This window comes from Pristiophorus japonicus, chromosome 3 (assembly GCF_044704955.1).
Source record: "Pristiophorus japonicus isolate sPriJap1 chromosome 3, sPriJap1.hap1, whole genome shotgun sequence".
Classification (NCBI taxonomy): domain Eukaryota; kingdom Metazoa; phylum Chordata; class Chondrichthyes; family Pristiophoridae; genus Pristiophorus; species Pristiophorus japonicus.
The window spans coordinates 24,256,571-24,399,268 of NC_091979.1; the positions used below are offsets into that span (position 1 = coordinate 24,256,571).

General features: G+C 52.2%; 1 protein-coding gene across 2 annotated transcripts; it reads left to right on the top strand.

The window, feature by feature from the left end:
• Window positions 1–2,582: 2,582 nt before the first annotated feature.
• Window positions 2,583–114,290, top strand: LOC139259687 (galectin-8-like). Of its 2 annotated transcripts, none has more exons than XM_070875263.1 (5): window positions 2,583–3,016; window positions 101,992–102,080; window positions 105,902–106,109; window positions 108,467–108,598; window positions 113,996–114,290. In XM_070875263.1, the coding sequence occupies exons 1-4, from the start codon at window positions 2,990–2,992 to the stop codon at window positions 108,584–108,586; spliced, it is 444 nt and encodes a 147-aa protein (XP_070731364.1). In that variant the 5' UTR covers window positions 2,583–2,989; the 3' UTR covers window positions 108,587–108,598; window positions 113,996–114,290. The 2 variants fall into 2 exon arrangements, with proteins under 2 accessions (XP_070731364.1, XP_070731363.1); XM_070875262.1 differs by having other exon boundaries at window positions 2,588–3,016; window positions 113,991–114,290.
• The last annotated feature ends 28,408 nt before the right edge of the window (window positions 114,291–142,698 follow it).

Here is a 142,698-nt window from a genome sequence, read left to right on the forward strand (position 1 = left end):
TGGAGGAGTCTGGGACATTGGCTGAAAGATATGATTCTGTGAGTATGACTATGTCAGGCTGTTGCTTAACTAGTTTGTGGGACAGTTCTCTCAATTCTGGTACAAGTCCCCAGATGTTGGTGAGGAGGACTTTGCAGGGTCGACTGGGCCGGGTGTGCCATTGCCGTGTCCGTAGACGGTGCCGGCGCGGAGGTTGATGCCGGGTGGTCCATCCGGTTTTATTCTTCTTATTGTTTATCGTAGCACTTTTTTTTTACAACTGAGTGGCTTGCTAGGCCATTTGAGAGGGCAATTAAGAGTTAGCTCCATGCTGTGTGTCTGGAGTCACATATAGGCCAGACTGGGTAAGGATGGCAGATTTCCTTCCCTAAAGGACATTAGTGAACCAGATGGGTTTTTAATGACAATCCAATAGTTTCATTACCGATACTAGCTTTTTATTCCAGATTTATTTAAATAGCTGAATTTAAATTCCCCAGCTGCCGTGGTGGGATATTGAACTGATGTCTCTGCACCAATAGTCCAGGCCTCTGGATTACTGGTCCAGTAACATAACCACTATGCTACCGTTCCCGTTAATTTTAATCACGCCACCATTGGCGGCTGTGCCTTCAGCCATCTAGGCCCTAAGCTCTGAAATTTTCGCCCTAAACCTCTTTGCCTTTCTAACTTTCTCTCGTTTAAAACACTTCTTAAAGCCTACTTCTGTAACCAAGCCTTTTGTCACCTGTTCTAACATCTTTTTATGTGGCTCAGTATCAAATTTTGTTTGATAATGCTCCTGTGAAGTGCCTTGGGAAGTTTGACTCCGTTAAAGGCACTATTTAAGTGCAAATTGTCGTGGGTGTTTTTGTGATATTGGCCATAGCCGGGAGTTCATCCAGATCTATTTTGAACACACACAGTGACTCTGTATTCACTGCGCAGTGGGGAACTTGTTTCAGCGGCCACTGACTCTCTGCAAAATGAAACACTTAATATCTAATCTAGTTTTATGCTTGCGTAACTTATATGCATGTTTCTTGGTCCAACCTAATAGAAAGAATCTATCCACGTGAACAGAGTCTAACCCTTCATTATTTTAAAGATTTCAATCAAATCTCCTCACAGTCTATGCTTTTCTAAAGCAAAAAGACCCAACTCTCTAAGCCTATTATGGTTTCAAAAACCTATCAGTCCTCTCCTGAGTCTTTTCCATGACCTCTATGTCACCCACCACATGAAGAAAAGAAAGAAAGATTTGCATTTATATAGCACCTTTCACAACCACCGGGCATCTCAAAGTGCTTTACAGATAATTAAGTACTTTTGGAGTGTAGTCACTGTTGTAATGCGGGAAACACGGCAGCCAATTTGCGCACAGCAAGCTCCCACAAACAGCAATGTGATAATGACCAGATAATCTGTTTTTGTTAGGTTGATTGAAGGATAAATATTGGCCCCGGGACACCATGGGATAACTGCCCTGCTCGTATTCAAAATAGCGCCATGGGATCTTTTACGTCCACCTGAGGGAGCAGATGTCTCGGTTTAACATCTCATCCGAAAGACGGCAGCTCCGACTGTGCAGCACTCCCCTCAGCACTGCACTGGGGTGTCAGCCTGAACCTTTGTGCTCAAGTCCCTGGAGTGGGACTTCACAGGAACATTATCAAACGAGGCACATAAAGAGATGAGGAAAAACTTGATTTCCGCAGCGAGTAGGTTGGGATCTGGAACGCACTGCCTGAAAGGGAGGTGAGAGGTAGACTCAATCGTGGCTTTCAAAAGGGAATCGGGCAAGTACCTGAAAGGGAAAAAAAAATGCAGGGCTACGGGGAAAGTGCGGAGGTGGGGGGGAGCGGACTAGCTGAAATGCTCTTTGGAGAGAGCCGGCACGGGCTCGATGGACCGAATGGCCCCCTTTTGTGCTATGATTCTAACTACAAATGTGAGGGGGGGGGGGGGGGGGGGAACTTGGGCTTGCTCCAAACACTATTTCAGATTTTTGAAAGTGAAAGCATTTTTAAAAAAACCGTGCAGAAAGCATGTATTTATTTAACATGCGCATTATTATTGCTGGAGAAGAAAGAAAAGTGAGTCAATTCCTCCAAATAAAATACAAAGGGTGGCGAGCCCTTCAACGAGCAGCCAGAGGAACGATGGCGGCGGTTCGCCACGCGCGGCCAATGGCCGGCCGTGCGGGTGGCGAAGGCGGGAAAAAGCGAAGAGCGCGGGAGGCGGCTCGCGAGAAAGCGTTTGAAAGAGAGAAAAAAAAACCCCGTCCGCGAAAGCACGTGATCTCCCCATGCCTCTCCCTCTCTCTCTCTGCTTCCATTTTCCGCGGTGACGATACAATCAAATCGGACCGAATAGGGTGAAGCCCGGTCGGGAATGGGGTGTCACGTGGTTACTCAGCGCCCAGTTCGCCAAAACTCCCTCCGTCAGTCAAGCTGATGGACCACGCAAAAAGCGGACCGAGCAGGGTGAAGCACGGCGGGGCGGGAACGGGGTGTCACGTGGTTCTTGGATGCCACTTTGCCACCCAAGCTCCCTTTTGTCAGTTGCGCTGATGGACAAGGGGAAAGCGGACCGAGTAGGGTGAAGCACGGCGGGGCGGGAATGTGATGTCACGTGGTTTCTCAGTGCGAGTTCGCCAAGCTCCCTCCGTCAGGCAAGCGGGGGGTGGGGCATGAAAGCGGACCGAGTAGGATTAAGTCCCGGCGCGGCACGGCGCGGGGATGTCACGTGGCTCCGGGTATCCGAGCAGGGGAGGATGAAAGCGGACCGAGTAGGGTGATGTCCATGGTGCGGGGGTCACGTGGTTCTGGGCGCCGGTTGAACCACCTGTTGTTGTTGACGACCCATTGAAGCCGCCATTATCCCTCAGCCCAGCAAACCTCCACCGTTGACCCAAGCCAAGCTGGCCACCTCTGGCTGCTTCCCACCGACTCTACCCGCCTCACACGCACACTCCTGGAGCTTTCCCTCTTCACAGGAAACTTCCCAAATGAATATACTCAAGCTTCATCGCCCGGTAGGTCATCTTTTTTGTGTTGTGACCAAAATAAACTGTATATATATATTTCATGATTGTACATTTCGGAATGTTCAATTAATATAACTTTTATATATTGATTTCATTAAACTGTTAAATGGATATCATTATTATACATATATAAATATATATATTTATGTTCAATAAATGCAATTCTATATTTAGAAATAATATTTTTTGATTTTATGTTTAATGACAATTTTTTATATATAAATATTTTTTGATTGGATATGTTCAATGCATATTTGTTATATAAATAAATATTTCTTGATTGTGTATATATATGTGTGCAATGCTGTTATGTATAAATATATATTTCTTGATTGTTTATATGTATGTTCAATTAATATTTTTTATATATAAATATTTCTTGATTTTGTGTTCAATTATATAATCTTTTATATATATCTTGATTTTATATAGATGTTCAGTGATTCATTTTTTTAATATAAATATATATTTCTGAATTTTATATATGTTCAATGATATCATTTAGAATAAAATTTTTAGTCAACAAATGAAAAAAAAATACATATTGCATCTGTTCCACTCAAATCAAATTTTTTAAATCTATGAAAATAATGATTTCTAAATTGGTTTATAATCAAAGATTGAAGTGGTGGTTTGGAAAGGTTAGCACTGTTCTCCTTGGAACAGAAAAGGTTAAGAGGTGACCTAATAGAGGTTTTCAAGACGATAAGAGGTTTTGATGTACAGCGTAGTAGATAGAGAAAAACGATTCTCTCTAGCGAGTGGGTCAATAATCAGAGGTCATAGATTTAAAATCATTGGCAAAAGATCCAGAGAGGAGATGAGAAATGTTTTTCACTCAGGGAGTGGTCGGGATCGGGAACGTTCAACCTGAAAATAAATAATTTAAAATGGGAGGTACTTAAGGATAAGGAACTTACAGGGTTACGGACAAAAAGCGAGGATGTGGGACCAACCATGACTGCTCTTTCAAAGAGCCAGCACAGGCCCGATGGGCAAAATGACCTCCTTCTGTGCTGTAAGTTTCTATGGGCCCAAGTATCCACACGCGCCTAGAACGGCGCAGTCCCGACCTGGACGCCCATTTTTCGCGCCACAAAGTGCGCCTAAAAAAATCCTCCGTATTCTCCACCTCCCTGCAGGTCCTCTGGCCCTCGGCGCAGCGCAGCACGAGCTGTGAGGGGGCGGAGCCAGGTCCCTGCGCTGAAAACAGTGCCGGGACCTCTGCATAGGCGCTACAGTGGGCGCGCAAGTGCAGTAGCTCCAGGCGCCGGAAACTGTGTGGGAGGGGCCCGAAGCACGCAGCCCCTAGCCCTGGCTGAATGGCCTCACTGGGGCTGCGTGAATAAGGCTCCTCCCACGGCCAGCTCCTGCTTCTCCCCCCCCCCCCCCCCCCCCCGACCAGACCCGACACCCGCTCCCCCCCGCCCCCTGCATCCGGACCGGACCCGACACCCGCTGCCCCCCCCCCCCCACCGGACTGGACCCGACTCCCGCCCCCCGACCTGACTCCCGCTACCCCCCTGCCTCCCGACCCGACTCCCGCTCCCGCTCCGCCCCCCCCGACTGGACCCGACCCGATTCCCGTCCCCCCCCCGGACCGGACTCAACCCGACTCCCGCTCCCGCTCCGCCCCCCCCGACTGGACCCGACCCGACCCGCGCTCCTGCTCCCGCTCCCCCCCCTCCCTCCCGACTGGACCCGACCCGACTCCCGCTCCCCCGCCCCCGGACTGGATCCGACCTGACCTCCTACTCCCTGACCTCCCCCTCCCTCTCTCTCCCTCCCTCCCTCTCTCCTCCCCCTCCTCTCCCCCCCCCCCTCCTCTCTCCCCCCTCCTCTCTCCCCCCCTCTCTCTCCCTCCCTCTCCCTGAACCGAACCTCCCCGACCCGACCTAACGCCACCTACCTGTAAATCTGGTGCTGGGGACAGGCCCTGCCCGAAGTCTCGGGCCGGCCCGTTCAGCCTCCGGTCCCGAAAGGCCTGCCTGAATCACTTTCACACAGGTCGGAAGATGGTTTATTTAATCTTTTCTTTGCTTATAAATGTTTATTCAGGTTGGATTTATTTGTATAAGTATAAATAAGGATTTATTGTAGAATTTAATGACTTCCCTTCTCCCCCCCCGTCCCCCCCCACCTCGTTCTGGACGCCTAATTTGTAACCTGCGCCTGATTTTTTAATGTGTAGAACAGGTTTTTTCACTTCTACAAAAATCTTCATTCTAAGTTAGTTTGGAGTACGTTTTCACTGTGGAAACTTTCAAATCAGGCCCCCTTTTGAAGAAAAAATTCTGTTCCAAAGTGGAACTGTTCTACCTGACTAGAACTGCAGAAAAAAAAATGTGGTGAATTGCGATTTCTAAGATAGTCCGTTCTCCACCAGTTGCTCCTAAAAATCAGGTGCAAATCATGTGGAAACTTGGGCCCTATGATTCTCCGTGTGTGATTTCCTCTGGTTATGATACATTGGTTTTGTTTGGGTCCAATTCCTTTGTGCGCCTCCCCTGCTTAAACGGTTTGAAAGATAACGGGTTTACGACTTCCTGAAGCCCTTCACATCTCAGTGAATTGGTTTGGAAATATATTCAGTGTCATTGTGTTGTTGGATGCATCCAAACAATTTTCGCACACAGCAAGCTCTCACCAAAAGCAAGAAGAGAACCCCACCCCCTCCATCGAGAATATTTTGATAGAGTAAATAAGGAGAAACTGTTTCCACCTGCAGGAAAGTCGATAATCAGAGGAATACAGATTTAAAATAATTGGCAAAATAACCCAGCGGGGAGATGAGGAGAAACATTTTTACTCAGCGAGTTGTTACGATCTGGAATGCACTGCCTGAAAGAGCGGTGGAAGCAGATTCAGTCGTAACTTTCAAAAGGGAATTGAATATATACGTGAAAAAGAAAAATTTGCAGGACTATGGGGAAAAAGACCAGGGGAGTGAGACTAATTGGATAGCTCTTTCAAAGAACTTGCACAGGCATGATGCGCCAAATGTCCTGTCCTGAATCATTCTACGATGACCTAGTTGATCTGTTTTTGGTGGAGGGTTAAATGGTTTGTTTAACGATGTAGCATCGACGGAAACCGTTTTTTGACGGCGATGGCTTCATCCAGTTGACGGATAACGTTACTGTTTTTGAGAAGTTAATGGTTGTCACATACTCAGTGGCGATAAAGTGACATTCTCTACCTGCATCGAATGAGACTGATGGAGTCACGTTCTGGGGAAGCCATGTTACAGATGATAGCTTTTGACTTTGTAACATGCTGACCACACTCTCCTGCTTCATCACTATAGAAAAAGCCATTACTTCATAATGTCATTTATTTTCATCTAAAGCCTAAACTAACCTAACCTACTGTTCAATAGGATGAACTAGACCTGGTTAGATATACTGTTATGTTTTCAGTACGACATCACAAAAACAAACAGGCTTTAAGATGGCTGATAACTTCAGGAAGCTAGTCAGACAGGAAGTAAAGAGTAGGAGTAAATGGGTACTTTTCAGAATGGCAGGCAGTGACTAGTGGGATACCGCAAGGTTCTGTGCTGGGGCCCCAGCTGTTTACCTTGTACATTAATGATTTAGACGAGGGAATTAAATGTAGTATCTCCAAAGTGTGAGCTGCGAGGAGGATGCTATGAGGCTGCAGTGTGACTTGGATAGGTTATCCACTTTGGTGGTAAAAACAGAGAGACAGACTATTATCTGAATGGTGACAGATTAGGAAAAGGGGAGGTGCAACGAGACCTGGGTGTCATGGTACATCAGTCATTGAAGGTTGGCATGCAAGTACAGCAGGGGGTTAAGAAAGTAAATGGCATGTTGGCCTTCATAGCGAGGGGATTTGAGTACAGGGGCAGGGAGGTGTTACTACAGTTGTACAGGGCCTTGGTGAGGCCACACCTGGAGTATTGTATACAGTTTTGGTCTCCTAACTTGAGGAAGGACAGTCTTGCTATTGAGGGAGTGCAGCGAAGGTTCACCAGACTGATTCCCGGGATGGCGGGACTGACATATCAAGAAAGACTGGATCAACTGGGCTTGTATTCACTGGAGTTCAGAAGAATGAGAGGGGATCTCATAGAAACGTTTACAATTCTGATGGGTTTAGACAGGTTAGATGCAGGAAGAATGTTCCCAATGTTGGGGAAGTTCAGAACTAGGGGTCACAGTCTTGCTATTGAGGGAGTGCAGCGAAGGTTCACCAGACTGATTCCCGGGATGGCGGGACTGACATATCAAGAAAGACTGGATCAACTGGGCTTGTATTCACTGGAGTTCAGAAGAATGAGAGGGGATCTCATAGAAACGTTTACAATTCTGGATAAGGATAAGGGGTAAGCCATTTAGGACCGAGATGAGGAGAAACTTCTTCACCCAGAGAGTGGTGAACCTGTGGAATTCTCTACCACAGAAAGTTGTTGAGGCCAATTCACTAAATATATTCAAAAAGGAGTTCGATGAAGTCCTTACTACGAGGGGGATCAAGGGTATGGCGAGAAAGCAGGAATGGGGTACTGAAGTTGCATGTTCAGCCATGAACTCATTGAATGGCGGTGCAGGCTCGAAGGGCCGAATGGCCTACTCCTGCACCTATTTTCTATGTTTCTATACAGATTTATTTTGCCATATTTACAAATCAAGCTTAACCACTTGTTTTCTGTTTCGAAGAGGATACCTTCGCTCTCGAACAGAACCTTCCAAACTTAGATTCATTCTAGGCTGATCCTGAGGAAAGTTTTCCTCCAAGAGATGCCCTTGATTTACATTTGAACTCTCTACAACTTCAGTCTGTTTGTCTGCCTGACTCGGACTCAAGACTTAAATTCTGACTTTTTCTTGGATTTGTTTCCAGTACAGGATATGCTACTGGTACTTGTATCAAAACTATCTGATGAATCAGAAATAATCGAATTATTCCAACCGTCAACTCCTTCCACATCTGTAGGTAAAATATGATCAGTCCATGATCAAAAATCTTGACCAAATATGTGCGAGGATCACATATCTTCACCACTCTTCCTGATAACCACTTTAACCATTTATGGTGATGGTTCTTCACTCTCACCTTCTGATTTAATTTCACACTCCTTAATGACATCATTCTTTTCATCTCATTTCAACACGAAAAATCACACTCCAATCCAACTTCAGTGATCCCAACTAATTTCTTCCTAGTAAGACAGGCTTGTTTCCTGCCACTACTAAGAGAGGCAAGCTCTGAAATTGATCCTTGTATTTCACCGGTACGGTGATACGACCTACCACAGGAATGTTCTCTCCCAAGTAGCCTCTCAGCTCTATCTTGGATTTCTCCAATGGGAAATCATGCAATTTGTTGAGGTATAGCAATTCCAGCACGGATGCACCAGTGTTGATTTCCAAGGGTATCTTGGTTCCTGCAACATCTACGTGGATGATACTTTTCGAATCGTTGTTAGTTACCCTTGTGCTCCTGCTGATGTGTAGCTCTAAAACCTCCTCGTCCTGTTTTTCTTCTATGCTATGTAGTATCTGGGGATTTCTACTTATAGCTTTGAAAATTGGTTTACTCTTCAGTCGGCATGCTTTTGCAAGATGCCCAGTTTTCCTGCAGAAGAAATACTCTGCCTTCGCATATGGCCAACTTTGAGCAATGTGTCGTCCCAGGCACCAATAGCATGACATCAATGCTCTGTTACCATTGCCAGTTGCTGAAACCTTGGGGCCCAACTTCCTTTTACTTTTAACCTGCAGGCGATTCACCTCGGTTGTCTTGACGACTGGAAATGGTACGAAATTCTCAGGAATATTGTTTGGCCATGTCCATTGACATATCTGTCTGACAAGCTAAATCAAAAGTCAAGTTAGGAGTTGTCAATAATTTTCTTCTGATCGCATCATTTTTCATCCCACAAACAAAGCAGTCACACAATGCTCGGCCTTGAAAGTTTCTGAAATTACAGTGAATAGATAGCTTTTTTAATGCTACAATGTAATCACTGATACTTTCATCGGTTAACTGATCTCGTATTCCAAAATGATAACTTTCAGCAATTTCCAGGGGCTCAGGACTGTAGTACAATTTGCTTAAGTGATGTGTCCTTTGGCTTGACAGGCACAAGCACATTTTTCAGGGTTTCATACACCTTGGGCCCTGCTTCAGCTTAGAAAATAGCCCGTTTTCTTTTCAACACCATCCGGTTATGGTTTTCATCATCGGGGTCGTCGATGATACTGTTTGCGGTGAAAAACATTTCTAGCCGCTCCACATACGCTCTGAAACTTTCACGGTCGCGTTGGTATATTTGGACTTTCAGAAGGCTTTCGACAAGGTCCCACACAGGAGATTAATGTGCAAAGTTAAAGCACATGGGATTGGGGGTAGTGTGCTGACGTGGATTGAGAACTGGTTGTCAGACAGGAAGCAAAGAGTAGGAGTAAATGGGTACTTTTCGGAATGGCAGGCAGTGACTAGTGGGGTACCGCAGGGTTCTGTGCTGGGGCCCCAGCTGTTTACATTATACATTAATGATTTAGACGAAGGGATTAAATGTAGTATCTCCAAATTTGCGGATGACACTAAGTTGGGTGGCAGTGTGAGCTGCGAGGAGGATGCTATGAGGCTACAGAGTGACTTGGATAGGTTAGGTGAGTGGGCAAATGCGTGGCAGATGAAGTATAATGTGGATAAATGTGAGGTTATCCACTTTGGTGGTAAAAACAGAGAGACAGACTATTATCTGAATGGTGACAGATTAGGAAAAGGGAAGGTGCAACGAGACCTGGGTGTCATGGTACATCAGTCATTGAAGGTTGGCATGCAGGTACAGCAGGCGGTTAAGAAAGCAAATGGCATGTTGGCCTTCATAGCGAGGGGATTTGAGTACAGGGGCAGGGAGGTGTTGCTACAGTTGTACAGGGCCTTGGTGAGGCCACACCTGGAGTATTGTGTACAGTTTTGGTCTCCTAACTTGAGGAAGGACATACTTGCTGTTGAGGGAGTGCAGCGAAGATTCACCAGACTGATTCCCGGGATGGTGGGACTGACCTATCAAGAAAGACTGAATCAACTGGGCTTGTATTCACTGGAGTTCAGAAGAGTGAGAGGGGACCTCATAGAAACGTTTAAAATTCTGACGGGTTTGGACAGGTTGGATGCAGGAAGAATGTTCCCAATGTTGAGGAAGTCCAGAACCAGGGGTCACAGTCTAAGGATAAGGGGTAAGCCATTTAGGACCGAGATAAGGAGAAACTTCTTCACCCAGAGAGTGGTGAACCTGTGGAATTCTCTACCACAGGAAGTAGTTGAGGCCAATTCACTAAATATATTCAAAAGGGAGTTAGATGAAGTCCTTACTACTCGGGGGATCAAGGGGTATGGCGTGAAAGCAGGAAGTGGGTACTGAAGTTTCATGTTCAGCCATGAACTCGTTGAATGGCGGTGCAGGCTAGAAGGGCTGAATGGCCTGCTCCTGCACCTATTTTCTATGTTTCTATGTTTCTATGAAACTCCCCCAAGCGCCCTATTATTCCCATAGGCACGGCCATCTGGACTCTGGCAGTTCAGCCAAGTGTGCTTGTAATTTATCTTGGATTTTTAGCTGTTAATCAAAACAGAGAAGCTCTCAGTTGGCTGAATCATCCATCAACAAAAATTTCAGCTAGGTTATCCAATTATCCCATTCTCCGTCGCCAATGTTATGTTTTCGGTACGACCTCACAAACACAGGCTGTAAGATGGCTGATAACTTCAGGAAGCTCCCTCTTTATTGTTGTAAACAGCAATGGCTGCAATGCCACAGTAGTCCACTGGGTGGAGCTATATATATTACATATGCAATCTTCTTTAGTCAATGTCCTACACACACGGTTGGAAACTACAACAACAACAACAAGAACTTACAAGAAAGAGAGAGGAAGAAAGAATTTGCATTTATACCGCGCCATTCACATCCTCAGGACTCGTAAAGCGCTTTACAACCAATGAGTGAAATACGGCCACTGTTGTAATGTGGGAATTGCAGCAGCCAAGATCCCACTAACAGAAATGTGACAATGATCAGATAATCTGTTTTTCAGTGATGTTGGTTGAGGGATAAATATTGGCTAGGACACCGGGGTAGATCTCCTCTACTTGACTTCAAAATAGTACCACGGGATCTTTTACATCCACATGAGAGGGTAGACGAGGCCTCGGTTTAAAGTCTCATCCAAAAGATGGTACCTCCAACAGTGCAGTACTCCTTTGTTGTGTATATACTGGGCCCAGACCACCTACCATCAATGCTGCTACTCAGCTCCGAGCTTGCGGCCAACATCTTGCCATAGGCAACAAGGCCCATATAGCATTGCCTGGTCTCCAGTCGTCTTGGACCCCCTTGCCACTGGATCAAGACCGTGCTCAGCTAAGCCCGTGTGGTAGCTGATGTGCAATGACCACCCCACGTTAAAAGAACTCACGCGCAGGCATCTTCCACTCCTCTAACATGAAGTTCGGGACCTGGAACGTCAGGACCCTCACGGACAACTCCTTTAGTACTGCACTGGATTGTCAGCTTAGACTTTTTTGCTCAAGTCCCTGAAGTGGGACCAATGATCTTCCAACTCCGAGGCGTGCTACCACTGAGCCATGGCTGTTTTCAGATTCCTCTAATAGCAGTTGGGGAACAGGTAGAATGACATAGAAATAGAAACATAGAAAATAGGTGCAGGAGTAGGCCATTCGGCCCTTCGAGCCTGCACTGCCATTCAACAAGATCATGGCTGATCACCCACCCCAGCACCTCCCCCTCCACACCCCCGATCCCCCCAGCCACAAGGATCACATCCAACTCCCTCCCGAACACATCCAATGAACTGGCATCAACAACTCTCCGTGGCAGGGAACCCCACAGGCCAACAACACCCGAGTGAAGAAGTCTCTCCCAATCCCAGCCCCAAACAGCCCACCCCCCATCCCAAGAGTGGCCCTCCCCCCAGCTCTGGACCCACCCAACACCGGGAACACTCCCCACCCAACCTGCCCCGTCCCGTCAGAATCCTTCCCAAATACCGAACACCCCCGGATGTCGAGCCCCCAGCCCCGGCCACCCCGAAGCCACGCCCCCGCGACACCAACCACACCACATCCACCAATCTGCACAGTCAACCCATCCACCCCACTCCGAACACTCCCCGCACCGAGGCACAGAGCCCACAGGCCCGCCCCTCCAACACACTTCGCCCCCCCCCCCCCCAGACCTCCGCTGCAATGTGGCCCCTCCCGTCCCCCGCCCCGGGCTTCTCCGCCCCCTACCTCCACCACTCTCCCCTCCATCCCCCGCCCGCGTCTCCCCTCATCTTCCCTCTGCCTCCCCGTACAGGCCCCCATCTTGGGGGCGGTAACCTTCTGGGGCAGGGAATTTTAGCCCCCCGCGTGGAAGTCCTGCTTCCGCCGCAGAATTGGCCTTACCACCCCTCAATGGAAGCGGAATGCAATTTCCTACACTCCACTTCCTTTGGGGGCAGTTACCGGGGCATGACTGGATGCTCCTGTGACAGTTGGAACTGGTGCTCTCCACTCTCCCGTCCTCTGACAGTGGGAACTGGTGCTCTCCACTCTCTGTCCTGTGACAGTGGGAACTGGTGCTCTCCACTCTCTGTCCTGTGACAGTGGGAACTGGTGCTCTCCACTCTCTGTCCTGTGACAGTGGGAACTGGTGCTCTCCACTCTCCCGTCCTGTGACGGTGGGAACTGGTGCTCTCCACTCTCTGTCCTGTGAAAGTGGGAACTGGTGCTCTCCACTCTCTGTCCTGTGACAGTGGGAACTGGTGCTCTCCACTCTCTGTCCTGTGACAGTTGGAACTGGTGCTCTAAACTCTCCCGTCCTGTGACAGTGGGAACTGGTGCTCTCCACTCTCCCGTCCTGTGACAGTGGGAACTGGTGCTCTCCACTCTCCCGTCCTGTGACAGTGGGAACTGGTGCTCTCCACTCTCCCGTCCTGTGACATTTGGAACTGGTGCTCTCCACTCTGTCCTGTGACAGTGGGAACTGGTGCTCCCCACTCTCTGTCCTGTGACAGTGGGAACTGGTGCTCTCCACTCTCCCGTCCTGTGACAGTTGGAACTAGTGCTCTCCACTCTCTGTCCTGTGACAGTGGGAACTGGTGCTCTCTACTCTCCCTTCCTGTGACAGTGGGAACTGGTGCTCTCCACTCTCTGTCCTGTGACACTGGGAACTGGTGCTCTCCACTCTCCCGTCCTGTGACAGTTGGAACTGGTTCTCTCCACTCTCTGTCCTGTGACAGTGGGAACTGGTGCTCTCCACTCTTTGTCCTGTGACAGTGGGAATTGGTGCTCTCCACTCTCCCGTGCTGTGACAGTGGGAACTGGTGCTCTCCACTCTCTGTCCTGTGATAGTGGGAACTGGTGCTCTCCACTCTCTGTCCTGTGACAGTGGGAACTGGTGCTCTCCACTCCCTGTCCTGTGATAGTGGGAACTGGTGCTCTCCACTCTCTGTCCTGTGACAGTTAGAACTGGTGCTCTCCACTCTCCGGTCCTGTGACAGTGGGAACTGGTGCTCTCCACTCTCTGTCCTGTGACGGTGGGAACTGGTGCTCTCCACACTCTGTCCTGTGACAGTGGGAACTGGTGCTCTCCACTCTCTGTCCTGTGACAGTGGGAACTGGTGCTCTCCAATCTCTGGCCTGTGACAGTGGGAACTGGTGCTCTCCACTCTCTGTCCTGTGACAGTGGAAACTGGTGCTCTACACTCTCCCGTCCTGTGACAGTGGGAACTGGTGCTCTCCACTCTCTGTCCTGTGACAGTGGGAACTTGTGCTCTCCATCTCTCGTTCTGTGACAGTGGGAACTGGTGTTCTCCACTCTCTCTCTCCTGTGACAGTGGGGACTGGTGCTCTCCACTCTCTGTCCTGTGACAGTTGGAACTGGTGCTCTCCACTCTCCCGTCCTGTGACAGTGGGAACTGGTGCTCTCCATTCTCTCTCCTGTGACAGTGGGAACTGGTGCTCTCCACTCTCTGTCCTGTGACAGTTGGAACTGGTGCTCTCCACTCTCCCGTCTTGTGACAGTGGGAACTGGTGCTCTCCACTCTCTGTCCTGTGACAGTTGTAACTGGTGCTCTCCACTCTCCCGTCCTGTGACAGTGGGAACTGGTGCTCTCCACTCTCTCTCCTGTGACAGTGGGAACTGGTGCTCTCCACACTCTTTCCTGTGACAGTTGGAACTGGTGCTCTCCACTCTCTGGTCCTGTGACAGTGAGAACTGGTGCTCTCCACTCTCTCTCCTGTGACAGTGGGAACTGGTGCTCTCCACTCTCTGTCCTGTGACAGTGGGAACTGGTGCTCTCCACTCTCTCTCCTGTGACAGTGGGAACTGGTGCTCTCCACTCTCTCTCCTGTGACAGTTGGAACTGGTGCTCTCCACTCTCTCTCCTGTGACAGTGGGAACTGGTGCTCTGCACTCTCCCGTCCTGTGACAGTGGGAAATGGTGCTCTCCACTTTCTGACCTGTGACAGTGGAAATGGTGCTCTCTACTCTCTGTCCTGTGACAGTGGGAACTGGTGCTCTCCACTCTCTGTCCTGTGACAGTGGGAACTGGTGTTCTCCACTCTCTCTCTCCTGTGACAGTGGGTACTGGTGCTCTCCACTCTCTGTCCTGTGACAGTTGGAACTGGTGCTCTCCACTCTCCCGTCCTGTGACAGTGGGAACTGGTGCTCTCCATTCTCTCTCCTGTGACAGTGGGAACTGGTGCTCTCCACTCTCTGTCCTGTGAGAGTGGGAACTGGTGCTCTCCACTCTCTGTCCTGTGACAGTTGTAACTGGTGCTCTCAACTCTCCCGTCCTGTGACAGTGGGAACTGGTGCTCTCCACTCTCTCTCCTGTGACAGTGGGAACTGGTGCTCTCCACTCTCTGTCCTGTGACAGTTGGAACTGGTGCTCTCCACTCTCCGGTCCTGTGACAGTGAGAACTGGTGCTCTCCACTCTCTCTCCTGTGACAGTGGGAACTGGTGCTCTCCACTCTCTCTCCTGTGACAGTTGGAGCTGGTGCTCTCCACTCTCTGTCCTGTGACAGTGGGAACTGGTGCTCTACAATCCCTGTCCTGTGACAGTGGGAACTGGTGCTCTCCACTCTCTGTGCTGTGACAGTGGGAACTGGTGCTCTCCACTCTCTGTCCTGTAACAGTGGGAACTGGTGCTCCCCACTCTCTGTCCTGTGACACTGGGAACTGGTGCTCTCCACTCTCCCGTCCTGTGACAGTTGGAACTGGTTCTCTCCACTCTCTGTCCTGTGACAGTGGGAACTGGTGCTCTCCACTCTCTGTCCTGTGACAGTGGGAATTGGTGCTCTCCACTCTCCCGTGCTGTGACAGTGGGAACTGGTGCTCTCCACTCTCTGTCCTGTGATAGTGGGAACTGGTGCTCTCCACTCTCTGTCCTGTGATAGTGGGAACTGGTGCTCTCCACTCCCTGTCCTGTGATAGTGGGAACTGGTGCTCTCCACTCTCTGTCCTGTGACAGTTAGAACTGGTGCTCTCCACTCTCTGTCCTGTGACAGTGGAAACTGGTGCTCTCCACTCTCCCGTCCTGTGACAGTGGGAACTGGTGCTCTCCACTCTCTGTCCTGTGACAGTGGGAACTGGTGCTCTCCATCTCTCGTTCTGTGACAGTGGGAACTGGTGTTCTCCACTCTCTCTCTCCTGTGACAGTGGGTACTGGTGCTCTCCACTCTCTCTCCTGTGACAGTTTGAACTGGTGCTCTCCACTCTCTGTCCTGTGATAGTGGGAACTGGTGCTCTCCACTCTCTGTCCTGTGAGAGTGGGAACTGGTGCTCTCCACTCTCTGTCCTGTGACATTTTGAACTGGTGCTCTCCACTCTGTCCTGTGACAGTGGGAACTGGTGCTCTCCACTCTCTGTCCTGTGACAATGGGAACTGGTGTTCTCCACTCTCTCTCTCCTGTGACAGTGGGTACTGGTGCTCTCCACTCTCTGTCCTGTGACAGTTGGAACTGGTGCTCTCCACTCTCCCGTCCTGTGACAGTGGGATCTGGTGCTCTCCATTCTCTCTCCTGTGACAGTGGGAACTGGTGCTCTCCACTCTCTGTCCTGTGACAGTTGTAAATGGTGCTCTCAACTCTCCCGTCCTGTGACAGTGGGAACTGGTGCTCTCCACTCTCTCTCCTGTGACAGTGGGAACTGGTGCTCTCCACTCTCTGTCCTGTGACAGTTGGAACTGGTGCGCTCCACTCTCCGGTCCTGTGACATTGAGAACTGGTGCTCTCCACTCTCTCTCCTGTGACAGTGGGAACTGGTGCTCTCCACTCTCTCTCCTGTGACAGTGGGAACTGGTGCTCTGCACTCTCTGTCCTGTGACAGTTGGAGCTGGTGCTCTCCACTCTCTGTCCTGTGACAGTGGGAACTGGTGCTCTCCACTCCCTGTCCTGTGACAGTGGGAACTGGTGCTCTCCACTCTCTGTGCTGTGACAGTGGGAACTGGTGCTCTCCACTCTCTGTCCTGTGACAGTTAGAACTGGTGCTCTCCACTCTCTGTCCTGTGACAGTGGGAACTGGTGCTCTCCACTCTCTGTCCTGTGACAGTTGGAACTGGTGCTCCACTCTCCCGTCCTGTGACAGTTGGAACTGGTGCTCTCCACTCTCTGTCCTGTGACAGTGGGAACTGGTGCTCTCCACTCTCTGTCCTGTGACAGTGGGAACTGGTGCTCTCCACTCTCCCGTCCTGTGACAGTGGGAACTGGTGCTCTCCACTCTCTGTCCTGTGATAGTGGGAACTGGTGCTCTCCACTCTCTGTCCTGTGACAGTTAGAACTGGTGCTCTGCACTCTCCCGTCCTGTGACAGTGGGAACTGGTGCTCTCCACTTTCTGACCTGTGACAGTGGAAATGGTGCTCTCTACTCTCTGTCCTGTGACAGTGGGAACTGGTGTTTTCCACTCTCTGTCCTGTGACAGTGGGAACTGGTGCTCTCCACTCTCTCTCCTGTGACAGTTGGAACCGGTGCTCTCCACTCTCTGTCCTGTGACAGTTGTAACTGGTGCTCTCCACTCTCTGTCCTGTGACAGTGGGAACTGGTGCTCTCCACTCTCTGTCCTGTGACAGTGGGAACTGGTGCTCTCCACTCTCCCGTCCTGTGACAGTGGGAAGTGGTGCTCTCCACTCTCTGTCCTGTGATAGTGGGAATTGGTGCTCTCCACTCTCTGTCCTGTGATAGTGGGAACTGGTGCTCTCCACTCTCTGTCCTGTGATAGTGGGAACTGGTGCTCTCCACTCTCTGTCCTGTGACAGTTAGAACTGGTGCTCTCCACTCTCCCGTCCTGTGACAGTGGGAACTGGTGCTCTCCACTTTCTGACCTGTGACAGTGGAAATGGTGCTCTCTACTCTCTGTCCTGTGACAGTGGGAACTGGTGTTTTCCACTCTCTGTCCTGTGATAGTGGGAACTGGTGCTCTCCACTCTCTCTCCTGTGACAGTGGAACCGGTGCTCTCCACTCTCTGTCCTGTGACAGTTGTAACTGGTGCTCTCCACTCTCCCGTCCTGTGACAGTGGGAACTGGTGCTCTCCACTCTTTCTCCTGTGACAGTGGGAACTGGTGCTCTCCACTCTCTGTCCTGTGACAGTGGGAACTGGTGCTCTCCACTCTCTGTCCTGTGACAGTTTGAACTGGTGCTCTCCACTCTCCCGTCCTGTGACAGTGGGAACTGGTGCTCTCCACTCTCTGTGCTGTGACAGTGGGAACTGGTGCTCTCCACTCTCTGTCCTGTGACAGTGGGAACTGGTGCTCTCCAATCTCTGTCCTGTGACAGTGGGAACTGGTGCTCTCCACTCTCTGTCCTGTGACAGTAGGAACTGGTGCTCTCCACTCTCCCGTCCTGTGACAGATGGAACTGGTGCTCTCCACTCACTCTCCTGTGACAGTGGGAACTGGTGCTCTCCACTCTCTGTCCTGTGACAGTGGGAACTGGTGCTCTCCACTCTCCGGTCCTGTGACAGTGGGAACTGGTGCTCTTCACTCTCTGTCCTGTGACGGTGGGAACTGGTGCTCTCCACACTCTGTCCTGTGACAGTGGGAACTGGTGCTCTCCACTCTCTGTCCTGTGACAGTGGGAACTGGTGCTCTCCAATCTCTGTCCTGTGACAGTGGGAACTGGTGCTCTCCACTCTCTGTCCTGTGACAGTGGAAACTGGTGCTCCACACTCTCCCGTCCTGTGACAGTGGGAACTGGTGCTCTCCACTCTCTGTCCTGTGACAGTGGGAACTTGTGCTCTCCATCTCTCGTTCTGTGACAGTGGGAACTGGTGTTCTCCACTCTCTCTCTCCTGTGACAGTGGGTACTGGTGCTCTCCACTCTCTGTCCTGTGACAGTTGGAACTGGTGCTCTCCACTCTCCCGTCCTGTGACAGTGGGAACTGGTGCTCTCCATTCTCTCTCCTGTGACAGTGGGAACTGGTGCTCTCCACTCTCTGTCCTGTGACAGTTGGAACTGGTGCTCTCCACTCTCCCGTCTTGTGACAGTGGGAACTGGTGCTCTCCACTCTCTGTCCTGTGACAGTTGTAACTGGTGTTCTCCACTCTCCCGTCCTGTGACAGTGGGAACTGGTGCTCTCCACTCTCTCTCCTGTGACAGTGGGAACTGGTGCTCTCCACTCTCTTTCCTGTGACAGTTGGAACTGGTGCTCTCCACTCTCTGGTCCTGTGACAGTGAGAACTGGTGCTCTCCACTCTCTCTCCTGTGACAGTGGGAACTGGTGCTCTCCACTCTCTGTCCTGTGACAGTGGGAACTGGTGCTCTCCACTCTCTCTCCTGTGACAGTGGGAACTGGTGCTCTCCACTCTCTCTCCTGTGACAGTTGGAACTGGTGCTCTCCACTCTCTCTCCTGTGACAGTGGGAACTGGTGCTCTGCACTCTCCCGTCCTGTGACAGTGGGAACTGGTGCTCTCCACTTTCTGACCTGTGACAGTGGAAATGGTGCTCTCTACTCTCTGTCCTGTGACAGTGGGAACTGGTGTTTTCCACTCTTTCTCCTGTGACAGTGGGAACTGGTGCTCTCCACTCTCTGTCCTGTGACAGTGGGAACAGGTGCTCTCCACTCTCTGTCCTGTGACAGTTTGAACTGGTGCTCTCCACTCTCCCGTCCTGTGACAGTGGGAACTGGTGCTCTCCACTCTCTGTGCTGTGACAGTGGGAACTGGTGCTCTCCACTCTCTGTCCTGTGACAGTGGGAACTGGTGCTCTCCAATCTCTGTCCTGTGACAGTGGGAACTGGTGCTCTCCACTCTCTGTCCTGTGACAGTGGGAACTGGTGCTCTCCACTCTCCCGTCCTGTGACAGATGGAACTGGTGCTCTCCACTCACTCTCCTGTGACAGTGGGAACTGGTGCTCTCCACTCTCTGTCCTGTGACAGTGGGAACTGGTGCTCTCCACTCTCCGGTCCTGTGACAGTGGGAACTGGTGCTCTCCACTCTCTGTCCTGTGACGGTGGGAACTGGTGCTCTCCACACTCTGTCCTGTGACAGTGGGAACTGGTGCTCTCCACTCTCTGTCCTGTGACAGTGGGAACTGGTGCTCTCCAATCTCTGTCCTGTGACAGTGGGAACTGGTGCTCTCCACTCTCTGTCCTGTGACAGTGGAAACTGGTGCTCTACACTCTCCCGTCCTGTGACAGTGGGAACTGGTGCTCTCCACTCTCTGTCCTGTGACAGTGGGAACTTGTGCTCTCCACTCTCTGTCCTGTGACAGTGGGAACTGGTGCTCTCCACTCTCTGTCCTGTGACAGTGGGAACTGGTGCTCCCCACTCTCTGTCCTGTGACAGTGGGAACTGGTGCTCTCCACTCTCCCGTCCTGTGACAGTTGGAACTGGTGCTCTCCACTCTCTGTCCTGTGACAGTGGGAACTGGTGCTCTGCACTCTCTGTCCTGTGACAGTGGGAACTGGTGCTCTCCACTCTCCTGTCCTGTGACAGTGGGAACTGGTGCTCTCCACTCTCTGTCCTGTGATAGTGGGAATTGGTGCTCTCCACTCTCTGTCCTGTGATAGTGGGAACTGGTGCTCTCCACTCTCTGTCCTGTGATAGTGGGAACTGGTGCTCTCCACTCTCTGTCCTGTGACAGTTAGAACTGGTGCTCTCCACTCTCCCGTCCTGTGACAGTGGGAACTGGTGCTCTCCACTCTCTGACCTGTGACAGTGGAAATGGTGCTCTCTACTCTCTGTCCTGTGACAGTGGGAACTGGTGTTTTCCACTCTCTGTCCTGTGACAGTGGGAACTGGTGCTCTCCACTCTCTCTCCTGTGACAGTTGGAACCGGTGCTCTCCACTCTCTGTCCTGTGACAGTGGGAACTGGTGCTCTCCACTCTCCCGTCCTGTGACAGTGGGAACTGGTGCTCTCCACTCTTTCTGCTGTGACAGTGGGAACTGGTGCTCTCCACTCTCTGTCCTGTGAGAGTGGGAACTGGTGCTCTCCACTCTCTCTCCTGTGACAGTTTGAACTGGTGCTCTCCACTCTCTGTCCTGTGATAGTGGGAACTGGTGCTCTCCACTCTCTGTCCTGTGAGAGTGGGAACTGATGCTCTCCACTCACTCTCCTGTGACAGTTTGAACTGGTGCTCTCCACTCTGTCCTGTGACAGTTGGAACTGGTGCTCTCCACTCTCCCGTCCTGTGACAGTGGGAGCTGGTGCTCTCCATTCTCTCTCCTGTGACAGTTTGAACTGGTGCTCTCCACTCTCTCTCCTGTGACAGTGGGAACTGGTGCTCTCCACTCTCCCATCCTGTGACAGTTTGATCTGGTACTCCACACTCTCTGTCCTGTGACAGTTGGAACTGGTGCTCTCCACTCTCCGGTCCTGTGACAGTGGGAACTGGTGCTCTCCACTCTCTGTCCTGTGACGGTGGGAACTGGTGCTCTCCACACTCTGTCCTGTGACAGTGGGAACTGGTGCTCTCCACTCTCTGTCCTGTGACAGTGGGAACTGGTGCTCTCCAATCTCTGTCCTGTGACAGTGGGAACTGGTGCTCTCCACTCTCTGTCCTGTGACAGTGGGAACTGGTGCTCTCCACTTTCCCGTCCTGTGACAGATGGAACTGGTGCTCTCCACTCACTCTCCTGTGACAGTGGGAACTGGTGCCCTCCACTCTCTGTCCTGTGACAGTGGGAACTGGTGCTCTCCATCTCTCGTTCTGTGACAGTGGGAACTGGTGTTCTCCACTCTCTCTCTCCTGTGACAGTGGGTACTGGTGCTCTCCACTCTCTGTCCTGTGACAGTGGGAACTGGTGCTCTCCACTCTCCCGTCCTGTGACAGTGGGAAGTGGTGCTCTCCACTCTCTGTCCTGTGATAGTGGGAATTGGTGCTCTCCACTCTCTGTCCTGTGATAGTGGGAACTGGTGCTCTCCACTCTCTGTCCTGTGATAGTGGGAACTGGTGCTCTCCACTCTCTGTCCTGTGACAGTTAGAACTGGTGCTCTCCACTCTCCCGTCCTGTGACAGTGGGAACTGGTGCTCTCCACTTTCTGACCTGTGACAGTGGAAATGGTGCTCTCTACTCTCTGTCCTGTGACAGTGGGAACTGGTGTTTTCCACTCTCTGTCCTGTGATAGTGGGAACTGGTGCTCTCCACTCTCTCTCCTGTGACAGTTGGAACCGGTGCTCTCCACTCTCTGTCCTGTGACAGTTGTAACTGGTGCTCTCCACTCTCCCGTCCTGTGACAGTGGGAACTGGTGCTCTCCACTCTTTCTCCTGTGACAGTGGGAACTGGTGCTCTCCACTCTCTGTCCTGTGACAGTGGGAACTGGTGCTCTCCACTCTCTGTCCTGTGACAGTTTGAACTGGTGCTCTCCACTCTCCCGTCCTGTGACAGTGGGAACTGGTGCTCTCCACTCTCTGTGCTGTGACAGTGGGAACTGGTGCTCTCCACTCTCTGTCCTGTGACAGTGGGAACTGGTGCTCTCCAATCTCTGTCCTGTGACAGTGGGAACTGGTGCTCTCCACTCTCTGTCCTGTGACAGTGGGAACTGGTGCTCTCCACTCTCCCGTCCTGTGACAGATGGAACTGGTGCTCTCCACTCACTCTCCTGTGACAGTGGGAACTGGTGCTCTCCACTCTCTGTCCTGTGACAGTGGGAACTGGTGCTCTCCACTCTCCGGTCCTGTGACAGTGGGAACTGGTGCTCTCCACTCTCTGTCCTGTGACGGTGGGAACTGGTGCTCTCCACACTCTGTCCTGTGACAGTGGGAACTGGTGCTCTCCACTCTCTGTCCTGTGACAGTGGGAACTGGTGCTCTCCAATCTCTGTCCTGTGACAGTGGGAACTGGTGCTCTCCACTCTCTGTCCTGTGACAGTGGAAACTGGTGCTCCACACTCTCCCGTCCTGTGACAGTGGGAACTGGTGCTCTCCACTCTCTGTCCTGTGACAGTGGGAACTTGTGCTCTCCATCTCTCGTTCTGTGACAGTGGGAACTGGTGTTCTCCACTCTCTCTCTCCTGTGACAGTGGGTACTGGTGCTCTCCACTCTCTGTCCTGTGACAGTTGGAACTGGTGCTCTCCACTCTCCCGTCCTGTGACAGTGGGAACTGGTGCTCTCCATTCTCTCTCCTGTGACAGTGGGAACTGGTGCTCTCCACTCTCTGTCCTGTGACAGTTGGAACTGGTGCTCTCCACTCTCCCGTCTTGTGACAGTGGGAACTGGTGCTCTCCACTCTCTGTCCTGTGACAGTTGTAACTGGTGTTCTCCACTCTACCGTCCTGTGACAGTGGGAACTGGTGCTCTCCACTCTCTCTCCTGTGACAGTGGGAACTGGTGCTCTCCACTCTCTTTCCTGTGACAGTTGGAACTGGTGCTCTCCACTCTCTGGTCCTGTGACAGTGAGAACTGGTGCTCTCCACTCTCTCTCCTGTGACAGTGGGAACTGGTGCTCTCCACTCTCTGTCCTGTGACAGTGGGAACTGGTGCTCTCCACTCTCTCTCCTGTGACAGTTAGAACTGGTGCTCTGCACTCTCCCGTCCTGTGACAGTGGGAACTGGTGCTCTCCACTTTCTGACCTGTGACAGTGGAAATGGTGCTCTCTACTCTCTGTCCTGTGACAGTGGGAACTGGTGTTTTCCACTCTCTGTCCTGTGACAGTGGGAACTGGTGCTCTCCACTCTCTCTCCTGTGACAGTTGGAACCGGTGCTCTCCACTCTCTGTCCTGTGACAGTTGTAACTGGTGCTCTCCACTCTCTGTCCTGTGACAGTGGGAACTGGTGCTCTCCACTCTCTGTCCTGTGACAGTGGGAACTGGTGCTCTCCACTCTCCCGTCCTGTGACAGTGGGAACTGGTGCTCTCCACTCTCTCTCCTGTGACAGTTGGAACCGGTGCTCTCCACTCTCTGTCCTGTGACAGTTGTAACTGGTGCTCTCCACTCTCTGTCCTGTGACAGTGGGAACTGGTGCTCTCCACTCTCTGTCCTGTGACAGTGGGAACTGGTGCTCTCCACTCTCCCGTCCTGTGACAGTGGGAAGTGGTGCTCTCCACTCTCTGTCCTGTGATAGTGGGAATTGGTGCTCTCCACTCTCTGTCCTGTGATAGTGGGAACTGGTGCTCTCCACTCTCTGTCCTGTGATAGTGGGAACTGGTGCTCTCCACTCTCTGTCCTGTGACAGTTAGAACTGGTGCTCTCCACTCTCCCGTCCTGTGACAGTGGGAACTGGTGCTCTCCACTTTCTGACCTGTGACAGTGGAAATGGTGCTCTCTACTCTCTGTCCTGTGACAGTGGGAACTGGTGTTTTCCACTCTCTGTCCTGTGATAGTGGGAACTGGTGCTCTCCACTCTCTCTCCTGTGACAGTTGGAACCGGTGCTCTCCACTCTCTGTCCTGTGACAGTTGTAACTGGTGCTCTCCACTCTCCCGTCCTGTGACAGTGGGAACTGGTGCTCTCCACTCTTTCTCCTGTGACAGTGGGAACTGGTGCTCTCCACTCTCTGTCCTGTGACAGTGGGAACTGGTGCTCTCCACTCTCTGTCCTGTGACAGTTTGAACTGGTGCTCTCCACTCTCCCGTCCTGTGACAGTGGGAACTGGTGCTCTCCACTCTCTGTGCTGTGACAGTGGGAACTGGTGCTCTCCACTCTCTGTCCTGTGACAGTGGGAACTGGTGCTCTCCAATCTCTGTCCTGTGACAGTGGGAACTGGTGCTCTCCACTCTCTGTCCTGTGACAGTGGGAACTGGTGCTCTCCACTCTCCCGTCCTGTGACAGATGGAACTGGTGCTCTCCACTCACTCTCCTGTGACAGTGGGAACTGGTGCTCTCCACTCTCTGTCCTGTGACAGTGGGAACTGGTGCTCTCCACTCTCCGGTCCTGTGACAGTGGGAACTGGTGCTCTCCACTCTCTGTCCTGTGACGGTGGGAACTGGTGCTCTCCACACTCTGTCCTGTGACAGTGGGAACTGGTGCTCTCCACTCTCTGTCCTGTGACAGTGGGAACTGGTGCTCTCCAATCTCTGTCCTGTGACAGTGGGAACTGGTGCTCTCCACTCTCTGTCCTGTGACAGTGGAAACTGGTGCTCCACACTCTCCCGTCCTGTGACAGTGGGAACTGGTGCTCTCCACTCTCTGTCCTGTGACAGTGGGAACTTGTGCTCTCCATCTCTCGTTCTGTGACAGTGGGAACTGGTGTTTTCCACTCTCTGTCCTGTGACAGTGGGAACTGGTGCTCTCCACTCTCTCTCCTGTGACAGTTGGAACCGGTGCTCTCCACTCTCTGTCCTGTGACAGTTGTAACTGGTGCTCTCCACTCTCTGTCCTGTGACAGTGGGAACTGGTGCTCTCCACTCTCTGTCCTGTGACAGTGGGAACTGGTGCTCTCCACTCTCCCGTCCTGTGACAGTGGGAAGTGGTGCTCTCCACTCTCTGTCCTGTGATAGTGGGAATTGGTGCTCTCCACTCTCTGTCCTGTGATAGTGGGAACTGGTGCTCTCCACTCTCTGTCCTGTGATAGTGGGAACTGGTGCTCTCCACTCTCTGTCCTGTGACAGTTAGAACTGGTGCTCTCCACTCTCCCGTCCTGTGACAGTGGGAACTGGTGCTCTCCACTTTCTGACCTGTGACAGTGGAAATGGTGCCCTCTACTCTCTGTCCTGTGACAGTGGGAACTGGTGTTTTCCACTCTCTGTCCTGTGATAGTGGGAACTGGTGCTCTCCACTCTCTCTCCTGTGACAGTGGAACCGGTGCTCTCCACTCTCTGTCCTGTGACAGTTGTAACTGGTGCTCTCCACTCTCCCGTCCTGTGACAGTGGGAACTGGTGCTCTCCACTCTTTCTCCTGTGACAGTGGGAACTGGTGCTCTCCACTCTCTGTCCTGTGACAGTGGGAACTGGTGCTCTCCACTCTCTGTCCTGTGACAGTTTGAACTGGTGCTCTCCACTCTCCCGTCCTGTGACAGTGGGAACTGGTGCTCTCCACTCTCTGTGCTGTGACAGTGGGAACTGGTGCTCTCCACTCTCTGTCCTGTGACAGTGGGAACTGGTGCTCTCCAATCTCTGTCCTGTGACAGTGGGAACTGGTGCTCTCCACTCTCTGTCCTGTGACAGTAGGAACTGGTGCTCTCCACTCTCCCGTCCTGTGACAGATGGAACTGGTGCTCTCCACTCACTCTCCTGTGACAGTGGGAACTGGTGCTCTCCACTCTCTGTCCTGTGACAGTGGGAACTGGTGCTCTCCACTCTCCGGTCCTGTGACAGTGGGAACTGGTGCTCTTCACTCTCTGTCCTGTGACGGTGGGAACTGGTGCTCTCCACACTCTGTCCTGTGACAGTGGGAACTGGTGCTCTCCACTCTCTGTCCTGTGACAGTGGGAACTGGTGCTCTCCAATCTCTGTCCTGTGACAGTGGGAACTGGTGCTCTCCACTCTCTGTCCTGTGACAGTGGAAACTGGTGCTCCACACTCTCCCGTCCTGTGACAGTGGGAACTGGTGCTCTCCACTCTCTGTCCTGTGACAGTGGGAACTTGTGCTCTCCATCTCTCGTTCTGTGACAGTGGGAACTGGTGTTCTCCACTCTCTCTCTCCTGTGACAGTGGGTACTGGTGCTCTCCACTCTCTGTCCTGTGACAGTTGGAACTGGTGCTCTCCACTCTCCCGTCCTGTGACAGTGGGAACTGGTGCTCTCCATTCTCTCTCCTGTGACAGTGGGAACTGGTGCTCTCCACTCTCTGTCCTGTGACAGTTGGAACTGGTGCTCTCCACTCTCCCGTCTTGTGACAGTGGGAACTGGTGCTCTCCACTCTCTGTCCTGTGACAGTTGTAACTGGTGTTCTCCACTCTCCCGTCCTGTGACAGTGGGAACTGGTGCTCTCCACTCTCTCTCCTGTGACAGTGGGAACTGGTGCTCTCCACTCTCTTTCCTGTGACAGTTGGAACTGGTGCTCTCCACTCTCTGGTCCTGTGACAGTGAGAACTGGTGCTCTCCACTCTCTCTCCTGTGACAGTGGGAACTGGTGCTCTCCACTCTCTGTCCTGTGACAGTGGGAACTGGTGCTCTCCACTCTCTCTCCTGTGACAGTGGGAACTGGTGCTCTCCACTCTCTCTCCTGTGACAGTTGGAACTGGTGCTCTCCACTCTCTCTCCTGTGACAGTGGGAACTGGTGCTCTGCACTCTCCCGTCCTGTGACAGTGGGAACTGGTGCTCTCCACTTTCTGACCTGTGACAGTGGAAATGGTGCTCTCTACTCTCTGTCCTGTGACAGTGGGAACTGGTGTTTTCCACTCTTTCTCCTGTGACAGTGGGAACTGGTGCTCTCCACTCTCTGTCCTGTGACAGTGGGAACAGGTGCTCTCCACTCTCTGTCCTGTGACAGTTTGAACTGGTGCTCTCCACTCTCCCGTCCTGTGACAGTGGGAACTGGTGCTCTCCACTCTCTGTGCTGTGACAGTGGGAACTGGTGCTCTCCACTCTCTGTCCTGTGACAGTGGGAACTGGTGCTCTCCAATCTCTGTCCTGTGACAGTGGGAACTGGTGCTCTCCACTCTCTGTCCTGTGACAGTGGGAACTGGTGCTCTCCACTCTCCCGTCCTGTGACAGTGGGAACTGGTGCTCTCCACTCTCTGTCCTGTGACAGTGGGAACTGGTGCTCTCCAATCTCTGTCCTGTGACAGTGGGAACTGGTGCTCTCCACTCTCTGTCCTGTGACAGTGGAAACTGGTGCTCTACACTCTCCCGTCCTGTGACAGTGGGAACTGGTGCTCTCCACTCTCTGTCCTGTGACAGTGGGAACTTGTGCTCTCCACTCTCTGTCCTGTGACAGTGGGAACTGGTGCTCTCCACTCTCTGTCCTGTGACAGTGGGAACTGGTGCTCCCCACTCTCTGTCCTGTGACAGTGGGAACTGGTGCTCTCCACTCTCCCGTCCTGTGACAGTTGGAACTGGTGCTCTCCACTCTCTGTCCTGTGACAGTGGGAACTGGTGCTCTCCACTTTCTGACCTGTGACAGTGGAAATGGTGCTCTCTACTCTCTGTCCTGTGACAGTGGGAACTGGTGTTTTCCACTCTTTCTCCTGTGACAGTGGGAACTGGTGCTCTCCACTCTCTGTCCTGTGACAGTGGGAACAGGTGCTCTCCACTCTCTGTCCTGTGACAGTTTGAACTGGTGCTCTCCACTCTCCCGTCCTGTGACAGTGGGAACTGGTGCTCTCCACTCTCTGTGCTGTGACAGTGGGAACTGGTGCTCTCCACTCTCTGTCCTGTGACAGTGGGAACTGGTGCTCTCCAATCTCTGTCCTGTGACAGTGGGAACTGGTGCTCTCCACTCTCTGTCCTGTGACAGTGGGAACTGGTGCTCTCCACTCTCCCGTCCTGTGACAGTGGGAACTGGTGCTCTCCACTCTCTGTCCTGTGACAGTGGGAACTGGTGCTCTCCAATCTCTGTCCTGTGACAGTGGGAACTGGTGCTCTCCACTCTCTGTCCTGTGACAGTGGAAACTGGTGCTCTACACTCTCCCGTCCTGTGACAGTGGGAACTGGTGCTCTCCACTCTCTGTCCTGTGACAGTGGGAACTTGTGCTCTCCACTCTCTGTCCTGTGACAGTGGGAACTGGTGCTCTCCACTCTCTGTCCTGTGACAGTGGGAACTGGTGCTCCCCACTCTCTGTCCTGTGACAGTGGGAACTGGTGCTCTCCACTCTCCCGTCCTGTGACAGTTGGAACTGGTGCTCTCCACTCTCTGTCCTGTGACAGTGGGAACTGGTGCTCTGCACTCTCTGTCCTGTGACAGTGGGAACTGGTGCTCTCCACTCTCCTGTCCTGTGACAGTGGGAACTGGTGCTCTCCACTCTCTGTCCTGTGATAGTGGGAATTGGTGCTCTCCACTCTCTGTCCTGTGATAGTGGGAACTGGTGCTCTCCACTCTCTGTCCTGTGATAGTGGGAACTGGTGCTCTCCACTCTCTGTCCTGTGACAGTTAGAACTGGTGCTCTCCACTCTCCCGTCCTGTGACAGTGGGAACTGGTGCTCTCCACTCTCTGACCTGTGACAGTGGAAATGGTGCTCTCTACTCTCTGTCCTGTGACAGTGGGAACTGGTGTTTTCCACTCTCTGTCCTGTGACAGTGGGAACTGGTGCTCTCCACTCTCTCTCCTGTGACAGTTGGAACCGGTGCTCTCCACTCTCTGTCCTGTGACAGTGGGAACTGGTGCTCTCCACTCTCCCGTCCTGTGACAGTGGGAACTGGTGCTCTCCACTCTTTCTGCTGTGACAGTGGGAACTGGTGCTCTCCACTCTCTGTCCTGTGAGAGTGGGAACTGGTGCTCTCCACTCTCTCTCCTGTGACAGTTTGAACTGGTGCTCTCCACTCTCTGTCCTGTGATAGTGGGAACTGGTGCTCTCCACTCTCTGTCCTGTGAGAGTGGGAACTGATGCTCTCCACTCACTCTCCTGTGACAGTTTGAACTGGTGCTCTCCACTCTGTCCTGTGACAGTTGGAACTGGTGCTCTCCACTCTCCCGTCCTGTGACAGTGGGAGCTGGTGCTCTCCATTCTCTCTCCTGTGACAGTTTGAACTGGTGCTCTCCACTCTCTCTCCTGTGACAGTGGGAACTGGTGCTCTCCACTCTCCCATCCTGTGACAGTTTGATCTGGTACTCCACACTCTCTGTCCTGTGACAGTTGGAACTGGTGCTCTCCACTCTCCGGTCCTGTGACAGTGGGAACTGGTGCTCTCCACTCTCTGTCCTGTGACGGTGGGAACTGGTGCTCTCCACACTCTGTCCTGTGACAGTGGGAACTGGTGCTCTCCACTCTCTGTCCTGTGACAGTGGGAACTGGTGCTCTCCAATCTCTGTCCTGTGACAGTGGGAACTGGTGCTCTCCACTCTCTGTCCTGTGACAGTGGGAACTGGTGCTCTCCACTTTCCCGTCCTGTGACAGATGGAACTGGTGCTCTCCACTCACTCTCCTGTGACAGTGGGAACTGGTGCCCTCCACTCTCTGTCCTGTGACAGTGGGAACTGGTGCTCTCCATCTCTCGTTCTGTGACAGTGGGAACTGGTGTTCTCCACTCTCTCTCTCCTGTGACAGTGGGTACTGGTGCTCTCCACTCTCTGTCCTGTGACAGTGGGAACTGGTGCTCTCCACTCTCCCGTCCTGTGACAGTGGGAAGTGGTGCTCTCCACTCTCTGTCCTGTGATAGTGGGAATTGGTGCTCTCCACTCTCTGTCCTGTGATAGTGGGAACTGGTGCTCTCCACTCTCTGTCCTGTGATAGTGGGAACTGGTGCTCTCCACTCTCTGTCCTGTGACAGTTAGAACTGGTGCTCTCCACTCTCCCGTCCTGTGACAGTGGGAACTGGTGCTCTCCACTTTCTGACCTGTGACAGTGGAAATGGTGCTCTCTACTCTCTGTCCTGTGACAGTGGGAACTGGTGTTTTCCACTCTCTGTCCTGTGATAGTGGGAACTGGTGCTCTCCACTCTCTCTCCTGTGACAGTTGGAACCGGTGCTCTCCACTCTCTGTCCTGTGACAGTTGTAACTGGTGCTCTCCACTCTCCCGTCCTGTGACAGTGGGAACTGGTGCTCTCCACTCTTTCTCCTGTGACAGTGGGAACTGGTGCTCTCCACTCTCTGTCCTGTGACAGTGGGAACTGGTGCTCTCCACTCTCTGTCCTGTGACAGTTTGAACTGGTGCTCTCCACTCTCCCGTCCTGTGACAGTGGGAACTGGTGCTCTCCACTCTCTGTGCTGTGACAGTGGGAACTGGTGCTCTCCACTCTCTGTCCTGTGACAGTGGGAACTGGTGCTCTCCAATCTCTGTCCTGTGACAGTGGGAACTGGTGCTCTCCACTCTCTGTCCTGTGACAGTGGGAACTGGTGCTCTCCACTCTCCCGTCCTGTGACAGATGGAACTGGTGCTCTCCACTCACTCTCCTGTGACAGTGGGAACTGGTGCTCTCCACTCTCTGTCCTGTGACAGTGGGAACTGGTGCTCTCCACTCTCCGGTCCTGTGACAGTGGGAACTGGTGCTCTCCACTCTCTGTCCTGTGACGGTGGGAACTGGTGCTCTCCACACTCTGTCCTGTGACAGTGGGAACTGGTGCTCTCCACTCTCTGTCCTGTGACAGTGGGAACTGGTGCTCTCCAATCTCTGTCCTGTGACAGTGGGAACTGGTGCTCTCCACTCTCTGTCCTGTGACAGTGGAAACTGGTGCTCCACACTCTCCCGTCCTGTGACAGTGGGAACTGGTGCTCTCCACTCTCTGTCCTGTGACAGTGGGAACTTGTGCTCTCCATCTCTCGTTCTGTGACAGTGGGAACTGGTGTTCTCCACTCTCTCTCTCCTGTGACAGTGGGTACTGGTGCTCTCCACTCTCTGTCCTGTGACAGTTGGAACTGGTGCTCTCCACTCTCCCGTCCTGTGACAGTGGGAACTGGTGCTCTCCATTCTCTCTCCTGTGACAGTGGGAACTGGTGCTCTCCACTCTCTGTCCTGTGACAGTTGGAACTGGTGCTCTCCACTCTCCCGTCTTGTGACAGTGGGAACTGGTGCTCTCCACTCTCTGTCCTGTGACAGTTGTAACTGGTGTTCTCCACTCTCCCGTCCTGTGACAGTGGGAACTGGTGCTCTCCACTCTCTCTCCTGTGACAGTGGGAACTGGTGCTCTCCACTCTCTTTCCTGTGACAGTTGGAACTGGTGCTCTCCACTCTCTGGTCCTGTGACAGTGAGAACTGGTGCTCTCCACTCTCTCTCCTGTGACAGTGGGAACTGGTGCTCTCCACTCTCTGTCCTGTGACAGTGGGAACTGGTGCTCTCCACTCTCTCTCCTGTGACAGTTAGAACTGGTGCTCTGCACTCTCCCGTCCTGTGACAGTGGGAACTGGTGCTCTCCACTTTCTGACCTGTGACAGTGGAAATGGTGCTCTCTACTCTCTGTCCTGTGACAGTGGGAACTGGTGTTTTCCACTCTCTGTCCTGTGACAGTGGGAACTGGTGCTCTCCACTCTCTCTCCTGTGACAGTTGGAACCGGTGCTCTCCACTCTCTGTCCTGTGACAGTTGTAACTGGTGCTCTCCACTCTCTGTCCTGTGACAGTGGGAACTGGTGCTCTCCACTCTCTGTCCTGTGACAGTGGGAACTGGTGCTCTCCACTCTCCCGTCCTGTGACAGTGGGAACTGGTGCTCTCCACTCTCTCTCCTGTGACAGTTGGAACCGGTGCTCTCCACTCTCTGTCCTGTGACAGTTGTAACTGGTGCTCTCCACTCTCTGTCCTGTGACAGTGGGAACTGGTGCTCTCCACTCTCTGTCCTGTGACAGTGGGAACTGGTGCTCTCCACTCTCCCGTCCTGTGACAGTGGGAAGTGGTGCTCTCCACTCTCTGTCCTGTGATAGTGGGAATTGGTGCTCTCCACTCTCTGTCCTGTGATAGTGGGAACTGGTGCTCTCCACTCTCTGTCCTGTGATAGTGGGAACTGGTGCTCTCCACTCTCTGTCCTGTGACAGTTAGAACTGGTGCTCTCCACTCTCCCGTCCTGTGACAGTGGGAACTGGTGCTCTCCACTTTCTGACCTGTGACAGTGGAAATGGTGCTCTCTACTCTCTGTCCTGTGACAGTGGGAACTGGTGTTTTCCACTCTCTGTCCTGTGATAGTGGGAACTGGTGCTCTCCACTCTCTCTCCTGTGACAGTTGGAACCGGTGCTCTCCACTCTCTGTCCTGTGACAGTTGTAACTGGTGCTCTCCACTCTCCCGTCCTGTGACAGTGGGAACTGGTGCTCTCCACTCTTTCTCCTGTGACAGTGGGAACTGGTGCTCTCCACTCTCTGTCCTGTGACAGTGGGAACTGGTGCTCTCCACTCTCTGTCCTGTGACAGTTTGAACTGGTGCTCTCCACTCTCCCGTCCTGTGACAGTGGGAACTGGTGCTCTCCACTCTCTGTGCTGTGACAGTGGGAACTGGTGCTCTCCACTCTCTGTCCTGTGACAGTGGGAACTGGTGCTCTCCAATCTCTGTCCTGTGACAGTGGGAACTGGTGCTCTCCACTCTCTGTCCTGTGACAGTGGGAACTGGTGCTCTCCACTCTCCCGTCCTGTGACAGATGGAACTGGTGCTCTCCACTCACTCTCCTGTGACAGTGGGAACTGGTGCTCTCCACTCTCTGTCCTGTGACAGTGGGAACTGGTGCTCTCCACTCTCCGGTCCTGTGACAGTGGGAACTGGTGCTCTCCACTCTCTGTCCTGTGACGGTGGGAACTGGTGCTCTCCACACTCTGTCCTGTGACAGTGGGAACTGGTGCTCTCCACTCTCTGTCCTGTGACAGTGGGAACTGGTGCTCTCCAATCTCTGTCCTGTGACAGTGGGAACTGGTGCTCTCCACTCTCTGTCCTGTGACAGTGGAAACTGGTGCTCCACACTCTCCCGTCCTGTGACAGTGGGAACTGGTGCTCTCCACTCTCTGTCCTGTGACAGTGGGAACTTGTGCTCTCCATCTCTCGTTCTGTGACAGTGGGAACTGGTGTTCTCCACTCTCTCTCTCCTGTGACAGTGGGTACTGGTGCTCTCCACTCTCTGTCCTGTGACAGTTGGAACTGGTGCTCTCCACTCTCCCGTCCTGTGACAGTGGGAACTGGTGCTCTCCATTCTCTCTCCTGTGACAGTGGGAACTGGTGTTCTCCACTCTCCCGTCCTGTGACAGTGGGAACTGGTGCTCTCCACTCTCTCTCCTGTGACAGTGGGAACTGGTGCTCTCCACTCTCTTTCCTGTGACAGTTGGAACTGGTGCTCTCCACTCTCTGGTCCTGTGACAGTGAGAACTGGTGCTCTCCACTCTCTCTCCTGTGACAGTGGGAACTGGTGCTCTCCACTCTCTGTCCTGTGACAGTGGGAACTGGTGCTCTCCACTCTCTCTCCTGTGACAGTGGGAACTGGTGCTCTCCACTCTCTCTCCTGTGACAGTTGGAACTGGTGCTCTCCACTCTCTCTCCTGTGACAGTGGGAACTGGTGCTCTGCACTCTCCCGTCCTGTGACAGTGGGAACTGGTGCTCTCCACTTTCTGACCTGTGACAGTGGAAATGGTGCTCTCTACTCTCTGTCCTGTGACAGTGGGAACTGGTGTTTTCCACTCTTTCTCCTGTGACAGTGGGAACTGGTGCTCTCCACTCTCTGTCCTGTGACAGTGGGAACAGGTGCTCTCCACTCTCTGTCCTGTGACAGTTTGAACTGGTGCTCTCCACTCTCCCGTCCTGTGACAGTGGGAACTGGTGCTCTCCACTCTCTGTGCTGTGACAGTGGGAACTGGTGCTCTCCACTCTCTGTCCTGTGACAGTGGGAACTGGTGCTCTCCAATCTCTGTCCTGTGACAGTGGGAACTGGTGCTCTCCACTCTCTGTCCTGTGACAGTGGGAACTGGTGCTCTCCACTCTCCCGTCCTGTGACAGATGGAACTGGTGCTCTCCACTCACTCTCCTGTGACAGTGGGAACTGGTGCTCTCCACTCTCTGTCCTGTGACAGTGGGAACTGGTGCTCTCCACACTCTCTGTCCTGTGGACAGTGGGAACTGGTGCTCTCCACTCTCCGGTCCTGTGACAGTGGGAACTGGTGCTCTCCACTCTCTGTCCGGTGACGGTGGGAACTGGTGCTCTCCACACTCTGTCCTGTGACAGTGGGAACTGGTGCTCTCCACTCTCGTCCTGTGACAGTGGGAACTGGTGCTCTCCATCTCTGTCCTGTGACAGGTGGAACTGGTGCTCTCCACTCTGTCCTGGTGACAGTGGGAACTGGTGCTCTCCACTCTCTGTCCCTGTGACAGTGGGAACTGGTGCTCTCCACTCTCTGTCCTGTGGACAGTGGGAACTGGTGCTCTCCACTCTCTGTCCTGTGACAGTGGGAACTGGTGCTCCCCACTCTCTGTCCTGTGACAGTGGGAACTGGTGCTTCCACTCTCCCGTCCTGTGACAGTTGGAACTGGTGCTCTCCACTCTCTGTCCTGTGACAGTGGAACTGGTGCTCTGCACTCCTCTGTCCTGTGACAGTGGGAACTGGTGCTCTCCACTCTCCTGTCCCTGTGACAGTGGGAACTGGTGCTCTCCACTCTCTGTCCTGTGATAGTGGGAATTGGTGCTCTCCACACTCTGTCCTGTGATAGTGGGAACTGGTGCTCTCCACTCTCTGTCCTGTGATAGTGGAACTGGTGCTCTCCACTCTCTGTCCTGTGACAGTTAGAACTGGTGCTCTCCACTCTCCCGTCCTGTGACAGTGGGAACTGGTGCTCTCCACTCTCTGACTGTGACAGTGGAAATGGTGCTCTCTACTCTCTGTCCTGTGACAGTGGGAACTGGTGTTTTCCACTCTCTGTCCTGTGGACAGTGGAACTGGTGCTCTCCACTCTCTCTCCTGTGACAGTTGGGAACCGGTGCTCTCCACTCTCTGTCCTGTGACAGTGGGAACTGGTGCTCTCCACTCTCCCGTCCTTGTGACAGTGGGAACTGGTGCTCTCCACTCTTTCTGCTGTGACAGTGGGAACTGGTGCTCTCCACTCTCTGTCCTGTGAGAGTGGGAACTGGTGCTCTCCACTCTCTCCTGTGACAGTTTGAACTGGTGCTCTCCACTCTCTGTCCATGTGATAGTGGGAACTGGTGCTCTCCACTCTCTGTCCTGTGAGAGTGGGAACTGGTGCTCTCCACTCACTCTCCTGTGACAGTTTGAACTGGTGCTCTCCACTCTGTCCTGTGACAGTTGGAACTGGTGCTCTCCACTCTCCCGTCCTGTGACAGTGGGAGCTGGTGCTCTCCATTCTCTCTCCTGTGACAGTTTGAACTGGTGCTCTCCACTCTCTCTCCTGTGACAGTGGGAACTGGTGCTCTCCACTCTCCCATCCTGTGACAGTTTGATCTGGTACTCCACACTCTCTGTCCTGTGACAGTTGGAACTGGTGCTCTCCACTCTCCGGTCCTGTGACAGTGGGAACTGGTGCTCTCCACTCTCTGTCCTGTGACGGTGGGAACTGGTGCTCTCCACTCTCTCTCCTGTGACAGTTGGAACCGGTGCTCTCCACTCTCTGTCCTGTGACAGTGGGAACTGGTGCTCTCCACTCTCCCGTCCTGTGACAGTGGGAACTGGTGCTCTCCACTCTTTCTGCTGTGACAGTGGGAACTGGTGCTCTCCACTCTCTGTCCTGTGAGAGTGGGAACTGGTGCTCTCCACTCTCTCTCCTGTGACAGTGGAAATGGTGCTCTCTACTCTCTGTCCTGTGACAGTGGGAACTGGTGTTTTCCACTCTCTGTCCTGTGACAGTGGGAACTGGTGCTCTCCACTCTCTCTCCTGTGACAGTTGGAACCGGTGCTCTCCACTCTCTGTCCTGTGACAGTGGGAACTGGTGCTCTCCACTCTCCCGTCCTGTGACAGTGGGAACTGGTGCTCTCCACTCTTTCTGCTGTGACAGTGGGAACTGGTGCTCTCCACTCTCTGTCCTGTGAGAGTGGGAACTGGTGCACTCCACTCTCTCTCCTGTGACAGTTTGAACTGGTGCTCTCCACTCTCTGTCCTGTGATAGTGGGAACTGGTGCTCTCCACTCTCTGTCCTGTGAGAGTGGGAACTGGTGCTCTCCACTCACTCTCCTGTGACAGTTTGAACTGGTGCTCTCCACTCTGTCCTGTGACAGTGGGAACTGGTGCTCTCCACTTTCCCGTCCTGTGACAGATGGAACTGGTGCTCTCCACTCACTCTCCTGTGACAGTGGGAACTGGTGCCCTCCACTCTCTGTCCTGTGACAGTGGGAACTGGTGCTCTCCATCTCTCGTTCTGTGACAGTGGGAACTGGTGTTCTCCACTCTCTCTCTCCTGTGACAGTGGGTACTGGTGCTCTCCACTCTCTGTCCTGTGACAGTGGGAACTGGTGCTCTCCACTCTCCCGTCCTGTGACAGTGGGAAGTGGTGCTCTCCACTCTCTGTCCTGTGATAGTGGGAATTGGTGCTCTCCACTCTCTGTCCTGTGATAGTGGGAACTGGTGCTCTCCACTCTCTGTCCTGTGATAGTGGGAACTGGTGCTCTCCACTCTCTGTCCTGTGACAGTTAGAACTGGTGCTCTCCACTCTCCCGTCCTGTGACAGTGGGAACTGGTGCTCTCCACTTTCTGACCTGTGACAGTGGAAATGGTGCTCTCTACTCTCTGTCCTGTGACAGTGGGAACTGGTGTTTTCCACTCTCTCTCCTGTGACAGTTGGAACCGGTGCTCTCCACTCTCTGTCCTGTGACAGTTGTAACTGGTGCTCTCCACTCTCCCGTCCTGTGACAGTGGGAACTGGTGCTCTCCACTCTTTCTCCTGTGACAGTGGGAACTGGTGCTCTCCACTCTCTGTCCTGTGACAGTGGGAACTGGTGCTCTCCACTCTCTGTCCTGTGACAGTTTGAACTGGTGCTCTCCACTCTCCCGTCCTGTGACAGTGGGATCTGGTGCTCTCCACTCTCTGTGCTGTGACAGTGGGAACTGGTGCTCTCCACTCTCTGTCCTGTGACAGTGGGAACTGGTGCTCTCCAATCTCTGTCCTGTGACAGTGGGAACTGGTGCTCTCCACTCTCTGTCCTGTGACAGTGGGAACTGGTGCTCTCCACTCTCCCGTCCTGTGACAGATGGAACTGGTGCTCTCCACTCACTCTCCTGTGACAGTGGGAACTGGTGCTCTCCACTCTCTGTCCTGTGACAGTGGGAACTGGTGCTCTCCACTCTCCGGTCCTGTGACAGTGGGAACTGGTGCTCTCCACTCTCTGTCCTGTGACGGTGGGAACTGGTGCTCTCCACACTCTGTCCTGTGACAGTGGGAACTGGTGCTCTCCACTCTCTGTCCTGTGACAGTGGGAACTGGTGCTCTCCAATCTCTGTCCTGTGACAGTGGGAACTGGTGCTCTCCACTCTCTGTCCTGTGACAGTGGAAACTGGTGCTCCACACTCTCCCGTCCTGTGACAGTGGGAACTGGTGCTCTCCACTCTCTGTGCTGTGACAGTGGGAACTTGTGCTCTCCATCTCTCGTTCTGTGACAGTGGGAACTGGTGTTCTCCACTCTCTCTCTCCTGTGACAGTGGGTACTGGTGCTCTCCACTCTCTGTCCTGTGACAGTTGGAACTGGTGCTCTCCACTCTCCCGTCCTGTGACAGTGGGAACTGGTGCTCTCCATTCTCTCTCCTGTGACAGTGGGAACTGGTGCTCTCCACTCTCTGTCCTGTGACAGTTGGAACTGGTGCTCTCCACTCTCCCGTCTTGTGACAGTGGGAACTGGTGCTCTCCACTCTCTGTCCTGTGACAGTTGTAACTGGTGTTCTCCACTCTCCCGTCCTGTGACAGTGGGAACTGGTGCTCTCCACTCTCTCTCCTGTGACAGTGGGAACTGGTGCTCTCCACTCTCTTTCCTGTGACAGTTGGAACTGGTGCTCTCCACTCTCTGGTCCTGTGACAGTGAGAACTGGTGCTCTCCACTCTCTCTCCTGTGACAGTGGGAACTGGTGCTCTCCACTCTCTGTCCTGTGACAGTGGGAACTGGTGCTCTCCACTCTCTCTCCTGTGACAGTGGGAACTGGTGCTCTCCACTCTCTCTCCTGTGACAGTTGGAACTGGTGCTCTCCACTCTCTCTCCTGTGACAGTGGGAACTGGTGCTCTGCACTCTCCCGTCCTGTGACAGTGGGAACTGGTGCTCTCCACTTTCTGACCTGTGACAGTGGAAATGGTGCTCTCTACTCTCTGTCCTGTGACAGTGGGAACTGGTGTTTTCCACTCTTTCTCCTGTGACAGTGGGAACTGGTGCTCTCCACTCTCTGTCCTGTGACAGTGGGAACAGGTGCTCTCCACTCTCTGTCCTGTGACAGTTTGAACTGGTGCTCTCCACTCTCCCGTCCTGTGACAGTGGGAACTGGTGCTCTCCACTCTCTGTGCTGTGACAGTGGGAACTGGTGCTCTCCACTCTCTGTCCTGTGACAGTGGGAACTGGTGCTCTCCAATCTCTGTCCTGTGACAGTGGGAACTGGTGCTCTCCACTCTCTGTCCTGTGACAGTGGGAACTGGTGCTCTCCACTCTCCCGTCCTGTGACAGATGGAACTGGTGCTCTCCACTCACTCTCCTGTGACAGTGGGAACTGGTGCTCTCCACTCTCTGTCCTGTGACAGTGGGAACTGGTGCTCTCCACTCTCCGGTCCTGTGACAGTGGGAACTGGTGCTCTCCACTCTCTGTCCTGTGACGGTGGGAACTGGTGCTCTCCACACTCTGTCCTGTGACAGTGGGAACTGGTGCTCTCCACTCTCTGTCCTGTGACAGTGGGAACTGGTGCTCTCCAATCTCTGTCCTGTGACAGTGGGAACTGGTGCTCTCCACTCTCTGTCCTGTGACAGTGGAAACTGGTGCTCTACACTCTCCCGTCCTGTGACAGTGGGAACTGGTGCTCTCCACTCTCTGTCCTGTGACAGTGGGAACTTGTGCTCTCCACTCTCTGTCCTGTGACAGTGGGAACTGGTGCTCTCCACTCTCTGTCCTGTGACAGTGGGAACTGGTGCTCCCCACTCTCTGTCCTGTGACAGTGGGAACTGGTGCTCTCCACTCTCCCGTCCTGTGACAGTTGGAACTGGTGCTCTCCACTCTCTGTCCTGTGACAGTGGGAACTGGTGCTCTGCACTCTCTGTCCTGTGACAGTGGGAACTGGTGCTCTCCACTCTCCTGTCCTGTGACAGTGGGAACTGGTGCTCTCCACTCTCTGTCCTGTGATAGTGGGAATTGGTGCTCTCCACTCTCTGTCCTGTGATAGTGGGAACTGGTGCTCTCCACTCTCTGTCCTGTGATAGTGGGAACTGGTGCTCTCCACTCTCTGTCCTGTGACAGTTAGAACTGGTGCTCTCCACTCTCCCGTCCTGTGACAGTGGGAACTGGTGCTCTCCACTCTCTGACCTGTGACAGTGGAAATGGTGCTCTCTACTCTCTGTCCTGTGACAGTGGGAACTGGTGTTTTCCACTCTCTGTCCTGTGACAGTGGGAACTGGTGCTCTCCACTCTCTCTCCTGTGACAGTTGGAACCGGTGCTCTCCACTCTCTGTCCTGTGACAGTGGGAACTGGTGCTCTCCACTCTCCCGTCCTGTGACAGTGGGAACTGGTGCTCTCCACTCTTTCTGCTGTGACAGTGGGAACTGGTGCTCTCCACTCTCTGTCCTGTGAGAGTGGGAACTGGTGCTCTCCACTCTCTCTCCTGTGACAGTTTGAACTGGTGCTCTCCACTCTCTGTCCTGTGATAGTGGGAACTGGTGCTCTCCACTCTCTGTCCTGTGAGAGTGGGAACTGGTGCTCTCCACTCACTCTCCTGTGACAGTTTGAACTGGTGCTCTCCACTCTGTCCTGTGACAGTTGGAACTGGTGCTCTCCACTCTCCCGTCCTGTGACAGTGGGAGCTGGTGCTCTCCATTCTCTCTCCTGTGACAGTTTGAACTGGTGCTCTCCACTCTCTCTCCTGTGACAGTGGGAACTGGTGCTCTCCACTCTCCCATCCTGTGACAGTTTGATCTGGTACTCCACACTCTCTGTCCTGTGACAGTTGGAACTGGTGCTCTCCACTCTCCGGTCCTGTGACAGTGGGAACTGGTGCTCTCCACTCTCTGTCCTGTGACGGTGGGAACTGGTGCTCTCCACACTCTGTCCTGTGACAGTGGGAACTGGTGCTCTCCACTCTCTGTCCTGTGACAGTGGGAACTGGTGCTCTCCAATCTCTGTCCTGTGACAGTGGGAACTGGTGCTCTCCACTCTCTGTCCTGTGACAGTGGGAACTGGTGCTCTCCACTTTCCCGTCCTGTGACAGATGGAACTGGTGCTCTCCACTCACTCTCCTGTGACAGTGGGAACTGGTGCCCTCCACTCTCTGTCCTGTGACAGTGGGAACTGGTGCTCTCCATCTCTCGTTCTGTGACAGTGGGAACTGGTGTTCTCCACTCTCTCTCTCCTGTGACAGTGGGTACTGGTGCTCTCCACTCTCTGTCCTGTGACAGTTGGAACTGGTGCTCTCCACTCTCCCGTCCTGTGACAGTGGGAACTGGTGCTCTCCATTCTCTCTCCTGTGACAGTGGGAACTGGTGCTCTGCACTCTCTGTCCTGTGACAGTTGGAACTGGTGCTCTCCACTCTCCCGTCCTGTGACAGTGGGAACTGGTGTTCTCCACTCTCTGTCCTGTGACAGTTGTAACTGGTGCTCTCCACTCTCTGTCCTGTGACAGTTGTAACTGGTGCTCTCCACTCTCTGTCCTGTGACAGTGGGAACTGGTGCTCTCCACTCTCCCGTCCTGTGACAGTGGGAACTGGTGCTCTCCACTCTCTCTCCTGTGACAGTGGGAACTGGTGCTCTCCACTCTCTGTCCTGTGACAGTTGGAACTGGTGCTCTCCACTCTCCGGTCTTGTGACATTGAGAACTGGTGCTCTCCACTCTCTCTCCTGTGACAGTTGGGAACTGGTGCTCTCCACTCTCTGTCCTGTGACAGTGGGAACTGGTGCTCTCCACTCTCCCGTCCTGTGACAGTGGGAACTGGTGCTCTCCACTCTCTCTCCTGTGACAGTTGGAACTGGTGCTCTCCACTCTCCGGTCTTGTGACATTGAGAACTGGTGCTCTCCACTCTCTCTCCTGTGACAGTTGGAACTGGTGCTCTCCACTCTCCTGTGACAGTGGGAACTGGTGCTCTCCACTCTCTGTCCTGTGACAGTTGGAGCTGCTGCTCTCCACTCTCTGTCCTGTGATAGTGGTAACTGGTGTTTTCCACTCTCTGTCCTGTGACAGTGGGAACTGGTGCTCTCCACTCTCTCTCCTGTAACAGTTGGAACCGGTGCTCTCCACTCTCTGTCCTGTGACAGTTGTAACTGGTGCTCTCCACTCTCTGTCCTGTGACAGTTAGAACTGGTGCTCTCCACTCTCTGTCCTGTGATAGTGGGAACTGGTGCTCTCCACTCTCTGTCCTGTGATAGTGGGAACTGGTGCTCTCCACTCTCTGTCCTGTGATAGTGGGAACTGGTGCTCTCAACTCTCTGTCCTGTGACAGTTAGAACTGGTGCTCTCCACTCTCTCTCCTGTGACAGTGGGAACTGGTGTTTTCCACTCTCCCGTCCTGTGACAGTGGGAACTGGTGCTCTCCACTCTCTCTCCTGTGACAGTTGGAACCGGTGCTCTCCACTCTCTGTCCTGTGACAGTTGTAACTGGTGCTCTCCACTCTCTGTCCTGTGACAGTGGGAACTGGTGCTCTCCACTCTCTGTCCTGTGACAGTGGGAACTGGTGCTCTCCACTCTCCCGTCCTGTGACAGTGGGAAGTGGTGCTCTCCACTCTCTGTCCTGTGATAGTGGGAATTGGTGCTCTCCACTCTCTGTCCTGTGATAGTGGGAACTGGTGCTCTCCACTCTCTGTCCTGTGATAGTGGGAACTGGTGCTCTCCACTCTCTGTCCTGTGACAGTTAGAACTGGTGCTCTCCACTCTCCCGTCCTGTGACAGTGGGAACTGGTGCTCTCCACTTTCTGACCTGTGACAGTGGAAATGGTGCTCTCTACTCTCTGTCCTGTGACAGTGGGAACTGGTGTTTTCCACTCTCTGTCCTGGGATAGTGGGAACTGGTGCTCTCCACTCTCTCTCCTGTGACAGTTGGAACCGGTGCTCTCCACTCTCTGTCCTGTGACAGTTGTAACTGGTGCTCTCCACTCTCCCGTCCTGTGACAGTGGGAACTGGTGCTCTCCACTCTTTCTCCTGTGACAGTGGGAACTGGTGCTCTCCACTCTCTGTCCTGTGACAGTGGGAACTGGTGCTCTCCACTCTCTGTCCTGTGACAGTTTGAACTGGTGCTCTCCACTCTCCCGTCCTGTGACAGTGGGAACTGGTGCTCTCCACTCTCTGTGCTGTGACAGTGGGAACTGGTGCTCTCCACTCTCTGTCCTGTGACAGTGGGAACTGGTGCTCTCCAATCTCTGTCCTGTGACAGTGGGAACTGGTGCTCTCCACTCTCTGTCCTGTGACAGTGGGAACTGGTGCTCTCCACTCTCCCGTCCTGTGACAGATGGAACTGGTGCTCTCCACTCACTCTCCTGTGACAGTGGGAACTGGTGCTCTCCACTCTCTGTCCTGTGACAGTGGGAACTGGTGCTCTCCACTCTCCGGTCCTGTGACAGTGGGAACTGGTGCTCTCCACTCTCTGTCCTGTGACGGTGGGAACTGGTGCTCTCCACACTCTGTCCTGTGACAGTGGGAACTGGTGCTCTCCACTCTCTGTCCTGTGACAGTGGGAACTGGTGCTCTCCAATCTCTGTCCTGTGACAGTGGGAACTGGTGCTCTCCACTCTCTGTCCTGTGACAGTGGAAACTGGTGCACTACACTCTCCCGTCCTGTGACAGTGGGAACTGGTGCTCTCCACTCTCTGTCCTGTGACAGTGGGAACTTGTGCTCTCCATCTCTCGTTCTGTGACAGTGGGAACTGGTGTTCTCCACTCTCTCTCTCCTGTGACAGTGGGTACTGGTGCTCTCCACTCTCTGTCCTGTGACAGTTGGAACTGGTGCTCTCCACTCTCCCGTCCTGTGACAGTGGGAACTGGTGCTCTCCATTCTCTCTCCTGTGACAGTGGGAACTGGTGCTCTCCACTCTCTGTCCTGTGACAGTTGGAACTGGTGCTCTCCACTCTCCCGTCTTGTGACAGTGGGAACTGGTGCTCTCCACTCTCTGTCCTGTGACAGTTGTAACTGGTGCTCTCCACTCTCCCGTCCTGTGACAGTGGGAACTGGTGCTCTCCACTCTCTCTCCTGTGACAGTGGGAACTGGTGCTCTCCACTCTCTTTCCTGTGACAGTTGGAACTGGTGCTCTCCACTCTCTGGTCCTGTGACAGTGAGAACTGGTGCTCTCCACTCTCTCTCCTGTGACAGTGGGAACTGGTGCTCTCCACTCTCTGTCCTGTGACAGTGGGAACTGGTGCTCTCCTCTCTCTCCTGTGACAGTTGGAACTGGTGCTCTCCACTCTCTCTCCTGTGACAGTGGGAACTGGTGCTCTGCACTCTCCCGTCCTGTGACAGTGGGAACTGGTGCTCTCCACTTTCTGACCTCTGACAGTGGAAATGGTGCTCTCTACTCTCTGTCCTGTGACAGTGGGAACTGGTGTTTTCCACTCTCTGTCCTGTGACAGTGGGAACTGGTGCTCTCCACTCTCTCTCCTGTGACAGTTGGAACCGGTGCTCTCCACTCTCTGTCCTGTGACAGTTGTAACTGGTGCTCTCCACTCTCCCGTCCTGTGACAGTGGGAACTGGTGCTCTCCACTGTTTCTCCTGTGACAGTGGGAACTGGTGCTCTCCACTCTCTGTCCTGTGACAGTGGGAACTGGTGCTCTCCACTCTCTGTCCTGTGACAGTTTGAACTGGTGCTCTCCACTCTCCCGTCCTGTGACAGTGGGAACTGGTGCTCTCCACTCTCTGTCCTGTGACAGTGGGAACTGGTGCTCTCCACTCTCTGTCCTGTGACAGTGGGAACTGGTGCTCTCCAATCTCTGTCCTGTGACAGTGGGAACTGGTGCTCTCCACTCTCTGTCCTGTGACAGTGGGAATGGTGCTCTCCACTCTCCCGTCCTGTGACAGATGGAACTGGTGCTCTCCACTCACTCTCCTGTGACAGTGGGAACTGGTGCTCTCCACTCTCTGTCCTGTGACAGTGGGAACTGGTGCTCTCCACTCTCCGGTCCTGTGACAGTGGGAACTGGTGCTCTCCACTCTCTGTCCTGTGACGGTGGGAACTGGTGCTCTCCACACTCTGTCCTGTGACAGTGGGAACTGGTGCTCTCCACTCTCTGTCCTGTGACAGTGGGAACTGGTGCTCTCCAATCTCTGTCCTGTGACAGTGGGAACTGGTGCTCTCCACTCTCTGTCCTGTGACAGTGGAAACTGGTGCTCTACACTCTCCCGTCCTGTGACAGTGGGAACTGGTGCTCTCCACTCTCTGTCCTGTGACAGTGGGAACTTGTGCTCTCCACTCTCTGTCCTGTGACAGTGGGAACTGGTGCTCTCCACTCTCTGTCCTGTGACAGTGGGAACTGGTGCTCCCCACTCTCTGTCCTGTGACAGTGGGAACTGGTGCTCTCCACTTACCCGTCCTGTGACAGTTGGAACTGGTGCTCTCCACTCTCTGTCCTGTGACAGTGGGAACTGGTGCTCTGCACTCTCTGTCCTGTGACAGTGGGAACTGGTGCTCTCCACTCTCCTGTCCTGTGACAGTGGGAACTGGTGCTCTCCACTCTCTGTCCTGTGATAGTGGGAATTGGTGCTCTCCACTCTCTGTCCTGTGATAGTGGGAACTGGTGCTCTCCACTCTCTGTCCTGTGATAGTGGGAACTGGTGCTCTCCACTCTCTGTCCTGTGACAGTTAGAACTGGTGCTCTCCACTCTCCCGTCCTGTGACAGTGGGAACTGGTGCTCTCCACTTTCTGACCTGTGACAGTGGAAATGGTGCTCTCTACTCTCTGTCCTGTGACAGTGGGAACTGGTGTTTTCCACTCTCTGTCCTGTGACAGTGGGAACTTGTGCTCTCCACTCTCTCTTCTGTGACAGTGGGAACTGGTGCTCTCCACTCTTTCTGCTGTGACAGTGGGAACTGGTGCTCTCCACTCTCTGTCCTGTGAGAGTGGGAACTGGTGCTCTCCACTCTCTCTCCTGTGACAGTTTGAACTGGTGCTCTCCACTCTCTGTCCTGTGATAGTGGGAACTGGTGCTCTCCACTCTCTGTCCTGTGAGAGTGGGAACTGGTGCTCTCCACTCACTCTCCTGTGACAGTTTGAACTGGTGCTCTCCACTCTGTCCTGTGACAGTTGGAACTGGTGCTCTCCACTCTCCCGTCCTGTGACAGTGGGAGCTGGTGCTCTCCATTCTCTCTCCTGTGACAGTTTGAACTGGTGCTCTCCACTCTCTCTCCTGTGACAGTGGGAACTGGTGCTCTCCACTCTCCCATCCTGTGACAGTTTGATCTGGTACTCCACACTCTCTGTCCTGTGACAGTTGGAACTGGTGCTCTCCACTCTCCGGTCCTGTGACAGTGGGAACTGGTGCTCTCCACTCTCTGTCCTGTGACGGTGGGAACTGGTGCTCTCCACACTCTGTCCTGTGACAGTGGGAACTGGTGCTCTCCACTCTCTGTCCTGTGACAGTGGGAACTGGTGCTCTCCAATCTCTGTCCTGTGACAGTGGGAACTGGTGCTCTCCACTCTCTGTCCTGTGACAGTGGGAACTGGTGCTCTCCACTTTCCCGTCCTGTGACAGATGGAACTGGTGCTCTCCACTCACTCTCCTGTGACAGTGGGAACTGGTGCTCTCCACTCTCTGTTCTGTGACAGTGGGAACTGGTGCTCTCCACTCTCCCGTCCTGTGACAGTTGGAACTGGTGCTCTCCACTCTCCCGTCCTGTGACAGTGAGAACTGGTGCTCTCCACTCTCTGTCCTGTGACAGTGGAAACTGGTGCTCTACACTCTCCCGTCCTGTGACAGTGGGAACTGGTGCCCTCCACTCTCTGTCCTGTGACAGTGGGAACTGGTGCTCTCCATCTCTCGTTCTGTGACAGTGGGAACTGGTGTTCTCCACTCTCTCTCTCCTGTGACAGTGGGTACTGGTGCTCTCCACTCTCTGTCCTGTGACAGTTGGAACTGGTGCTCTCCACTCTCCCGTCCTGTGACAGTGGGAACTGGTGCTCTCCATTCTCTCTCCTGTGACAGTGGGAACTGGTGCTCTGCACTCTCTGTCCTGTGACAGTTGGAACTGGTGCTCTCCACTCTCCCGTCCTGTGACAGTGGGAACTGGTGCTCTCCACTCTCTGTCCTGTGACAGTTGTAACTGGTGCTCTCCACTCTCTGTCCTGTGACAGTGGGAACTGGTGCTCTCCACTCTCCCGTCCTGTGACAGTGGGAACTGGTGCTCTCCACTCTCTCTCCTGTGACAGTGGGAACTGGTGCTCTCCACTCTCTGTCCTGTGACAGTTGGAACTGGTGCTCTCCACTCTCCGGTCTTGTGACATTGAGAACTGGTGCTCTCCACTCTCTCTCCTGTGACAGTTGGGAACTGGTGCTCTCCACTCTCTGTCCTGTGACAGTGGGAACTGGTGCTCTCCACTCTCCTGTCCTGTGACAGTGGGAACTGGTGCTCTCCACTCTCTCTCCTGTGACAGTTGGAACTGGTGCTCTCCACTCTCCCGTCCTGTGACAGTGGGAACTGGTGCTCTCCACTCTCCCGTCCTGTGACAGTGGGAACTGGTGCTCTCCACTCTCTCTCCTGTGACAGTGGGAACTGGTGCTCTCCACTCTCTCTCCTGTGACAGTTGGAACTGGTGCTCTCCACTCTCCTGTGACAGTGGGAACTGGTGCTCTCCACTCTCTGTCCTGTGACAGTTGGAGCTGCTGCTCTCCACTCTCTGTCCTGTAACAGTTGGAACCGGTGCTCTCCACTCTCTGTCCTGTGACAGTTGTAACTGGTGCTCTCCACTCTCTGTCCTGTGACAGTTAGAACTGGTGCTCTCCACTCTCTGTCCTGTGACAGTGGGAACTGGTGCTCCCCACTCTCTGTCCTGTGACAGTGGGAACTGGTGCTCTCCACTCTCCCGTCCTGTGACAGTTGGAACTGGTGCTCTCCACTCTCTGTCCTGTGACAGTGGGAACTGGTGCTCTCCACTCTCTGTCCTGTGACAGTGGGAACTGGTGCTCTCCACTCTCCCGTCCTGTGACAGTGGGAACTGGTGCTCTCCACACTCTGTCCTGTGATAGTGGGAACTGGTGCTCCCCACTCTCTGTCCTGTGACAGTGGGAACTGGTGCTCTCCACTCTCCCGTCCTGTGACAGTTGGAACTGGTGCTCTCCACTCTCTGTCCTGTGACAGTGGGAACTGGTGCTCTCCACTCTCTGTCCTGTGACAGTGGGAACTGGTGCTCTCCACTCTCCCGTCCTGTGACAGTGGGAACTGGTGCTCTCCACTCTCTGTCCTGTGATAGTGGGAACTGGTGCTCTCCACTCTCTGTCCTGTGATCGTGGGAACTGGTGCTCTCCACTCTCTGTCCTGTGACATTTGGAACTGGTGCTCTCCACTCTCTGTGCTGTGACAGTGGGAACTGGTTTCTCCATTCTCTCTCCTGTGACAGTGGGAACTGGTGCTCTCCACTCTCTGTCCTGTGACAGTTGGAACTGGTGCTCTCCACTCTACCGTCCTGTGACAGTGGGAAGTGGTGCTCTCCACTCTCTGTCCTGTGACAGTGGGAACTGGTGCTCTCCACTTTCTGACCTGTGACAGTGGGAACTGGTGCTCTCCACTCTCTCTCCTGTGACAGTGGGAACTGGTGCTCTCCACTCTCTCTCCTGTGACAGTTGGAACTGGTGCTCTCCACTCTCTCTCCTGTGACAGTGGGAACTGGTGCTCTACACTCTCTGTCCTGTGACAAGTTGGAGCTGGTGCTCTCCACTCTCTGTCCTGTGACAGTGGGAACAGGTGCTCTCCACTCCCTGTCCTGTGACAGTGGGAACTGGTGCTCTCCGCTCTCTGTCCTGTGACAGTGGGAACTGGTGCTCTCCACTCTCTGTCCTGTGACAGTTAGAACTGGTTCTCTCCACTCTCTGTCCTGTGACAGTGGGAACTGGTGCTCTCCACTCTCTGTCCTGTGACAGTTGGAACTGGTGCTCCCCACTCTCTGTCCTGTGACAGTGTGAACTGGTGCTCTCCATTCTCTCTCCTGTGACAGTGGGAACTGGTGCTCTCCACTCTCCCGTCCTGTGACAGTTGGAACTGGTGCTCTCCACTCTCTGTCCTGTAACAGTGGGAACTGGTGCTCTCCACTCTCTGTCCTGTGACAGTTGGAACTGGTGCTCTCCACTCTCTGTCCTGTGATAGTGGGAACTGGTGCTCTCCACTCTCTGTCCTGTGATAGTGGGAACTGGTGCTCTCCACTCTCTGTCCTGTGATAGTGGGAACTGGTGCTCGCCACTCTCTGTCCTGTGACAGTTAGAACTGGTGCTCTCCACTCTCCCGTCCTGTGACAGTGGGAACTGGTGCTCTCCACTTTCTGACCTGTGACAGTGGAAATGGTGCTCTCTACTCTCTGTCCTGTGACAGTGGGAACTGGTGTTTTCCACTCTCTGTCCTGTGACAGTGGGAACTTGTGCTCTCCACTCTTTCTGCTGTGACAGTGGGAACTGGTGCACTCCACTCTCTGTCCTGTGAGAGTGGGAACTGGTGCTCTCCACTCACTCTCCTGTGACAGTTTGAACTGGTGCTCTCCACTCTGTCCTGTGACAGTGGGAACTGGTGCTCTCCACTCTCTGTCCTGTGACAGTTTGAACTGGTGCTCTCCACTCTCCCGTCCTGTGACAGTGGGAACTGGTGCTCTCCACTTTCTGACCTGTGACAGTGGAAATGGTGCTCTCTACTCTCTGTCCTGTGACAGTGGGAACTGGTGTTTTCCACTCTCTGTCCTGTGACAGTGGGAACTGGTGCTCTCCACTCTCTCTCCTGTGACAGTGGGAACTGGTGCTCTCCACTCTCTTTCCTGTGACAGTTGGAACTGGTGCTCTCCACTCTCTGGTCCTGTGACAGTGAGAACTGGTGCTCTCCACTCTCTCTCCTGTGACAGTGGGAACTGGTGCTCTCCACTCTCTGTCCTGTGACAGTGGGAACTGGTGCTCTCCACTCTCTCTCCTGTGACAGTGGGAACTGGTGCTCTCCACTCTCTCTCCTGTGACAGTTGGAACTGGTGCTCTCCACTCTCTCTCCTGTGACAGTGGGAACTGGTGCTCTGCACTCTCCCGTCCTGTGACAGTGGGAACTGGTGCTCTCCACTTTCTGACCTGTGACAGTGGAAATGGTGCTCTCTACTCTCTGTCCTGTGACAGTGGGAACTGGTGTTTTCCACTCTCTGTCCTGTGACAGTGGGAACTGGTGCTCTCCACTCTCTCTCCTGTGACAGTTGGAACCGGTGCTCTCCACTCTCTGTCCTGTGACAGTTGTAACTGGTGCTCTCCACTCTCCCGTCCTGTGACAGTGGGAACTGGTGCTCTCCACTCTTTGTCCTGTGACAGTGGGAACTGGTGCTCTCCACTCTCTGTCCTGTGACAGTGGGAACTGGTGCTCTCCACTCTCTGTCCTGTGACAGTTTGAACTGGTGCTCTCCACTCTCCCGTCCTGTGACAGTGGGAACTGGTGCTCTCCACTCTCTGTGCTGTGACAGTGGGAACTGGTGCTCTCCACTCTCTGTCCTGTGACAGTGGGAACTGGTGCTCTCCAATCTCTGTCCTGTGACAGTGGGAACTGGTGCTCTCCACTCTCTGTCCTGTGACAGTGGGAACTGGTGCTCTCCACTCTCCCGTCCTGTGACAGATGGAACTGGTGCTCTCCACTCACTCTCCTGTGACAGTGGGAACTGGTGCTCTCCACTCTCTGTCCTGTGACAGTGGGAACTGGTGCTCTCCAATCTCTGTCCTGTGACAGTGGGAACTGGTGCTCTCCACTCTCTGTCCTGTGACAGTGGGAACTGGTGCTCTCCACTCTCTGTCCTGTGACAGTTTGAACTGGTGCTCTCCACTCTCCCGTCCTGTGACAGTGGGAACTGGTGCTCTCCACTCTCTGTGCTGTGACAGTGGGAACTGGTGCTCTCCACTCTCTGTCCTGTGACAGTGGGAACTGGTGCTCTCCAATCTCTGTCCTGTGACAGTGGGAACTGGTGCTCTCCACTCTCTGTCCTGTGACAGTGGGAACTGGTGCTCTCCACTCTCCCGTCCTGTGACAGATGGAACTGGTGCTCTCCACTCACTCTCCTGTGACAGTGGGAACTGGTGCTCTCCACTCTCTGTCCTGTGACAGTGGGAACTGGTGCTCTCCAATCTCTGTCCTGTGACAGTGGGAACTGGTGCTCTCCACTCTCTGTCCTGTGACAGTGGGAACTGGTGCTCTCCACTTTCCCGTCCTGTGACAGATGGAACTGGTGCTCTCCACTCACTCTCCTGTGACAGTGGGAACTGGTGCTCTCCACTCTCTGTTCTGTGACAGTGGGAACTGGTGCTCTCCACTCTCCCGTCCTGTGACAGTTGGAACTGGTGCTCTCCACTCTCCCGTCCTGTGACAGTGAGAACTGGTGCTCTCCACTCTCTGTCCTGTGACAGTGGAAACTGGTGCTCTACACTCTCCCGTCCTGTGACAGTGGGAACTGGTGCCCTCCACTCTCTGTCCTGTGACAGTGGGAACTGGTGTTCTCCACTCTCTCTCTCTCCTGTGACAGTGGGTACTGGTGCTCTCCACTCTCTGTCCTGTGACAGTTGGAACTGGTGCTCTCCACTCTCCCGTCCTGTGACAGTGGGAACTGGTGCTCTCCATTCTCTCTCCTGTGACAGTGGGAACTGGTGCTCTGCACTCTCTGTCCTGTGACAGTTGTAACTGGTGCTCTCCACTCTCTGTCCTGTGACAGTGGGAACTGGTGCTCTCCACTCTCCCGTCCTGTGACAGTGGGAACTGGTGCTCTCCACTCTCTCTCCTGTGACAGTGGGAACTGGTGCTCTCCACTCTCTGTCCTGTGACAGTTGGAACTGGTGCTCTCCACTCTCCGGTCTTGTGACATTGAGAACTGGTGCTCTCCACTCTCTCTCCTGTGACAGTTGGGAACTGGTGCTCTCCACTCTCTGTCCTGTGACAGTGGGAACTGGTGCTCTCCACTCTCCCGTCCTGTGACAGTGGGAACTGGTGCTCTCCACTCTCTCTCCTGTGACAGTTGGAACTGGTGCTCTCCACTCTCCGGTCTTGTGACATTGAGAACTGGTGCTCTCCACTCTCTCTCCTGTGACAGTTGGGAACTGGTGCTCTCCACTCTCTCTCCTGTGACAGTTGGAACTGGTGCTCTCCACTCTCCTGTGACAGTGGGAACTGGTGCTCTCCACTCTCTGTCCTGTGACAGTTGGAGCTGCTGCTCTCCACTCTCTCTCCTGTAACAGTTGGAACCGGTGCTCTCCACTCTCTGTCCTGTGACAGTTGTAACTGGTGCTCTCCACTCTCTGTCCTGTGACAGTTAGAACTGGTGCTCTCCACTCTCTGTCCTGTGACAGTGGGAACTGGTTCTCTCCACTCTCTGTCCTGTGACAGTGGGAACTGGTGCTCCCCACTCTCTGTCCTGTGACAGTGGGAACTGGTGCTCTCCACTCTCCCGTCCTGTGACAGTTGGAACTGGTGCTCTCCACTCTCTGTCCTGTGACAGTGGGAACTGGTGCTCTCCACTCTCTGTCCTGTGACAGTGGGAACTGGTGCTCTCCACTCTCTGTCCTGTGACAGTGGGAACTGGTGCTCTCCACTCTCCCGTCCTGTGACAGTGGGAACTGGTGCTCTCCACTCTCTGTCCTGTGATAGTGGGAATTGGTGCTCTCCACTCTCTGTCCTGTGATAGTGGGAACTGGTGCTCTCCACTCTCTGTCCTGTGATCGTGGGAACTGGTGCTCTCCACTCTCTGTCCTGTGACATTTGGAACTGGTGCTCTCCACTCTCTCTCCTGTGACAGTTGGAACTGGTGCTCTCCACTCTCTCTCCTGTGACAGTGGGAACTGGTGCTCTACACTCTCTGTCCTGTGACAGTGGGAACTGGTGCTCTCCACTCTCCCGTCCTGTGACAGTGGGAACTGGTGCTCTCCACTCTCTGTCCTGTGATAGTGGGAATTGGTGCTCTCCACTCTCTGTCCTGTGATAGTGGGAACTGGTGCTCTCCACTCTCTGTCCTGTGATCGTGGGAACTGGTGCTCTCCACTCTCTGTCCTGTGACATTTGGAACTGGTGCTCTCCACTCTCTCTCCTGTGACAGTTGGAACTGGTGCTCTCCACTCTCTCTCCTGTGACAGTGGGAACTGGTGCTCTACACTCTCTGTCCTGTGACAGTTGGAGCTGGTGCTCTCCACTCTCTGTCCTGTGACAGTGGGAACTGGTGCTCTCCACTCTCTGTCCTGTGACAGTGGGAACTGGTGCTCTCCACTCTCCCGTCCTGTGACAGTTGGAACTGGTGCTCTCCACTCTCTGTGCTGTGACAGTGGGAACTGGTGCTCTCCACTCTCTGTCCTGTGACAGTGGGAACTGGTGCTCTCCACTTTCTGACCTGTGACAGTGGAAATGGTGCTCTCTACTCTCTGTCCTGTGACAGTGGGAACTGGTGTTTTCCACTCTCTGTCCTGTGACAGTGGGAACTGGTGCTCTCCACTCTCTGTCCTGTGACAGTTGTAACTGGTCCTCTCCACTCTCCCGTCCTGTGACAGTGGGAACTGGTGCTCTCCACTCTTTCTCCTGTGACAGTGGGAACTGGTGCTCTCCACTCTCTTTCCTGTGACAGTTGGAACTGGTGCTCTCCACTCTCTGGTCCTGTGACAGTGAGAACTGGTGCTCTCCACTCTCTCTCCTGTGACAGTGGGAACTGGTGCTCTCCACTCTCTGTCCTGTGACAGTGGGAACTGGTGCTCTCCACTCTCTCTCCTGTGACAGTGGGAACTGGTGCTCTCCACTCTCTCTCCTGTGACAGTTGGAACTGGTGCTCTCCACTTTCTGACCTGTGACAGTGGAAATGGTGCTCTCTACTCTCTGTCCTGTGACAGTGGGAACTGGTGTTTTCCACTCTCTGTCCTGTGACAGTGGGAACTGGTGCTCTCCACTCTCTCTCCTGTGACAGTTGGAACCGATGCTCTCCACTCTCTGTCCTGTGACAGTTGTAACTGGTGCTCTCCACTCTCCCGTCCTGTGACAGTGGGAACTGGTGCTCTCCACTCTTTCTCCTGTGACAGTGGGAACTGGTGCTCTCCACTCTCTGTCCTGTGACAGTTTGAACTGGTGCTCTCCACTCTCCCGTCCTGTGACAGTGGGAACTGGTGCTCTCCACTCTCTGTGCTGTGACAGTGGGAACTGGTGCTCTCCACTCTCTGTCCTGTGACAGTGGGATTGGTGCTCTCCAATCTCTGTCCTGTGACAGTGGGAACTGGTGCTCTCCACTCTCTGTCCTGTGACAGTGGGAACTGGTGCTCTCCACTCTCCCGTCCTGTGACAGATGGAACTGGTGCTCTCCACTCACTCTCCTGTGACAGTGGGAACTGGTGCTCTCCACTCTCTGTCCTGTGACAGTGGGAACTGGTGCTCTCCACTCTCCGGTCCTGTGACAGTGGGAACTGGTGCTCTCCACTCTCTGTGCTGTGACAGTGGGAACTGGTGCTCTCCACTCTCTGTCCTGTGACAGTGAGATTGGTGCTCTCCAATCTCTGTCCTGTGACAGTGGGAACTGGTGCTCTCCACTCTCTGTCCTGTGACAGTGGGAACTGGTGCTCTCCACTCTCCCGTCCTGTGACAGATGGAACTGGTGCTCTCCACTCACTCTCCTGTGACAGTGGGAACTGGTGCTCTCCACTCTCTGTCCTGTGACAGTGGGAACTGGTGCTCTCCACTCTCCGGTCCTGTGACAGTGGGAACTGGTGCTCTCCACTCTCTGTCCTGTGACGGTGGGAACTGGTGCTCTCCACACTCTGTCCTGTGACAGTGGGAACTGGTGCTCTCCACTCTCTGTCCTGTGACAGTGGGAACTGGTGCTCTCCAATCTCTGTCCTGTGACAGTGGGAACTGGTGCTCTCCACTCTCTGTCCTGTGACAGTGGAAACTGGTGCTCTACACTCTCCCGTCCTGTGACAGTGGGAACTGGTGCTCTCCACTCTCTGTCCTGTGACAGTGGGAACTTGTGCTCTCCACTCTCTGTCCTGTGACAGTGGGAACTGCTGCTCTCCACTCTCTGTCCTGTGACAGTGGGAACTGGTGCTCCCCACTCTCTGTCCTGTGACAGTGGGAACTGGTGCTCTCCACTCTCCCGTCCTGTGACAGTTGGAACTGGTGCTCTCCACTCTCTGTCCTGTGACAGTGGGAACTGGTGCTCTGCACTCTCTGTCCTGTGACAGTGGGAACTGGTGCTCTCCACTCTCCTGTCCTGTGACAGTGGGAACTGGTGCTCTCCACTCTCTGTCCTGTGATAGTGGGAATTGGTGCTCTCCACTCTCTGTCCTGTGATAGTGGGAACTGGTGCTCTCCACTCTCTGTCCTGTGATAGTGGGAACTGGTGCTCTCCACTCTCTCTCCTGTGACAGTTGGAACCGGTGCTCTCCACTCTCTGTCCTGTGACAGTGGGAACCGGTGCTCTCCACTCTCCCGTCCTGTGACAGTGGGAACTGGTGCTCTCCACTCTTTCTGCTGTGACAGTGGGAACTGGTGCTCTCCACTCTCTGTCCTGTGAGAGTGGGAACTGGTGCTCTCCACTCTCTCTCCTGTGACAGTTTGAACTGGTGCTCTCCACTCTCTGTCCTGTGATAGTGGGAACTGGTGCTCTCCACTCTCTGTCCTGTGAGAGTGGGAACTGGTGCTCTTCACTCACTCTCCTGTGACAGTTTGAACTGGTGCTCTCCACTCTGTCCTGTGACAGTTGGAACTGGTGCTCTCCACTCTCCCGTCCTGTGACAGTGGGAGCTGGTGCTCTCCATTCTCTCTCCTGTGACAGTTTGAACTGGTGCTCTCCACTCTCTCTCCTGTGACAGTGGGAACTGGTGCTCTCCACTCTCCCATCCTGTGACAGTTTGATCTGGTACTCCACACTCTCTGTCCTGTGACAGTTGGAACTGGTGCTCTCCACTCTCCGGTCCTGTGACAGTGGGAACTGGTGCTCTCCACTCTCTGTCCTGTGACGGTGGGAACTGGTGCTCTCCACACTCTGTCCTGTGACAGTGGGAACTGGTGCTCTCCACTCTCTGTCCTGTGACAGTGGGAACTGGTGCTCTCCAATCTCTGTCCTGTGACAGTGGGAACTGGTGCTCTCCACTCTCTGTCCTGTGACAGTGGGAACTGGTGCTCTCCACTTTCCCGTCCTGTGACAGATGGAACTGGTGCTCTCCACTCACTCTCCTGTGACAGTGGGAACTGGTGCTCTCCACTCTCTGTTCTGTGACAGTGGGAACTGGTGCTCTCCACTCTCCCGTCCTGTGACAGTTGGAACTGGTGCTCTCCACTCTCTGTGCTGTGACAGTGGGAACTGGTGCTCTCCACTCTCTGTCCTGTGACAGTGGGAACTGGTGCTCTCCACTTTCTGACCTGTGACAGTGGAAATGGTGCTCTCTACTCTCTGTCCTGTGACAGTGGGAACTGGTGTTTTCCACTCTCTGTCCTGTGACAGTGGGAACTGGTGCTCTCCACTCTCTGTCCTGTGACAGTTGTAACTGGTGCTCTCCACTCTCCCGTCCTGTGACAGTGGGAACTGGTGCTCTCCACTCTTTCTCCTGTGACAGTGGGAACTGGTGCTCTCCACTCTCTTTCCTGTGACAGTTGGAACTGGTGCTCTCCACTCTCTGGTCCTGTGACAGTGAGAACTGGTGCTCTCCACTCTCTCTCCTGTGACAGTGGGAACTGGTGCTCTCCACTCTCTGTCCTGTGACAGTGGGAACTGGTGCTCTCCACTCTCTCTCCTGTGACAGTGGGAACTGGTGCTCTCCACTCTCTCTCCTGTGACAGTTGGAACTGGTGCTCTCCACTTTCTGACCTGTGACAGTGGAAATGGTGCTCTCTACTCTCTGTCCTGTGACAGTGGGAACTGGTGTTTTCCACTCTCTGTCCTGTGACAGTGGGAACTAGTGCTCTCCACTCTCTCTCCTGTGACAGTTGGAACCGATGCTCTCCACTCTCTGTCCTGTGACAGTTGTAACTGGTGCTCTCCACTCTCCCGTCCTGTGACAGTGGGAACTGGTGCTCTCCACTCTTTCTCCTGTGACAGTGGGAACTGGTGCTCTCCACTCTCTGTCCTGTGACAGTTTGAACTGGTGCTCTCCACTCTCCCGTCCTGTGACAGTGGGAACTGGTGCTCTCCACTCTCTGTGCTGTGACAGTGGGAACTGGTGCTCTCCACTCTCTGTCCTGTGACAGTGGGATTGGTGCTCTCCAATCTCTGTCCTGTGACAGTGGGAACTGGTGCTCTCCACTCTCTGTCCTGTGACAGTGGGAACTGGTGCTCTCCACTCTCCCGTCCTGTGACAGATGGAACTGGTGCTCTCCACTCACTCTCCTGTGACAGTGGGAACTGGTGCTCTCCACTCTCTGTCCTGTGACAGTGGGAACTGGTGCTCTCCACTCTCCGGTCCTGTGACAGTGGGAACTGGTGCTCTCCACTCTCTGTGCTGTGACAGTGGGAACTGGTGCTCTCCACTCTCTGTCCTGTGACAGTGGGATTGGTGCTCTCCAATCTCTGTCCTGTGACAGTGGGAACTGGTGCTCTCCACTCTCTGTCCTGTGACAGTGGGAACTGGTGCTCTCCACTCTCCCGTCCTGTGACAGATGGAACTGGTGCTCTCCACTCACTCTCCTGTGACAGTGGGAACTGGTGCTCTCCACTCTCTGTCCTGTGACAGTGGGAACTGGTGCTCTCCACTCTCCGGTCCTGTGACAGTGGGAACTGGTGCTCTCCACTCTCTGTCCTGTGACGGTGGGAACTGGTGCTCTCCACACTCTGTCCTGTGACAGTGGGAACTGGTGCTCTCCACTCTCTGTCCTGTGACAGTGGGAACTGGTGCTCTCCAATCTCTGTCCTGTGACAGTGGGAACTGGTGCTCTCCACTCTCTGTCCTGTGACAGTGGAAACTGGTGCTCTACACTCTCCCGTCCTGTGACAGTGGGAACTGGTGCTCTCCACTCTCTGTCCTGTGACAGTGGGAACTTGTGCTCTCCACTCTCTGTCCTGTGACAGTGGGAACTGCTGCTCTCCACTCTCTGTCCTGTGACAGTGGGAACTGGTGCTCCCCACTCTCTGTCCTGTGACAGTGGGAACTGGTGCTCTCCACTCTCCCGTCCTGTGACAGTTGGAACTGGTGCTCTCCACTCTCTGTCCTGTGACAGTGGGAACTGGTGCTCTGCACTCTCTGTCCTGTGACAGTGGGAACTGGTGCTCTCCACTCTCCTGTCCTGTGACAGTGGGAACTGGTGCTCTCCACTCTCTGTCCTGTGATAGTGGGAATTGGTGCTCTCCACTCTCTGTCCTGTGATAGTGGGAACTGGTGCTCTCCACTCTCTGTCCTGTGATAGTGGGAACTGGTGCTCTCCACTCTCTCTCCTGTGACAGTTGGAACCGGTGCTCTCCACTCTCTGTCCTGTGACAGTGGGAACCGGTGCTCTCCACTCTCCCGTCCTGTGACAGTGGGAACTGGTGCTCTCCACTCTTTCTGCTGTGACAGTGGGAACTGGTGCTCTCCACTCTCTGTCCTGTGAGAGTGGGAACTGGTGCTCTCCACTCTCTCTCCTGTGACAGTTTGAACTGGTGCTCTCCACTCTCTGTCCTGTGATAGTGGGAACTGGTGCTCTCCACTCTCTGTCCTGTGAGAGTGGGAACTGGTGCTCTTCACTCACTCTCCTGTGACAGTTTGAACTGGTGCTCTCCACTCTGTCCTGTGACAGTTGGAACTGGTGCTCTCCACTCTCCCGTCCTGTGACAGTGGGAGCTGGTGCTCTCCATTCTCTCTCCTGTGACAGTTTGAACTGGTGCTCTCCACTCTCTCTCCTGTGACAGTGGGAACTGGTGCTCTCCACTCTCCCATCCTGTGACAGTTTGATCTGGTACTCCACACTCTCTGTCCTGTGACAGTTGGAACTGGTGCTCTCCACTCTCCGGTCCTGTGACAGTGGGAACTGGTGCTCTCCACTCTCTGTCCTGTGACGGTGGGAACTGGTGCTCTCCACACTCTGTCCTGTGACAGTGGGAACTGGTGCTCTCCACTCTCTGTCCTGTGACAGTGGGAACTGGTGCTCTCCAATCTCTGTCCTGTGACAGTGGGAACTGGTGCTCTCCACTCTCTGTCCTGTGACAGTGGGAACTGGTGCTCTCCACTTTCCCGTCCTGTGACAGATGGAACTGGTGCTCTCCACTCACTCTCCTGTGACAGTGGGAACTGGTGCTCTCCACTCTCTGTTCTGTGACAGTGGGAACTGGTGCTCTCCACTCTCCCGTCCTGTGACAGTTGGAACTGGTGCTCTCCACTCTCTGTGCTGTGACAGTGGGAACTGGTGCTCTCCACTCTCTGTCCTGTGACAGTGGGAACTGGTGCTCTCCACTTTCTGACCTGTGACAGTGGAAATGGTGCTCTCTACTCTCTGTCCTGTGACAGTGGGAACTGGTGTTTTCCACTCTCTGTCCTGTGACAGTGGGAACTGGTGCTCTCCACTCTCTGTCCTGTGACAGTTGTAACTGGTGCTCTCCACTCTCCCGTCCTGTGACAGTGGGAACTGGTGCTCTCCACTCTTTCTCCTGTGACAGTGGGAACTGGTGCTCTCCACTCTCTTTCCTGTGACAGTTGGAACTGGTGCTCTCCACTCTCTGGTCCTGTGACAGTGAGAACTGGTGCTCTCCACTCTCTCTCCTGTGACAGTGGGAACTGGTGCTCTCCACTCTCTGTCCTGTGACAGTGGGAACTGGTGCTCTCCACTCTCTCTCCTGTGACAGTGGGAACTGGTGCTCTCCACTCTCTCTCCTGTGACAGTTGGAACTGGTGCTCTCCACTTTCTGACCTGTGACAGTGGAAATGGTGCTCTCTACTCTCTGTCCTGTGACAGTGGGAACTGGTGTTTTCCACTCTCTGTCCTGTGACAGTGGGAACTGGTGCTCTCCACTCTCTCTCCTGTGACAGTTGGAACCGGTGCTCTCCACTCTCTGTCCTGTGACAGTTGTAACTGGTGCTCTCCACTCTCCCGTCCTGTGACAGTGGGAACTGGTGCTCTCCACTCTTTCTCCTGTGACAGTGGGAACTGGTGCTCTCCACTCTCTGTCCTGTGACAGTTTGAACTGGTGCTCTCCACTCTCCCGTCCTGTGACAGTGGGAACTGGTGCTCTCCACTCTCTGTGCTGTGACAGTGGGAACTGGTGCTCTCCACTCTCTGTCCTGTGACAGTGGGATTGGTGCTCTCCAATCTCTGTCCTGTGACAGTGGGAACTGGTGCTCTCCACTCTCTGTCCTGTGACAGTGGGAACTGGTGCTCTCCACTCTCCCGTCCTGTGACAGATGGAACTGGTGCTCTCCACTCACTCTCCTGTGACAGTGGGAACTGGTGCTCTCCACTCTCTGTCCTGTGACAGTGGGAACTGGTGCTCTCCACTCTCCGGTCCTGTGACAGTGGGAACTGGTGCTCTCCACTCTCTGTGCTGTGACAGTGGGAACTGGTGCTCTCCACTCTCTGTCCTGTGACAGTGGGATTGGTGCTCTCCAATCTCTGTCCTGTGACAGTGGGAACTGGTGCTCTCCACTCTCTGTCCTGTGACAGTGGGAACTGGTGCTCTCCACTCTCCCGTCCTGTGACAGATGGAACTGGTGCTCTCCACTCACTCTCCTGTGACAGTGGGAACTGGTGCTCTCCACTCTCTGTCCTGTGACAGTGGGAACTGGTGCTCTCCACTCTCCGGTCCTGTGACAGTGGGAACTGGTGCTCTCCACTCTCTGTCCTGTGACGGTGGGAACTGGTGCTCTCCACACTCTGTCCTGTGACAGTGGGAACTGGTGCTCTCCACTCTCTGTCCTGTGACAGTGGGAACTGGTGCTCTCCAATCTCTGTCCTGTGACAGTGGGAACTGGTGCTCTCCACTCTCTGTCCTGTGACAGTGGAAACTGGTGCTCTACACTCTCCCGTCCTGTGACAGTGGGAACTGGTGCTCTCCACTCTCTGTCCTGTGACAGTGGGAACTTGTGCTCTCCACTCTCTGTCCTGTGACAGTGGGAACTGCTGCTCTCCACTCTCTGTCCTGTGACAGTGGGAACTGGTGCTCCCCACTCTCTGTCCTGTGACAGTGGGAACTGGTGCTCTCCACTCTCCCGTCCTGTGACAGTTGGAACTGGTGCTCTCCACTCTCTGTCCTGTGACAGTGGGAACTGGTGCTCTGCACTCTCTGTCCTGTGACAGTGGGAACTGGTGCTCTCCACTCTCCTGTCCTGTGACAGTGGGAACTGGTGCTCTCCACTCTCTGTCCTGTGATAGTGGGAATTGGTGCTCTCCACTCTCTGTCCTGTGATAGTGGGAACTGGTGCTCTCCACTCTCTGTCCTGTGATAGTGGGAACTGGTGCTCTCCACTCTCTCTCCTGTGACAGTTGGAACCGGTGCTCTCCACTCTCTGTCCTGTGACAGTGGGAACCGGTGCTCTCCACTCTCCCGTCCTGTGACAGTGGGAACTGGTGCTCTCCACTCTTTCTGCTGTGACAGTGGGAACTGGTGCTCTCCACTCTCTGTCCTGTGAGAGTGGGAACTGGTGCTCTCCACTCTCTCTCCTGTGACAGTTTGAACTGGTGCTCTCCACTCTCTGTCCTGTGATAGTGGGAACTGGTGCTCTCCACTCTCTGTCCTGTGAGAGTGGGAACTGGTGCTCTTCACTCACTCTCCTGTGACAGTTTGAACTGGTGCTCTCCACTCTGTCCTGTGACAGTTGGAACTGGTGCTCTCCACTCTCCCGTCCTGTGACAGTGGGAGCTGGTGCTCTCCATTCTCTCTCCTGTGACAGTTTGAACTGGTGCTCTCCACTCTCTCTCCTGTGACAGTGGGAACTGGTGCTCTCCACTCTCCCATCCTGTGACAGTTTGATCTGGTACTCCACACTCTCTGTCCTGTGACAGTTGGAACTGGTGCTCTCCACTCTCCGGTCCTGTGACAGTGGGAACTGGTGCTCTCCACTCTCTGTCCTGTGACGGTGGGAACTGGTGCTCTCCACACTCTGTCCTGTGACAGTGGGAACTGGTGCTCTCCACTCTCTGTCCTGTGACAGTGGGAACTGGTGCTCTCCAATCTCTGTCCTGTGACAGTGGGAACTGGTGCTCTCCACTCTCTGTCCTGTGACAGTGGGAACTGGTGCTCTCCACTTTCCCGTCCTGTGACAGATGGAACTGGTGCTCTCCACTCACTCTCCTGTGACAGTGGGAACTGGTGCTCTCCACTCTCTGTTCTGTGACAGTGGGAACTGGTGCTCTCCACTCTCCCGTCCTGTGACAGTTGGAACTGGTGCTCTCCACTCTCCCGTCCTGTGACAGTGAGAACTGGTGCTCTCCACTCTCTGTCCTGTGACAGTGGAAACTGGTGCTCTACACTCTCCCGTCCTGTGACAGTGGGAACTGGTGCCCTCCACTCTCTGTCCTGTGACAGTGGGAACTGGTGCTCTCCATCTCTCGTTCTGTGACAGTGGGAACTGGTGTTCTCCACTCTCTCTCTCCTGTGACAGTGGGTACTGGTGCTCTCCACTCTCTGTCCTGTGACAGTTGGAACTGGTGCTCTCCACTCTCCCGTCCTGTGACAGTGGGAACTGGTGCTCTCCATTCTCTCTCCTGTGACAGTGGGAACTGGTGCTCTGCACTCTCTGTCCTGTGACAGTTGGAACTGGTGCTCTCCACTCTCCCGTCCTGTGACAGTGGGAACTGGTGCTCTCCACTCTCTGTCCTGTGACAGTTGTAACTGGTGCTCTCCACTCTCTGTCCTGTGACAGTGGGAACTGGTGCTCTCCACTCTCCCGTCCTGTGACAGTGGGAACTGGTGCTCTCCACTCTCTCTCCTGTGACAGTGGGAACTGGTGCTCTCCACTCTCTGTCCTGTGACAGTTGGAACTTGTGCTCTCCACTCTCCGGTCTTGTGACATTGAGAACTGGTGCTCTCCACTCTCTCTCCTGTGACAGTTGGGAACTGGTGCTCTCCACTCTCTGTCCTGTGACAGTGGGAACTGGTGCTCTCCACTCTCCCGTCCTGTGACAGTGGGAACTGGTGCTCTCCACTCTCTCTCCTGTGACAGTTGGAACTGGTGCTCTCCACTCTCCGGTCTTGTGACATTGAGAACTGGTGCTCTCCACTCTCTCTCCTGTGACAGTTGGGAACTGGTGCTCTCCACTCTCTCTCCTGTGACAGTTGGAACTGGTGCTCTCCACTCTCCTGTGACAGTGGGAACTGGTGCTCTCCACTCTCTGTCCTGTGACAGTTGGAGCTGCTGCTCTCCACTCTCTGTCCTGTGATAGTGGGAACTGGTGCTCTCCACTCTCTCTCCTGTAACAGTTGGAACCGGTGCTCTCCACTCTCTGTCCTGTGACAGTTGTAACTGGTGCTCTCCACTCTCTGTCCTGTGACAGTTAGAACTGGTGCTCTCCACTCTCTGTCCTGTGACAGTGGGAACTGGTGCTCTCCACTCTCTGTCCTGTGACAGTGGGAACTGGTGCTCCCCACTCTCTGTCCTGTGACAGTGGGAACTGGTGCTCTCCACTCTCCCGTCCTGTGACAGTTGGAACTGGTGCTCTCCACTCTCTGTCCTGTGACAGTGGGAACTGGTGCTCTCCACTCTCTGTCCTGTGACAGTGGGAACTGGTGCTCTCCACTCTCCCGTCCTGTGACAGTGGGAACTGGTGCTCTCCACTCTCTGTCCTGTGATAGTGGGAATTGGTGCTCTCCACTCTCTGTCCTGTGATAGTGGGAACTGGTGCTCTCCACTCTCTGTCCTGTGATCGTGGGAACTGGTGCTCTCCACTCTCTGTCCTGTGACATTTGGAACTGGTGCTCTCCACTCTCTCTCCTGTGACAGTTGGAACTGGTGCTCTCCACTCTCTCTCCTGTGACAGTGGGAACTGGTGCTCTACACTCTCTGTCCTGTGACAGTTGGAGCTGGTGCTCTCCACTCTCTGTCCTGTGACAGTGGGAACTGGTACTCTCCACTCTCTGTCCTGTGACAGTGGGAACTGGTGCTCTCCACTCTTCCGTCCTGTGACAGTTGGAACTGGTGCTCTCCACTCTCTGTGCTGTGACAGTGGGAACTGGTGCTCTCCACTCTCTGTCCTGTGACAGTGGGAACTGGTGCTCTCCACTCTCCCGTCCTGTGACAGTGGGAACTGGTGCTCTCCACTCTCTGTCCTGTGATAGTGGGAACTGGTGCTCTCCACTCTCTGTCCTGTGATAGTGGGAACTGGTGCTCTCCACTCTCTGTCCTGTGATAGTGGGAACTGGTGCTCTCAACTCTCTGTCCTGTGACAGTTAGAACTGGTGCTCTCCACTCTCCCGTCCTGTGACAGTGGGAACTGGTGCTCTCCACTTTCTGACCTGTGACAGTGGAAATGGTGCTCTCTACTCTCTGTCCTGTGACAGTGGGAACTGGTGTTTTCCACTCTCTGTCCTGTGACAGTGGGAACTGGTGCTCTCCACTCTCTGTCCTGTGACAGTTGTAACTGGTGCTCTCCACTCTCCCGTCCTGTGACAGTGGGAACTGGTGCTCTCCACTCTTTCTCCTGTGACAGTGGGAACTGGTGCTCTCCACTCTCTGTCCTGTGAGAGTGGGAACTGGTGCTCTCTACTCTCTCTCCTGTGACAGTTTGTACTGGTGCTCTCCACTCTCTGTCCTGTGAGAGTGGGAACTGGTGCTCTCCATTCTCTCTCCTGTGACAGTGGGAACTGGTGCTCTCCACTCTCTGTCCTGTGACAGTTGGAACTGGTGCTCTCCACTCTCCCGTCCTGTGACAGTGGGAAGTGGTGCTCTCCACTCTCTGTCCTGTGACAGTGGGAACTGGTGCTCTCCACTTTCTGACCTGTGACAGTGGGAACTGGTGCTCTCCACTCTCTCTCCTGTGACAGTTGGAACTGGTGCTCTCCACTCTCTCTCCTGTGACAGTGGGAACTGGTGCTCTACACTCTCTGTCCTGTGACAAGTTGGAGCTGGTGCTCTCCACTCTCTGTCCTGTGACAGTGGGAACAGGTGCTCTCCACTCCCTGTCCTGTGACAGTGGGAACTGGTGCTCTCCGCTCTCTGTCCTGTGACAGTGGGAACTGGTGCTCTCCACTCTCTGTCCTGTGACAGTTAGAACTGGTGCTCTCCACTCTCTGTCCTGTGACAGTGGGAACTGGTGCTCTCCACTCTCTGTCCTGTGACAGTTGGAACTGGTGCTCCCCACTCTCTGTCCTGTGACAGTGGGAACTGGTGCTCTCCATTCTCTCTCCTGTGACAGTGGGAACTGGTGCTCTCCACTCTCCCGTCCTGTGACAGTTGGAACTGGTGCTCTCCACTCTCTGTCCTGTGATAGTGGGAACTGGTGCTCTCCACTCTCTGTCCTGTGATAGTGGGAACTGGTGCTCTCCACTCTCTGTCCTGTGATAGTGGGAACTGGTGCTCTCCACTCTCTGTCCTGTGACAGTTAGAACTGGTGCTCTCCACTCTCCCGTCCTGTGACAGTGGGAACTGGTGCTCTCCACTTTCTGACCTGTGACAGTGGAAATGGTGCTCTCTACTCTCTGTCCTGTGACAGTGGGAACTGGTGTTTTCCACTCTCTGTCCTGTGACAGTGGGAACTTGTGCTCTCCACTCTTTCTGCTGTGACAGTGGGAACTGGTGCACTCCACTCTCTGTCCTGTGAGAGTGGGAACTGGTGCTCTCCACTCTCTCTCCTGTGACAGTTTGAACTGGTGCTCTCCACTCTCTGTCCTGTGATAGTGGGAACTGGTGCTCTCCACTCTCTGTCCTGTGAGAGTGGGAACTGGTGCTCTCCACTCACTCTCCTGTGACAGTTTGAACTGGTGCTCTCCACTCTGTCCTGTGACAGTGGGAACTGGTGCTCTCCACTCTCTGTCCTGTGACAGTGGGAACTGGTGCTCTCCACTCTCTCTCCTGTGACAGTTTGAACTGGTGCTCTCCACTCTCCCGTCCTGTGACAGTGGGAACTGGTGCTCTCCACTCTCTGTCCTGTGACAGTGGGAACTGGTGCTCTCCAATCTCTGTCCTGTGACAGTGGGAACTGGTGCTCTCCACTCTCTGTCCTGTGACAGTGGGAACTGGTGCTCTCCACTCTCCCGTCCTGTAACAGATGGAACTGGTGCTCTCCACTCACTCTCCTGTGACAGTGGGAACTGGTGCTCTCCACTCTCTGTCCTGTGACAGTGGGAACTGGTGCTCTCCACTCTCCCGTCCTGTGACAGTTGGAACTGGTGCTCTCCACTCTCCCGTCCTGTGACAGTGGGAGCTGGTGCTCTCCATTCTCTCTCCTGTGACAGTTTGAACTGGTGCTCTCCACTCTCTCTCCTGTGACAGTGGGAACTGGTGCTCTCCACTCTCCCATCCTGTGACAGTTGGATCTGGTACTCCACACTCTCTGTCCTGTGACAGTGGAAACTGGTGCTCTACACTCTCCCGTCCTGTGACAGATGGAACTGGTGCTCTTCACTCACTCTCCTGTGACAGTGGGAACTGGTGCTCTCCACTCTCCGGTCCTGTGACAGTGGGAACTGGTGCTCTCCACTCTCTGTCCTGTGACGGTGGGAACTGGTGCTCTCCACACTCTGTCCTGTGACAGTGGGAACTGGTGCTCTCCACTCTCTGTCCTGTGACAGTGGGAACTGGTGCTCTCCAATCTCTGTCCTGTGACAGTGGGAACTGGTGCTCTCCACTCTCTGTCCTGTGACAGTGGGAACTGGTGCTCTCCACTTTCCCGTCCTGTGACAGATGGAACTGGTGCTCTCCACTCACTCTCCTGTGACAGTGGGAACTGGTGCTCTCCACTCTCTGTTCTGTGACAGTGGGAACTGGTGCTCTCCACTCTCCCGTCCTGTGACAGTTGGAACTGGTGCTCTCCACTCTCCCGTCCTGTGACAGTGGGAACTGGTGCTCTCCACTTTCTGTCCTGTGACAGTGGAAACTGGTGCTCTACACTCTCCCGTCCTGTGACAGATGGAACTGGTGCTCTCCACTCACTCTCCTGTGACAGTGGGAACTGGTGCTCTCCACTCTCTGTTCTGTGACAGTGGGAACTGGTGCTCTCCACTCTCCCGTCCTGTGACAGTTGGAACTGGTGCTCTCCACTCTCTGTCCTGTGACAGTGGGAACTGGTGCTCTCCACTCTCCCGTCCTGTGACAGTGGGAACTGGTGCTCTCCACTCTCTGTCCTGTGATAGTGGGAATTGGTGCTCTCCACTCTCTGTCCTGTGATAGTGGGAACTGGTGCTCTCCACTCTCTGTCCTGTGATCGTGGGAACTGGTGCTCTCCACTCTCTGTCCTGTGACATTTGGAACTGGTGCTCTCCACTCTCTCTCCTGTGACAGTTGGAACTGGTGCTCTCCACTCTCTCTCCTGTGACAGTGGGAACTGGTGCTCTACACTCTCTGTCCTGTGACAGTTGGAGCTGGTGCTCTCCACTCTCTGTCCTGTGACAGTGGGAACTGGTGCTCTCCACTCTCTGTCCTGTGACAGTGGGAACTGGTGCTCTCCACTCTCCCGTCCTGTGACAGTTGGAACTGGTGCTCTCCACTCTCTGTGCTGTGACAGTGGGAACTGGTGCTCTCCACTCTCTGTCCTGTGACAGTGGGAACTGGTGCTCTCCACTCTCCCGTCCTGTGACAGTGGGAACTGGTGCTCTCCACTCTCTGTCCTGTGATAGTGGGAACTGGTGCTCTCCACTCTCTGTCCTGTGATAGTGGGAACTGGTGCTCTCCACTCTCTGTCCTGTGATAGTGGGAACTGGTGCTCTCAACTCTCTGTCCTGTGACAGTTAGAACTGGTGCTCTCCACTCTCCCGTCCTGTGACGTGGGAACTGGTGCTCTCCATTTTCTGACCTGTGACAGTGGAAATGGTGCTCTCTACTCTCTGTCCTGTGACAGTGGGAACTGGTGTTTTCCACTCTCTGTCCTGTGACAGTGGGAACTGGTGCTCTCCACTCTCTGTCCTGTGACAGTTGTAACTGGTGCTCTCCACTCTCCCGTCCTGTGACAGTGGGAACTGGTGCTCTCCACTCTTTCTCCTGTGACAGTGGGAACTGGTGCTCTCCACTCTCTGTCCTGTGAGAGTGGGAACTGGTGCTCTCTACTCTCTCTCCTGTGACAGTTTGAACTGGTGCTCTCCACTCTCTGTCCTGTGAGAGTGGGAACTGGTGCTCTCCATTCTCTCTCCTGTGACAGTGGGAACTGGTGCTCTCCACTCTCTGTCCTGTGACAGTTGGAACTGGTGCTCTCCACTCTCCCGTCCTGTGACAGTGGGAAGTGGTGCTCTCCACTCTCTGTCCTGTGACAGTTGGAACTGGTGCTCTCCAATCTCTGTCCTGTGACAGTGGGAACTGGTGCTCTCCACTCTCTCTCCTGTGACAGTGGGAACTGGTGCTCTCCACTCTCTCTCCTGTGACAGTTGGAACTGGTGCTCTCCACTCTCTCTCCTGTGACAGTGGGAACTGGTGCTCTACACTCTCTGTCCTGTGACAAGTTGGAGCTGGTGCTCTCCACTCTCTGTCCTGTGACAGTGGGAACAGGTGCTCTCCACTCCCTGTCCTGTGACAGTGGGAACTGGTGCTCTCCGCTCTCTGTCCTGTGACAGTGGGAACTGGTGCTCTCCACTCTCTGTCCTGTGACAGTTAGAACTGGTGCTCCCCACTCTCTGTCCTGTGACAGTGGGAACTGGTGCTCTCCATTCTCTCTCCTGTGACAGTGGGAACTGGTGCTCTCCACTCTCCCGTCCTGTGACAGTTGGAACTGGTGCTCTCCACTCTCTGTCCTGTGACAGTGGGAACTGGTGCTCTCCACTCTCTGTCCTGTGACAGTGGGAACTGGTGCTCTCCACTCTCTGTCCTGTGATAGTGGGAACTGGTGCTCTCCACTCTCCCGTCCTGTGACAGTGGGAACTGGTGCTCTCCATTCTCTCTCCTGTGACAGTGGGAACTGGTGCTCTGCACTCTCTGTCCTGTGACAGTTGGAACTGGTGCTCTCCACTCTCCCGTCCTGTGACAGTGGGAGCTGGTGCTCTCCACTCTCTGTCCTGTGACAGTGGGAACTGGTGCTCTCCACTCTCTCTCCTGTGACAGTTTGAACTGGTGCTCTCCACTCTCCCGTCCTGTGACAGTGGGAACTGGTGCTCTCCACTCTCTGTCCTGTGACAGTGGGAACTGGTGCTCTCCAATCTCTGTCCTGTGACAGTGGGAACTGGTGCTCTCCACTCTCTGTCCTGTGACAGTGGGAACTGGTGCTCTCCACTCTCCCGTCCTGTGACAGATGGAACTGGTGCTCTCCACTCACTCTCCTGTGACAGTGGGAACTGGTGCTCTCCACTCTCTGTCCTGTGACAGTGGGAACTGGTGCTCTCCACTCTCCCGTCCTGTGACAGTTGGAACTGGTGCTCTCCACTCTCCCGTCCTGTGACAGTGGGAGCTGGTGCTCTCCATTCTCTCTCCTGTGACAGTTTGAACTGGTGCTCTCCACTCTCTCTCCTGTGACAGTGGGAACTGGTGCTCTACACTCTCTGTCCTGTGACAAGTTGGAGCTGGTGCTCTCCACTCTCTGTCCTGTGACAGTGGGAACAGGTGCTCTCCACTCCCTGTCCTGTGACAGTGGGAACTGGTGCTCTCCGCTCTCTGTCCTGTGACAGTGGGAACTGGTGCTCTCCACTCTCTGTCCTGTGACAGTTAGAACTGGTGCTCTCCACTCTCTGTCCTGTGACAGTGGGAACTGGTGCTCTCCACTCTCTGTCCTGTGACAGTTGGAACTGGTGCTCCCCACTCTCTGTCCTGTGACAGTGGGAACTGGTGCTCTCCATTCTCTCTCCTGTGATAGTGGGAACTGGTGCTCTCCACTCTCCCGTCCTGTGACAGTTGGAACTGGTGCTCTCCACTCTCTGTCCTGTGACAGTGGGAACTGGTGCTCTCCACTCTCTGTCCTGTGACAGTGGGAACTGGCGCTCTCCACTCTCTGTCCTGTGATAGTGGGAACTGGTGCTCTCCACTCTCCCGTCCTGTGACAGTGGGAACTGGTGCTCTCCATTCTCTCTCCTGTGACAGTGGGAACTGGTGCTCTGCACTCTCTGTCCTGTGACAGTTGGAACTGGTGCTCTCCACTCTCCCGTCCTGTGACAGTGGGAACTGGTGCTCTCCACTCTCTGTCCTGTGACAGTTGTAACTGGTGCTCTCCACTCTCCCGTCCTGTGACAGTGGGAACTGGTGCTCTCCACTCTCTCTCCTGTGACAGTGGGAACTGGTGCTCTCCACTCTCTGTCCTGTGACAGTTGGAACTGGTGCTCTCCACTCTCCGGTCTTGTGACATTGAGAACTGGTGCTCTCCACTCTCTCTCCTGTGACAGTTGGGAACTGGTGCTCTCCACTCTCTCTCCTGTGACATTTGGAACTGGTGCTCTCCACTCTCTCTCCTGTGACAGTTGGAACTGGTGCTCTCCACTCTCTCTCCTGTGACAGTGGGAACTGGTGCTCTACACTCTCTGTCCTGTGACAGTTGGAGCTGGTGCTCTCCACTCTCTGTCCTGTGACAGTGGGAACTGGTGCTCTCCACTCTCTGTCCTGTGACAGTGGGAACTGGTGCTCTCCACTCTCCCGTCCTGTGACAGTTGGAACTGGTGCTCTCCACTCTCTGTGCTGTGACAGTGGGAACTGGTGCTCTCCACTCTCTGTCCTGTGACAGTGGGAACTGGTGCTCTCCACTCTCCCGTCCTGTGACAGTGGGAACTGGTGCTCTCCACTCTCTGTCCTGTGATAGTGGGAACTCGTGCTCTCCACTCTCTGTCCTGTGATAGTGGGAACTGGTGCTCTCCACTCTCTGTCCTGTGATAGTGGGAACTGGTGCTCTCAACTCTCTGTCCTGTGACAGTTAGAACTGGTGCTCTCCACTCTCCCGTCCTGTGACAGTGGGAACTGGTGCTCTCCACTTTCTGACCTGTGACAGTGGAAATGGTGCTCTCTACTCTCTGTCCTGTGACAGTGGGAACTGGTGTTTTCCACTCTCTGTCCTGTGACAGTGGGAACTGGTGCTCTCCACTCTCTGTCCTGTGACAGTTGTAACTGGTGCTCTCCACTCTCCCGTCCTGTGACAGTGGGAACTGGTGCTCTCCACTCTCTGTCCTGTGAGAGTGGGAACTGGTGCTCTCTACTCTCTCTCCTGTGACAGTGGGAACTGGTGCTCTCCACTCTCTGTCCTGTGACAGTTGGAACTGGTGCTCTCCACTCTCCCGTCCTGTGACAGTGGGAAGTGGTGCTCTCCACTCTCTGTCCTGTGACAGTGGGAACTGGTGCTCTCCACTCTCTGTCCTGTGACAGTTGGAACTGGTGCTCCCCACTCTCTGTCCTGTGACAGTGGGAACTGGTGCTCTCCATTCTCTCTCCTGTGACAGTGGGAACTGGTGCTCTCCACTCTCCCGTCCTGTGACAGTTGGAACTGGTGCTCTCCACTCTCTGTCCTGTGACAGTGGGAACTGGTGCTCTCCACTCTCTGTCCTGTGACAGTGGGAACTGGTGCTCTCCACTCTCTGTCCTGTGATAGTGGGAACTGGTGCTCTCCACTCTCTGTCCTGTGATAGTGGGAACTGGTGCTCTCCACTCTCTGTCCTGTGATAGTGGGAACTGGTGCTCTCCACTCTCTGTCCTGTGACAGTTAGAACTGGTGCTCTCCACTCTCCCGTCCTGTGACAGTGGGAACTGGTGCTCTCCACTTTCTGACCTGTGACAGTGGAAATGGTGCTCTCTACTCTCTGTCCTGTGACAGTGGGAACTGGTGTTTTCCACTCTCTGTCCTGTGACAGTGGGAACTTGTGCTCTCCACTCTTTCTGCTGTGACAGTGGGAACTGGTGCACTCCACTCTCTGTCCTGTGAGAGTGGGAACTGGTGCTCTCCACGCTCTCTCCTGTGACAGTTTGAACTGATGCTCTCCACTCTCTGTCCTGTGATAGTGGGAACTGGTGCTCTCCACTCTCTGTCCTGTGAGAGTGGGAACTGGTGCTCTCCACTCACTCTCCTGTGACAGTTTGAACTGGTGCTCTCCACTCTGTCCTGTGACAGTGGGAACTGGTGCTCTCCACTCTCTGTCCTGTGACAGTGGGAACTGGTGCTCTCCACTCTCTCTCCTGTGACAGTTTGAACTGGTGCTCTCCACTCTCCCGTCCTGTGACAGTGGGAACTGGTGCTCTCCACTCTCTGTCCTGTGACAGTGGGAACTGGTGCTCTCCAATCTCTGTCCTGTGACAGTGGGAACTGGTGCTCTCCACTCTCTGTCCTGTGACAGTGGGAACTGGTGCTCTCCACTCTCCCGTCCTGTGACAGATGGAACTGGTGCTCTCCACTCACTCTCCTGTGACAGTGGGAACTGGTGCTCTCCACTCTCTGTCCTGTGACAGTGGGAACTGGTGCTCTCCACTCTCCCGTCCTGTGACAGTTGGAACTGGTGCTCTCCACTCTCCCGTCCTGTGACAGTGGGAGCTGGTGCTCTCCATTCTCTCTCCTGTGACAGTTTGAACTGGTGCTCTCCACTCTCTCTCCTGTGACAGTGGGAACTGGTGCTCTCCACTCTCCCATCCTGTGACAGTTGGATCTGGTACTCCACACTCTCTGTCCTGTGACAGTTGGAACTGGTGCTCTCCACTCTCCGGTCCTGTGACAGTGGGAACTGGTGCTCTCCACTCTCTGTCCTGTGACGGTGGGAACTGGTGCTCTCCACACTCTGTCCTGTGACAGTGGGAACTGGTGCTCTCCACTCTCTGTCCTGTGACAGTGGGAACTGGTGCTCTCCAATCTCTGTCCTGTGACAGTGAGAACTGGTGCTCTCCACTCTCTGTCCTGTGACAGTGGGAACTGGTGCTCTCCACTTTCCCGTCCTGTGACAGATGGAACTGGTGCTCTCCACTCACTCTCCTGTGACAGTGGGAACTGGTGCTCTCCACTCTCTGTTCTGTGACAGTGGGAACTGGTGCTCTCCACTCTCCCGTCCTGTGACAGTTGGAACTGGTGCTCTCCACTCTCCCGTCCTGTGACAGTGGGAACTGGTGCTCTCCACTCTCTGTCCTGTGACAGTGGAAACTGGTGCTCTACACTCTCCCGTCCTGTGACAGATGGAACTGGTGCTCTCCACTCACTCTCCTGTGACAGTGGGAACTGGTGCTCTCCACTCTCTGTTCTGTGACAGTGGGAACTGGTGCTCTCCACTCTCTGTCCTGTGATAGTGGGAACTGGTGCTCTCCACTCTCTGTCCTGTGATAGTGGGAACTGGTGCTCTCAACTCTCTGTCCTGTGACAGTTAGAACTGGTGCTCTCCACTCTCCCGTCCTGTGACAGTGGGAACTGGTGCTCTCCACTTTCTGACCTGTGACAGTGGAAATGGTGCTCTCTACTCTCTGTCCTGTGACAGTGGGAACTGGTGTTTTCCACTCTCTGTCCTGTGACAGTGGGAACTGGTGCTCTCCACTCTCTGTCCTGTGACAGTTGTAACTGGTGCTCTCCACTCTCCCGTCCTGTGACAGTGGGAACTGGTGCTCTCCACTCTCTGTCCTGTGAGAGTGGGAACTGGTGCTCTCTACTCTCTCTCCTGTGACAGTGGGAACTGGTGCTCTCCACTCTCTGTCCTGTGACAGTTGGAACTGGTGCTCTCCACTCTCCCGTCCTGTGACAGTGGGAAGTGGTGCTCTCCACTCTCTGTCCTGTGACAGTGGGAACTGGTGCTCTCCACTCTCTGTCCTGTGACAGTTGGAACTGGTGCTCCCCACTCTCTGTCCTGTGACAGTGGGAACTGGTGCTCTCCATTCTCTCTCCTGTGACAGTGGGAACTGGTGCTCTCCACTCTCCCGTCCTGTGACAGTTGGAACTGGTGCTCTCCACTCTCTGTCCTGTGACAGTGGGAACTGGTGCTCTCCACTCTCTGTCCTGTGACAGTGGGAACTGGTGCTCTCCACTCTCTGTCCTGTGATAGTGGGAACTGGTGCTCTCCACTCTCTGTCCTGTGATAGTGGGAACTGGTGCTCTCCACTCTCTGTCCTGTGATAGTGGGAACTGGTGCTCTCCACTCTCTGTCCTGTGACAGTTAGAACTGGTGCTCTCCACTCTCCCGTCCTGTGACAGTGGGAACTGGTGCTCTCCACTTTCTGACCTGTGACAGTGGAAATGGTGCTCTCTACTCTCTGTCCTGTGACAGTGGGAACTGGTGTTTTCCACTCTCTGTCCTGTGACAGTGGGAACTTGTGCTCTCCACTCTTTCTGCTGTGACAGTGGGAACTGGTGCACTCCACTCTCTGTCCTGTGAGAGTGGGAACTGGTGCTCTCCACTCTCTCTCCTGTGACAGTTTGAACTGATGCTCTCCACTCTCTGTCCTGTGATAGTGGGAACTGGTGCTCTCCACTCTCTGTCCTGTGAGAGTGGGAACTGGTGCTCTCCACTCACTCTCCTGTGACAGTTTGAACTGGTGCTCTCCACTCTGTCCTGTGACAGTGGGAACTGGTGCTCTCCACTCTCTGTCCTGTGACAGTGGGAACTGGTGCTCTCCACTCTCTCTCCTGTGACAGTTTGAACTGGTGCTCTCCACTCTCCCGTCCTGTGACAGTGGGAACTGGTGCTCTCCACTCTCTGTCCTGTGACAGTGGGAACTGGTGCTCTCCAATCTCTGTCCTGTGACAGTGGGAACTGGTGCTCTCCACTCTCTGTCCTGTGACAGTGGGAACTGGTGCTCTCCACTCTCCCGTCCTGTGACAGATGGAACTGGTGCTCTCCACTCACTCTCCTGTGACAGTGGGAACTGGTGCTCTCCACTCTCTGTCCTGTGACAGTGGGAACTGGTGCTCTCCACTCTCCCGTCCTGTGACAGTTGGAACTGGTGCTCTCCACTCTCCCGTCCTGTGACAGTGGGAGCTGGTGCTCTCCATTCTCTCTCCTGTGACAGTTTGAACTGGTGCTCTCCACTCTCTCTCCTGTGACAGTGGGAACTGGTGCTCTCCACTCTCCCATCCTGTGACAGTTGGATCTGGTACTCCACACTCTCTGTCCTGTGACAGTTGGAACTGGTGCTCTCCACTCTCCGGTCCTGTGACAGTGGGAACTGGTGCTCTCCACTCTCTGTCCTGTGACGGTGGGAACTGGTGCTCTCCACACTCTGTCCTGTGACAGTGGGAACTGGTGCTCTCCACTCTCTGTCCTGTGACAGTGGGAACTGGTGCTCTCCAATCTCTGTCCTGTGACAGTGAGAACTGGTGCTCTCCACTCTCTGTCCTGTGACAGTGGGAACTGGTGCTCTCCACTTTCCCGTCCTGTGACAGATGGAACTGGTGCACTCCACTCACTCTCCTGTGACAGTGGGAACTGGTGCTCTCCACTCTCTGTTCTGTGACAGTGGGAACTGGTGCTCTCCACTCTCCCGTCCTGTGACAGTTGGAACTGGTGCTCTCCACTCTCCCGTCCTGTGACAGTGGAAACTGGTGCTCTACACTCTCCCGTCCTGTGACAGATGGAACTGGTGCTCTCCACTCACTCTCCTGTGACAGTGGGAACTGGTGCTCTCCACTCTCTGTTCTGTGACAGTGGGAACTGGTGCTCTCCACTCTCCCGTCCTGTGACAGTTGGAACTGGTGCTCTCCACTCTCCCGTCCTGTGACAGTGGGAACTGGTGCCCTCCACTCTCTGTCCTGTGACAGTGGGAACTGGTGCTCTCCATCTCTCGTTCTGTGACAGTGGGAACTGGTGCTCTACACTCTCCCGTCCTGTGACAGTGGGAACTGGTGCCCTCCACTCTCTGTCCTGTGACAGTGGGAACTGGTGCTCTCCATCTCTCGTTCTGTGACAGTGGGAACTGGTGTTCTCCACTCTCTCTCTCCTGTGACAGTGGGTACTGGTGCTCTCCACTCTCTGTCCTGTGACAGTTGGAACTGGTGCTCTCCACTCTCCCGTCCTGTGACAGTGGGAACTGGTGCTCTCCATTCTCTCTCCTGTGACAGTGGGAACTGGTGCTCTGCACTCTCTGTCCTGTGACAGTTGGAACTGGTGCTCTCCACTCTCCCGTCCTGTGACAGTGGGAACTGGTGCTCTCCACTCTCTGTCCTGTGACAGTTGTAACTGGTGCTCTCCACTCTCCCGTCCTGTGACAGTGGGAACTGGTGCTCTCCACTCTCTCTCCTGTGACAGTGGGAACTGGTGCTCTCCACTCTCTGTCCTGTGACAGTTGGAACTGGTGCTCTCCAATCTCCGGTCTTGTGACATTGAGAACTGGTGCTCTCCACTCTCTCTCCTGTGACAGTTGGGAACTGGTGCTCTCCACTCTCTCTCCTGTGACAGTTGGAACTGGTGCTCTCCACTCTCCTGTGACAGTGGGAACTGGTGCTCTCCACTCTCTGTCCTGTGACAGTTGGAGCTGCTGCTCTCCACTCTCTGTCCTGTGATAGTGGGAACTGGTGTTTTCCACTCTCTGTCCTGTGACAGTGGGAACTGGTGCTCTCCACTCTCTCTCCTGTAACAGTTGGAACCGCTGCTCTCCACTCTCTGTCCTGTGACAGTTGTAACTGGTGCTCTCCACTCTCTGTCCTGTGACAGTTAGAACTGGTGCTCTCCACTCTCTGTCCTGTGACAGTGGGAACTGGTGCTCTCCACTCTCTGTCCTGTGACAGTGGGAACTGGTGCTCCCCACTCTCTGTCCTGTGACAGTGGGAACTGGTGCTCTCCACTCTCCCGTCCTGTGACAGTTGGAACTGGTGCTCTCCACTCTCTGTCCTGTGACAGTGGGAACTGGTGCTCTCCACTCTCTGTCCTGTGACAGTGGGAACTGGTGCTCTCCACTCTCCCGTCCTGTGACAGTGGGAACTGGTGCTCTCCACTCTCTGTCCTGTGATAGTGGGAATTGGTGCTCTCCACTCTCTGTCCTGTGATAGTGGGAACTGGTGCTCTCCACTCTCTGTCCTGTGATCGTGGGAACTGGTGCTCTCCACTCTCTGTCCTGTGACATTTGGAACTGGTGCTCTCCACTCTCTCTCCTGTGACAGTTGGAACTGGTGCTCTCCACTCTCTCTCCTGTGACATTGGGAACTGGTGCTCTACACTCTCTGTCCTGTGACAGTTGGAGCTGGTGCTCTCCACTCTCTGTCCTGTGACAGTGGGAACTGGTGCTCTCCACTCTCTGTCCTGTGACAGTGGGAACTGGTGCTCTCCACTCTCCCGTCCTGTGACAGTTGGAACTGGTGCTCTCCACTCTCTGTGCTGTGACAGTGGGAACTGGTGCTCTCCACTCTCTGTCCTGTGACAGTGGGAACTGGTGCTCTCCACTCTCCCGTCCTGTGACAGTGGGAACTGGTGCTCTCCACTCTCTGTCCTGTGATAGTGGGAACTGGTGCTCTCCACTCTCTGTCCTGTGATAGTGGGAACTGGTGCTCTCCACTCTCTGTCCTGTGATAGTGGGAACTGGTGCTCTCAACTCTCTGTCCTGTGACAGTTAGAACTGGTGCTCTCCACTCTCCCGTCCTGTGACAGTGGGAACTGGTGCTCTCCACTTTCTGACCTGTGACAGTGGAAATGGTGCTCTCTACTCTCTGTCCTGTGACAGTGGGAACTGGTGTTTTCCACTCTCTGTCCTGTGACAGTGGGAACTGGTGCTCTCCACTCTCCCGTCCTGTGACAGTGGGAACTGGTGCTCTCCACTCTCTGTCCTGTGATAGTGGGAACTGGTGCTCTCCACTCTCTGTCCTGTGATAGTGGGAACTGGTGCTCTCCACTCTCTGTCCTGTGATAGTGGGAACTGGTGCTCTCAACTCTCTGTCCTGTGACAGTTAGAACTGGTGCTCTCCACTCTCCCGTCCTGTGACAGTGGGAACTGGTGCTCTCCACTCTTTCTCCTGTGACAGTGGGAACTGGTGCTCTCCACTCTCTGTCCTGTGAGAGTGGGAACTGGTGCTCTCTACTCTCTCTCCTGTGACAGTTTGAACTGGTGCTTTCCACTCTCTGTCCTGTGAGAGTGGGAACTGGTGCTCTCCATTCTCTCTCCTGTGACAGTGGGAACTGGTGCTCTCCACTCTCTGTCCTGTGACAGTTGGAACTGGTGCTCTCCACTCTCCCGTCCTGTGACAGTGGGAAGTGGTGCTCTCCACTCTCTGTCCTGTGACAGTTGGAACTGGTGCTCTCCAATCTCTGTCCTGTGACAGTGGGAACTGGTGCTCTCCACTCTCTCTCCTGTGACAGTGGGAACTGGTGCTCTCCACTCTCTCTCCTGTGACAGTTGGAACTGGTGCTCTCCACTCTCTCTCCTGTGACAGTGGGAACTGGTGCTCTACACTCTCTGTCCTGTGACAAGTTGGAGCTGGTGCTCTCCACTCTCTGTCCTGTGACAGTGGGAACAGGTGCTCTCCACTCCCTGTCCTGTGACAGTGGGAACTGGTGCTCTCCGCTCTCTGTCCTGTGACAGTGGGAACTGGTGCTCTCCACTCTCTGTCCTGTGACAGTTAGAACTGGTGCTCTCCACTCTCTGTCCTGTGACAGTGGGAACTGGTGCTCTCCACTCTCTGTCCTGTGACAGTTGGAACTGGTGCTCCCCACTCTCTGTCCTGTGACAGTGGGAACTGGTGCTCTCCATTCTCTCTCCTGTGACAGTGGGAACTGGTGCTCTCCACTCTCCCGTCCTGTGACAGTTGGAACTGGTGCTCTCCACTCTCTGTCCTGTGACAGTGGGAACTGGTGCTCTCCACTCTCTGTCCTGTGACAGTGGGAACTGGTGCTCTCCACTCTCTGTCCTGTGATAGTGGGAACTGGTGCTCTCCACTCTCTGTCCTGTGATAGTGGGAACTGGTGCTCTCCACTCTCTGTCCTGTGATAGTGGGAACTGGTGCTCTCCACTCTCTGTCCTGTGACAGTTAGAACTGGTGCTCTCCACTCTCCCGTCCTGTGACAGTGGGAACTGGTGCTCTCCACTTTCTGACCTGTGACAGTGGAAATGGTGCTCTCTACTCTCTGTCCTGTGACAGTGGGAACTGGTGTTTTCCACTCTCTGTCCTGTGACAGTGGGAACTGGTGCTCTCCACTCTTTCTGCTGTGACAGTGGGAACTGGTGCACTCCACTCTCTGTCCTGTGAGAGTGGGAACTGGTGCTCTCCACTCTCTCTCCTGTGACAGTTTGAACTGGTGCTCTCCACTCTCTGTCCTGTGACAGTGGGAACTGGTGCTCTCCACTCCCTGTCCTGTGACAGTGGGAACTGGTGCTCTCCGCTCTCTGTCCTGTGACAGTGGGAACTGGTGCTCTCCACTCTCTGTCCTGTGACAGTTGGAACTGGTGCTCCCCACTCTCTGTCCTGTGACAGTGGGAACTGGTGCTCTCCATTCTCTCTCCTGTGACAGTGGGAACTGGTGCTCTCCACTCTCCCGTCCTGTGACAGTTGGAACTGGTGCTCTCCACTCTCTGTCCTGTGATAGTGGGAACTGGTGCTCTCCACTCTCTGTCCTGTGAGAGTGGGAACTGGTGCTCTCCACTCACTCTCCTGTGACAGTTTGAACTGGTGCTCTCCACTCTGTCCTGTGACAGTGGGAACTGGTGCTCTCCACTCTCTGTCCTGTGACAGTGGGAACTGGTGCTCTCCACTCTCTCTCCTGTGACAGTTTGAACTGGTGCTCTCCACTCTCCCGTCCTGTGACAGTGGGAACTGGTGCTCTCCACTCTCTGTGCTGTGACAGTGGGAACTGGTGCTCTCCACTCTCTGTCCTGTGACAGTGGGAACTGGTGCTCTCCAATCTCTGTCCTGTGACAGTGGGAACTGGTGCTCTCCACTCTCTGTCCTGTGACAGTGGGAACTGGTGCTCTCCACTCTCCCGTCCTGTGACAGATGGAACTGGTGCTCTCCACTCACTCTCCTGTGACAGTGGGAACTGGTGCTCTCCACTCTCTGTCCTGTGACAGTGGGAACTGGTGCTCTCCACTCTCCCGTCCTGTGACAGTTGGAACTGGTGCTCTCCACTCTCCCGTCCTGTGACAGTGGGAGCTGGTGCTCTCCATTCTCTCTCCTGTGACAGTTTGAACTGGTGCTCTCCACTCTCTCTCCTGTGACAGTGGGAACTGGTGCTCTCCACTCTCCCATCCTGTGACAGTTGGATCTGGTACTCCACACTCTCTGTCCTGTGACAGTTGGAACTGGTGCTCTCCACTCTCCGGTCCTGTGACAGTGGGAACTGGTGCTCTCCACTCTCTGTCCTGTGACGGTGGGAACTGGTGCTCTCCACACTCTGTCCTGTGACAGTAGGAACTGGTGCTCTCCACTCTCTGTCCTGTGACAGTGGGAACTGGTGCTCTCCAATCTCTGTCCTGTGACAGTGGGAACTGGTGCTCTCCACTCTCTGTCCTGTGACAGTGGGAACTGGTGCTCTCCACTTTCCCGTCCTGTGACAGATGGAACTGGTGCTCTCCACTCACTCTCCTGTGACAGTGGGAACTGGTGCTCTCCACTCTCTGTTCTGTGACAGTGGGAACTGGTGCTCTCCACTCTCCCGTCCTGTGACAGTTGGAACTGGTGCTCTCCACTCTCCCGTCCTGTGACAGTGGGAACTGGTGCTCTCCACTCTCTGTCCTGTGACAGTGGAAACTGGTGCTCTACACTCTCCCGTCCTGTGACAGTGGGAACTGGTGTTCTCCATCTCTTGTTCTGTGACAGTGGGAACTGGTGTTCTCCACTCTCTCTCTCCTGTGACAGTGGGTACTGGTGCTCTCCACTCTCTGTCCTGTGACAGTTGGAACTGGTGCTCTCCACTCTCCCGTCCTGTGACAGTGGGAACTGGTGCTCTCCATTCTCTCTCCTGTGACAGTGGGAACTGGTGCTCTGCACTCTCTGTCCTGTGACAGTTGGAACTGGTGCTCTCCACTCTCCCGTCCTGTGACAGTGGGAACTGGTGCTCTCCACTCTCTCTCCTGTGACAGTGGGAACTGGTGCTCTCCACTCTCTGTCCTGTGACAGTTGGAACTGGTGCTCCCCACTTTCCGGTCTTGTGACATTGAGAACTGGTGCTCTCCACTCTCTCTCCTGTGACAGTTGGGAACTGGTGCTCTCCACTCTCTCTCCTGTGACAGTTGGAACTGGTGCTCTCCACTCTCTCTCCTGTGACAGTGGGAACTGGTGCTCTCCACTCTCTGTCCTGTGACAGTTGGAGCTGGTGCTCTCCACTCTCTGTCCTGTGATAGTGGGAACTGGTGCTCTCCACTCTCTGTCCTGTGATAATGGGAACTGGTGCTCTCCACTCTCTGTCCTGTGATAGTGGGAACTGGTGCTCTCCACTCTCTGTCCTGTGACAGTTAGAACTGGTGCTCTCCACTCTCCCGTCCTGTGACAGTGGGAACTGGTGCTCTCCACTTTCTGACCTGTGACAGTGGAAATGGTGCTCTCTACTCTCTGTCCTGTGACAGTGGGAACTGGTGTTTTCCACTCTCTGTCCTGTGACAGTGGGAACTGGTGCTCTCCACTCTCTCTCCTGTAACAGTTGGAACCGGTGCTCTCCACTCTCTGTCCTGTGACAGTTGTAACTGGTGCTCTCCACTCTCTGTCCTGTGACAGTTAGAACTGGTGCTCTCCACTCTCTGTCCTGTGACAGTGGGAACTGGTGCTCTCCACTCTCTGTCCTGTGACAGTGGGAACTGGTGCTCCCCACTCTCTGTCCTGTGACAGTGGGAACTGGTGCTCTCCACTCTCCCGTCCTGTGACAGTTGGAACTGGTGCTCTCCACTCTCTCTCCTGTGACAGTGGGAACTGGTGCTCTCCACTCTCTGTCCTGTGACAGTGGGAACTGGTGCTCTCCACTCTCCCGTCCTGTGACAGTGGGAACTGGTGCTCTCCACTCTCTGTCCTGTGATAGTGGGAATTGGTGCTCTCCACTCTCTGTCCTGTGATAGTGGGAACTGGTGCTCTCCACTCTCTGTCCTGTGATCGTGGGAACTGGTGCTCTCCACTCTCTGTCCTGTGACATTTGGAACTGGTGCTCTCCACTCTCTCTCCTGTGACAGTTGGAACTGGTGCTCTCCACTCTCTCTCCTGTGACAGTGGGAACTGGTGCTCTACACTCTCTGTCCTGTGACAGTTGGAGCTGGTGCTCTCCACTCTCTGTCCTGTGACAGTGGGAACTGGTGCTCTCCACTCTCTGTCCTGTGACAGTGGGAACTGGTGCTCTCCACTCTCCCGTCCTGTGACAGTTGGAACTGGTGCTCTCCACTCTCTGTGCTGTGACAGTGGGAACTGGTGCTCTCCACTCTCTGTCCTGTGATAGTGGGAACTGGTGCTCTCCACTCTCTGTCCTGTGATAGTGGGAACTGGTGCTCTCCACTCTCTGTCCTGTGATAGTGGGAACTGGTGCTCTCAACTCTCTGTCCTGTGACAGTTAGAACTGGTGCTCTCCACTCTCCCGTCCTGTGACAGTGGGAACTGGTGCTCTCCACTTTCTGACCTGTGACAGTGGAAATGGTGCTCTCTACTCTCTGTCCTGTGACAGTGGGAACTGGTGTTTTCCACTCTCTGTCCTGTGACAGTGGGAACTGGTGCTCTCCACTCTCTGTCCTGTGACAGTTGTAACTGGTACTCCACACTCTCTGTCCTGTGACAGTTGGAACTGGTGCTCTCCACTCTCCCGTCCTGTGACAGTGGGAACTGGTGCTCTCCACTCTCTCTCCTGTGACAGTGGGAACTGGTGCTCTCCACTCTCTGTCCTGTGACAGTTGGAACTGGTGCTCCCCACTTTCCGGTCTTGTGACATTGAGAACTGGTGCTCTCCACTCTCTCTCCTGTGACAGTTGGGAACTGGTGCTCTCCATTCTCTCTCCTGTGACAGTTTGAACTGGTGCTCTCCACTCTCTCTCCTGTGACAGTGGGAACTGGTGCTCTCCACTCTCCCATCCTGTGACAGTTGGATCTGGTACTCCACACTCTCTGTCCTGTGACAGTTGGAACTGGTGCTCTCCACTCTCCGGTCCTGTGACAGTGGGAACTGGTGCTCTCCACTCTCTGTCCTGTGACGGTGGGAACTGGTGCTCTCCACACTCTGTCCTGTGACAGTAGGAACTGGTGCTCTCCACTCTCTGTCCTGTGACAGTGGGAACTGGTGCTCTCCAATCTCTGTCCTGTGACAGTGGGAACTGGTGCTCTCCACTCTCTGTCCTGTGACAGTGGGAACTGGTGCTCTCCACTTTCCCGTCCTGTGACAGATGGAACTGGTGCTCTCCACTCACTCTCCTGTGACAGTGGGAACTGGTGCTCTCCACTCTCTGTTCTGTGACAGTGGGAACTGGTGCTCTCCACTCTCCCGTCCTGTGACAGTTGGAACTGGTGCTCTCCACTCTCCCGTCCTGTGACAGTGGGAACTGGTGCTCTCCACTCTCTGTCCTGTGACAGTGGAAACTGGTGCTCTACACTCTCCCGTCCTGTGACAGTGGGAACTGGTGTTCTCCATCTCTCGTTCTGTGACAGTGGGAACTGGTGTTCTCCACTCTCTCTCTCCTGTGACAGTGGGTACTGGTGCTCTCCACTCTCTGTCCTGTGACAGTTGGAACTGGTGCTCTCCACTCTCCCGTCCTGTGACAGTGGGAACTGGTGCTCTCCATTCTCTCTCCTGTGACAGTGGGAACTGGTGCTCTGCACTCTCTGTCCTGTGACAGTTGGAACTGGTGCTCTCCACTCTCCCGTCCTGTGACAGTGGGAACTGGTGCTCTCCACTCTCTCTCCTGTGACAGTGGGAACTGGTGCTCTCCACTCTCTGTCCTGTGACAGTTGGAACTGGTGCTCCCCACTTTCCGGTCTTGTGACATTGAGAACTGGTGCTCTCCACTCTCTCTCCTGTGACAGTTGGGAACTGGTGCTCTCCACTCTCTCTCCTGTGACAGTTGGAACTGGTGCTCTCCACTCTCTCTCCTGTGACAGTGGGAACTGGTGCTCTCCACTCTCTGTCCTGTGACAGTTGGAGCTGGTGCTCTCCACTCTCTGTCCTGTGATAGTGGGAACTGGTGCTCTCCACTCTCTGTCCTGTGATAATGGGAACTGGTGCTCTCCACTCTCTGTCCTGTGATAGTGGGAACTGGTGCTCTCCACTCTCTGTCCTGTGACAGTTAGAACTGGTGCTCTCCACTCTCCCGTCCTGTGACAGTGGGAACTGGTGCTCTCCACTTTCTGACCTGTGACAGTGGAAATGGTGCTCTCTACTCTCTGTCCTGTGACAGTGGGAACTGGTGTTTTCCACTCTCTGTCCTGTGACAGTGGGAACTGGTGCTCTCCACTCTCTCTCCTGTAACAGTTGGAACCGGTGCTCTCCACTCTCTGTCCTGTGACAGTTGTAACTGGTGCTCTCCACTCTCTGTCCTGTGACAGTTAGAACTGGTGCTCTCCACTCTCTGTCCTGTGACAGTGGGAACTGGTGCTCTCCACTCTCTGTCCTGTGACAGTGGGAACTGGTGCTCCCCACTCTCTGTCCTGTGACAGTGGGAACTGGTGCTCTCCACTCTCCCGTCCTGTGACAGTTGGAACTGGTGCTCTCCACTCTCTGTCCTGTGACAGTGGGAACTGGTGCTCTCCACTCTCTGTCCTGTGACAGTGGGAACTGGTGCTCTCCACTCTCCCGTCCTGTGACAGTGGGAACTGGTGCTCTCCACTCTCTGTCCTGTGATAGTGGGAATTGGTGCTCTCCACTCTCTGTCCTGTGATAGTGGGAACTGGTGCTCTCCACTCTCTGTCCTGTGATCGTGGGAACTGGTGCTCTCCACTCTCTGTCCTGTGACATTTGGAACTGGTGCTCTCCACTCTCTCTCCTGTGACAGTTGGAACTGGTGCTCTCCACTCTCTCTCCTGTGACAGTGGGAACTGGTGCTCTACACTCTCTGTCCTGTGACAGTTGGAGCTGGTGCTCTCCACTCTCTGTCCTGTGACAGTGGGAACTGGTGCTCTCCACTCTCTGTCCTGTGACAGTGGGAACTGGTGCTCTCCACTCTCCCGTCCTGTGACAGTTGGAACTGGTGCTCTCCACTCTCTGTGCTGTGACAGTGGGAACTGGTGCTCTCCACTCTCTGTCCTGTGATAGTGGGAACTGGTGCTCTCCACTCTCTGTCCTGTGATAGTGGGAACTGGTGCTCTCCACTCTCTGTCCTGTGATAGTGGGAACTGGTGCTCTCAACTCTCTGTCCTGTGACAGTTAGAACTGGTGCTCTCCACTCTCCCGTCCTGTGACAGTGGGAACTGGTGCTCTCCACTTTCTGACCTGTGACAGTGGAAATGGTGCTCTCTACTCTCTGTCCTGTGACAGTGGGAACTGGTGTTTTCCACTCTCTGTCCTGTGACAGTGGGAACTGGTGCTCTCCACTCTCTGTCCTGTGACAGTTGTAACTGGTGCTCTCCACTCTCCCGTCCTGTGACAGTGGGAACTGGTGCTCTCCACTCTTTCTCCTGTGACAGTGGGAACTGGTGCTCTCCACTCTCTGTCCTGTGAGAGTGGGAACTGGTGCTCTCAACTCTCTCTCCTGTGACAGTTTGAACTGGTGCTCTCCACTCTCTGTCCTGTGAGAGTGGGAACTGGTGCTCTCCATTCTCTCTCCTGTGACAGTGGGAACTGGTGCTCTCCACTCTCTGTCCTGTGACAGTTGGAACTGGTGCTCTCCACTCTCCCGTCCTGTGACAGTGGGAAGTGGTGCTCTCCACTCTCTGTCCTGTGACAGTTGGAACTGGTGCTCTCCAATCTCTGTCCTGTGACAGTGGGAACTGGTGCTCTCCACTCTCTCTCCTGTGACAGTGGGAACTGGTGCGCTCCACTCTCTCTCCTGTGACAGTGGGAACTGGTGCTCTACACTCTCTGTCCTGTGACAGTTGGAGCTGGTGCTCTCCACTCTCTGTCCTGTGACAGTGGGAACAGGTGCTCTCCACTCCCTGTCCTGTGACAGTGGGAACTGGTGCTCTCCACTCTCTGTCCTGTGACAGTGGGAACTGGTGCTCTCCACTCTCTGTCCTGTGACAGTTAGAACTGGTGCTCTCCACTCTCTGTCCTGTGACAGTGGGAACTGGTGCTCTCCACTCTCTGTCCTGTGACAGTTGGAACTGGTGCTCCCCACTCTCTGTCCTGTGACAGTGGGAACTGGTGCTCTCCATTCTCTCTCCTGTGACAGTGGGAACTGGTGCTCTCCACTCTCCCGTCCTGTGACAGTTGGAACTGGTGCTCTCCACTCTCTGTTCTGTGACAGTGGGAACTGGTGCTCTCCACTCTCTGTCCCGTGACAGTGGGAACTGGTGCTCTCCACTCTCTGTCCTGTGATAGTGGGAACTGGTGCTCTCTACTCTCTGTCCTGTGACAGTGGGAACTGGTGTTTTCCACTCTCTGTCCTGTGACAGTGGGAACTGGTGCTCTCCACTCTCTCTCCTGTGACAGTTGGAACCGGTGCTCTCCACTCTCTGTCCTGTTACTGTTGTAACTGGTGCTCTCCACTCTCCCGTCCTGTGACAGTGGGAACTGGTGCTCTCCACTCTTTCTCCTGTGACACTGGGAACTGGTGCTCTCCACTCTCTGTCCTGTGAGAGTGGGAACTGGTGCTCTCCACTCTCTCTCCTGTGACAGTTTGAACTGGTGCTCTACACTCTCTGTCCTGTGACAGTTGGAGCTGGTGCTCTCCACTCTCTGTCCTGTGACAGTGGGAACTGGTGCTCTCCACTCTCTGTCCTGTGACAGTGGGAACTGGTGCTCTCCACTCTCCCGTCCTGTGACAGTGGGAACTGGTGCTCTCCACTCTCTGTCCTGTGATAGTGGGAACTGGTGCTCTCCACTCTCTGTCCTGTGATAGTGGGAACTGGTGCTCTCCACTCTCTGTCCTGTGATAGTGGGAACTGGTGCTCTCAACTCTCTGTCCTGTGACAGTTAGAACTGGTGCTCTCCACTCTCCCGTCCTGTGACAGTGGGAACTGGTGCTCTCCACTTTCTGACCTGTTACAGTGGAAATGGTGCTCTCTACTCTCTGTCCTGTCGCAGTGGGAACTGGTGTTTTCCACTCTCTGTCCTGTGACAGTGGGAACTGGTGCTCTCCACTCTCTCTCCTGTGACAGTTGTAACTGGTGCTCTCCACTCTCCCGTCCTGTGAAGGTGGGAACTGGTGCTCTCCACTCTTTCTCCTGTGACAGTGGGAACTGGTGCTCTCCACTCTCTGTCCTGTGAGAGTGGGAACTGGTGCTCTCTACTCTCTCTCCTGTGACAGTTTGAACTGGTGCTCTCCACTCTCTGTCCTGTGAGAGTGGGAACTGGTGCTCTCCATTCTCTCTCCTGTGAGAGTGGGAACTGGTGCTCTCCACTCTCTGTCCTGTGACAGTTGGAACTGGTGCTCTCCACTCTCCCGTCCTGTGACAGTGGGAAGTGGTGCTCTCCACTCTCTGTCCTGTGACAGTTGGAACTGGTGCTCTCCAATCTCTGTCCTGTGACAGTGGGAACTGGTGCTCTCCACTCTCTCTCCTGTGACAGTGGGAACTGGTGCTCTCCACTCTCTCTCCTGTGACAGTGGGAACTGGTGCTCTACACTCTCTGTCCTGTGACAGTTGGAGCTGGTGCTCTCCACTCTCTGTCCTGTGACAGTGGGAACTGGTGCTCTCCACTCTCTGTCCTGTGACAGTTAGAACTGGTGCTCTCCACTCTCTGTCCTGTGACAGTGGGAACTGGTGCTCTCCACTCTCTGTCCTGTGACAGTTGGAACTGGTGCTCCCCACTCTCTGTCCTGTGACAGTGGGAACTGGTGCTCTCCATTCTCTCTCCTGTGACAGTGGGAACTGGTGCTCTCCACTCTCCCGTCCTGTGACAGTTGGAACTGGTGCTCTCCACTCTCTGTCCTGTGACAGTGGGAACTGGTGCTCTCCACTCTCTGTCCTGTGACAGTGGGAACTGGTGCTCTCCACTCTCTGTCCTGTGATAGTGGGAACTGGTGCTCTCCACTCTCTGTCCTGTGAGAGTGGGAACTGGTGCTCTCCACTCTCTGTCCTGTGATAGTGGGAACTGGTGCTCTCCACTCTCTGTCCTGTGACAGTTAGAACTGGTGCTCTCCACTCTCCCGTCCTGTGACAGTGGGAACTGGTGCTCTCCACTTTCTGACCTGTGACAGTGGAAATGGTGCTCTCTACTCTCTTTCCTGTGACAGTGGGAACTGGTGCTCTCCACTCTCTGTCCTGTGACAGTGGGAACTGGTGCTCTCCACTCTCTGTCCTGTGATAGTGGGAACTGGTGCTCTCCACTCTCTGTCCTGTGATAGTGGGAACTGGTGCTCTCAACTCTCTGTCCTGTGACAGTTAGAACTGGTGCTCTCCACTCTCCCGTCCTGTGACAGTGGGAACTGGTGCTCTCCACTTTCTGACCTGTGACAGTGGAAATGGTGCTCTCTACTCTCTGTCCTGTGACAGTGGGAACTGGTGTTTTCCACTCTCTGTCCTGTGACAGTGGGAACTGGTGCTCTCCACTCTCTGTCCTGTGACAGTTGTAACTGGTGCTCTCCACTCTCCCGTCCTGTGACAGTGGGAACTGGTGCTCTCCACTCTTTCTCCTGTGACAGTGGGAACTGGTGCTCTCCACTCTCTGTCCTGTGAGAGTGGGAACTGGTGCTCTCAACTCTCTCTCCTGTGACAGTTTGAACTGGTGCTCTCCACTCTCTGTCCTGTGAGAGTGGGAACTGGTGCTCTCCATTCTCTCTCCTGTGACAGTGGGAACTGGTGCTCTCCACTCTCTGTCCTGTGACAGTTGGAACTGGTGCTCTCCACTCTCCCGTCCTGTGACAGTGGGAAGTGGTGCTCTCCACTCTCTGTCCTGTGACAGTTGGAACTGGTGCTCTCCAATCTCTGTCCTGTGACAGTGGGAACTGGTGCTCTCCACTCTCTCTCCTGTGACAGTGGGAACTGGTGCGCTCCACTCTCTCTCCTGTGACAGTGGGAACTGGTGCTCTACACTCTCTGTCCTGTGACAGTTGGAGCTGGTGCTCTCCACTCTCTGTCCTGTGACAGTGGGAACAGGTGCTCTCCACTCCCTGTCCTGTGACAGTGGGAACTGGTGCTCTCCACTCTCTGTCCTGTGACAGTGGGAACTGGTGCTCTCCACTCTCTGTCCTGTGACAGTTAGAACTGGTGCTCTCCACTCTCTGTCCTGTGACAGTGGGAACTGGTGCTCTCCACTCTCTGTCCTGTGACAGTTGGAACTGGTGCTCCCCACTCTCTGTCCTGTGACAGTGGGAACTGGTGCTCTCCATTCTCTCTCCTGTGACAGTGGGAACTGGTGCTCTCCACTCTCCCGTCCTGTGACAGTTGGAACTGGTGCTCTCCACTCTCTGTTCTGTGACAGTGGGAACTGGTGCTCTCCACTCTCTGTCCTGTGACAGTGGGAACTGGTGCTCTCCACTCTCTGTCCTGTGATAGTGGGAACTGGTGCTCTCTACTCTCTGTCCTGTGACAGTGGGAACTGGTGTTTTCCACTCTCTGTCCTGTGACAGTGGGAACTGGTGCTCTCCACTCTCTCTCCTGTGACAGTTGGAACCGGTGCTCTCCACTCTCTGTCCTGTTACTGTTGTAACTGGTGCTCTCCACTCTCCCGTCCTGTGACAGTGGGAACTGGTGCTCTCCACTCTTTCTCCTGTGACACTGGGAACTGGTGCTCTCCACTCTCTGTCCTGTGAGAGTGGGAACTGGTGCTCTCCACTCTCTCTCCTGTGACAGTTTGAACTGGTGCTCTACACTCTCTGTCCTGTGACAGTTGGAGCTGGTGCTCTCCACTCTCTGTCCTGTGACAGTGGGAACTGGTGCTCTCCACTCTCTGTCCTGTGACAGTGGGAACTGGTGCTCTCCACTCTCCCGTCCTGTGACAGTGGGAACTGGTGCTCTCCACTCTCTGTCCTGTGATAGTGGGAACTGGTGCTCTCCACTCTCTGTCCTGTGATAGTGGGAACTGGTGCTCTCCACTCTCTGTCCTGTGATAGTGGGAACTGGTGCTCTCAACTCTCTGTCCTGTGACAGTTAGAACTGGTGCTCTCCACTCTCCCGTCCTGTGACAGTGGGAACTGGTGCTCTCCACTTTCTGACCTGTTACAGTGGAAATGGTGCTCTCTACTCTCTGTCCTGTCGCAGTGGGAACTGGTGTTTTCCACTCTCTGTCCTGTGACAGTGGGAACTGGTGCTCTCCACTCTCTCTCCTGTGACAGTTGTAACTGGTGCTCTCCACTCTCCCGTCCTGTGAAGGTGGGAACTGGTGCTCTCCACTCTTTCTCCTGTGACAGTGGGAACTGGTGCTCTCCACTCTCTGTCCTGTGAGAGTGGGAACTGGTGCTCTCTACTCTCTCTCCTGTGACAGTTTGAACTGGTGCTCTCCACTCTCTGTCCTGTGAGAGTGGGAACTGGTGCTCTCCATTCTCTCTCCTGTGAGAGTGGGAACTGGTGCTCTCCATTCTCTCTCCTGTGACAGTGGGAACTGGTGCTCTCCACTCTCTGTCCTGTGACAGTTGGAACTGGTGCTCTCCACTCTCCCGTCCTGTGACAGTGGGAAGTGGTGCTCTCCACTCTCTGTCCTGTGACAGTTGGAACTGGTGCTCTCCAATCTCTCTCCTGTGACAGTGGGAACTGGTGCTCTCCACTCTCTCTCCTGTGACAGTGGGAACTGGTGCTCTCCACTCTCTCTCCTGTGACAGTGGGAACTGGTGCTCTACACTCTCTGTCCTGTGACAGTTGGAGCTGGTGCTCTCCACTCTCTGTCCTGTGACAGTGGGAACTGGTGCTCTCCACTCTCTGTCCTGTGACAGTTAGAACTGGTGCTCTCCACTCTCTGTCCTGTGACAGTGGGAACTGGTGCTCTCCACTCTCTGTCCTGTGACAGTTGGAACTGGTGCTCCCCACTCTCTGTCCTGTGACAGTGGGAACTGGTGCTCTCCATTCTCTCTCCTGTGACAGTGGGAACTGGTGCTCTCCACTCTCCCGTCCTGTGACAGTTGGAACTGGTGCTCTCCACTCTCTGTCCTGTGACAGTGGGAACTGGTGCTCTCCACTCTCTGTCCTGTGACAGTGGGAACTGGTGCTCTCCACTCTCTGTCCTGTGATAGTGGGAACTGGTGCTCTCCACTCTCTGTCCTGTGAGAGTGGGAACTGGTGCTCTCCACTCTCTGTCCTGTGATAGTGGGAACTGGTGCTCTCCACTCTCTGTCCTGTGACAGTTAGAACTGGTGCTCTCCACTCTCCCGTCCTGTGACAGTGGGAACTGGTGCTCTCCACTTTCTGACCTGTGACAGTGGAAATGGTGCTCTCTACTCTCTTTCCTGTGACAGTGGGAACTGGTGCTCTCCACTCTCTGTCCTGTGACAGTGGGAACAGGTGCTCTCCACTCCCTGTCCTGTGACAGTGGGAACTGGTGCTCTCCACTCTCTGTCCTGTGACAGTGGGAACTGGTGCTCTCCACTCTCTGTCCTGTGACAGTTAGAACTGGTGCTCTCCACTCTCTGTCCTGTGACAGTGGGAACTGGTGCTCTCCACTCTCTGTCCTGTGACAGTTGGAACTGGTGCTCCCCACTCTCTGTCCTGTGACAGTGGGAACTGGTGCTCTCCATTCTCTCTCCTGTGACAGTGGGAACTGGTGCTCTCCACTCTCCCGTCCTGTGACAGTTGGAACTGGTGCTCTCCACTCTCTGTCCTGTGACAGTGGGAACTGGTGCTCTCCACTCTCTGTCCTGTGACAGTGGGAACTGGTGCTCTCCACTCTCTGTCCTGTGATAGTGGGAACTGGTGCTCTCCACTCTCTGTCCTGTGATAGTGGGAACTGGTGCTCTCCACTCTCTGTCCTGTGATAGTGGGAACTGGTGCTCTCCACTCTCTGTCCTGTGACAGTTAGAACTGGTGCTCTCCACTCTCCCGTCCTGTGACAGTGGGAACTGGTGCTCTCCACTTTCTGACCTGTGACAGTGGAAATGGTGCTCTCTACTCTCTGTCCTGTGACAGTGGGAACTGGTGTTTTCCACTCTCTGTCCTGTGACAGTGGGAACTGGTGCTCTCCACTCTCTCTCCTGTGACAGTTGGAACCGGTGCTCTCCACTCTCTGTCCTGTTACTGTTGTAACTGGTGCTCTCCACTCTCCCGTCCTGTGACAGTGGGAACTGGTGCTCTCCACTCTTTCTCCTGTGACACTGGGAACTGGTGCTCTCCACTCTCTGTCCTGTGAGAGTGGGAACTGGTGCTCTCCACTCTCTCTCCTGTGACAGTTTGAACTGGTGCTCTACACTCTCTGTCCTGTGACAGTTGGAGCTGGTGCTCTCCACTCTCTGTCCTGTGACAGTGGGAACTGGTGCTCTCCACTCTCTGTCCTGTGACAGTGGGAACTGGTGCTCTCCACTCTCCCGTCCTGTGACAGTGGGAACTGGTGCTCTCCACTCTCTGTCCTGTGATAGTGGGAACTGGTGCTCTCCACTCTCTGTCCTGTGATAGTGGGAACTGGTGCTCTCCACTCTCTGTCCTGTGATAGTGGGAACTGGTGCTCTCAACTCTCTGTCCTGTGACAGTTAGAACTGGTGCTCTCCACTCTCCCGTCCTGTGACAGTGGGAACTGGTGCTCTCCACTTTCTGACCTGTTACAGTGGAAATGGTGCTCTCTACTCTCTGTCCTGTGACAGTGGGAACTGGTGCTCTCCACTCTCTCTCCTGTGACAGTTGTAACTGGTGCTCTCCACTCTCCCGTCCTGTGAAGGTGGGAACTGGTGCTCTCCACTCTTTCTCCTGTGACAGTGGGAACTGGTGCTCTCCACTCTCTGTCCTGTGAGAGTGGGAACTGGTGCTCTCTACTCTCTCTCCTGTGACAGTTTGAACTGGTGCTCTCCACTCTCTGTCCTGTGAGAGTGGGAACTGGTGCTCTCCATTCTCTCTCCTGTGAGAGTGGGAACTGGTGCTCTCCATTCTCTCTCCTGTGACAGTGGGAACTGGTGCTCTCCACTCTCTGTCCTGTGACAGTTGGAACTGGTGCTCTCCACTCTCCCGTCCTGTGACAGTGGGAAGTGGTGCTCTCCACTCTCTGTCCTGTGACAGTTGGAACTGGTGCTCTCCAATCTCTGTCCTGTGACAGTGGGAACTGGTGCTCTCCACTCTCTCTCCTGTGACAGTGGGAACTGGTGCTCTCCACTCTCTCTCCTGTGACAGTGGGAACTGGTGCTCTACACTCTCTGTCCTGTGACAGTTGGAGCTGGTGCTCTCCACTCTCTGTCCTGTGACAGTGGGAACTGGTGCTCTCCACTCCCTGTCCTGTGACAGTGGGAACTGGTGCTCTCCACTCTCTGTCCTGTGACAGTGGGAACTGGTGCTCTCCACTCTCTGTCCTGTGACAGTTAGAACTGGTGCTCTCCACTCTCTGTCCTGTGACAGTGGGAACTGGTGCTCTCCACTCTCTGTCCTGTGACAGTTGGAACTGGTGCTCCCCACTCTCTGTCCTGTGACAGTGGGAACTGGTGCTCTCCACTCTCTCTCCTGTGACAGTGGGAACTGGTGCTCTCCACTCTCCCGTCCTGTGACAGTTGGAACTGGTGCTCTCCACTCTCTGTCCTGTGACAGTGGGAACTGGTGCTCTCCACTCTCCCGTCCTGTGACAGTGGGAACTGGTGCTCTCCACTCTCTGTCCTGTGATAGTGGGAACTGGTGCTCTCCACTCTCTGTCCTGTGATAGTGGGAACTGGTGCTCTCCACTCTCTGTCCTGTGATAGTGGGAACTGGTGCTCTCAACTCTCTGTCCTGTGACAGTTAGAACTGGTGCTCTCCACTCTCCCGTCCTGTGACAGTGGGAACTGGTGCTCTCCACTTTCTGACCTGTGACAGTGGAAATGGTGCTCTCTACTCTCTGTCCTGTGACAGTGGGAACTGGTGTTTTCCACTCTCTGTCCTGTGACAGTGGGAACTGGTGCTCTCCACTCTCTCTCCTGTGACAGTTGTAACTGGTGCTCTCCACTCTCCCGTCCTGTGAAGGTGGGAACTGGTGCTCTCCACTCTTTCTCCTGTGACAGTGGGAACTGGTGCTCTCCACTCTGTCCTGTGAGAGTGGGAACTGGTGCTCTCTACTCTCTCTCCTGTGACAGTTTGAACTGGTGCTCTCCACTCTCTGTCCTGTGAGAGTGGGAACTGGTGCTCTCCATTCTCTCTCCTGTGACAGTGGGAACTGGTGCTCTCCACTCTCTGTCCTGTGACAGTTGGAACTGGTGCTCTCCACTCTCTGTCCTGTGACAGTGGGAACTGGTGCTCTCCACTCTCTCTCCTGTGACAGTGGGAACTGGTGCTCTCCACTCTCTCTCCTGTGACAGTTGGAACTGGTGCTCTCCACTCTCTCTCCTGTGACAGTGGGAACTGGTGCTCTACACTCTCTGTCCTGTGACAGTTGGAGCTGGTGCTCTCCACTCTCTGTCCTGTGACAGTGGGAACAGGTGCTCTCCACTCCCTGTCCTGTGATAGTGGGAACTGGTGCTCTCCACTCTCTGTCCTGTGACAGTGGGAACTGGTGCTCTCCACTCTCTGTCCTGTGACAGTTAGAACTGGTGCTCTCCACTCTCTGTCCTGTGACAGTGGGAACTGGTGCTCTCCACTCTCTGTCCTGTGACAGTGGGAACTGGTGCTCTCCATTCTCTCTCCTGTGACAGTGGGAACTGGTGCTCTCCACTCTCCCGTCCTGTGACAGTTGGAACTGGTGCTCTCCACTCTCTGTCCTGTGACAGTGGGAACTGGTGCTCTCCACTCTCTGTCCTGTGACAGTTAGAACTGGTGCTCTCCACTCTCCCGTCCTGTGACAGTGGGAACTGGTGCTCTCCACCTTCTGACCTGTGACAGTGGAAATGGTGCTCTCTACTCTCTGTCCTGTGACAGTGGGAACTGGTGTTTTCCACTCTCTGTCCTGTGACAGTGGGAACTGGTGCTCTCCACTCTCTCTCCTGTGACAGTTGGAACCGGTGCTCTCCACTCTCTGTCCTGTTACTGTTGTAACTGGTGCTCTCCACTCTCCCGTCCTGTGACAGTGGGAACTGGTGCTCTCCACTCTTTCTCCTGTGACACTGGGAACTGGTGCTCTCCACTCTCTGTCCTGTGAGAGTGGGAACTGGTGCTCTCCACTCTCTCTCCTGTGACAGTTTGAACTGGTGCTCTCCACTCTCTGTCCTGTGAGAGTGGGAACTGGTGCTCTCCACTCTCTCTCCTGTGACAGTTTGAACTGGTGCTCTTCACTCTGTCCTGTGACAGTGGGAACTGGTGCACTCCACTCTCTGTCCTGTGACAGTGGGAACTGGTGCTCTCCACTCTCTCTCCTGTGACAGTTTGAACTGGTGCTCTCCACTCTCCCGTCATGTGACAGTGGGAACTGGTGCTCTCCACTCTCTGTGCTGTGACAGTGGGAACTGGTGCTCTCCACTCTCTGTCCTGTGACAGTGGGAACTGGTGCTCTCCAATCTCTGTCCTGTGACAGTGGGAACTGGTGCTCTCCACTCTCTGTCCTGTGACAGTGGGAACTGGTGCTCTCCACTCTCCCGTCCTGTGACAGATGGAACTGGTGCTCTCCACTCACTCTCCTGTGACAGTGGGAACTGGTGCTCTCCACTCTCTGTCCTGTGACAGTGGGAACTGGTGCTCTCCACTCTCCCGTCCTGTGACAGTTGGAACTGGTGCTCTCCACTCTCCCGTCCTGTGACAGTGGGAGCTGGTGCTCTCCACTCTCTCTCCTGTGACAGTTTGAATTGGTGCTCTCCACTCTCTCTCCTGTGACAGTTTGAATTGGTGCTCTCCAATCTCTGTCCTGTGACAGTGGGAACTGGTACTCCACACTCTCTGTCCTGTGACAGTTGGAGCTGGTGCTCTCCACTCTCTGTCCTGTGACAGTGGGAACTGGTGCTCTCCACTCCCTGTCCTGTGACAGTGGGAACTGGTGCTCTCCACTCTCTGTCCTGTGACAGTGGGAACTGGTGCTCTCCACTCTCTGTCCTGTGACAGTTAGAACTGGTGCTCTCCACTCTCTGTCCTGTGACAGTGGGAACTGGTGCTCTCCACTCTCTGTCCTGTGACAGTTGGAACTGGTGCTCCCCACTCTCTGTCCTGTGACAGTGGGAACTGTTCCTCTCCATTCTCTCTCCTGTGACAGTGGGAACTGGTGCTCTCCACTCTCCCGTCCTGTGACAGTTTGAACTGGTGCTCTCCACTCTCCCGTCCTGTGACAGTGGGAACTGGTGCTCTCCACTCTCCCGTCCTGTGACAGTGGGAACTGGTGCTCTCCACTCTCTGTCCTGTGATAGTGGGAACTGGTGCTCTCCACTCTCTGTCCTGTGAAAGTGGGAACTGGTGCTCTCCACTCTCTGTCCTGTGACAGTTAGAACTGGTGCTCTCCACTCTCCCGTCCTGTGACAGTGGGAACTGGTGCTCTCCACTTTCTGACCTGTGACAGTGGAAATGGTGCTCTCTACTCTCTGTCCTGTGACAGTTGGAACCGGTGCTCTCCACTCTCTGTCCTGTTACAGTTGTAACTGGTGCTCTCCACTCTCCCGTCCTGTGACAGTGGGAACTGGTGCTCTCCACTCTTTCTCCTGTGACACTGGGAACTGGTGCTCTCCACTCTCTGTCCTGTGAGAGTGGGAACTGGTGCTCTCCACTCTCTCTCCTGTGACAGTTTGAACTGGTGTTCTCCACTCTCTGTCCTGTGATAGTGGGAACTGGTGCTCTCCACTCTCTGCCTGTGAGAGTGGGAACTGGTGCTCTCCACTCTCTCTCCTGTGACAGTTTGAACTGGTGCTCTCCACTCTGTCCTGTGACAGTGGGAACTGGTGCTCTCCACTCTCTGTCCTGTGACAGTGGGAACTGGTGCTCTCCACTCTCTCTCCTGTGACAGTTTGAACTGGTGCTCTCCACTCTCCCGTCCTGTGACAGTGGGAACTGGTGCTCTCCACTCTCTGTCCTGTGACAGTGGGAACTGGTGCTCTCCACTCTCTCTCCTGTGACAGTTTGAACTGGTGCTCTCCACTCTCCCGTCCTGTGACAGTGGGAACTGGTGCTCTCCACTCTCTGTGCTGTGACAGTGGGAACTGGTGCTCTCCACTCTCTGTCCTGTGTCAGTGGGAACTGGTGCTCTCCAATCTCTGTCCTGTGACAGTGGGAACTGGTGCTCTCCACTCTCTGTCCTGTGACAGATTGAACTGGTGCTCTCCACTCACTCTCCTGTGACAGTGGGAACTGGTGCTCTCCACTCTCTGTCCTGTGACAGTGGGAACTGGTGCTCTCCACTCTCTCTCCTGTGACACTTCGAACTGGTACTCTCCACTCTCCCGTCGTCTGACAGTTTGAATTGATGCTCTCCACTCTCCCGTCCTGTGACAGTGGGAACTGGTGCTCTCCACTCTCTCTCTCCCGCGACAGTGGGACCTTTCATTGAGCCATGGGGTTCCTGACATTGAGGCAATGGAAAATACATTCTGCTATCTTTGAAACATATAAGACAAACATTTGTAATATCTGGAGTAAGACAGAGCTCTGGAAGTATCCACAGTTTATACTACAGTTTGTGAAGAAGTGGATAAAAAGGAGGTTGTGGAAAGCAAAGACCATGACAACATTTAAGAGTAGGTTAGATAAATGGTTGAACTAAAGAAGGATAAAGGTATATGAGAACAGAATGGGTATGTGTGATTAGGAGTACTGCTCCTGTGGACGATAAATAGTCTAGTTGCGTAGATGCATTCTGTTCCCTAGTTGTAATTTCTATGCAGGTTCCTTAACCGAAATGGAAATGAGAAACTACTTTTTTCGAGGAAAACCAGGTGAGCCCCAAGAACAACTTGATTAGAATGCCAAATTAAACAAGGCTGATCAAAAAGTGCTTTGATCGCACTGACTTGAGGAGCTGAAACTTGAGCCATCAAAATTGAAAACTTCAGTGGCAAAAACTGGATTCCTTGCCTGATCCGTGGGCATATTTTAACTCTGATTGCTGCAAGTAGGGTGAGCAAGATTCAGTCATGAATCAGACATTCTTTTAAAAGTTTGTGCTCATTGTTGGGGTAAAAAGGAGGCTTCTCTCCTTCAGGGTGGACTAACTGATATAGTTAATCGACACCTCGCCCTTCTCCTGTTGTATAATGACCACGGAAGTGAATACACGAAATCCAAGGTTCAACCGGCTTTTATTACGAGCAATTGCAAGGGACGGTTCAGTTGTGGAACCTCCAAAATACAAGAGTTTTCAAGCATAATTTATACAGGTTTTGGAGAGGAGCTATCATCCTACAAAATCATTCATAGGTCTATTGTTATCAGCGAAGTTACATTGATTTGTCGTCTGTTATCCGATGGGCTCTGAGTGGTACATGCAACTGTCCATCTCTCATCATTGTTTTGTTCCATTTTGCCCTCTACCCCAGTCTATCCGAAGCCTAGTGTGGCTGTACTGGCTTCTTTATCTCTTCCTCAGGGACTTTTAAACAAAACTGCTGACTTCGGCTGTTTAAGTGTTACTAAGGTTAAGTTATAGTTTAATGCGTATGTGTGCTATACCTCTATAAGCAAGTGTTACATACATCGGCAATGTATAAGTTCACTACCTTCAGCATAATTCTAACCCCCTATTTGCAACCTTACAATTTATCCCTTACACTCATTGGGCCCAAGTTTCGAGCCGCGCCTAGAACGGCGCAGTCCCTACCTGGACGCCCGTTTTTCGCGCCACAAAGTGCGCCCCAAAAAAACTTCCAGATTCACCAGCTCCCTGCAGGTCTTTTGCAGCTCGGCGCAGCGCAGCACGAGCTGTAGGGGGCGGAGCCAGATCCCTGCGCTGAAAACAGTGCCGGGACCTCTGCACATGCGCGCTACAGTGGGCGCGCATGTGCAGTAGCTCCAGGCGCCCAAAACTGTGTGGGAGGGGCTGAGCACGCAGCCCCTAGCCCTGGCCGAATGGCCTCACTGGGGCTGCGTGAATAAGGTTCCTCCCACGGCCAGCTCCTGCTTCCGATCCGACTCGACTTGCGCTTCCCGCCCCCCCGCCTCCGGACCGGACCCGACACCGACACCGCCCAACTCCCAACTCCCGCCCGCCCCCCCCCCCCCCCCGCCCCCGCGACTGAACCCGGCCTGACCTCCCTCCCCCCGACCTGACCTCCCTCTCCCTCTCTCCCCCCGACCCGAACCGAACTGACCGACCTCCCACCACCCCTCCCCGACCCGACCCGCGATCCCGACCCGACCCAACGCCACCTACCTGTAAATCTGCTGCTGGGGACAGGCCCTGCTCGAAGTCTTGGGCCCTGCCCAAAGTCTCGGGCCCAGCTGGGCCCGGACCGTTCAGCCTCCCTCCCCCTTCTCCTTTCCCCCCCCCCCCCCCATCTCCTTTCCCCCTCCCCCATCTCCTTTCCCCCTCCCCCATCTCCTTTCCCCCTCCCCCATCTCCTTTCCCCCTCCCCCATCTCCTTTCCCCCTCCTCCCATCTCCTTTCCCCCTCCTCCCATCTCCTTTCCCCCCCCTCCCATCTCCTTTCCCCCCCATCTCCTTTCCCCCCATCTCCTTTTCCCCCCATCTCCTTTCCCCCTCTCCTTTCCCACCTCATTTCCTTCCCTCCCCTCTCCTTTCGCTCCCCTCTCCTTTCCCCCCCTCTCCTTTCCCCCACTCTCCTTTCCCCCCTCTCCTTTTGCCCCTTCTCCTTCCCCCCCTTTTCCACCTCCCCCCCTTTTCCACCTCCCCCCCTTTTCCTCCTCCCCCCCTTTTCCTCCTCCCCCTTCTCCTCCTCCTCTTCCCCTTCTCCTCCCCTCCCTCCCCCTTTTCCCCTTCTCCTCCTCCCCCCTCCCCCCTTCTCCTCCCCCTTCCCCCTTCTCCTCCCCTTCTCCCCCCTCCCCTTCTCCCCCCCTTCTCTCCCCCCCCTTCTCCCCCCCCCTTCTCCCCCTTCTTTCCCATCCCTCCCTCTGCTCCCCTCTCTCTCCCTCTACCCCCCTCCTCCCCCTCCCCTCGCTGTCAGAAACACAGGCACTGACAGACAGAGAATGAGAGACACACACAGACAGACAGAGAGATAGAGACACTGACAGAGACACACTTGGGAGGGGGGGGGGGGGATCCCAGCACGCTGTTGGAGGGCTCCCGGTGCTGCAGTCGGTAAGTAGAAAATATTTTATTTATTGATTTAAAATTTTTTTTATTTCTTATTAATTTTTTTTGATTGATTTATTGGTTGATTTATTGATGTTTTTATCATTATTGATGATGGCTCTTTATTTGTATAACTGAAGTGTTTAATGTTTGTAAACGTCCCTTTAAACCCCCCCCCCCCATTCCCTACGCCTGATTTGTCACCTACGCCTGATTTTCTAAAGTGTAGACAAGGTTTTTTCGAGCGTACAAAAATCTTAACTTACTCCATGCTAAGTTAGTTTGGAGTAAGTTTTCACTGACGAAACTTTGAAAACAGGCGTAAGTGGCTGGACACGCCCCCTTTTGAAAAAAAATTTCTGTTCCAAAGTGAAACTGTTCCAACTGACTAGAACTGGAGCAAACTAAATGGTGAGAATTCCGATTTCTAAGATACTCCGTTCTACACCAGTTGCTCCTAAAAATCAGGAGAAAATCATGGCGAAACTTGGGGCCATTAAGAGATGTGCAACATTTCTTCAGTTCCCACATCAGTCATCATATAACCTCTGACTGAAATTGGCAATTAATGCTGAATCATTGTCATTTCTTTTGTTGCTGTGATCCAATATCCACTTGACACTTGAGTTGAACTTAGGTCTCGGATGACAAATACTGACCCATTTTCTAATGCACTGCTTTGGACATACCCGGGTTTCCTACAAAAGGGAATTTCCCAATTTCATGTAGGCCAAAAAAAATCATAATCTCTTCCTTTTATCCACCTGCTCATAAAACGGAGTTAAAAAAAGCATTTTGCCATGCGGATCCCTTCAGGGCTCCCTTTTTGTTTCCCAGCCATGGATGGTATTGCATTTGGCAGGCCTGCCTTGGCAGCTGGAGTCTCTATTCCCTTGCTAAAACTTTTAGCTTTCTTGCCTTGAGGTACTACTTTAGTCAGTCTCTAACAATGCACAGAGAAGGTATACCACTACGGGGTAGAGCGCGAGCTGGTGCAGGAGGGCAACAGCAGCGAAGAGTGACGTCAACGGGGTCCGGGTCAGTGATTGGAACGTGAGCAGATGCAGCAGGAGCGGCGAGATCGGGGCGAAGGAGCTGTGAGAGATTGTGGAAGGATGTGATCGGGGCCCAGAGGAGGCGTGAGTTCGGGGCCAGGGGCCCAGGAGCAGAAGCAAGGGCCAGCCCACACTGCGATATGTGTGCGCACTAGGTCCATGCAGCAGAGCAAGGCTCCAGTCGTCTTAGTTAATCCTTGTCACTGGACCAAGACCTAGCTCTGTCAAGCCCGTGTGGTGGCTGGTGTGCAACGGCCACCACATGTTAAAAAAAATCCACGCACAGGCATCTTCCACCCTTCAGGATGTTGTTCGAGTTCTTCATTCGAAACACCTGTGAACTCATCCTTTTTTTTGGCGTGGAAGCAAGTCATCCTCGTTTCAAGGGACGGCCTATGATGATGATGATGATGAGAGAGAATACAAATTTAGGAGAAAGAAAGATGACCTAACTAGGTATTCGAAGGAACATCCTCTACACTGCCAATTAACCATCCCTTCACAGGAATGCAGGTAATTGGTATATTGTCTTTCCCAGGAGATGCAGTGACTGAAAATGAATTCAAGCTCAAAGTTAGGTCTGGTCCTTGTATACTACTAGGAAGAATTCTATTGGGAAGCCCCCGTGGTCATAGTATCACCAAACCTCTTCGAGGGAGATTGTGTTTTTCCCAGCAGAATGTGGTCTGCTGCCAGACCATTTCAGTAGTGTTTGGAGAGTGCTTCTTAAAAGAACAAGGTAGATGATCCTTACTTTAAATGGATCTTCAAATGCTCCACTTGTTTTAATATGAAAGACATAACTATTCTAATTCATGTATGTGAAAGTATGTGAAGCGTCTTGGGATGGTTCAGTACATTAAAGGCGCTATAAAAATAAAAGTTGTATTGTTATGGTACATAGAACTTTTGAATTAATACAGATAGAATCATATAATTCTACAAACAGGCCAGTTGGCCCATCAAGTCGGCACCAGTTTTATTTCCCCATTTGAGCTATCTAATTCTATTCTTTTACTTCCGCGTCACAGCCTTGATGATCCCTCTTTTTTAAGTTATTATCCAATTCCCCTGTCAAAGAATTTATGACCACTGCTTGTTGCCAGGAGTGTTTTTACTTTACGGTCACCTTAGAATATCCTCGTTCTCCTTTTTTTAAAATAGCATTTTAATTGTCTGATGGGAATAGTATGGTCCGAGGACCACCCAAAGTAGATTAGGGTTGGTCTTGGTGTTTAATCATGATTCTGTTTATTGCGCACTAGGTCCGTGCAACAGAGCAGGTCTCCAGTCGTCTTGGTTAATCCTTGCCACTGGACCGTGACCTAGCTCTGTCAAGCTCATGTGGTGGCTGGTGTGCAACGGCCACCACACGTTAAAAAAATCCACACGCAGGCATCTTCCACCCTTCAGGTTGTAGTTCAGGACCTGGAATATTAGGTCCTTCATTGAAACACCTGTGAACTCATCCTTTTTTGGCGTGGAAGCAAGTCATCCTTGATACGAGGGACTGCCTATGATGATGATGATGATGTTTATCTGTTTACATGCTGTACATCTTATATTTCAGATTGTTCCTTGTACCGCAAAATTTGATGAAGAATTACGTGAAGAGTCAATAGTAGTTATTAAAGGAAAATTGACTGATAATCCTCTCAGGTAACATGACCATATATGCCCATATTCATTTTTTATTATCCAATGGTAGCATTTTGAACAGTAATAAAATAATATATTCATAACATTTGCAGATGGGTATTTTGTATTTGTTAATTTTCAAAGAAACATTTCATTTTTTTTCGATAATGTAGTTCTAAATACTGTAAATCATGAGCACAGTTGGGGGTGAGTGAATTGTATAAATCCTGGTTGTATCTGGGATACATTCCAGATATATTGGGAACATTCAATTGTACCACAAATAAGGTATGGTGTATTTAGTTTTAGAATAAACATACAATTTTTATTGCTATTTTGCAGATACATTTAATGAGGACTGTTGGAAGTGCAAACTACACATTAATGCATGTTACTTTGCCTGAGGTAGACTCTGAAGGGAATTGGCTAGCGTCTTGAAAAACTGGGATAGAAATAGGGGAAAGAATAATTCCAAAACCGCAGCATTTTAATAATTTGTGATTTTCAGCTTTATGTTTCACAGTTGTAAAAACTGCAAAACATAAATATATTCATGATAGTACAGGTTGAACCTCTCTTATCCTGCACTCTTGGGACCTGGCCTGTGCCAGATAAGGGATTTTGCCGGACGAGGGGAGGTCACGCTAAATTGGATGGTACAGGTACTGAGCGAGGGGATATCAGGGCTGGCAGGCTTGCGGCTGGGAGTGCGGCAGAGAGATCGAGGGGGGGGATTGCGGGGTCAGGCCAGCGATTGTGGGCGTCGACAGTGAGGAAGGACTTCAATTTATTCATGTCGGAGCGGCCAGGAATAGTGGCGGACGAGGGGTGGTGCCGTATAAGGGAGTCCCGGATGAGGGAGATTAAACCTGTACAATCTAGATTCCTCAAACACTTTTTATTCCATCTTGTCCACCCTTCACTCCAATACCAAGTGCAAAAAGCGCATGTGTTTTTTAATCTCTAAAGTTAACACTATCCGTGCAGTTGCCTCTGCTGTTTCCTTCCTGCTCCTGACCTTCCCCAGCCTCCCATTCATTCCATTCCTATTCCTCTATCAGTTTCTTCCTTATCTGCTCCAGGCTCCTCTTTGATATGAGAGCCATCTCCTGCTCCTTTGACTTCCTCCCTACCCAAGACCTGATCACTCAATTTCCTCTCCTGGCCCCGTTGTCAGCTGGCAATGTTAATGGCTCCCAGTCCAATATCAAGTCATGGATGAGCCACAACTTCCTTTAACTAAATGGGAAGACCGAAGCCATAATTTTCAGTTCACACTATCAACTCTGCTCAATGAATGAGTGTTCTGCTCACTCATTGAGCAGAGCATGTGTTGCAAAACCCATCTTTTTGACCAAGCATTATTAAACATTAGTAAATAATGAATTATTTTGTTTTATTCATAAAAACCTAAGAAATAGGAGCAGGGGGAGTAGGCCGTACGGCCCCTCGAGCCTGCTCCGCCATTTTATACGAGCTTGGCTGATCTGATCATGGACTCAGATCCACTTCCCTTCCCTCTCCCCATAACCCCTTATTGGTTAAGAAACTGTCTATCTCTCTCACAAATTTATTCAATGTCCCAGCTTCCACAGCTCTCGGAGGCAGCGAATTCCACAGATTTACAACCCTCTGAGAAAATAAATTTCTCCTCATCTCTGATTTAAATGTGCAGTCTCTTATTCTAAGATTATGCCCCCTAGTTCTAGCCTCCCCCACCAGTGGAAACATTCTCTCTGCATCCACTTTGTCCAGCCCTCTCATAATCTTATACGTTTCGATAAGATCACCTGAATTCCGATGAGTAGAGGCCCAACCTACTCAACCTTTCCTCATAGGTCAACCACCTCATCTCCGGAATCAACCGAGTGAACCTTCGCTGAACTGCCTCCAAAGCAAGTACATCCTTTCGTAAATATGGAAACCAAAACTGCACGCAGTATTCCAGGTGTGGCCTCACCAATACCCTGTATAGCTGTAGCAAGACTTCCCTGCTTTTATTCTCTATCCCCTTTGCAATAAAGGCCAAGGTTCCATTGGCCTTCCTGATCACTTGCTGTACCTTTTATGTTTCATGCACAAGTACCCCTAGGTCCCGCTGTACTGCAGCACTTTGCAATTTTTCTCCATTTAAATAATAACTTGCTCTTTGATTTTTTTTCTGCCAAAGTGCATGACCTCACACTTTCCAACATTATACTTCATCTGCCAAATTTTTGACCACTCACTTAGCTTGTCTTTATCCTTTTGCAGATTTTTTGTGTCCTCCTCACACATTGCTTTTCCTCCCATCTTTGTATCGTCAGCAAACTTGGCTACGTTACACTCAGTCCCTTCTTCCAAGTCGTTAATATAGATTGTAAATAGTTGGTGTCCCAGCACTGATCCCTACGGCACCCCACTAGTTACTGATTGCCAACCCGAGAATGAACTATTTATCCCGACTCTCTGTTTTCTGTTCGTTAACCAATCCTCTATCCATGCTAATATATTACTCCCAACCCCGTGAACTTTTATCTTGTACAGTAACCTTTTATGTGGCACCTTGTCAAATGCCTTCTGGAAGTTCAAATACACCACATCCACTGGTTCCCTTTTATCCACCTTGTTTGTTACATCCTCAAAGAATTCCAGCAAATTTGTCAAACATGACTTCCCCTTCATAAATCCATGCTGACTCTGCCTGACTGAATTTTGCTTTTCCAAATGTCCTGCTACTGCCTCTTCAATAATGGACTCCAACATTTTCCCAACCACAGATGTTAAACTAACTGGTCTATAGTTTCCTGCTTTTTGTCTGCCTCCTTTCTTAAATAGGGGCGTTACATTTGCAGTTTTCCAATCTGCTGGGACCTCCCCAGAATCCAGGGAATTTTGGTAAATTACAACCAGTGCATCCACTATCCCTGCCGCTACTTCTCTTAAGACTCTAAGATGCAAGCCATCAGGTCCAGGAGATTTATCTGCCTTTAGTCCCATTATCTTACTGAGTACCACCTCCTTAGTCATTGTGATTGAAACACAGAAACATAGAAATTAACAGCGCAGAAGGAGGCTATTCTGGCCCATCATGTTCGCGCCGGCCGACAAAGAGCCAAATGGCCCCTGGTCAGCAGTCCTAAAGGTTACGTATAAACCTATGAACAATGACGGAAAGGCAAAGAGCACCCAGCCCAACCAATCCGCCTCACCGCAACTATAACACCCCTTATACTAAGAACATTCTACACTCCACCCCAACCGGAGCCAGGTGATCTCCAGATTGTGTTAAGTTCCTCTTCCCGCACCCCCCCCCCCCCATAGCCCCTTGACTATCCACTGTTGGGATATTGTTAGTGTCCTCTGCTGTAAAGACTGATACAAAATATTTGTTCAGAGTTTCTGCCATCTCCATGTTCCCCATTACTAATTCCCCAGTCTCGTCCTCTAAGGGACCAACATTTATTTTAGCCACTCTTTTCCTTTTTATATACCTATAGAAACTCTTGTTATCTGTTTTTATATTTTGTGCTATTTTTATTCTGTTTTTATCTGTTTTTATTCCTGACCAATCTTCTGTATGTATTGGTTTAAATAAAACGGATCAGTCACTTATCAGACAGAAAGTGGAGTATATGTGATCTAATGAGGGACGGATGAGAACTCTTGAGGCTCAGTAACATGTCATAAAAGTCCTGATAAAGAGAATATTCCACATACATTTGATATCAAGAAGTTATTTAGTTGTCCATTTCCAAGGTCATCAATTTGCAATGCTACTAACTGCAGTAGCTGCCAGTTACTAACCAGTTATTTGTAGTCGTTAACATTGTTACCTCTTAACAAGAATATCCTTTCTTTAGATTCGATGTTAATTTTCAGAGGGGCGACCATCCCGATGCAGACATTTTATTCCATTTTAATCCCCGTTTTAAAGAAGAACTTGAAAAAGTAATCTTTAATTCTCGGGGACCCGATGGCTGGGGATTTCAGGGTGAGAAGTACGAAAAGATAGCTGCCAGAGATTCTCCATTTAAGCTGGTATTTATGGTGTGGAACAACTCATTCCAGGTACTGTTTTACCAATCTTACAAATAATCTGTGACTTATTTTATGAGTGGAAAAAAATCAAAGAAAACAACAGACAATAGTCTGAAATAATAATTTGTCGTCATTTACCTATTTCCTTAAACAATGAATTTCTTCAAAGGCAGCAACGCTCATAACAGTGGCTTGTCTTATGTTTGACTTGTTTGCCATTCATGCTGACACTGGATGCCATAGGTGGAAATGTATTTTACTGCAAACATTGACACCTCTCCCGTCATTAGCCAGTTAATCGCCCCGGTCAATGTATGTAGGTTCATATGCAGGATGGCATGGTGGAGTACCAACCTGCAACACTCGGAACGGTAGGATATGGGTTTATGCCAGCAATCCCTTACATCTCTGATCATGTCAGTGTGGAAGTGCCAAGTAGAGGCCAAATACTTACCCACACAGGGTGATGTGCCTTTTAAGGGCTCTTCTTGCACTGTGAAGTTGTTTCAGTACCTTCAACTTTTGCCACTTATGGGTGTATTAAGGATTTGATTCATAAGGGACACCCAGAAATCGCTTTCTAATCTGAATATTGATCTAAATGAAACAGCTGTGTAAGAAGAATTAGTACGAGCAAAGGATACATCAATTATCCATTTTCTTCTGTTAATTGATCCACTTTCCCCTGTTAGCACCGGGTTAAATAAGCTCAGACTTATTATCAAAGGTTAAGTGGTTTAGTGTCTTTTGTTAAGGTGTCTAATTTGTATAGCTAAATCACTGCAGGAGTTCCTCAGGGCAGTGTCCAGGCCCGACCATCTTCAGCTGCTTCATCAATGACCTTCCCTTCATCATAAGATCAGAAGTGGGGATGCTCGCTGATGATTGCACAGTGTTCAGTTCCAATCGTAACTGCTCAGATAATGAAGCAGTCCATGCCCGAAAGCAGCAAGACCTGGACGACATTCAGGCTCGGGTTGATGAGTGGCAAGTAACATTCGCGCCACACAAGTGCCAGGCAATGACTATCTCCAACAAGTGAGAGTCTAACCACTAAACACTGCCCCATGTCATTCAACGGCATTACCATTACCTAATTCACCACCATCAACATCCTGGGGGTCGCCGTTGATCAGAAACTTAACTGGACCAGCCAGATAAATACTGTGGCTACAAGAGCAGGTATTCAGTAGGCTGGGTATTCTGCCATAGATTTCTCATCTCCTGACTCCCCAAAGCCTTTCCACCATCTACAAGGCACAAGTCAGGAGTGTGATGGAATACGCTTCACTTGCCTGGATGAGTGCAGCCCCAACAACACTCAAGAAGCTCGACACCATCCAGGACAGAGCTACCTGCTTGATTGGCATCCCATCCACTCTTAAACATTCACCCCCTCCACCACCGACGCACCGTGTCTGCAGTGTGTACCATCTACAAGATGCACTGCAGCAACTCGCCAAGGCTTCTTTGACAGCAGCTCCCATACCCACGACCTCTACCACCTAGAAGGACAAGGACAAGGGCAACAGGCACATGGGAACACCAGCACCTCCAGGTTCCCCTCCAAGTTACACACAATCCTGATTTGGTAATATATCACCATTCCTTTCTCGTCGCTGGGTCAAAATCCTGGAAATCCCTCCCTAACAGCACTGTGGGATTACCTTCACCAATCGGGTTCAAGAAGGCAGCTCACCACCACCTTCTCAAGGGCAATTAGGGAATGGCAATAAATACTGGCTTTCCTATTGATGCCCACATCCCAGGAACGAATATAAAAATATATTCCATTACTTGACTTAACTTATTGACGGTGGTAAAGTAAAAAGCAGACAAAATTCACTGCACGTCAGTGCTGCAGCAGTAATTGCAGATAGATAGCCCACATTTACTGCTTAAATAGGCTTAATGGCTGCCCCTAATATAATTCTTCCGAGATAAAAAGACAAAGCTGCAAATGCTGGCAATCTGAAATAGAAACAGAAAGTCTTGGAAATGCATGGCAGCATCTGTAAAGAGTAAAGACAGATTTTTCAGGCATGTGATCATCATCTGAACTGATAGCTCTGAAGCAGTGTGTGCTGTTTCTGAAAAATTCTGCCCAAGATTTTTTTTAAATGTAGCTACATTTATCAGACTTTAATCCCTACAATATGGATGGGCACACTAGACAGGACTGCAGGTGTAGCATGTGGTGCCCTTCACTAAGTTATAACAGCAGTTACAATTTATTATCGATTGTTGCTATTTACTGCAATGCTAACTTTAGTATACTGCGTTAGACATGCATAGGAACAGGAGTAGGCCATTTAACCCCTCGAGCATGTTCCGCTGGCTTTTTTTTGTTGAGAACTAATGCATCTTTTTAAAAACTGTTTATTTAGGTGTCTGTGAATGGTAGACACATCCTTGACTATCCACACCGATTAGAAGACTGGAAGCCTGATACTGTGATAGTTTTTGGAGATATACAAGTAGAAAGTATTGATGTTCTCAAACTTTGAGGCTGAGACAAGGTAAACAACTTGTGTAATCCCATGAAAGTTGTGAAGGAAAAGTTATGGGACGTGTGGTTTACAGAAGTAGTGCAGGCTGCTTAATTTATGTATATTGTAGATGTGAGTGCATATTAAAGCCATGAAATGATTGGATTATTCTCTGTAAACCATAGATTCCCAGTAAATAATCTATTGGTGCAGTTTTCTTTTAATTGCTGATTTCAGTTGGCATTAGCAGTGTGCACTTAGTGAGAGGTATGTGCATAGGCAGTTACACATCTTGGCCTTGAGGGAGGGGTTAGAACCGATTCCTAGAAGGATTTCAACGAGCTGGCCTTGGTGGTGTTGATGCCTACTAACCCAAGCGGTGCTTGGGGGGTCATTTTAACTTTTAAAACGGGTGATATTGGGCCGGCTGTCCGTTATACAACTTTCCTGATTTTTAGAAATGAAAATTGGGAGGGGTGTGTGATGGGTGGCAGATCCAATATCACCCATTTTGCACTATCGGCAATAAAATGACCCCCTTCTCTCTGTTTGGACGAAAGCCTGTCCATAAAACAATACATAAGAACATAAGAAATAGGAGCAGGAGTAGGCCATTTGGCCCCTCGATCCTGCTCCGCCATTCAATAACATTGTGGCTTATCTGATCTTGGCCTCAACTCCACTTCCCTGCCCGCTCCCCATAACCCTTGACTACCCTGTAGTTCAAAAATCTGTCAATCTCCACCTTAAATATATTCAATGACCCAACCTCCACAGCTCTCTGGGGTAGAGAATTCCAAAGATTCACGAGCCTCTGAGAGAAGAAATTCCTCCTCATCTCCGTTTTAAATGGGCGACCCATAATTCTGCAACTATGCCCCCTAGTTCTAGATTTCCCCCACGAGGGGAAACATCCTCTCTGCATCTACCCTGTCGAGCCTCCTTAGAATCTTACACGTTTTAATAAGATCACCTCTCAGCTTTACAAATACATGGTTGATGTGTAAAGAACTGGTATGCACTCTACAACTGGGCTAATACCACACGTTAAGTGACTGTTGAGCCACTTGAGAGATGTGACACCAGCATGATCAGAGGCACGGTACTGCTGGCCATGTTTGCAGTGTAAGCATTAATGCAGAAGTGGTGAAAGGCTGCCCCCAGCTGGAAACACCAGGGATTTCACATGGAATAATATGAGTGTTAAACCCAAAAGATAGTAGTCCTAGAACCAAAAGCACAAAACATACCCGAATACAAACCATTGGTGTGTTTTGTAACTATATTTGTGAATATTTTATGTGTACTTGTAGAGGAATCTTTTTGTCATATTGTGTATAACTTTAATATAACTCCCTAATATAACACTACCATCAAACTTTGCATATTTAACTAATTTACTCCACCAGCATTAATTCCGGCACACACATCCAATTTATTGTACTCTTATTAACCTCTGCATTTACATCCAATTTATTTTACTTCAATTAAAATCTTCATTTATAATTAATTACTTTATGATATATTATACTGGAATTAAACACTGCATTTATATCCAATTTGTTATGCTGCAATGAAACACTTCATTTCTAATAAATTCATTTATAATTTATTATGCTGCAGTTAAACACTGCATTTATATCCAATTTATTCCACCACCATTAATCTTATGCCATGTATACCCAATCTATGACACTACAATTAACCTCTGCATTTATGCTGAATTAATTGCGCTGTCATTAAACTCTACAGCCTGGCAGGTCCTGAGTCCCCAGTGTGGCGGTGTAAGTGTGGGAGGGGGCGGATCTATGCATGCTGAAATTGGTGGAGGCTGATCCATTAAAAATCCCAGACTCAGTTAATTTAAATAGTTCTGCTAGGACAAGGTGCGAGTCCTGCCAGCAAAGATCAGATATGTCAGGGGGTGGTGGGGGGGGGGCGGGGGGACAGGGGGACAGTGGGGTCACAGGCCTGTTTAAAAATTCCTGAACCTGCAAAGGGGCAATTGGCAATTTCAGCCCTCCCTCAATCCAGCAATTCCTGGGCCTGCATTACACCCACTATATTACACCGCCAAAGCCGCGATCTCTATCACCCAACAGGTGCGTGGGAACACCACTATCTTGACATTCCCTTCCAAGTCACACACCATCCTGGCCTGGAAATATATCGCCATTCCTTCATCGTTGCTGGGTGAAAATTATGGCACAGTGGGAGCATCTTCACCACACGGACTGCAACGGTTCAAGAAGGCGGCTTTCACCACCACGTTCACGAGGGCAATTAGGGATGGGCAATAAACGTAGTGACTATTTGTCCCAACTCGCGTTTCTGCGCATATATCTCCTGACACATCCCAGTGCAATTTACACGAACCTTTTTCTGTGCATGCATCAGAACTGGCCTCGGACATCACGTCGCCTGCTGAGCTCCGAGCTCCATGCTGGGCCATCCCTAGCTCCCAGCCTAGCCCCGAGCTCCCCGCTGGGCCACGCCGAGCCCCGAGCTCCCCCCTGGGCCGCGCAGAGCCCCGAGCTCCCCGCTGGGCCTCGCCGAGCTCCCCGCTGGGCCGCGCTGAGCCCCGAGCTCCCTGCTGGGCCACGGTGAGCTCTCCGCTGGGCCGCGCCGAGCCCCGAGCTCCTTGCTGGGCCGCGCCGAGCCCAGAGCTCCCCGCTGGGCCGCGCCGAGCCCCGAGCTACCCGCTGGGCCGCGCCGAGCCCCGAGCTACCCGCTGGGCCGCGCCGAGCCCCGAGCTCCCCCCTGGGCCGAGCCGAGCCCCGAGCTCCCCCCTGGGCCGAGCCGAGCCAAGACCTCCCCGCTGGGCCGCGCCGAGCTCCCCGCTGGGCCACACTGAGCATCGAGCTCCCCGCTGGGCCGCGCTGAGCCCCAAGCTCCCCGCTGGGAGAGAGCCTGTCTGGAGGGGCGAGAGAGAGCCTGTTTGGGGGAGCATTGGGAGAGAGCCTGGTTGGGCGGGTTGTGGGGGGTGAGAGCCTGGTTTTGGAGGGGTGGGGGCCTGTTTCGGTGCGGGGGGGGGGGAGAAGAGAGCCTTTTTGGGGGCGGAGGGAGAGAGAGCCTGTTCGGGGTGGGGGTAGTGAGAGCCTGTTTGGCAGGGGGTGGGGAGAGAGCCTGTTTAGGGGTGGGGAGAGAGTCTGCTGGGGGAGGGGATAGAGACTCTTTTTCGGGGCGGCGGGGGGGAGAGAGAGAGCCTGTTTGTGAGGGGGATGGGGGAAGAGAGAGAGAGAGAGAGAGAGAGAGAGAGAGACGGGCTTGGAGGTGGGGCAGGGTGGGTGTAGAGAGGTAACTCCGGTAAAACGGATCATGTTCTTCCAACCCCCTTTACACCCACACTTGACAGTGTTGGAGTGAATGAAATCCAGAAGTCACGACACTGATACTTCATACCCAATGACATAGAAACATAGAAAATAGGTGCAGGAGTATGCCATTTGGCCCTTTGAGCCTGCACCGCCATTCAATATGATCATGGCTGATCATGCAACTTCAGTCCCCCATTCCTACTTTGTTTCCATACCCCCTGATCCCTTTAGCCGTAAGGGCCACATCTAACTCCCTTTTGAATATGTCCAACAAACTGGACTCAACAACTTTCTGTGGCAGAGAATTCCACAGGTTCAAAACTCTCTGGGTGACAAAGTTTCTCCTCATCACAGTCCTATATGGCTTACCCCTTATCTTTAGACTGTGACACCTGGTTCTGGACTTCCCCAGCATCGGGAACATTCTACCTGCATCTAACCTGTCCAGTCCTGTCAGAATTTTATAAGTTTCTATTAGATCCCCTCTCATTCTTAATTCCAGTGAGTATAAGCCTAACTGACCCAATCTTTCCTCATATGTCAGTCCTGCCATCCCGGGAATCAGTCTGGGGAACCTTCGCTGACTCCCTCAATAGCAAGCACGTCCTTCCTCAGATTAGGAGACCAAAACTGCACTCAATACTTAAGGTGTGGTCTCACCAAGGCCCTGTATAACTGCAGTAAGATCTCCCTTCTCCTATACTCAAATCCCCTTGCTATGAAAGCCAGCATGCCATTTGCTTTCATTACTGCCTGCTGTACCTGCATGCCTACCTTCAATGACTGATGTACCATGACACCCAGGTCTCTCTGCACCTCCACTTTTACTCATCTGTCACCATTCAGATAATAATCTGCCTTCCTGTTTTTGCCACGAAAGTGGATAACCTCACACTTATCCACATTATACTGCATCTGCCATACATTTGGCCATTCACCTGACCTGTCCAAATCCCCCTGCAGCCTCTTAGTATCCTCACAGCTCACCCTGCCACCCAGCTTAGTGTCATCTGCAAACTTGGAGATATTACCTTCAATTACTTTGTCTAAATGAACCCTGCTTCACCCCACTAGTCATTGCCTGCTATTCTGAAAAGGACCCGTTTATTCTCACTCTTTGCTTCCTGTCTGCCAACCAGTTCTCTATCCATGTCAATACATTACCCCCAATACCATGTGCTTTGATTTTGCATACCAATCTCTTGTGTGGGACCTTGTCAAAAGCCTTTTGAAAGTCCAAATACACCACCTCCAGTGGTTCTCCCTTATCCACTCTACAATGTTACAATGTGCAAAGTTAGGTTGGGTGGTTCCATTTACACATTCCAGAGAAACTTCCTCCAAGGGGACCAATCAGCAATAGGCCATGTGATAATGGAGAGCCAATCAGAGAAACGGCTGCAATTCAGTTAGTGCAAATAAACGCATTGGGCAATAAATACCGGCCTTGCCAGCAATGCCCACATCCTGGAACAAATAAAAAAACTCCATTAATCTCATAATCACAATTTATCACACTGTCACTAAACTGCATTGTGTCTGCAATTTATTATACCACCATTAATCTCATGCATACATGATGAATATACTCCACTACATCTGCTTGTCTATCAATTTTAATACATTATCAGTAATCTCACCCTCGATTCCCCAATTTACTACAATACCACTAACCCCTATATTTATACCCAATTATCATTAATCTCATGTATTTGTACCCAATTTATTACATTAAATACTGTATTTATGCTCAATTTATTACATTGTTAAATTCTGCATGTCTACCTATTTAATGACACTACCAGTAATCTCAAGCACGTATACCCAATTATCACACTGTCATTAAACCCTGCAAGTTATCCCTAAATTATTACACTACTATTAATGTCATACTTTCAATTCCAACTTATTGCACATCCATTAATCTCACGCATTTATACCCTTTTTATTACAGTCGTTAAACTCTGTGTGTATTTCCAATTCATTACACTACCATTAACCTCTGTATTTATACTTAATTTATTGACCTGTCTTTAAACTATGCCTGTATATTTATTGTATTATCATTAATTTCATCGTGCATATCTTTTCCCAAATCCTTTTAGAACAGCTGACGAAGCAACAGAATGAAACTTCTAAAGCAAAGTTGAATTATACGTCATGAGTAAAAACAAATAGCAATTTATCAGTTTCTGCATTTCATCCTTTTTATGTTTTGGAAATTTGTTAGTTTGTGTGATGTCTTTAGATCCATTTCCTGCAGTGCCGATATTGATTCATTTTAAGCATAGAGGAATGAAACAGAGCGGTGTTGGGTTTTGTTGAAGAGCTACCTCTCTTTAGCTTCAGTGTTCAGCCTACGTGATTTTCTGCTGGCCTATTAAAATAATATCCTCTTTAACAAATTGACTGTATTCATTGCGTTTTTATTTATCACATTGCTTTCAAATCAAATACTTAAAAATAGAGTAAGGGATGTATGCGAATTCAAAGAGAAAGCAGAAATCAGCAATGGAACTGACCCTGGAAGAAAGAGGGTAAAAGTAGGAGAGTTCCGATAGAACCTTTTACAAAATTTGTTATCGAAAGAAACACAACCAAAAAAACTGGAAAGTGGCGAATGTTTTAATTAGTCAGTGGCGTGAATTATAGAAGAAACGACAGTATAGGTTTGTGAGGTCAGCATCTGTAATGAGAGAAATGTTAGTCTATTACAAAAAAAGCTGGCAAGATTGGAGGCAATATATCTCAGCCACAGTGGGTGTATGAAAGGCAGGTCATGCCTAATAGGCTCAGTGGAATTCACTGAGGTAATGCGACTGACCCTCTGTATCTTGACTTTCAAAAAGTCTCTCACAAGAGACTTATGGCTAAAGTGAAAGTTCTAAAGATCAAGGAGGGAATCATAAATTAACCGATGAATTGGCTAGATAATTTGAAGCATACTGTAGTTAACAATTATATAGCCCTGACTGAGCTGCTATAACTGATGGACGCCTCAGGCATCCACCCTGGGACTCTTACCATTTGTCATCTGTTTATTAATAGTTTCAGTGAGGTTATTTTAAGAACATAAGAAATAGGAGCAGGAGTAGACCATTTGCCCCCTCGAGTCTGCTCCGCCAATCAATATAATCATGGCTGATCTGATCATGGACTCAGCTCCACTTCCCTGCCCGCTCCCTATAACCCTTTACTTCCTTATCGCTCAAAAATCTGCCTATCTCCGCCTTAAGTATATTCAATGACCCAGCCTCCACAGCTCTCTGGAGTAGAAAATTCCATAGATTTGAAACCCTCTGAGAGAAGGAATTTCTCCTCATCTCAGTTTTAAATGGGCAACCCCTTCTTCTGAAACTATGCCCCCTCTTTCCAGATTCCCCCACGAGGGGAAACATCCTCTCTGCATCTACCCTGCTAAGCCTCTCAGAATCTTATACATTTCAATAAGATCACCTCTCATTCTTCTAAACTCCAATGAGTACAGGCCCAACCTACTCAACTTATCCTTATAAGTCAACCGCATCTCCGGAATCAACAAAGGTGAACCTTCTCTGAACAGCATCCAATGCAAGTATATCCTTCCTTAAATAAGGAGATCAAAACTGTACGCAGTACTCCAGGTGTGGCCTCACCAATACCCTGTATAGTTGTAGCAGGACTTCTCTGCTTTTATACTCTATCCCCCTTTCAATAAAGGCCAACATTCCATTTGTCTTCCTGATTACTTGCTGTACCTGCATGCTAACTTTTTGTGTTTCAAGCACAAGGACCCCCAGGTCTCTCTGTACTGCAGCACTTTGCAATTTTTCTCCATTTAAATTATAATTGGCTTTTCTATTATTTCTGCCAAAGTGGATAACCTCACATTTTCCCACATTATACTCCATGTCATAGCCTGTGGATGATACCAAGCTGTGCGGCAAAGCAGAACTTTATAAAGAGAGTGATATAGAATCCTAGAAGTTTACGGCACAGAAGGAGGCCATTTCGGCCCATTGTGTCCACGTCGGCCGACAAATAACTATCCAGCCTAATCCCACTTTCCAGCTCTAGGTCCGTAGCCCTGCAGGTTACAGCACTTCAAATGCATATCCAAGTACCCCTTAAATGTGAGGGTTTCTGCCTCTACCTTTCAGGCAATGAGTTCCAGCCCCCCCCCACCCCCCCACTACCCTCTGGATGAAGAAATTTCCCCTCATATCTCTTCTAAACCTCTTATCAATTACTTTAAATCGATGCCCTCTGGTTGTTGACCCCTCTGCTAAGGGAAACAGGTCCTTCCTATCCATTCTATCTAGGCCCCTCATAATTTTAAACACCTCAATAAGGTCACTACTCTGTTCGAAGGAAAACAAACCCAGCCTATTCAATCTTTTCTCATAGCTAAAATCTTCCAGACCAGGCAACATTATCATAAATCTCCTCTACCCTCACCAGTGCACTCATATCTTTCCTCGTAATGCGGTGATCAGAACTGCATGCAGTACTCTAGCTGTGGTCTAACTAGTGTTTTATACAGTTCAAGCATAACCCCCCTGCTCTTGTATTTTATGCCTTGGCTAATAAAGGCAAGCATTCCATATGCCTTCTTCATCACCTTATCTACCTGGCCTGCTACCTTCAAGGATCTGTGGACCTGCATTCCAAGGTCCCTTTGTTCCTCTATACTTCTCAGTGTCCTACCATTTAATATGTATTCCCTCCCCAAATGCATTACCTCACACTTATCCATATTTCATTCCATTTGTCACTGTTCTGCCCACCTGATGTTTCAAAGGCATCTACAAGAACAGTGTCTCGGATCCCTGGCATGTAATATTGAGGCAAAATAATACACATTGATACTAAAAACGGCAAATAACATGATGAGATATTTTGTTAGGGTGTTGCAAGTTGCAATACAGTGTAGTGATTGCCCCAGTATGTAAACCTATCATTGCCGAAGCAAAGGTTATATTTGTGCAGCTGCAAGTTCTGGAGCCCGTGGAATACTGTCAAACAGAAACATAGAAAGTAGGTGTGGTAGTAGGCCATTCGGTCCTTCGAGCCTGCACCACCATTCAATATGATCATGGCTGATCATGCAACTTCAGTACCCCATTCTTGCTTTCTCTCCATGATCCCTTTAGCCTTAAGGGCCACATCTAACTCCCTTTTGAATATATCTAATGAACTGGCCTCAACAACTTTCTGTGGTAGAGAATTCTACATGCTCACAATTCTCTGAGTGAAGAAGTTTCTCCTCATCTCGGTCCTAAATGGTTTACACCTTATCCTTAGTCTGTAACCCCTGGTTCTGGACTTCCCCAACATCGAGAACATTATTCCTGCATTTAACCTGTCCAATCCCATCAGAATTTTATATGCTTCTATGAGATCCCCTCTCATTCTAAATTCCAGTGAATATAAGCCTAGTCGATCCAGTCTTTCTTCATATGTCAGTCCTGCCATCCCGGGAATCAGTCTGGTGAACCTTCGCTGCACTCCTTCAATAGCAAGAATACCCTTCCTCAGCTTAGGGGACCAAAACCGCACACAATACTCGAGGTGTAATTTCACCAAGGCCCTGTACAACTGCAGCAAGACCTCCCTGTTCCTATACTCAAATCCTCTTGCTAAGAAGGACAACATGCTATTTGCTTTCTTAACTGCCTGCTGTTCCTGCGTGCCCACTTTCAAGGATTGATGTACCATGACACCCAGGTCTCGTTGCACCTCCCCTTTTACTAATCTATCACCATTCAGATAAGAATCTGCCTTCCTGTTTTTGCCACCAAAGTGGATAACCTCACAATTATCCACATTATACTGAACCTTGCGGTACCCCACTAGTCACTGCCTGCCATTCTGAAAAGGATCCATTTATTCCCACTGTTTGCTTCCTGTCTGCCAACCAGTTCTCTATCCATATCAATATATTACTCCCAATACCATGTGCCTTAATTTTGCACACTAATCTCTTGTGTGGGACCTTGTCAAAAACCTTCTGAAAGTCCAAATACACCACATCCATTGCTTCTCCCTTATCCACTCTACTATTTACATCCTCAGAAAACTCTAGAAGATTTGTTAAGCTTGATTTCCCTTTCATAAATCCATGCTGACTTGGACCGATCCTGACACTGCTTTCCAAATGTGCTGCTATTACATCTGTAATAATTGATTCCAGCATTTTCCCCACCACCGATGTCAGGCAAACCGGCCTATAATTCCCTGTTTTCTCTCCTTTTTTAAAAAGTGGGGTTACATTAGCTATCCTCCAATCCATAGGAACTGAACTAGAGTCCATGGAATGTTGGAAAATGATCACCAATGCATCTACTATTTCTAGGGTCACTTCCTTAAAACTCTGGAATGCAGACTACCAGGCCCTGGAGATTTATTGGCCTTCAGTCCCTTCAATTTCCCTAGCATCATTTCCTGACTAATAAGGATTTCCCTCAGTTCCCCCTTCTCGCTAGATCCTCGGTCCCCTAGTATTTTTGGGAGGTTATTTGTGTCTTCCTTAGTGAAGACAGAACCAAAGTATTTGTTCAACTGGTCTGCCATTTCTTTGTTCCCCATTATAAATTCAACTGAATCTGACTGCAAGGGGCCTACATTTGTCTTCACTAATCTTTTTCTCTTCACATATCTATAGAAGCTTTTGCAGTCAGTTTTTATGTTCCCTGCAAGCTTACTCTCATACTCTATTTTCCCCCTCCTTATTAAACCCTTAGTCCTCCTCTGCAGAATTCTAAATTTCTCCCAGTCCTCAGGTTTGCTGCTTTTTCTGGCCAATTTATATGCCTCTTGGATTTAACACTTTCCCTAATTTCCCTTGTTAGCCACGGTTGAGCCACCTTCCCTTTTTTATTCTTACGCCACACAGGGATGTACAATTGTTGTAGTTCATCCATGTGATATTTAAATGTGCCATTGCTTATCAACCGTCAACCCTTTTAGTATCATTCTCCAGTCTGTCCTAGCCAATTCATGTCTCACCATCGAAGTTTCCTTTCTTTACTTTCAGGACCCTTGTCTCTGAATTAACTGTGTCACTCTCCATCTTAATGAAGAATTCTACCATATTATGGTCACTCTTCCCCAGGGGGCCTCACACGACCAAATTGCTAATTAATCCTCTCTCGTTACACAAGACGCAGTCTAGGATGGCCAGCTCTCTAGTTGGTTCCTCCATATATTGGTTTAGAAAAATTCCAGGAAATTCTCCTCCACAGTATTGCTACCAGTTTGGTTAGCCAAATCAATATGTAGATTAAAGTCACCCATGATAACTGCTGTACCCTTATTGCACGCGTCCCTAATTTCCTGTTTGATGCCATCCCCAACCTGCCTACTACTGTTTGGTGGTCTGTACACAACTCCCACTAGCATTTTCTGCCCTTTGGTGTTTTGCAGCTCTACCCATATAGATTCGACATCATCCACGCTAATGTCCTTCCTTACTATTGTGTTAATCTTCTCTTTAACCAATAACGCTACCCCACCTCCTTTTCCTTCCTGTCTGTCCTTCCTGAATATTGAATACCCCTGGATGTTCAGTTCCCAGCCTTGGTTACCTTGGAGCCATGTCTCCGTAATCCCAATGACATCATATCCATTAACAGCTATCTACGCAGTCAATTCATCCACCTTATTATGAATGCTCCTCGCATTGAGACTCAGAGCCTTCAGGCTTGTTTTTTTAACACTCTTTGTTCTTTTAGAATTATGTTGTAATGTGGCCCTTTTTGATTTTTGCCCTTGATTTCTCTGCCCTCCATTCTTGCTTTTCTCCCTATCTTTTGCTTCTGTCCCCTTTTTACTTCACTCTGTCTCCCTGCATAGATTCCCATCCCCCTGCCATATTAGTTTAAACCCTGCCGAACAGCACTAGCAAACACTCCCCCTAGTACATCGGTTCCGGTCCTGCCCAGGTGCAGACTGTTTGGTTTGTACTGGTCCCACCTCCCCCAGAACCGGTTCCAATGTCCCAGGAATTTGAATCCCTCCTTCTTGCACCATTCCTCAAGCCACGTATTCAGCTGAGCTATTCTGCAATTCCTACTCTGACTAACACGTGGCACTGGTAGCAATCCTGAGATTACTACCTTTGAGGTCTTACTTTTTAATTTAACTCCTAGCTCCCTAAATTCAGCTTGTAGGCCCTCATCCAGTTTTTTACCTATATCGTTTGTACCTATATGTACCACGACAGCTGGCTGTTCACCCTCCCCCTCCAGAATGCGCTGCAGCCGCTCTGAGACATCCTTGACCCTTGCGCCAGGGAGGCAACATACCATCTTGGAGTCTCATTTGCGGCCGCAGAAATGCCTATTTATTCCCCTTACAATAGAATCCCCTATCACTATAGCTCTCCAACTCTTTTTCCTGCCCTCCTGTGCAGCAGAGCCACCCCTGGTGCCATGGACTTGGCTGTTGCTGCCTTCCCCTGATGAGCCATCTCCTCCAACAGTATCCAAGATGGTGTATCTATTTTGGAGGGAGATGACTGCAGGGGACCCCTGTACTACCTTCCACTGCTCTGCCCGATAGTCACCCATTCCCTATCTGGCTGTGTAACCTTTACCTGCGGTACGACCAACTCACTAAACGTGCTATTCACGACATCCTCGGCATCGCGGATGTTCCACAGTGAATCCACCCGCAGCTCCAGTGACGCAATGCGGTCTGTCAGGAGCTGCAGCTGGATACAGTTCCTGAGCATGTAGTTGTCAGGGACACTAGTACAGGAGGAGAATGACACGGGTCTGGGCTCTCCTGCCATGACTTAACCCTTAAATTAACCTAATTGGTAACAATGTCAAAGATTTTTTTACTGATAAGAAAAGAAAAAGATTAAATACTCACCAATCCACCAGCCAATCACTTACCCGCTTGGCTGTGACATCACAATTTGATCTCTTTTTGCTTCTTTGTTTACCTTCTGCCCCTGCACCAGCTGGCTTCTCCCGCCTTCTGGGCCCCTTTTATGGGCCTTGCTGCTCCCGACCTCCTCCGCTGCATCTAATTTTGATCATCATATTTACAAAAAGAAAGGCCTCAGAAATGGTTAGAAGCAGCGCAAAAATTATGCTTCTGAGCCATTAGAGACGATTTTATCCCGTCTCGTCTGGGTGGTCGGGCAGTCAAAATGGTCACAGTGACTTGCCCCCACCGATACCACTGCCTTCTTGCAGTTTCGGACTGAACAGCAGGTGAGAGAGACACCCACCGACCAGATAGCACTGGGGTTCTTCATACATGCAGATCGGGAACGACTGCAATATTTAATCCGAGGCTGCTATGGCTTCCCCGCCAGGCCAACATGGTAGCAAGAGAAGCCAAAGCAGAAGAAGCTTAGAGCAGGGGTAAGTTAATTTAATTGTTTTTTGGTTCCTTGTCAGGCCACAACAACAACAACTTGTATTTATATAGCGCCTTTAACATAGTGAAATATCCCAAGGTGCTTCACAGGAGTGTTATGAGATAAAAATTTGACACCGATTCACATAAGTAGAAATTAGCGCAGGTGACCAAAAGCTTGGTCAAAAAGATATGTTTTAAGGAGCGTGTTGAAGGAGTAGCGAGGCGGAGAGGTTTAGGCAGGGAGTTCCAGAGCTTAGGGCCCAGGCAACAAAAGGCACTGCCACCAATGGTTGAGCGATTATAATCAGGCATGCTCAGGAAGGCAGAATTAGAGGAGCACAGACATCTCGTGGGGTTGTGAGGCTGGAGGAGATTACAGAGATAGGGAGGGGTGAGGCCATGGAGGGGATTTGTAAACAAGGATGAGAATTTTGAAATCGAGGCGTTGCTTAACCGGAAGCCAATGTCGGTCAGCGAGCACAGGGGTGATGGGTGAGCGGGACTTGATGTGAGTTAGGACATGGGCTGCCGAGTTTTGGATCACAAGGAGCAGGAGTGCACCTCCGAGCCCCTCAAGGAAACCTTGGGCCTCCCCTGCCCTAGGCTTCCCTCCACCTCCCCGCCGCCATTTAGCATTCCTTCAGGCCCCAGCGGCAGCCTTGGAACGCCTGACATCCCATTCCCACGATGCCGACCAGCTAGCCGATGCAGATGAGAAAGGGATAAAATATTGACCACTATTTTAAACAAAAAAAATTCAAACATCTTTTCGAAAAGAATATTTATTTGTACATGTCTTATATTGAGGACTGGTTGAAAACTCTTTTATGTTGTAGCAGTTTTCCTACTTGCCATTAGCTACAGAATGAAAATAACAAACATTGATTTGGGGAGTTTAAATGCCCTCCAGCTTCATGTTGCGGTGGGGCTGATGGTTTGCCGTCTGCCTCTGTCCCCGTTCGCACGACCCGTCGCACCACCCCCCCACCCCCGCCAAGGAGTTAAAATTGGCCCTATCGAATTCATAAAGGAAAGTGGCCAATGTTTTAATAAGTCAGTGGCGTGAATTTTAGAAGAAATTATAGCATAGGTTTGTGAGGTCAGCATCTGTAATGAGAGAAATGTTAGTCTATTACAAAGAAAGCAATTCAAGAGATCTGGCAAGAGTGGAGGCAATATATCTCGGCCAAAGTGGATTTGTGAAAGGCAGGTCATGCCTAATAGGCTATAAACTCACCATGAGCACTTTCATAGGGGATCTGCTAGTATGTTCAAATAATTTACTGCAAATAGGGAAATCTCGATTTGCACATGAAGGAGAAAGGAATAGAATGTAATGCTGATGGGGTTAGAAGATGAGGGATGGAAAGAGGCAAGTGTGGAGCATGAACACCAGCATGGACCAGTTGGACCGAATGGCCTGTGTCTGGGCTGTAAATTCAATGTAACATTCCACTTAAAAAAAAATCCATATTTCTACATGGCTACTCCACACTGTGCACAACCCATCACAGTTCATTAGTGCTTAATGTTGCTAAGGTATCTTCCATTTCCAACAATGTCAAATTCATTTTGGAGTGTTTAAGGTGTTTGATCAGACCTGCGGGGCCTAAATGCATGCTCATTGATTTACAAATACAAAACTAAATGGCTGCCCCAGAATTTAAAACACAGAAGTCATGATTCAAATTCAGATCACGATAAGACCACTGAAGTGTAACCAATTACAGATTAAATAAGAAGTGCCCTGGCACATATGCTACTCACTGACAATTCAGACATGTTTAACTAACTAAGAATGGTTCAAGGAATTGCAGACTGATTGCCAAGTTCTAAAACATTACATTAACACGGCAAATTATAAATGCAGTCAATTAAGTTGTTGCTACACAGGTGCCGTGGAACCAACACATTGGCTCACTGATCGCTAGGTGTGCACAAAGAGGACAAGTAGGAGATAGTCAAGGGTCACTTATACATTTCTCAACTAATGGTTTTAGAACATCATTAGCAGAACAGTAAGCTATCTGCTCATTGTATGCGTGAATGTGGTCAGTGCTTCGATGCTGGGGATGTTGGCCTGATCAAGGACGCTAGCTTTAGTGTATCTGTTCTCCCAGGGGATTTGTAGTATCTTGCGGAGACATCATTGGTGGTATTTCTCCAGCGATTTGAAGTGTCTACTGTATATGGTCCACGTTTCTGAGCCATACAGGAGGGTGGGTATCATTACAGCCCTTGGACCATGAGCTTGGTGGCAGATTTGAGGGCCTGATCTTCGAACACTCTCTTCCTCAAGCGGCCGAAGTCTGCGCTGGCACACTGGAGACGATGTTGAACCTCTTCGTCGATGACTGCCCTTGCTGATAATAGGCTTCCGAGGTATGGGAAGTGGTCCACGTTGTCCAGGGCCGCGCCGTGGATCTTGATGACATGGGGGGGGGGGGCAGTACTGACCACACTCGACTAGCTCCATTGGGCGGGCCACATTGTTCGCATGCCTGACACGAGACTCCCAAAGCAAGCACTCTACTCGGAACTCCTACACGGCAAGTGAGCCCCAGGTGGGCAGAGGAAACGTTTTAAGGACACCCTCAAAGCCTCCTTGATAAAATGCAACAACCCCACCGACTCCTGGGAGTCCCTGGCCAAAGACCGCCCTAAGTGGGGGGAGAGCATCCGGGAGGGCACTGAGCACCTCGAGCCTCGTCGCCGAGAGCATGCAGAAAATAAGCGCAGGCAGCGGAAGGAGTGTGCGGCAAACCAGTCTCACCCACCCATCAATGACTGTCTGGCAGAGACTGTAATTCCCATATTGGATTGTTCAGTCACCTAAGAACTCACTTCTTGGGCCCAATTTTCCCCCACCCTTTTTTCGGCACACTTACCTTAAACGTGCCGACTTTGCGCGCTGGAAACGGCGCTGAAAAAAGGGGCCCCATCCTGCCCACTCTGCCGACTCTCCGGTGTCCCAGCATGGCATAGCTTGTGAAGTGGGGGGGGGGGGGGGCGGAGCAACAGGCCAGTGCAGAAAAAACTGCCGGCAGCTGCACGCATGCGCAGTGACGTCTGCGCGCATGCTCCTGCCCTCCCAGCGTGTCCTGCGGGCTGTGAGCAGGACCCGATGCTCGCAGCCCCTATCCCCGGCTGAAGGTACGCCCCGATCTCCGCAGCACCCTATCCCCGGCCGAGTGGCCTCCCGCACCGGCCGGCCGGCCCGCTGAGTTCCCGGGCGAGGTAGGACTTCAGTTTTATTTTTTTATTTATTGATGGTTGTGCTTGCGAGTTTTGATTGCGGTGGGGGCGGGGGGCAGAGAGTTTTTCGGGGGGAGAAAGAGTGTTTTGATGTGGGGTGGGGCGGGGGGGGTGGAACTTTAAAAAAAAACTTGATTCTGGCATAAAGGTAGGACTTCTATTTTTTATTTATTATTGATTGATTGCTTATTACTTTTTGTGGTTTGTTTAGTGCTTTGTAAGTCTTGGTGCTTTAAATGTACTAACCTGCGCCGAATTCTTCACTGCCCGCAAGGTTTTCCAGAGCTGGCCACATACGCTGACCTAAGTCAAGTTGGAGTAAGTTTTAGCTGGCCAAAGTGGCATAAATGGCCAAAACTGACGGAAGTGTCTGGGAACACCCACTTTTGAAAAAAAATCTGAACTAAAAAAAAATCATACCTAGCTGACTTACTCTGGAGCAAATACTTTGGGGGAAAATGGCATTTTTAATCTTACGCCAGAAAAAAAAACTTACTCCAAAAAAATTGATGCAAGCCATGGCCAAAATTGGGCCCTTAGAGTGGAAGCAAGATTTCGAGGGAGTGCCTATGATGATGATGCATGCGTGAGATGGGAATTAAAAGCAAAGAAAGAAAGACTTGCAATTATGTAACGCCTTTCACAACCTCAGGACGTCTCAAAGGACTTTACAGCCAATGAAGTACTTTTGGAGTGTAGTCACTGTTGTAATGTAGGAAACATTGTAGTGTAGTCACTGTTACAGAATCAAAGAATTGGCTACAGCAAAGAAGGAGGCCATGCCGGCTCTCTGCAAGAGCAGTTCAGCTAGTCCCACTCCACCACCCTTTCCCCTTAGCCCTGCCTAATTTTTTCTTTCATTTGAAAGCCACGATTGAATCTGCCTGCACCACCCGAGCCAGATCCTAGCCACTTGCTGCGTAAAAAACTCTTCCCTCATCTACTCTGTCCAGACCCCTCATGATTTTGAACACCTCTATCAAATCTCCTCTCAACCCTCCTATCTAAGGAGAATGTAGAGTTCTCAGCTCTAGAACATATTCACACGCGGCATATACTGCAGACAAGGTCACTACATGACCTGCACCTTTATTCCCCGGACCAAGGAGAGCTGAGCCTGTGTGGAACCTCCCTTTAAGTACCTGGCTGACCAGGTAAAGAGTGTCTCCCACAAGTTCACCCCCTGTGGTCTAGGTGTGTATTTCACAGTTGTATACAGTGTACAGTGTTGTTACATATTGGTTACAGTTATGTGAAGGTTACAAACCTGACATCACCTCCCCCCCAATGTCTTTGGGTCAAAGATTGAGTCTTTCAGGCGGTCGACGCTCTCTCGTGGAGCGCCGCAGTTGTGGCTTTGGTGGTTGCGCCGTGGCATGCGTCTCTGTCGCCTGAGTTGGTTCCGGCCTGTCCGGGCTGGCCGCAGGGACTGTGCATGCTGTTGACTGTCCTTGTTGCTCCTTCACTGGCAGTGGTGTGGTTGACATCCCATGGTCTATTTCAGGTTCCTCAGTGTCCATGCTGAACCTTTTCTTTACCTGGTCCAGATGTTTGCGGCATATCTGCCCATTGTTTAGTCTGACCACTATGACCCTATTTCCCTCTTTACCAATTACGGTGCCCTCAAGCCACGTGGGTCCTAGTGCATGGTTAAGCACAAATACAGGGTCACCCATTTCTATACACCTCCCCCTTGAGTTTCGATCATGGCACTCGGTTTGGGACTGCCGCTTGTCCTCAACAATGTCTGCCAGGCTTGGGTGAATGAGGGACAGCCGCGTTTTGAGCGTGCATTTCATGAGGAGTTCCGCTGGCGGGACTCCCGTGAGCGAGTGCGGGCGGGACCTGTAGGCCAGCAGGAGGTGCGATAGGCGGTACTGAAGGGAGGTTCCCTGGATACGGAGCATGCCCTGTTTTATGACTTGGACCGCACGTTCTGCCTGGCCATTGGAAGCTGGCTTGAACGGTGCTGTCCGGATGTGTTTAATGCCATTACCCGACATAAACTCCTGGAATTCATGGCTGGTGAAACACGGGCCATTGTCGCTGACCAGAATGTCCGGCAAGCTGTGGGTCGCGAAAACCGTGCGCAGGCTCTCCACGGTGGTGGATGTCGTGCACGAGTTTAATATAATGCACTCGATCCATTTCGAGTATGCATCGACTACAATCAACATTTTTCCCATGAACGGCCCCGCATAGTCTACGTGAATACGTGACCATGCCCTGGTGGGCCAGGGCCACGGTCTGAGCGGGGCCTCCTGGGGGCATTGCCCAGTTGGGCACACGTCGTGCACTTGCGAACCCAATGTTCCAGGTCTGAGTCAATCCCCGGCCACCATACATGTGACCGGGCAATGGCCTTCATTAGCACAATGCCAGGGTGCTCGCTGTGGAGTTCCCTGATGAACTTCCTTTCTGGGGCATGACTACACCCGGCTGCCCCATAGTAGGCAGTCGGCTTGGATGGGGAGCTCATCTATCCGTCTCTGAAATGGTCTGACCTCCTCGGGGCAAGTCCCGTGTGCGGGCGCCCAATCCCCAGTCAGAACACATTTCTTTATCATGGATAGAAGGGGGTCCCCGTTGGTCCAGAGTTTAATCTGGCGGGCTGTGATGGGGGAGCCTGCGCTGTCAAAAACCTCAACAGCCATGCCCATTTCAGCGCTTTGCTCCGCTGCCCCCTCGGTGGTGGCCAGTGGAAGCCTGCTGAGCGCGTCAGCGCAATTTTCAGTGTCTGGCCGGTGCCGTATGGTGTAGTCATACGCAGCCAGCGTGAGAGCCAATCGCTGTATGCGAGCTGATGCATTGGCATTGACAGCCTTGCTGTCGGACAACAGGGATGTTAACGGCTTGTGATCCATTTCTAACTCGAATGGTCTGCCGAAAAGATACTGGTGCATCTTTTTCTCACCGTAAATGCAAGCGAGTGCTTCCTTTTCGACCTTGCCATACCCACGCTCTGCCTGGGAGAGCGACCTGGAGGCATAAGCCACCGGTTATAGTCGGCCGTCGTCATTTCCCTGCTGCAACACACAACCAACCCCGCATGTTCAAACTAGTTTTTTACAGAGGTCATACAAAGTCAACAGTTTGTTGGAACAAAGCAGGTTCCGCGCCCTGTTGAAAGCCCATTCCTGACAGTCCCCCAGAACGAGTCACAACCCTTACGCAGGAGCACATGTAATGGCTTCAACAATGTGCTTAAGTTAGGCAGGAAGTTCCCAAAATAGTTCAAACGTCCCAGGAACGATCGCAACTCCGATGTGTTGCCGCATGACGGATCGCCTCCGTTTTGGATTCGGTAGGCCGGATCCCGTCTGCGGCAACCCTCCTGCCCAAAAATTCGACCTCTGGGGCCAAAAACACACACTTGGCCTTTTTCAGCCACAGGCCTGCCCGGTCCGGTCGGCGTAGCACCTCCTCCAGCTTGTGGAGGTGTTCCTCAGTGTCTCGACCCGTCATTAGGATGCCGTCTTGGAATACGATTGTGCCGGAAATGGATTAACAATCGGCACAGAGAAATTGAAAAATTTGTTATTCCATAGATTGTTTCTGTCATGTATTCAACCAGCATTGTAACCCATGTATAAACTGACCTAAGTTGTACACCGTGAGAACACTGACCACTAGGTGGGAGACACTCCTAACCTGGACCTTCAGGTATAAAAGGGGAAGCTCCACCCACCTTCATCACTTGAGTGCGAAGGAATAAAGGACAGGTCACAGACTGACCTTCTCTCAAGCATGGGCCTCGTGTGCATTTATACTGTATAGTAAGGACATATCAATGGCGACAAGAAACTGGGATTTAGCCACGCGAGCATGGCCACTAGCAGAACAGACGAGAGGTACTGTGTTAAGGAATGGTTGGGACAGAGATTCAACATTGTTAAAGCAGCACACAGTTCTCCAGGCAGACAAGGGCAGTCGGGCATGCCCCAACATGTAGTCGAACCCAGAGGGGGAGTTCGACAGAGACAATGGCAAGCTGAACAGCGATTCACGCCATTGCAAGGGACAATGCGGCCAGTAATGGGGCCATTAATACCGGTTAATGGCGCACTCAAGGACAATAACAGGGGCAGTCAGGGATGATCGACTGGCAAGGGACCTTTTGTTTCAAACTGCAACTCATGCTGGAGGCGTGGAGGCATACATTCAGCCGGAGTTTGCAGAGATGAGCAAAATACCTGCAGAAATTGCAGAAATGGACACTGGGGGAAATCGCTGGAAGCTGAAGTTCAGTGAGTTCATGTGGAGCACGTATACAGTTCATACACCAGGACGCCACCGATAATGATGAAAGTGCTCCTCAATGGCATCCCAGTATCAATGGAGTTAGACACGGGTGCCAGCCAGTCCCTGATGGATATCAAACAGTTCGAAAAGTTATGGGCATCCAAGGCCAGGAGGCCAAAATTATCGCCGATTGACGCACAGCTACGGACTTACACAAAACAGATCATTCCGGTGCTAGGCAGCGCCACGGTAGTCGTGACCCACAAAGATTCGGAGAACAGACTGCCACTCTAGATTGTCCCAGGGGACGGTCCCGCACTACTGGGGAGGAGTTGGCTTGCTGTCATGAACTGGAAATGGGGCGATGTCAATGCAATTTCCTCTGTGGAGCGAGTATCATGCTCACAGGTACTGGACAACTTTGACTCATTATTTCAACCCGGCATTGGCACTTTCATGGGGCCAAGGTAGTGATTCACATAAACCCGGACGCCAGACCAGTACATCACAAGGCCAGAGCGGTGCCGTACGTGATGCGGGAAAAGATAGAAGGCGAATTGGACCGCCTGTTGAGGGAAGGCATCATCTCGCCAGTCGAATTCAGTGACTGGGTGAGCCCGATTGTGCCGGTGCTCAAGGCGGATGGGTCGGTCAGGATATGTGGCGATTACAAGGCCACCATTAATCGGGTGTCACTCCAAGATCAGTACCCGCTACCGAGAGCGGAGGACCTCTTTGCGACGCTATCCGGTGGCAAACTTTTTCCAAAATTGGACCTGATCTCAGCTTACATGACCCAGGAGCTGGCGAGTGAGTCGAAGAAGCTGACCACCATTACGACACACAAGGGGTTGTTTGAGTACAACAGATGTCCGTTCGGGATTCGCTCGGCCGCCGCGATCTTCCAACGAAATATGGAAAGCCTCCTCAAATCGATTCCAGGGATGGTGGTTTTTCAGGATGACATCCTCATTACGGGTTATGATACTGAAGAACACCTCTACAACCTGGAGGAGGTGCTACGCAGACTAGACCGGGTAGGTCTGCGACTGAAAAAGGCGAAGTGCGTCTTCCTAGCTCCAGAGGTAGAATTCCTGGGGATGAGGGTAGCAGCAGACGGGATCATCCCTACTGCATCCAAGACGGAAGCGATCCAGAGAGCACCCAGACCCCATAACACGACGGAGCTGCGTTCGTTCCTGGGCCTCCTGAACTATTTTGGTAACTTCCTTCCCAAATTGAGCACGCTGCTAGAGCCGCTACACGTGCTCCTACGCAAAGGTCGTGAATGGGTCTGGGGGGACAGCCAGGAAAGGGCACGCAATTTGTTATGTTCCAACAATCCGTTAACGCTATATGACCCATGTAAGAAACTTGTGTTAAGGTGCGATGCATCGTCCTATGGTGTCGGGTGTGTGTTGCAGCATGTCAATGCCAAGGGTCAGTTACAGCCGGTAGCTTATGCCTCCAGGAGTCTGTCCCAGACAGAAAGGGGCTACGGGATGGTAGAAAAGGAGGCGCTCGCATGTGTATATGCGGTAAAGAAAATGCACCAGTACCTGGTAGGCAGGAAATTTGAGCTGGAGACAGATCACAAACCCCGAACGTCCCTTTTGGCCGACAACAAGGCCATAAATGCAAATGCATCGGCCCGCATGCAGAGGTGGGCACTCACGTTAACTGCCTATGACTACACAATTCGGCATAGACCGGGCACCGAAAACTGCGCCGATGCACTCAGCAGGCTCCCACTAGCCACCACTGAGGGGGCTACCGAGCATGGTGCTGAGATGGTCATGGCTGTTGAAGCTTTCGGAAGCGAAGGCTCACCCATGACAGCCCATCAGATTAAAATCTGGACAAATAGAGACCCGCTATTGTCTCTCGTCAAGAAATGTGTCCTGAATGGGGATTGGGCAGCCACAAATTTAAACCATTTCACAGGCGCAAGGATGAACTCTCGATTTAGGCCGATTGCCTACTGTGGGGAAACCGCGTAGTCATGCCCCAGATGGGCAGAGAGGTGTTCATCAGAGAACTCCACAATGGGCACCCGGGCATTGTCACGATGAAGGCAATTGCCAGGTCACACGTTTGGTGGCCAGGGATAGACGCAGATCTGGAACTTTGTGCTCGCAGGTGCAACACGTGTGCCCAGCTGGACCATGCGCCCAGGGAAGCCCCCCTTAGCCCCTGGCCATGGCCTGCTAAGCCTTGGTCACGCATCCATGTGGACTACGCAGGTCCTTTCATGGGGAAAATGTTTTTGGTTGTAGTAGATGCCTACTCCAAATGGATCGAGTGTGACATTTTAAATTCAAGCACATCCTCTGCCACGGTAGAAAGTCTACGGGCAATGTTCGCCGCCCACGGTCTACCGGACATCTTGGTCAGTGACAATGGCCTGTGCTTCACAAGCACTGAATTCCAGGACTTCATGGCAGGCAATGGAATCAACCATGTTAGAACGGCACCGTTCAAGCCAGCCTCAAACGGCCAGGCAGAACGAGCAGTGCAGATAATCAAACGGGATGCTCAGATTCCAAGGGGGTTCCCTACAAACCCGCTTATCACGCCTCCTGTTGGCCTATAGATCCCGACCACACTCGCTCACAGGGGTTCCACCCGCAGAGCTACTAATGAAAAGGACGCTCAAAACCCGATTATCCCTTATACACCCCACCATGAAAGAAATTGTCGATAGCAGGCGCCAGTCACAATATCACTACCATGACAGGAATGCGAGGGCGCGATATATTGATGTAAATGATCCTGTTTTTGTCCTCAACTACGCTGCAGGGCCCAAATGGCTCGCAGGCACTGTGGTTGCCAAAGAGGGAAATAGGATTCTGGTAGTTAAACTTACCAATGGACAAATCTGCCGCAAACATGTGGATCAAACAAAAAGGAGGTTCAGCAACCCCATAGAAGAAGCAGAGGAAGAACACGATATAGAGTTCACTCCACCACAGGTGACCGAACACCGGAACCAAAGGGAGGAGAGCCCAGTCTCTGTGGGCAGTCCGGACAAGCCTGAGGCAGTGCAAACAGCAGACACTCAGGCCAGCGCCCAATAACTGGAGCCCCAACTCAGGCGCTCTACAAGGGAGCGTAAACCACCAGAGAGACTCAACCTGTGATCCCAATAAGACTTTGGGGGGAGAGGTGATGTCATGTATTCAACCAGCATTGTAACCCATGTATAAACTGACCTAAGTTGTACACCGTGAGAACACTGACCACTAGGTGGGAGACACTCCTAACCTGGACCTTCAGGTATAAAAGGGGAAGCTCCACCCACCTTCATCACTTGAGTGCTAAGGAATAAAGGACAGGTCACAGACTGACCTTCTCTCAAGCATGGGCCTCGTGTGCATTTATACTGTGTAGTAAGGACGTATCACTTTCCATGATCCTCTGGAAGATTGCGGCCGCTGAACGAATGCCAAATGGACACCTGTTGTAGATGAATAATCCCTTGTGCATCGTGATGGTGGTCAGAAGTTTGGATTCTTCAGCCAGTTCCTGAGTCATGTAGGCCGAATTGAGGTCCAACTTAGTGAACAGCTTGCCACCTGCCAACGTGGCAAAAAGGTCCTCTGCTCTTGGGAGCGGGTATTGGTCCTGCAGTGACACTCGGTTGATGGTGGCTTTGTAGTCGCCGCAGATCCTGACCGAGCCATCCGCTTTAAGGACAGGAACGATGGGACTTACTCAGTCACTGAATTCAACGGGCGAAATTATGCCCTCTCTGAGCAGCCTGTCCAATTCACTCTCAATTTTCTCACGCATCACATACGGCACCGCTCTGGCTTTGTGGTGCACTGGTCTGGCATCCTGTGTGATGTGTATCACTACTTTGGTGCCCTTGAACGTTCCGACACCGGGTTGAAACAGTGACCCGAATTTTTGTCGGACCTGCGAGCATGAACTTCGCTCCACAGACGAAATGGCATGCACATCTCCCCATTTCCAGTTCATCTCGGCTAGCCAGCTCCTTCCCAAAGTGCAGCGCCATTTCCCGGAACAATCCAGAGTGGCAGGCAGTTCTGTGATCCATTGTGTGTTACCACCAGGTTTGCACTGCCTAGCACTGGTATGATTTCTTTGATGTACATGAGTAGCTGCGTGTCAATGCGTTCCAGCTTGGGCCTGCTAGCTCTGTGTGGCCATAGTCTCTCAAATTGTTGGATGCTCATAAGGGACTGGCTGGCTCCCGTATCCAGCTCCATGCGCACCGGGATGCCATTCAGTAAAAATGTCATCATCATGGGTGGCGTTTTAGTGTATGAGCTGTGGACGTCAGCTACATGAACCCTCTGAACCTCAGCATCCATGGCTTGGCCCCATGCATCATCCTGCATTGCAAACCCCTCGTCTGATTCATCTGTTTCATAGATTAGCCTTGCTGCAGCGTTTTTGCACATTCTAGCTAAATGTCCTCTGGCATTACAATTCCTGCAGGTGAACTGCTGGAACTTGCAGCTTTTAGCAGTATGTCTACCCCGGCACCTCCAGCATTGGCTGAGATTGTTGTTCACAAAGGGGCTGTTACCAGGCATTCCTCTCTGATTGTCCCCTTGGTTGTTTCTAAGCACTCTGGTGGTGGGTGTCAGTTGTCCCATCATGGGACGCATTGTTCCTCTTGATGGCGTGAACTGCCGATCCTCCTGCCGTTGTCTCTGTTGCTGTCCCACCCGAGAGCCTGTTGCTGCCTGGGCAGTGTCGAATTGCCCTTGCCTGCCTGCCTGCCTGGGCGGTGTTGAATTGCCCTTGCCTGCCTGCCTGCCTGGGCGGTGTCGAATTGCCCTTGCCTGCCTGCCTGCCTGGGCGGTGTCGAATTGCCCTTGCCTGCCTGCGGGGTTCCGAATCACTTTTACAACATTAACTCCCTGGTTCATCGCAACGTTAAAACCAGGGCTGCTTGCGTAAATTATCTTGGTCTCCTCATCCCCCGCCAAGAAGGTCTGAGCTATCAAAGCTGCCCTTTCCAAAGTCAAGTCCTTGTCCTCAATAAGCTTCCTGAAAATACCGGCATGACTAATGCCCTCAATGAAAAAATCCCTTAACATCTCCCCTCTGCAGGCGTCTGTGAACTTACAGAAGCTGGCCAAGCGCTTCAGGTCTGCAACGAAGTCCGAGATGTTTTGCCCTTCCCGACGCCGGTGTGTGTAGAACCGGTGCCGGGCCATGTGTACGCTGCTCGCCGGTTTCAGATGTTCGCTGATCAGCTGGTTGAGCTCTTCGAAGGACTTGTCGGCTGGCTTGAGAGGTGCAAGCAGGACTTTCATCAGCGCGTACGTTTTTTGTCCCGCAGCTTGTCAGTAGATGCGCCCTCCGCTTGTCAGCCGCTTCCACTCTCAGCCAGTCCTTTGTGACAAAGGTCTGCTGGAGTCGCTCCACAAAATCATCCCAGTCCTCACCCACACAGTAACGTTCCTCTGTGCTACCGGTGGCCATCCTTGTGGTTCATTGATTCCCGTTTCTCTTCGCCAGACGTAGAGTTCTCAACTCTAGAACGAGGCATATACTGCAGACAAGGTCACTCATGACCTGCACCTTTATTCGCCGGACCAAGGAGTGCTGAGCCTGCGTGAAACCTCCCTTCAAGTACCTAGCTGACCAGGTAAGGAGTGTCTCCCACAAGTTCACCCCTGTGGTCTCGGTGTGTATTTCACAGTTGTATACAGTGTACAGTGTTGTTACATATTGGTTACAGTTATGTGAAGATTACAACAATGACAAAGAACAATCCCAACTTCTCCAGTCTATCTCTGTAACTGAAGTCCCTCATCCCTGGAACCATTCTTGTAAATCTTTCCTGCACCCTCTCTAAGGCCTTCACATCCTTCCTAATGTGTGGTGCCCAGAATTGGACACAATACTCCATTTGTGGCCAAACCAACTTTTTATAAAGGTTCATCATAACTTCTTTGCTTTTGTATTCTAAGCCTCTATTTATAAAGCCCAGGATCCCGTATGCTTTTTTTTTTTAACCACATTCTCAACCTGCCCTGCCACCTACAAAGGTTTGTGCTCATCAGCATCATCATCATAGGCAGTCCCTCGGAGGCGAGGGTGACTTGCTTCCACATTCAAAATGAGTTCTCAGATAAATCCGATGTGGGAACTACAGTCTCTGTCGCAGGTTGGACAGACTGTGGTTGAAAGGACTTTGGTTGAAGGGCTGGTTTGTTGAAGTGCTTGGGTTGTCGTGCGATCATTCCGCTGTTTACACTTGGCCTCTGCTTGCTCCCGGCGAAGAGACTCAAGGTGTTCGGCAGCGCCTTCCCGGATTATTCTCTTCCACTTTGAACGATCTTGCGCCAGTGATTCCCAGGTGTTGGTGAGGATGTTGAACTTCTTCAAGGAGGCCTTGAGGGTGTCCTTGAAGCGTTTCCTTTGCCCACCTGCGGCTCGTTTGCCGTGTCGGAGCTCTGAGTAGAGCACTTGTTTTGGGAGTCTCATATCGGGCATGCGGACGATGTGGCCCGTCCATCGGAGCTGATTGAGTGTGGCCAATGCTTTGATGCTAAGTGTTATATATATGTAAACCTGTAAATACCTTGTGTAACCACCACAGGGCTCATCCCCTAGAGTCCCAAGAGATCCCACAATCCCTTGGGAGCACCTGTATTTAAGGAGGCCTCACAGGTTGGAGAGGCACTCTGGAGACTTGTAATAAAAGACTAAGGTCACACTTTACTTTGAGCTCACAGTATCTGGTCAGACTCTTTATTCATACATAACACTGAGGATGTTGGCCGGGGAGAAAACACTGACGTTAGTGCGCCTATCCTGCCAATAGATTTTCAGGATCTTGCGGATGGTGGTACTTCTCCAGTGCTTTGATGTGCCTGCTGTATATAGTCCTTGTCTCAGAAGCATATATGAGGGCAGGTATCACTACTGCTCTGTAGACCATGAGCTTGGTGCCGGTTTTAAGATTCTGGTCTTCAAACACACTCTTCCTTGGGCGACCAAAGGCTGCACTGGCGCACTGGAGGCGGTGTTGGACCTCGTCATCGATGTCTGCCCTTGTTGACAGTAGACTCCCGAGGTATGGAAAAAGTGCCACCTTGTGCAAGGCCGCACCGTGGATTTTGATAACCAGGGGGCAGTGCTGTGTGGCGGGGTCAGGTTGGTAGAGGACCTTTGTCTTACGGATGTTTAGTGTAAGGCTCTCGTACGGTTCAGTGAACGCTTGGGGTTCGGCCTCCGAGTGAGCGCAGACGCAAGTGTCATCTGCATATTGTAATTCAATGACACAGGACGGCACGACCTTGGATCTGGTCTGAAGGCAACGGAGGTTGAACAGTTTCCGTTTGTTCTGTAGATTATCTCCTCCAGCGGGAAGCTGACGGTAAGATGTAGCATTGCAGCAAGGAAGATCGAGAACAGCGTTGGTGCAATGACACAGCCTTGCTTCACCCCAGTTCGTACATGAATTGGGTCTGTGGTGGATCCATTGGTCAGGCTCACGGCTTGCATGTCATCATGAAGCAAGTGGAGGATGGTGAAAATATTTTGAGTACAGCCGAATTTGAAGAGGACACTTCATAATCCCTCACAGTTGACAGTGTCGAAGGCCTTTGTCAGGTCAAAGAAGGCCATGTACAGAGGTTAGTGTTGTTCCCTGCATTTCTCTTGAATTTTTCACGCGGTGAAGATCATGTCCATTGTGTCCCTTAGTGGGCGGAATCCGCATTGTGACTGGGAGCAGCTCTTCTGCCACAGGGAGAAGACGATTGAGGAGGATTCTTGCGATAACTTTCCCTGTGGAAGGAAATTACTCTGTAGTTACTGCAATCGGACTTATCTCCTTTCTTGAAGATGGACATATCTCTCTGTTAATGCACCCCCTTTGGAATTGTATCCTTCAGTTTATATTGACTTTCCTCGTTCTTCCTACCAAAATGTATCACTTCTCACTTTTATGCGTTAAACTTCATCTACCATGAATTATTTTTCTTTTCTCTCTATTCCTCACCTGACCAAGCTCTCCTATCGCCACACTGCCTTACAGCTCTCCTCTGCCAGATACTCTGTCCTCCCAAATCCCTACCCCAACCCTTCATTACTCTTCAACCTTCCTACTCTCCTGCCGCCATCCCAGGCTTGACTCCCTCTTAGATAAGGCTCCAGCTTCCCTCCGAGCCTCTCTTGGCATCCACCGAAGGGCCCACCATGGCACTCATAGAATCATAGAAGTTTACAGCACGGAAGGAGGCCATTTCGACCCATCGTGCCCATGCTGGCCATCAAGAGGCTATCCAGCCTAATCCCACTTTCCAGCTCTAGGCCTGTAGCCCTGCAGGTCACAGCGCTTCAAGTGCACATCCAAGTACTTTTTAAATGTGGTGAGGGTTTCTGCCTCTACCACCCTTTCAGGCAGTGAGTTCCAGACCTCCACCACCCTCTGCATGAAGAAATTGCCCCTCAACTCCCCTCTAAACCGTCTACCAATTACTTTAAATTTATGCTCCCTGGTTGTTGACCCCTGCTAAGGGAAATAGACCCTTTCTATCCACTATATCTCGGCCCCTCATATTTTTATACACCTCAGTGAGATCTCCCCTCAGCCTCTTCTGTTCCAAGGAAAACAAATCCAGCCTATCCAATCTATCCTCATGGCTAAGATTCTCCACTCCCAGCAACATCCTCGTAAATCTCCTCTGTACCTTCTCCAGTGCAATCATGTCCTTCCTGTAATGCAGTGACTAGAGCTGCACACAGTACTCCAGCAGTGGCCTAACCAGTGTTTTATCAATCAATCATAGGCGGTCTCTCGAAACGAGGATGACTTGCTTCCATGCCAAAAAAAGGACGAGTTCACAGGTGTCTCAATGAAGGACCTGAACTACATCCTGAAGATGCCTGTGCGTGAATTTATTTAATGTGGGTTGGCCGTTGCACACCAGCCACCACACAGGCTTGACAGAGCTAGGTTTTGGTCCAATGGCAAGGATTACCCAAGACGACTGGAGACCAGCTCTGCTGCATGGACCTAGTGCGCACACATATCGCAGTGTGGGCTGGCCCGTGCTGCCCCTGAGCCCCTGGGCCCCTGGCCCCGAACTCGCGCTTCCCCTGGGCCCCGATCACGTCCTTCCACTGTCTCTCGAAGCTCCTTCGCCCCGACCTCGCTGCTCCTGCTGTATCTGCCTACGCTCCAATCACCGACCTACATCTTGATGACGTCACTCTTCACAGCTGTCACCCTCCTGCTCCAGCTCGCGCTGTACCTTGTAGTGGTATACCTCCACGCTGCTCCTGGCCGCCACTCGCCGCTCCTTTTATGGCCCCGACCTGCCGCTGATGTTCCCTCACAGGTCGGGGCCTCCACGCTGTTTTATACAGTTCAAGCATAACCCAACTGCTCATATTCTATGCCTCGGCTAATAAAGGCAAGCATTCCGTATGCCTTCTTAACTGTTATATATGTGGACTTGTATTTACTCTGTACAGCCACCAGAGGGCTCATTCCCCGGTGTCCCAAGGGATCCCATAATCCCTTGGGAGCACAGGTATTTAAGAAGGCTTTGCAGGTTGGAGAGGCACTCTGGAGATCTGCAATAAAAGACTAAGGTCACACTTTACTTTGAGCTCACAGTGTTCAGTCTGACTCTTTCTCCATACACTACAAATGCCAATGAGATACAGATAGGGAACCCAAAGATGAAGAGAACAGTGGGCATCCTGGAGAAATTCTCGGAGGGAGATGATTGGGAAACTTTTGTGGAGCGACTCGACCAATACTTCGTGGCAAATGAGCTAGATGGGGAAGAGAGCGCTGCCAAACATAGAGCGATCCTCCTCACTGTCTGTGGGGCACCAACGTATGGCCTCATGAAGAATCTGCTCACTCCAGTGAAACCCACGGAGAAATCGTACGACGATTTGTACACACTGGTCCGAGAGCATTTGAACCCGAAGGAAAGCGTTCTGATGGCGAGGTACCGGTTCTACACCGACAAAAGGTCTGAAGGCAGGAAGTGGTGAGTTATGTCGCCGAGCTGAGACGCCTTGCAGGACATTGCGAATTTGAAGGACATTTGGAGCACATGCTCAAAGACTTTTTCATACTTGGCATTGGCCACGAAACCATACCTTGCAAACATTTGACTGTAGAGACCCCAACCTTGAGTAAGGCCATAGCGATAGCCCAGGCGTTCATTGCCACAAGTGACAATACGAAGCAAATCTCTCAGCACACAAGTGCTGCTACAAGTACTGTGAACAAAGTGATGTTGTTTTCAAATCGCAATGTACAGGGCAGGTCACACGTACCTGCAGCTACACGTCCGCAGATGTCTCAGAGTCCACCATCAAGGGTGATGAATGCAAGGCCATTAACATCTTGTTGGCGCTGCAGGGGTGATCATCGTTTCCATTCATGCCAATTCAAAGGATACGTTTGCAAGGGCTGTGGAACAATGGGACACCTTCAACGAGTGTGCAGGCGAGCTGCTAAGCCTGTTAAACCTGCAAACCACCATGTTGCAGAGGAGGATCACGACGAAACAGAGCCTCAGATAGAGGAGGCAGAGGTACATGGGGTACACACATTCACCACGAATTGTCCACCGATAATGCTGAATGTTGAACTCAATGGACTCGCGGTGTCAATGGAGCTGGACACAGGCGCGAGCCAGTCCATCATGGGCAAAAAGACTTTTGAAAGGTTGTGGTGCAACAAGGTCTCAAGGTCAGTCTTAACTCCAATTCTCACAAAACTAAGAACTTACACTAAAGAACTGATTCCTGTAATTGGCAGTGCTACCGTAAAGGTCTCCTACAATGGAGCGGTGCACAAGCTACCACTCTGGGTGGTACCGGGCGATGGTCCCACGCTGCTCGCCAGGAGCTGGCTGGGAAAGATATATCGGAACTGGGACGACGTCCGAGTGCTATCGCCCACTGACGACACTTCGTGTGCCCAGGTCTTAAACAAATTTTCTTCACTGTTCGAACCAGGCATCGGGAAATACCCAGGAGAAAAAGTGCAGATCCACCTAATTCCGGGGGCGCGACCCATCCATCACAAGGCGAGAGCAGTACCATACATGATGAGTAGAGATTGAGCTAGACCGGCTGCAATGAGAGGGCATCATTTCACCGATCGAGTTCAGCGAGTGGGCCAGTCCTATTGTCCCAGTCCTCAAGGGAGACGGCATCATCAGAATGTGTGGCGATTACAAAGTAACCATCAATCATTTCTCCCTGCAGGGCCAATACCCACTACCAAAAGCCGACGACCTCTTTGCAACGCTGGCAGGAGGAAAGACATTCACGAAGTTGGATCTGACTTCAGCCTATATGACGCAGGAACTGGATGCCCTCACCTGCATCAAAACCCACAAAGGTCTTTTGTTTATAACAGATGTCTGTTTGGAATCCGATCGGCGGCGGCGATATTCCAGAGAAACATGGAAAGTTTACTGAAGTCGGTCCCGACATGAACAGGTAGAGAGCAGGCGGCTTCAATAAAGTGCATACCATGATAGCGCAAATGTGTCACGTGAGATTGAAGTCAATGATCCTGTATTTGTATTAAATTATGGACAAGGTCCCAAGTGGCTTCCCGACACTGTTGTGGCCAAAGAGGGAAGCAGGGTGTTTCGGGTCAAATTTTCAAATGGACTCATTCACCGGAAAAACTTGGACCAAATCAAACTCAGATTCACGGACTACCCTGAGCAACCCACCTTGGATCCCCCAACATACACACCAATGGCAACCGACACCACGGTTGACCACGAAGCAGAACCCATCATCCACAGCAGCCCTGCAGGGCCCAACACACCAGGCAGCCCAGCAAGGCCAGCTGCACAGCAGCCCAGCGAGGGCCCAACAAATGATTCAACAACACCAACTTTCACACGAGACGATCAACCAGGGCAAGGGCCCAGATCTACTCACATTCTAAATAGTTACCCTATTGACTTTGGGGGGGAATGTTGTTATATATGTGGGCTTGTATATACTCTGTACAGCCACCAGAGGGCTCATTCCCTGGAGTCCCAAGGGATCCCATAATCCCTTGAGAGCACAGGTATTTAAGGAGGCTTCATAGGTTGGAGAGGCACTCTGGAGACCTGCAATAAAAGACTAAGGTCACACTTTACTTTGAGCTCACAGTGTTCAGTCTGACTCTTTCTCCATACACTACATTAACCACCTTTTCCACCTGGCCTGCTACCTTCAGGGATCTGTGGACATGCACTCCCAGGTCCCTTTGTTCCTCTACACTTCTCAATGACCTACCATTTAATGTGTATTCCCTTTCCTTGTTAGCCCTCCCCAAATGCATTACCTCACACTTCTCCGAATTGAATTCCATTTGCCACTGTCCTGCCCACCTGACCAGTTGATTGATATCTTCCTGCAGTCCGCAGCTTTCTTCTTCATTATCAACCACACGGCCTATCTTTGTATCATCTGCAAACTTCTTAATCATACCTCCTATATTAAAGTCTAGGTCATTGATGTATACGACAAAAAGCAAGGAACCCAGTACTGAGCCCTGTGGAACCCCATTGGAAACACTCATCGCTGTCTCCTCACGAGTAGCAACCCCAACTGTCCCATCCTACTCGCTCACTGACCTTGCCACCCAGCTTGCCCGTGGGACGCTAACCTTGCTAATTTCCTCCGTGTCCAAGTCATCCCTGTGAGCACTGCCCATACAAGGGGCAGACTTGAACGGATGTGGCGTACATCTGGTTTAGCTATTCACCGCCAGTTCTGGCTGGACCATATAAAGCATCATCGGTTCCTGCTCAATTCCAGGATCATTCTGGAATGCAAAGATAACCCTCGGCTACTATTCTCTACTGCTAACCGTCTTCTTAAACCCCTCTCCCCTGTCTCGACCACACTCACCTCCAACAATAAGTGTGAGGAGCTCATGGATTTCTTTGTCTCAAAGATTGAGACCGTCCAATCAGCTGCCTCTGCCACTTCCCTTCCTTCCCCTCGCCCACCACGCCAAACTTCCTCTGAGGCTCCCCTCTTCCCTCGTCCTGACCTCGCATCTCTCTCCAGTTTCTTTCTGATCTCCCCGCTTGACCTCCCCAAGCTCATCTTGTCCTGTTCCTTTGACCCTATTCCCACTAAACTGCTGACCACTCAACTTCTTTTTCTGGCTCCCATGTTAGCCGATATTGTTCACGGTTCTCGATCCTAAGGTATGGTCCCCCTCTCCCTCAATTCTGCCATCATCACCCCTCTCCTCAAAAAAACCACCCTTGACCCCACAGTGCTTGCAAGCTATCGCCCCATCTCCAACCTCCCTTTCCTCTCCAAAGTCCTTGAACGTATTGTTGCCTCCCAAATCCGGGCCCGTCTTTCCTGGAACTCCATGTTTGAATCCCTTCAATCTGGTTTCTACCCCTGCCACAGTACCGAAACGGCTCTAATCCTGTGTGACTGTGACAAAGGTAAACTATCCCTCCTTGTCCTTCTCGACCGGTCTGCAGCCTTTGACACAGTTGACCACTCCATCCTCCTCCAACGCCTCTCCACCATCGTCCAGCTGGGTGGGACTGCACTCGCCTGGTTCCATTCTTATCTATCTAATCGTAGCCAGAGAATCACCTGCAACGGCTTCTCGTTCCGCTCCCGCATCGTTATCTCTGGTGTCCCCCAAGGATCTATCCTTGGCCCCCTCCTATTTCTCATCTATATGCTGCCCCTTGCCGACATCATCCGGAAACACGGCGTCAGTTTCCACATGTACGCTGACGACACTCAGCTCTACCTCTCCACCACTTCTCTCGACCCCTCCATGGTCTCTGAATTGTCAGATTGCTTGTCCGACATCCAGTATTGGATGGGCAGAAATTTTCTCCAATTAAATATTGGGAAGAACGAAGCCATTGTCTTTGGTCCCCGCCACAAACTGCGTTCCCTCGCCACTAACTCCATCTCTCTCCCTAGCTTCTATCTGAGACTGAACCA

Bases quoted from the DNA above. Each gene is read 5' to 3' on its own strand.
- LOC139259687 (XM_070875263.1), top strand. From the start codon at position 2,990: ATGAATATACTCAAGCTTCATCGCCCG. The intron at 102,081-105,901 runs GTAACATGACCA...TCCTTTCTTTAG, and splicing joins TTGACTGATAATCCTCTCAG to ATTCGATGTTAATTTTCAGA. The intron at 106,110-108,466 runs GTACTGTTTTAC...CTGTTTATTTAG, and splicing joins TGTGGAACAACTCATTCCAG to GTGTCTGTGAATGGTAGACA.